The sequence below is a fragment of the Quercus lobata genome, chromosome 11 (genome assembly GCF_001633185.2).
Source record: "Quercus lobata isolate SW786 chromosome 11, ValleyOak3.0 Primary Assembly, whole genome shotgun sequence".
Taxonomy (NCBI): domain Eukaryota; kingdom Viridiplantae; phylum Streptophyta; class Magnoliopsida; order Fagales; family Fagaceae; genus Quercus; species Quercus lobata.
Genome location: NC_044914.1, coordinates 28,978,535 through 29,122,713, shown reverse-complemented (window position 1 = coordinate 29,122,713; position 144,179 = coordinate 28,978,535). Strand labels below are relative to the sequence as shown.

The 144,179-nt window shown below is 37.4% G+C and overlaps 7 protein-coding genes and 1 long non-coding RNA gene across 15 annotated transcripts in view; 4 read left to right on the top strand and 4 right to left on the bottom strand.

Moving 5' to 3' along the window:
• Positions 1 to 2,240, top strand: part of LOC115968657 (inositol-tetrakisphosphate 1-kinase 3-like) — a 9,478-nt gene extending 7,238 nt beyond the window's left edge. For 3 of the 5 annotated variants that reach the window (XM_031088106.1, XM_031088105.1, XM_031088110.1), the window contains 2 exons: positions 16 to 100; positions 1,702 to 2,240. In XM_031088106.1, coding sequence (XP_030943966.1) covers positions 16 to 100; positions 1,702 to 1,805 — 189 coding nt within the window. In that variant the 3' untranslated portion in view covers positions 1,806 to 2,240. Of the gene's footprint in view, positions 1 to 15; positions 125 to 1,701 lie in introns of all 5 variants that reach the window. The other 2 variants (XM_031088107.1, XM_031088109.1) reach the window with 2 other exon arrangements.
• A 21,845-nt stretch (positions 2,241 to 24,085) lies between these two features.
• LOC115969372 lies at positions 24,086 to 25,500 on the top strand. Of its 3 annotated transcripts, none has more exons than XR_004086956.1 (5): positions 24,086 to 24,123; positions 24,264 to 24,323; positions 24,991 to 25,056; positions 25,146 to 25,344; positions 25,435 to 25,500. It is a non-coding gene; the product is annotated as an uncharacterized LOC115969372 (long non-coding RNA). The 3 variants fall into 3 exon arrangements; XR_004086954.1 differs by having other exon boundaries at positions 24,264 to 24,414; positions 24,847 to 25,056; XR_004086955.1 differs by lacking the exon at positions 24,086 to 24,123 and having other exon boundaries at positions 24,219 to 24,323; positions 24,847 to 25,056.
• A 2,108-nt stretch (positions 25,501 to 27,608) lies between these two features.
• Positions 27,609 to 29,875, bottom strand: LOC115966682. Its single transcript, XM_031085863.1, has 3 exons — positions 29,324 to 29,875; positions 28,684 to 28,916; positions 27,609 to 28,491 (listed from the first exon to the last, which is right to left on the bottom strand). The coding sequence occupies exons 1-3, from the start codon at positions 29,873 to 29,875 to the stop codon at positions 27,609 to 27,611; spliced, it is 1,668 nt and encodes a 555-aa protein (XP_030941723.1).
• An 8,545-nt stretch (positions 29,876 to 38,420) lies between these two features.
• Positions 38,421 to 45,435, bottom strand: LOC115967765 (serine/threonine-protein phosphatase 7 long form homolog). Its single transcript, XM_031086900.1, has 6 exons — positions 45,220 to 45,435; positions 40,800 to 40,891; positions 39,907 to 40,688; positions 39,709 to 39,796; positions 39,124 to 39,519; positions 38,421 to 39,030 (listed from the first exon to the last, which is right to left on the bottom strand). Exons 3-6 carry the CDS (start codon positions 40,173 to 40,175, stop codon positions 38,758 to 38,760), a joined length of 1,026 nt encoding a protein of 341 aa, XP_030942760.1. The 5' UTR covers positions 40,176 to 40,688; positions 40,800 to 40,891; positions 45,220 to 45,435; the 3' UTR covers positions 38,421 to 38,757.
• A 5,258-nt stretch (positions 45,436 to 50,693) lies between these two features.
• Positions 50,694 to 51,308, top strand: LOC115966681. The gene has a single exon (XM_031085862.1). It carries the CDS (start codon positions 50,838 to 50,840, stop codon positions 51,306 to 51,308), a length of 471 nt encoding a protein of 156 aa, XP_030941722.1. The 5' UTR covers positions 50,694 to 50,837.
• Positions 51,309 to 51,466: 158 nt separating this feature from the next.
• On the bottom strand, positions 51,467 to 142,347 carry LOC115968055 (serine/threonine-protein kinase TOR). Of its 2 annotated transcripts, XM_031087254.1 has the most exons (57): positions 141,953 to 142,347; positions 140,964 to 141,302; positions 140,807 to 140,881; positions 139,068 to 139,240; positions 137,139 to 137,237; positions 130,319 to 130,478; positions 130,045 to 130,188; positions 129,731 to 129,900; positions 129,430 to 129,634; positions 129,158 to 129,352; positions 127,144 to 127,296; positions 121,765 to 121,886; positions 121,515 to 121,614; positions 121,328 to 121,423; positions 120,157 to 120,287; positions 117,123 to 117,225; positions 116,868 to 117,047; positions 116,708 to 116,800; positions 116,519 to 116,554; positions 108,820 to 108,918; positions 108,631 to 108,729; positions 108,357 to 108,519; positions 97,169 to 97,293; positions 97,015 to 97,067; positions 95,643 to 95,766; positions 95,335 to 95,523; positions 87,586 to 87,738; positions 87,354 to 87,506; positions 74,378 to 74,449; positions 74,064 to 74,198; positions 73,841 to 73,902; positions 73,593 to 73,690; positions 67,497 to 67,606; positions 67,246 to 67,419; positions 67,097 to 67,162; positions 64,846 to 64,914; positions 64,639 to 64,749; positions 62,023 to 62,163; positions 61,796 to 61,924; positions 61,509 to 61,683; positions 61,203 to 61,423; positions 60,657 to 60,863; positions 57,047 to 57,160; positions 56,746 to 56,949; positions 56,507 to 56,587; positions 55,101 to 55,175; positions 54,924 to 54,990; positions 54,675 to 54,835; positions 54,398 to 54,571; positions 53,994 to 54,122; positions 53,802 to 53,885; positions 53,364 to 53,425; positions 53,213 to 53,285; positions 52,996 to 53,130; positions 52,394 to 52,567; positions 52,044 to 52,315; positions 51,467 to 51,632 (listed from the first exon to the last, which is right to left on the bottom strand). In XM_031087254.1, the coding sequence occupies exons 1-57, from the start codon at positions 142,103 to 142,105 to the stop codon at positions 51,614 to 51,616; spliced, it is 7,479 nt and encodes a 2,492-aa protein (XP_030943114.1). In that variant the 5' UTR covers positions 142,106 to 142,347; the 3' UTR covers positions 51,467 to 51,613. The 2 variants fall into 2 exon arrangements, with proteins under 2 accessions (XP_030943114.1, XP_030943115.1); XM_031087255.1 differs by lacking the exons at positions 130,045 to 130,188; positions 130,319 to 130,478; positions 137,139 to 137,237; ... (2 more) ...; positions 140,964 to 141,302; positions 141,953 to 142,347 and having other exon boundaries at positions 129,430 to 129,552; positions 129,731 to 129,822.
• LOC115968057 lies at positions 58,096 to 60,644 on the bottom strand. The gene has a single exon (XM_031087257.1). The coding sequence runs from the start codon at positions 59,695 to 59,697 to the stop codon at positions 58,957 to 58,959; it is 741 nt and encodes a 246-aa protein (XP_030943117.1). The 5' UTR covers positions 59,698 to 60,644; the 3' UTR covers positions 58,096 to 58,956.
• On the top strand, positions 78,608 to 81,139 carry LOC115968056. The gene is made up of 2 exons (XM_031087256.1): positions 78,608 to 80,968; positions 81,058 to 81,139. Exon 1 carries the CDS (start codon positions 78,900 to 78,902, stop codon positions 80,907 to 80,909), a length of 2,010 nt encoding a protein of 669 aa, XP_030943116.1. The 5' UTR covers positions 78,608 to 78,899; the 3' UTR covers positions 80,910 to 80,968; positions 81,058 to 81,139.
• Positions 142,348 to 144,179: the final 1,832 nt, after the last annotated feature.

The window sequence follows — 144,179 nt, the reverse complement described above, 5'->3', positions numbered from 1 at the left end:
TACCATATTTTCTAGGGTCTCCGGCTCTTCAACATAGATATGATCCGAGAGCATGGCACCAGAGATGTCTTTTATGTCATTGATATAAACTACTTTCCTGGCAAGTATAACTGTTTTCACTGAGGTCAAATTACTCTATTCCAATTCATTTTAGGTTAATGACATGTTTGAAATCTGGATTGTTTAGTCACAAGTGCTAACTTCATTTTTGTTGTGGGAAATCTCTTAGTCTGTGGTTTTGACATCCAGAAACAACCCCACAACAAGGCCCCCCCCCCCCCCCCGGCCGCCGCCTGGCCGCCACCCACTTTTTTTTTTTTCCCCTTCCTTTTTTGTTTGTAAAATGGGAATTGACTAGAATGGGATGAGGATATTTGAAAAATAACTTGCTTTAAAATTATGGGAAAAATTACATATAATGACTACAGACTGGCTGGGTCATTGGTTTTATTCTCATGTATTTGAAAAGCGTCCCCCTATATTCCCACTTTCTCAAATATGTTTGGATAGGGCTCAAGATTCCTTTTTTGTTGACATCCTTTTGAGCTTTTGTGGACAGTAAAATACTTGAAAGCAAATTGCTATAGTTTCTTTAGGAAGTATAAGGAGGATAATTTTGATTTTTCTCAATTTTAAAGTTCTGCTGTTAGTGATGTAAAGGCATGATTCATCTTTTGGTGGAAAGATGGAGCTTTGGATGATTTAATAAATTTTATGCCAATCATTTCTTTTTAATCAAATATAATAGCATGTAACTATCTACATGTCCTCCTTATCTGGTCGTTGAGTGTGTTCATAGGTTGGACTAGCCCATAGTTAGGCCCATGGAATTTATGAGTTCATCTAAATCTTTTGTTTTGGACATGGAAACAGTTTATTTTTACATGTTCTTTTTCCTCATTATGGCAAAACTTAGATACAGTATATATTTGGGAAAACTTATATACTGCACCTATAGAATTATACTTAAGTTTTGCCATTTTCTCTAATGTATGTGGCAATCTGATGTAGAGTGTAACCATGAGCATCATGACCAATATGCATTATTTGCACCTTTTGGATTATGTGTGTTAAATATGAAGCTTATAAATACTTATAGCTTGTTTGGATGGAGAGAGAGTAGAGGAGAGTAGAGTAGAGGGAGGGAGAGTAAGTTAAATTACCTTGTTTGAATGTTTTTTAAGGGAGGAGGGGGAGGGATTTGGAGGGGTTTGAAGGGATTCTAATTACTTCTAACCCCTCATTTTTAATTCTCCCAAATTGGAGAGATTTGGAGGGAGAATAAAGCATAGAAATGCTTCACCAAATGAATTACCAAATTTATCCTTACCATATTAACAAAATTACAAACTATGAAAAGGTTAATTATTCTTCTCCCCCTTAATTTTAAAAACATCCAAATAAGGTGGAGAATAACCATTCCCCTCTACTCTCCTCTCCACTACTCTCCTCCCCTCTACTCCCTTCTACTTTCCTTTCCCTCCAAACTTCCAAAAATAGCATTAACCCCCTGGAGATTTGAAGCAAATGGGAATCTCTTTCTCGCATGGTCTCTTTAGTCTGTATATGATGTTTTCATATTCATTCTTCTGCCATGTCTGACCTAGTGATTTAAAATTTAGCTACGCCTTATGGTTTACTTTCCATTTATATGATTGCACACAGTCCAGTCGTTGAACAAGCTTTTTGAAACCACTGCAGGGTATGGGAAAATGCCAGATTACGAGCGCGTTTTCACAGAGTTCCTTCTGAGTCTAGTGCAGAGCAAGTATAAGGGGAGCACATTTTTAAAGGGTTCCTTCTAAGTACAGAGCAAGGTTAAGAAGAGACTTGCCACGTAACTATTTGAAGTAAAAATTTCCACTGTATATGATGTTTCTTGCGAGTATAGGCTTCCTTGGACATTGAGGAACGCACAAATCTAGTTTTTACTTCTGTAGTTACTAATTGGTATGAAAGGTTCGCTATGTCCACGTAAACTCCCATTTGAGACAAATCACGACTGGTTCCCTGGTTTCCTTCTCTGATGGAATTTTTGATCTAGAAAATTGAATAATTGGAAGACAAGTGAAGCTATACTTTGCAATTAACTCTCATCTATCTTTAATTTTATAGGAAATTTCTGTAATTCTTTTTGTCTTAGTTTTTTTCCCCCTTCAAAAACTAAAGTTTTTGGCTTCCCATTGAATTGGAATATTACTATCTTTGGGTTATTGGATTTGATTCTTGATGATTCAGATTTAAAATGTGGGTGCCTTAAATTCATATGGAATTTCTTTGGATTTTTATCCTGTTCTAGACGGTTTATTGGGAGAGATTTGACTTTGAAAAATGGAGCCAGCAATCATGCAATGAAGAAGTTGTTTGCCTGGCGCACCAGAATTTTGAATTCCATTGAAATATATTCTCCTTGAGCCATTGAGAAATGATTCATGATAGTTTTTAATATTCTGCAATTCCACCCCTTATATAATGAGGGGAGTGATTTGTGATAGGCTTTCACTGCTAGCAAGTTATGCCATGTAATGGCTGCACAGATCTGAGTAGCTCCCTCTATCCTTCGTTTCCCTGAAGGCTCTGTCCTATAATCTTTCTTGCCTATAACCGGTATAACTCTCAATTTCAAGCCCTTCTTCTACCTATACATATTAGATTGATCTCTAACCTTTGGATATTCCTTCAGCTAATGTCATTGCCAATGGACAAAGCAAGGGACATCTAACAGCTAACTGACAAAACGAGAGGTATAAAGTGTGAGGAACGTTGCGGTTAGACATCAAACCAGCCTGCGATGTTCCAAGCTTCTTTTGCAGCGGAAAACATCAGCAGAAACATTGTCAAAGAAAGAGTGAGCAAAGCTTGGATTGCTAGGTTTTGAGTTGAGGTAAACAATGTACATACAAATACTTTTTCCTTCCGAGTTCAAAAATGAAGTTGATTGTCGTGATGAGTTCGACAGAAGGTCTTGTTTGATCAATTCTTCACACACATGTACTAAAGGGGATGGAATCCAAATAGAGACAGAACAGGATTTCATCCAAGAGGAAGCCGAAGCATGAAGAAAATTACCATTTAAGAATTAGAATTATACATAGATTAAAGACTAAATTAGTGCATGGAAAATAAACTATCATCCATTCATTGTACACAAAATAAAAAGAAAAGAAAAGATACAATAATTTTTATTAATGCATTTCAACTTAATCATATATGTAGATGTAACTTGGAATTTTTTTAAATCTTGAAAATCATTTATGATTAATTTATACTAAATTTTTAGAAATTTCCCTCAATTTTTAAGAAAAATGATACCCTAAATTTTCTTATATTAGCAAAATTATGTTGTCATTTCCTATGTATCACCTAATTCCAAACACTTTGAAAACAATATATATAATTATATTACCCAACTATATATAAAACTTTTGCAACAAAAAAGAATTGATGCATTAATGACTACAATGATGATAGAAAAATATAAATTTGAAAAAAAATGCACCAAACAATTTGACACAAAATGACATATCTAATTTAACTCTATCAAAATTACTCAGCATTATGCTTTACTCACCATAAATACAAACATATTATTAGCCTCCACTTTCTTTATGTTTTTAGTTTCATAATTGAAATTAATAAATTAATTATTAAAAAAAGGAAAAGAGAGTATATATTTTCCAATCCTAAAGTTTAAGCATTTTCTAGTCAAGAAAATAGCATAATTGATAATATTGATACAAAATTTTTCTTTGTTTTTCAAAATTAATTCCTAATAGAGAGTGGAGGAATGGGAAGTGAGAGCCCTCCAATCGATAGTACAGGTAGTATTGAGGATATTAAGATAATGGTGGCGTGTGGATAAGCTAACATCACTTCTTAAGATTGATGCCTTCAATATGGTGGCACCACTTGAGTTTAGGTATTTATTAGCTAAAATGAATTTTCTTTTCGTGTTATAGTGGGGAGGCCATAGGTGTGGGATAATTGATTTTTTTTTTCTTGGGATCTATTTAGACCAGCTTAATTCTTTAAAGGAAGCTAAATGTGACATTTATAAATTTAAACTTTAAAATTTAAATCAATACTATATATACTATATATGCTGCTTATTTTCGCAATTCACCGGTCTTGCTGATACATCGATTGCCACTGATCAATTACTCTACAATTTTGAACTTGTTTCATTTCTCTTAATCAGACTTGGATCAGATTGAGTCTTTTGTCACTTTCATTGCCACCAGAGGATCTGTATGGCGATCTTTAGCTCATAAATTTCGCATTGAATGGAAGCAAAGCTCCAACTGATCTCTCTCTTGCAGGTGCTAACATTGCCACCAAAGGATTCTCTTTTCTTCTCCTCACAAAGTGGTTCTCTTCCTATTTGTCAAAGTGTTCAATAAAGTTGGGTATGTTGCACTTAACTGCTACCATAGCCTTCTTCCAATATTCATGCTTTTCTCACCAATGACCAATCCATAGGCTTCATCGGATCTTAATTCTTATCCAACTCAAGAGGCACTTGCCACCTTACATAAGATCTTGCCAATTTAAATGTTCATTTCGAGGAGTACATGGGGTTTAGATCAAATTCGAGTTGGTAATAGTATGAGGTTACTTGTCAAGCACATTGGGACTACAAAAATCTATATTCCTACTTCATCCTTTCTTTTAAATAATATCTTACATGTTCTTCACATATCAAAAAACACTAATGGACACAAATTTACTGAAGGCACTAATACTTTTCTTAAATTTCATCCCTTGTGAAGGATCTGGCCTTCAGGAAAATTCACTCCATGGACTGAGTAATTATGGTCTTTATTCACTCTTGCTTGCTCAAAAATAGACTTCTTCCTCTGCCTTTGTTTGTTAACGCACACCTCCAAATCCCAATGGTATTTGTGTCTCAAGTTATCTCCGAGTTTGGTATTTGCTAATTAATAAGGAACATATTTTCTTGTTAGATATGAAAAAACAAGGCTAAAATCCCCCCACCCCCCCCCCCTTTTTTTTGGAGTAAAAAGGGGTTGACTTGTGACCCGACCCCTTTTTTTACAGGTTGATCCGACTTGACCCATGATTTTGTTTTGGGCTTCAAACTCAATTGACAATTATGATGTCAGTGCTACACCATTATGTTATATATATATATATATATATATATATATTTTTTTTTTTTTTTTTTTTGGGGCCACACCATTGTTTTGGGCTATTAAACATTAATTTTTCAAAACGTTTTTGGACAAAGTCATTCAAATACAATAGTCTCAAGAAAGCAATTGAGGCCTTTATTTGGTTGCATGCAAATGAATTGGAAGATGGAAGCATGCTAAGATAATCTGGTTGCATTAGAGTAAAAAATAGGTATTTGAATTTCTAGAGATATATGAGAAGCATTCACAAGTGTGAAAAAAGTGAAGTTGAAGTACATCAATGAAATTGTCATAAATTATGGATATTTAGACTTATTTTTTAACAGTCCATAGCCAAAATAAATTGCTTGTCAAAATAAAAGACAATTTTTCATGTAGTATGTGTTGCTTAACAACACATGATATTCATAAAAAAAGACAATGTATAAATAAGTAAACAATTAAAAGTTTCATGTAGCTTGAGTGGTGATCATGATGGTATGAGAAGTGACAGGGCTGGGGCATCATGGGGCCAGACATGGTTCCATGTCTCTTCAACTGATCAAAGAATGTTCACAATTCTTTATGTTCAACCCGCACAATTTTTTGTTTAGTGGACATTTTTCTTTACAAATTATTGGGAGGGTAAGGTTTGTGCATTCAATATTCAAACATTCAAGTAGAGTGCACAATTATGTACATTTAACGAACACAATTTTTCAAAGAATATTCACAATTTTGTATATTCATACAATTTTTCAAAGAATGTACACAATTTTATATCTTCAATGTACATAATTTTTCAAAGAATATATACAATTCTATATATTCAACATTTACAATTTTTTGATGTGTAAACATTTTTCTTCACAAATTACAGAGAGTGTAAGGTCTATACATTCAATATCTAAACTTTCAAAGAATATACGTAATTTTGTATATTTATTATCCAAGCTTTCAAAAATTTTAATTTTATTTATTGAATATACACAATTCTGTACATTTAATGTACACAACTTTTCAAAGAACATCCACAATATTGTATATTTAATGTATACAATTTTTCAAAAAATGTGCACAATTCTATATAACCAATATATTGAATTTTTTAAAGACAATACATAATTATGTATGTTCAACATACACAATTTTTTGATATGTGGACATTTTCTTCACAAATTACTTAAAGTGTAAGGTCTATACATTCAATATCCAAACATTCAAAGAATATACACAATTTTGTTTATTCAATGCACAAACTTTCAAAAAATTTATAAAAAAAAAAATGTCTACATATAATGTATATCTAAAACAAGTCGGCTGCTTACATATACACACACCCATATATATATATATATATATATATATAAACTATTATCTATATATATACTATTATCGTTTATCAAATTATCAAAAACTTTTGGGTTTATTGTTAGTTCTTTGTAGAGCTATTCTAGCTCTCATGTTTGTAGGCAAAACAATTCTATAACACATGCTTTAACTAGGAAAATTAGGTTGTTTTTCCTTTATTAGTTTTGATGGAGTTTAATCCTTCAAAAATGCAAAATCTATTTTAGCTTATTTACAAGCAATTAAATAAAGAGTAGTTTTTAATCACGACTTCAAGTCAAAATTTTAGGGCATTTTAAGTGTGTGTAAGAGGGTGTGTGATATTATTTTCCCTTAAATAAAACCATACTCAACGGTTTCTTAAGACAAAAAGGGTTTGAATTCACAATGGCTTTCGTACTACCTCAAAAGCATTGATGAGCTTCCTCTACATTGGGGATCTAAATTTTCTATAAAGGACTTCGGTAGTTCTTATTTTTTTATTATTATTTTTTATATGAATTAGGTAGTCTTAATTTCTTTCTTGGTATTGAGGTTGTGCATAATTCCCTATAACTACCTCTACTGAGTTTTTTGCTTTTGAAGGCATCTTCCATGCAACCCATTGGAAGATGTCATTGCCTTGTACAAAAGTGCTGTTGGGGGCTTACCAATATATCTATTACTCGGCTGGCAATCAGTCAAAACTCAAAACATCTTCTGCGTTATCTAAAGTAGATTATTACTACTCATTTTCGTCTGGACCTCAGCCATTCCTCTTGCACTTCACTTCAAGCTTTTTGGATGCTAATTGGTTATTGGGAGCTTCTATATGGATGAGTTTGATTCAGGTTTTTGAAACTGTACTTTTTGAAAAAGTTGTGACTTTAAAAAGTGCAAAATGAAATTGTGTCATTTTTGACATATAAATTACCAAAAATGACAATATATATAAGAAATTCTTTACATTTGTGTTCTTTTATTTATTCTTAATTTTTTTAAGAATTCATACTTGTGGTTTACTTTACCTTCTTCTTCTTCTTAATAATAATAATAATAATAATTGTAGGGGTAAGGGCTCAAGATCGTATATTGGGTTTTGGGCCTCATCTGGGACATTGACAAGTCCGAGGAGGGGCAAATAATTGTTAAGGGATTCTTAGTTAAAGTCTCATAAGTAAGGAATGAATGGAAGATGATCCAAGGAGGAATACCTCCTCGGATACGACGAATGTAGCTCAAGTGTATACTCTAGCAATTAGAGTGACCCTCCAAAAGGCTCTAGTAATAGGAATGTGCCTCATGAACATACGAGAAAGAATGAAACTCAAAATATCTAAGGAAAAGCTGCTACCACCGCATTAAATGCATTACAACTACTTTTCTGGCCGCATTTATGTGGATAAGACCTCTAAACAGTGCTGCCTTGGCTACTACAACTTACAGAAAGCTGAAAGGGGTGTCTGATAGGATAGACACTCAAGTAGGGACTCAGATGATCAACAAGTGTAGGATCAAGATAACCCAAAATGAGCTATATAATGTGAGAGACCCTCCATGAGAACTGGATCGAAAAAGGGAGAGAAAAAATATTATAGCAATCTAAATTATTTTGATATCCAAGAGTGATCATTATATACAGGTTTAACCTCCTCGAACTGAAAGTCTATTGATATCAACATCCTTTATTTGTGTTTAATCGTCATGCAATTCAATACTAGCTGTTGTCCAACTCATTAGGACCTAATTCTTTGACCAATTCTCTACAAATTTATTATATTGGGCTCATAAGGCCAAGACCCCATACATCTTGGGCTTGGGCCACAAATTGTGACCCTACAATTGGCATCGTCTATGGGGAGAATTTGTGCATCAGTGAGTGCAACGGTTAAACATGGTGGGATCAGGTCCGCACCAAGTAGGTCTACACCAAGCGGAGCCTGTAGGTTCTCAACAGTAGGACAATTTCCTTAACCTTAAACGGGAAAGGGATTGAGAGAGATATCGAGAGGGTAGTGTGCATACTACCCATACAAGCAGAAGCCATTCTAGGGTGGGAAGTCACGTGTCCCAAAGGCAAGACAATAATAAAGCCTTGCAGCGAGAGATTGATGACTTAAAAAAGAAACTATGTTGTGCGCAACGGAAGCGGTCCCCTTCCAGTTTAGATACGTCGTCTAATGATGAAGGGGATGACAATTATAGGCAAATGTCAAGAACCCCATCGAGTGAGGCCTTTTCTTATGAGGAAGAGCACCACCATAAATGCAGACACAAAAGTCTGTCTCATAAAGGCCTAGTAAACAACTCCATAATCAAGGCATTGGATCGGATCTCTAAGTCACCCTTCACACGCAAGATAGAAAGGGCTAAGCTCTCTTCGCAATTCCATCAACCTACTTTCACCATGTACAATGGTCGAACGGACCCCATAGAGCATGTAAGCCAGTTTAACCAGAGGATGGTCGTCCATTCCAAAGATGAGGCTTTTAGGTGCAAAGTATTTCCGTCTAGCTTAGGACCGTGGTGATGAGATGGTTTGATGGCTTGAAGCCAAACTCCATAGTTTCCTTTAAGCAGCTCACCCAGGCCTTCGACTCTCGCTTCATCACGTGTAGCAGGGTTCCTCGGCCTTTGGATTCTTTACTGTCTTTATCCATGCGAGAAGGGGAGATCCTGAAAGCATACTTAGACAGATACTGGGAGATGTACAATGAGATAAAGGGTAACTTTGATGACGTCGCCATCAGCACCTTCAAGAGTGGCGATCCAACCGAGCATGGTTTAAGAAAGTCCCTAACAGGAAAGTCTGTCACCAGCTTGCGCCAGCTCATGGACCGAATCGACAAGTATAAAAGGGTTGAAGAAGATCAACAATTGGGTAAGGGTAAAGCAAAGATTATCCCTTAGGAGAGGAGGGACTTCAGGTTGGACCGATTTAACAACAACAACCGACCAAGAAAAGACTTTGCAGGGCAATCTGGATCTACCGACGCGCAGATAGTCAATGCTGTGTTCCGAGATCCAGTGCATCAGGTTCTGGAAAAGATTAAGAACGAGTCATTCTTCAAATGGCCAAATAAGATGGCAGGAGACCCCATGAAGTGCAACCAAAACCTATATTGCCAATACCACTAAGAACTGGGGCGCACCACCGAGGACTACAGGAACTTAAGGAACCACTTGGACGGGAAAATTAAGGCACCTCTTGCATCATTCCAGTGGTCAACAAGGATAGGTGAATCTGGAGTCTCGGAGAGACACCTCCTTAAGACCTCCTATAGGCACGATAAATGTCATTCTTACTACTCCTGGAAGGACCGGCTCTTGTCCTTCCAGAGTGATGTCTGTGGCTCGGTTATCCACCGAGAATGACGATCGGGAGTCCAAAAAAGCCAAGAAGGAAGCCTCACCGGTGCTGGGCTTCTCGAACGAAGATAAGATTGGAACCATCCAACCCCATGGCGATGCTCTGGTAGTCCACTCAGGATATGAGGATATGATATGAAGAGAGTGCTGGTTGATCAGGGCAATGCTGTAGAAGTAATGTACCACAACCTGTACAAGGGGCTGAACTTAAAACTCGAGGACCTAACCGCGTACGATTCCCCTTTGGTAAGTTTTGAAGGAAAGACTGTTACTCCAAGAGGCTAGATTAGACTTCCCATACAAACCGGTTCGGATGTGGTGGAGGTGGATTTCATTGTAGTTAACGCTTATTCACCATACATAGCTATTGTGGCTAGACCTTGGCTTCATGCCCTAGGAGCTATCTCTTCTACCCTACACCAGAAGGTGAAGTACCCGTCGGAGGGCTAGGTTAAAGAAATTGTGGAGAATCAAACCATGGCCAAATAGTGCATGGTGGCTGCCATCTCACGCCAACCCAATGTTGAGTTCTCGGCCTTCACTGAAAGGGGCTTATAGCAATCAGCCACCTCAGTATTGCTCGATAATGAATCAACCGAGGAGGCAAAATACGAGGATCTAGAAAAGGTAGCTGTTGGCATTGATCCAGAAAAATTCTTTCAAGTCGGCTCGGAACTACCTCCCGAAGAGAGAGAAGAGCTAATTGGATTTCTTAGAGAAAACGTGGATGTATTTGCGTGGGATGCCTATGAGGCCCCAGGGGTTGATCCAAGCTTCATCTGCCACCATCTAAATGTTAACCCATCCGTTACTCCTAAGAAGCAACCACCTCAACGCCCGTCGAAGGAGTATGCTGGCGCTGTTAGGAACGAGGTGATGAAGGTTAAAAAAGCAGGGGCTACCAAGGAAGTTTTCTAACCTGAGTGGTTGGCCAATACTCTAGTGGTAAAGAAGAAGAGTGAAAAATGGCGAGCCTGTGTAGACTTCACGGATCTGAATAAAGCCTGTCCAAAAGATCCATTCCCTATGCCTCAAATAGATCAGTTGGTAGATGCGATCGCAGGCCATCCTTGGATGAGCTTCTTAGATGCCTTTCAAGGATTTCATCAGATACCACTGGTCGCAGACGACTAAGAAAAGACAGCTTTTGTCACTCCCATTGGAAACTACCATTACAAGGTGATGCATTTTGGTTTGAAAAATGCAGGGTCCACCTACTAGAGAATGGTGATTAGAATGTTTGAGCCGCAACTGGGTAAGAGCATTGAAGTCTATATAGATGACATGGTGGTAAAGAGTAAGGTGGTGTCCGAGCACGTGAGAGACCTCAAGGACATCTTTGAAATTTTGAGGAGACACAAGCTGCGTCTCAACGCATCCAAATGTTCATTTGGGGTAGGATCGGGAAAATTTTTGGGCTATATGGTGACTCACAAAGGGATCGAGGTCAGTCCTGATCAAATTAGGGCTGTCAACAACTTACAATCGCCTCGGAATCCTAAGGAGGTCCAAAGGCTTACCGACATGATTGCTGCCTTAAACCGTTTTATTTCTCGGTCGGCAGACAGGTGCAGACCCTTCTTCCTCTTAATGAATAAATGGAAGGGATTTGAGTAGACTTAAGAATGCGCTTAGCCTTCCAACAACTTAAAAAATATCTATCCCGGCCACCAATCATGTCCAGTCCTGAGGCCGATGAATTCTTGTTTGCCTACATCGCTGTGGCCCCTCATGCAGTAAGTCTAGTGCTAATACGAATGGACAATGGCGTACAACAGCCAGTTTATTACGTGAGCAAATCGTAGCATGAAGCTGAGATCCATTACTTACCACTAGAAAAAGGCCATCCTAGCGGTGGTTCAAGCTACACGAAAGCTTCCCCATTACTTCCAGGCACACACAGTTATCGTTCTAACCCAGCTTCCACTCAGGTCCATACTTTAGAGTGCTGATTATACAGGGAGAGTTGCTAAGTGAGGCACGATTCGAGGGGTTTTTGACATCAAGTACATGCCTCGTACCTTTGTCAAGGGCCAAGTCCTCACAGATTTGGTGGCTAAATTCGCTGAACCCTCGTTAGAAGAAGAAGCAGAGATGCAAGACATGGATGAAAAATCAGTTGGCGTAATCTCTTTACAAGGGCCCACATGCTGGAAAGTATATGTTGATGATGCAGCAAACCAAAGGCTCTCTAGAGTAGGGCTAGTTTTGATTTCCCCTGAAAGAATTACCATCGAAAAATCACTAAGACTGGGTTTCTCGGTCACGAATAATGAAGCTGAATATGAGGCCCTACTGGAAGGGATGTCCATGTTCATAAACTGGGCGGAAAAGCAGTAAACATATTCTTGGATTCAAGACTGGTCGTTGGTCAAGTGAATGGGGAATTAGAAGCAAGAGATGAAAGAATGCAAGGATACTTAGATCAAATTAAATGCCTACAGTCACGTTTCGATTCTTTTAGCTTACTGCATATCCCTAGAAGCGGAAACACACACACTGACTCCTTGGCCACGCTTGCCACCTCCTCGGCCCAAAGTTTATCCCAGGTCATCCTTATGGAAGATCTATATAGACCTTCAGTGAGGAAGAGAGAAGTGATCCATGTCCACCAGGTCAGAGTGGGATCTAGCTGGATGGACCCTCTAGTACTGTTTCTGAAGAAAGACATCTTGCTCAAAGAGAAGATTGAGGCTGACAAGATACGGAGAAAAGCTCCTCGATTCTGGCTATCTGAGGACCAGAAGCTGTATAAACGTTCCTTTTCTAGACCATTCTTGCTTTGCGTACACCTTAAGGCCTCAGAACTAATCCTGGAGGAATTACACGAAGGAATTTGTGGAAGCCACACAGGAGGCAGGTCCTTATCTCATAGGGCCATCACCTAAGGCTACTGGTGGCCAAACATGTAGAAAGAAGCACATGAATACGTGAAGAAGTGTGACTAGTGTCAAAGATTTACGCCAAACATACATTAACCAAGAGGGATCCTCAATCCACTGTCCAGCCCTTGGCCATTTGCTCAGTGGGCCTTGGATATCGTTGGGCCCTTTTCCCAAAGCAGTAGGGAACAAAAGGTATCTACTCGTCGGCACTAACTACTTTACTAAATGGGTTGAAGTTGAACCTTTAACGAACATCAGAGATATGGACGCCAAAAAGTTCATCTGGAAAAACATTGTTACCCGGTTCGAGGTCCTTCACTCCCTCATCTCGGACAATGGTCTTTAGTTCGATAGTAAGGCCTTCAGGAGGTACTGTTGCGAATTAGGAATTATGAATAGATATTCTACCCCAGCCTACCCCTAGGGGAATGGGCAAGCCGAGGCTATTAACAAGGTCATAGTGAACGGACTTAAGAAGAGGTTAGATGACGCAAAGGGAAGATGGGTGGAAGAATTGCCATATGTCCTGCGGACGTATCGAACCACGCCTCATAGATCAACAAGAGAGACCCCCTTTTCGATGACTTACGGGGCCGAGGCTGTTATTCCTCTAAAAACAGGCTTTTCAATGCTAAAAACCAGCTTATTCTATTTGAGCAACAACAATGAGCTGCTCGAGAAAAGCTTAGATCTTATTGAAGAAAGAAGGGAAAGAGCAATGGTCCAATTGGCGTACTACCAAAACAAACTTAAGCAAGGTTATGATGCCAAAGTAAAGCTAAGGCCACTAGTGCCTAGCGACTTAGTGTTGAGAAAAGTTCTGGGCACTGTAAAAAACCCAGCATGGGGAAAGCTAGGACCAAATTGGGAAGAATCATATCGCATCACCTCAGTGGCTGGTATAGGAGCATATTTTCTAGAAGATTTAGATGAGCATGTAATACCATGCCCTTGGAATGTAAATAACCTAAAAAGGTACTATTATTAATGAAAATTTCCTTTCTCAATAAGTTCTTTTGTTGTATAAAGTCATCGTGCTTCTTGTCTCTCCATTTAGTCAAGTGTTAAACAGAACCTAAACCCTGCATGGCTCCTCGGACCACAGGCTTAGGGGAAATTAATAACTTTTGACATCTACTTAATTGTTAAATAGAACCTAAACCCTGCATGGCCCCTCAGACCATAGGCTTAAGGGAAATTAATAACTTTTGACATCTATCAAGTATTAAACAGAACCTAAGCCCTGCATGGCCCTTCGGACCACAAGCTTAGGGGAAATTAATAACTTTTGACATCTACTCAAGTGTTAAACAGAACCTAAGCCCTACATGGCCCCTCGGACCACAGGCTTAAGGGAAATTAATAACTTTTGACATTTACTCAAGTGTTAAACAGAACCTAAGCCCTGCATAACCCCTCGAACCACAGGCTTAGGGAAAATTAATAACTTTTGACATCTACTCAAGTGTTAAACAGAACCTAAGCCCTGCATAGATCCTCAGATCACAGGTTTAAGGGAAATTAACTACTTTTGACACTCAAGAACACCGTTATAAACGTTAAATAGAAATTAAGTTACGAGGTACGTTACTGATTACCTTCAGATTCAGCATTCACTATGTAAGAGTTAGTTCGAATTAGAAACGTGAAATAACTCTACCTTGCTGGTACTTAGTTAGATTTCTTGAAATGCCAACAATGAATTACTATTGGAAATAGAGCAACAACAGTTCAAGCTCATTAGCAATAACAATAAAAATGGAAGTAATGAAAGTAAAAACCCAAGGAATAGAGGAAAAAGTTCATTCATTAATTTAAAAGAAATTACATTACAAGCAGTGGTAGAAGCCACAGGAATGGAAAGCAAAAAGAGAGCTACAAAAGAAAATCCAACATCTAGAATTCTAGGCCTTGTCTTTGAGGGGATCTTTCTTGGGATCAACAGCCTCGGAATGAGCACCATCGGCTTTGGCCTTAGATTCCGCATCCTTGGCCTGCGAGACTACATCCCTGATTGTGAGGGAGTCCTCGGAGGGCTTATCCTTCATTGGTGGCTGAGCTTCCTTATCCACCCTTATCCCCTCAGGAACATCGGTGTCAGGAAGGGGGGCCTGGGTAGAAAGGAACTTCTTGGGAGGAGGGTCCAACTCAGAATTCTCTCGAATATCCTCTAGGAAGAAGATATTCTAGGCCCTTCTCAGCTCGGAGTTTGTAGGGACTTCCGCCCGGTCCATAGCCACTCCCTAGGACTCGGTGCAGTAATCCATGCACACTACAACTACCTCCTCTGTCAGCCTATTCTCCGTGTCCAGCACCCCATGCTCATAGGATGCCTTCACCGTAGCCTCAGCTGCTTCCCTGGCCACCCGAGCTGCCTCCTTGGCTTTCTGCAGCTGGGCCTTGAGATCTAAGACTAATTGCTTTTCGGTGGCTAGATTTATCTCTGTTACGTGCAACTTCTAGCTCACATCCTCGGCTTGCCTTTCCATGGTCTTCAATCCCGCCTCGGCACTATCGCGAGCTTGGATAGCCTCCTTAACCTTCTCGGACAAACTCTCCTTTTCCTGCCTAAGGACTCCGATAATTTTCTCAGCCTCAAGGCGGGACTGGACCTCAGCGTTCACCTTATCGCGGGTGTTCCTAACCCACTCCTCGGCCATATAAATTTGCTGGGTAACCTACATAAAGATAGCAGAAGGGTTATTAAAACATATGCAATATGTGAATGAACATAGATTCTAAAATTTATACGAAGAAGGGTGTCTGGCTTACCATCGCAAGGTCCCTCTTCAACGACATAAAGAGGTCCGACTGCCTGGTATTCCTAAGCCCATCCATATCTCGGGGGAGGAGAAGGGGCTACTATAAGGCCTCGGCGAGGTACGTAGCCTGTCCCCTCTGAGACTCCCAAATCGTTGCGTCCCAAGAAATGGGAGCACCATCTATCTCGAGTTGAGGGGACCAAGTACGCTGCCCCCGTCGCACTAGAGTCTCATCCCGGCTGTCCACAGACTTGGCCCTCTTATCCTTAGGCTCTTTGGCCTTCTTCTGCTGTTTGACCCCTTTTTGAGGTTCGACCTCGCCCTCCTCCAAATCATCAACTAGCCTTTTCCTCCTCAGATTCGGATTGGCTTGCAACCCGAGGTTAGTGGGAGGTAGGGGAGGAAGAGGGAGGTTGGGAGGAACTTGTACCTTGGGGACATCTCTGAAGGTTTGTCCCTCATTCCTATTGGCCATCAAGCCCTTTAATCCAAACTTTTGCTTCAAATCCATGCCTTCTTCTTCGACTTCTTGGCTGGTATCGATTCGAACAACTATCAACCTCAGAGAATATGCCGCGGAGAATCGGTCAAGATCAGCGTCAGAGTCTGAGAGCTCTACTGGCCTTGTCGGCACTTCACCTTCCTCATTAAAGTGAAATTGATCAATCTTAGTTTCGAGGGATGAGTGAGTAGAATCTATCTCCTCTCTTAAAGCGGCTACCCCTTAAAGAACACGCTGAACGGGTGGAAGGTCTCTCCGAGCTAAAAATCCCAGCTTGGAGATGTCAATCCGAGCCAATCTGGGACTCTCGACCTTTATTGCTTGGCCTACATCCTGGAAGATGCGAGACAGCGGTTCGTAGTCCAAAATCAGATGAGTGGCCCACAATTTCCTGTCTTCACTCACGAAAATCTTCGACCTTAGGAGGTAATTGAGAGCTTGAACGTTGACCAGACTGATCTTCGGGGCGACGTGATTTTTATCTGCAAAACATTCGAAAGGGAAATTGTGGTTAATTCAAGAAGACAAAAAACTAAAAGCAAGTAAAGGGAAAGCTCAGAAGACTAAGATCCCGACTGAGGGACCTGATCCTAGAGTACCCCACCTAGTGTTCCTGCCTTAACTAGGCAGTGAAGACCGTTAAGCCATTCCTCGGAAACGACTAGATAATCGTCCTTCAAGCCTTTGTTGGACTTAGGAATATCAACCTCACCTCGTCGGACCGAGATTTGAGGTAATATCCCCTAGAAAGGGAGTGGCACTCGTACAAATGAGCAACGTCATGCCATGTGAGGCCGAGGTTTATCTAGTCGTTCAGAGCATCTATGCACCCTAAAACTCGGAACACATTGGCGGTGCACTGGTAGGGGGTCAATCTGTGGTTAAGCAAATAATCCCTAGTTATCCTACCCATGGGAAGCGTCATTCCTCCCTCTATGAAAGCAATCATAGGAATGACAACTTAACCCGTCTCTTTGTCAGTGAGTATTTGGTCTGAAGGACAATATTCTTAACCCACTCCATGTGGGATATGGTATTTGGCCCTAAAACCCTCTATACCGGCTGGCGAATCTACTATATGCTTGAACCTACCCATCTAAGTGACTAGAAATGACGCAGAGAAAGGTTTCTAAAAAGAAAAAGGCCAAGGAAGAAGATCGAGAAGAAAAAAGAAGAATATAAAAAAATGAAATACTTACGGGAACACGTATGCTAAATCTCTGAAACTTTTAGAAAGATTCACGAAGACTACTTACAAGAAATAGCTATGGAGACTCGAGAATTTAGATTGTTTTGTGAGACGAGGCGCTGGAGTTCTCTAGAGCACTTGAAGGTTTTTTAAGAAAAGAGGAGAATGATTTCCCTCGAGGATTTATATAGAGGGAGAGAGTAAGTGGAAATATTCCCGCTCAAAATTCTAGGGAAAATGTCAACCGTTGGATTAGCGCCTCACTGTTGGATGCGGTGGACATAAATCCGTCTGGAGTAATTAATGACGCCTTGTGGGCTACGAAGGGTTAGTGACAATTATGAGGCGCGTAAAACTGCATTCCCACACATGTGAATCAAAGAATTAGTGGGTCTTATCCCTTAAAAATCAAAACCCTGCTTTTCCTTCTCAGATAAGAGGGAAAAACCGGAATTTTGAGGGGCTATTGTAGGGGTAAGGGCCCAAGATCATATATTGGGCTTTGGGCCTTATCCGGGACATTGACAAGTCCGAGAAGGGGCAAATAATTGTTAAGGGATTCCTAGTTAAAGTCTCATAAGCAGGGAATGAATGGAAGATGATCCGAGGAGGAATACCTCCTCGGATACAACGAATGTAGCTCAAGTATATACTCTAGCAATTAGAGTGACCCTCCAAAAGGCTCTAGCGATAGGAATGTGCCTCATGAACATACGAGAAAGAAGGAAACTCAAAATATCTAAGGAAAAGCTGTTACCACCGCATTAAATGCATTGCAACTACTTTTCTGGCAGCATTTATATGGAGAAGACCTCTGAACAGTGTTGCCTTGGCTACCATAACTCACAAAAGGCTGAAAGGAGTGTCTAATGGGACAAGCACTCAAGTAGAGACTCAGATGATCAACAAGTGTAGGATTAAGATGACCCAAAAGGAGCTATATAATGTGAGAGACCTTCCATGAGAAAGGGAGAGAAAAAGGGAGAGAAAAAATATTATAGCAATCTAAATCATTCTGATATCCAAGAGTGATCATTATATACAGGTTTAACCTCCTCGGACTGAAAGTCGATTAATATCAACATCCTTTATTTATGTTTGATTCTCATGCAATTCAATACTAGCCGTTGTCCAACTCATTAGGACCTAGTTGTTTGACCCATTCTCTACAAATTTATTGTATTGGGCTCATAGGGCCAAGACCCCATACATCTTGGGCTTGGGCCGCAAATTGTGACCCTACCCATATGCTTGAACCCTAAAACCCTCCATACCGGCTGGCGAATCTACTATATGCTTGAACCTACCCATCTAAGTGACTAGAAATGACGCAGAGAAAGGTTCCTAAAATGAAAAAGGCCAAGGAAGAAGATCGAGAAGAAAAAAGAAGAATATAAAAAAATGAAAGACTTACGGGAACACGTATGCTAAATCTCTGAAACTTTTAGAAAGATTCGCGAAGACTACTTACAAGAAATAGCTATGGAGACTCGAGAATTTAGATTGTTTTGTAAGACGAGGCGCTGGAGTTCTCTAGAGCACTTGAAGGTTTTTGAAGAAAAGAGGAGAATGATTTCCCTCGAGGATTTATATAGAGGGAGAGAGTAAGTGGGAATATTCCCGCTCAAAATTCTAGGGAAAATGTCAACCGTTGGATTAGCGCCTCACTGTTGGATGCGGGGGACATAAATCCGTCTGGAGTAATTAATGACGCCTTGTGGGCTACGAAGGGTTAGTGACAATTATGAGGCGCATAAAACTGCATTCCCACACATGTGAATCAAAGAATTAGTGGGTCTTATCCCTTAAAAATCAAAACCCTGCTTTTCCTTCTCAGATAAGAGGGAAAAACCGGAATTTTGAGGAGCTATTGTAGGGGTAAGGGCCCAAGATCATATATTGGGCTTTGGGCCTTATCCGGGACATTGACAAGTCCGAGAAGGGGCAAATAATTGTTAAGGGATTCCTAGTTAAAGTCTCATAAGCAGGGAATGAATGGAAGATGATCCGAGGAGGAATACCTCCTCGGATACAACGAATGTAGCTCAAGTATATACTCTATTCCTCCTCGGATACAACGAATGTAGCTCAAGTATATACTCTAGCAATTAGAGTGACCCTCCAAAAGGCTCTAGCGATAGGAATGTGCCTCATGAACATACGAGAAAGAAGGAAACTCAAAATATCTAAGGAAAAGCTGCTACCACCGCATTAAATGCATTGCAGCTACTTTTCTGGCAGCATTTATATGGAGAAGACCTCTGAACAGTGTTGCCTTGGCTAACATAACTCACAAAAGGCTGAAAGGAGTGTCTAATGGGACAAGCACTCAAGTAGAGACTCAGATGATCAACAAGTATAGGATTAAGATGACCCAAAAGGAGCTATATAATGTGAGAGACCTTCCATGAGAAAGGGAGAGAAAAAATATTATAGCAATCTAAATCATTCTGATATCCAAGAGTGATCATTATATACAGGTTTAACCTCCTTGGACTGAAAGTCGATTAATATCAACATCCTTTATTTATGTTTGATTGTCATGCAATTCAATACTAGCTGTTGTCCAACTCATTAGGACCTAGTTGTTTGACCCATTCTCTACAAATTTATTGTATTAGCCTCATAGGGCCAAGACCCCATACATCTTGGGCTTGGGCCGCAAATTGTGACCCTACAATAATAATAATAATAATAATAATAATAATAATAATAATTATTATTATTATTATTATTATTATTATTATTATTATTATTATTATTAATGATTTCATGTTAATCTCTCTTTATAAAAGATTTTGTAAAAAAGTATGTGGATATATCATTTTTCATAATACAATATTATTATCTTAAAAAGTTATAATCCAATAATTTGGGTAAAATAAATCTATTTAAAATAAAATTTTATTAACACTTATTTTTCTAAATGAGTGGCTATAGAGCCACAAACTATTGCAAAAGTTTTAAATTTTATTAATCTTCATCCAGATTTGCGTTTTTATTTTTATTTTATTTTATACAAGATAGAAATTTTACTCTAACTTAATCTAAGTATATATATGTGTGTGAAACTCTTTCTTGGAGACTTGAACTCCAACCCTTGCCCCCCCATACTTCACAAACACTTATATTTGTTGAGTGACTATCGCACTAAGGATGTGTGTTTGTTTGGACCAAGCTTAATGTTGTTCCACAAGAGTAAAGCTTGACAGGGAATTTTAGGGACAATGACAACTCTCATACCACAGCAAATGAATTGCAAGTTTCAATTCCATACAATTGTGATAAACCTTAGAACTTTATCTCAAAGAGATAGTACAGCTCATGATAAGATAAACAAAATCAATGCTTGATCGTTGCTGAATCGATGATAGATTATAATTTGTAAATCAATTTCCCTTATCTATGTACAATTGACCATCTTGGCCTTCAACACAGTTATATTGTATATGTACAAAATGGAAAGCAGGCCGAAAAAGAGATGGAATTATTTAACTTGGGCCTATAAGATGAGAAGCAAATAAAGAAGGGGAAAATGGCCCATTAGCATCAATTTTTGAAATATTTAGCAACAGAGCACTGTTTCGGAAATAATTGGGGAAATACCACTTTTTGTGGTACTCGAGCTTGGTGAACTCGAGTACCCCATTTTTCTGTTCCAATGTGTCAAATGACGTTGGCATCTGAATTTAAAAAATAAAGTTGATACCCGAGCTCATGAAGCTCGAGTACTGCTCAGCGATGTCTCCCTATTACCCCACACTTAAACCATCTGTTACCCACAATACCCAACCAAGAACAGAGCAAAACATACCCTTACCAGAACACAGTCTCTCTCTCACCTAAACGTTCAAACCCCAAACGTTGAAACCCTCACACCCTCACACCATCGGCGGCAGAAATTAAAAACGTCATTGTGATCGCTTTCGCGTATCGATGATGGCCGGGGGAGTGGAATCGTGGTCTCCGTCGCCGTCGCGCCTGAGGGAATAAGAGAAGGGAAAGTGGTGGTTGTTGGAGGAGCGATGGTAATGGCCTTTTCTGTTGGGTGATAGTGGTGCGACGTCGTCTTCGTCCTCATCTTCTTCTTTGCCCTTTCTTCTCCCTGTCTTCGACCAATTAGGGTTTTCAATTTCATTTCACAGAGTCGCCACGCGGACCATTTCCCCTTCAATGGCGCTTTGTAAGCTCTCTCTCTCCGAAAAATTTGAGTTCTTTTTCTCTTAATTTTCACTAATCCAACTGGTTTTGGCGCTGCAATTCCATGTCTTGGTTTTTGTTTTAAATTTTCAAGAAATTTCATACTTTTTTGAATTTTGGTGCATAATGTGTTGTGAAGAACTTAGCATGTTGATTTTTTTGAAAGAAGTTTTAATTTTTTTATCTGGGTTTTAGTTTTTGGTGAATAATGTGTTGTGAAGAACTTAGCTAGTTTGATTGTGTGGGTGCTGTGAGGTTGTGTTGGTGAATTTGGAACTTAGTGTGTTTGAATGAAAAATTGGAAGCACTGAAGGCTGAAGGTATAAATCTTGGACTTTTATAGTTTTTTTTTTTTTTTTTTTACAGAAGTGATAGAAGACTTTTATAGCTTTAAATTGCACTAATAATGTAAACTTACGTTATAGACAAACAAATCCACATTATTAAACCCCCAGCATTCATTGTAAATGAAAAGAGATACTACTACAAATCTATCATTTAACAAAATGGCGATTTCCACTAAAAAAAGAAAGAAAGAAGGGGGGCATTGTTAGTACGGACCAAATTAAGATAAGATGGACCACATAATTGTCTTTGGGGTGACACAAGAATTGTGTTTCCTGCATGTGCTTCATGATTCTCTTAATGTATAAATTCAGTTTAGGATTCTATTATTGAAAAGGAGATCATTACTAGAATAAGTCCACCTCACAGCAAAAAAAAGGTTAGTCCATAATTAAGGTTGTGGGGTGTGTATTCTCTGGGAAGAAGAAAAAGGTTTTGAGGGTGCGCATCCCCTGCCCATCTCACCCTAAAATCCATATTTTTCATGTTTCCTGTCTTGTTTGTCCTTATATGTCCAAGCTGACCACATGCCCCACAAACAAAACTCTCTCTTGCAGATTTCTTGTCCTTAAAAACCTTGACTTTATCTCCCGATATTTTGATTTTCTTACTGACTAGACCAACACTTGTAATATCATTCTTTTTCGTTAAAGCTTTCACCTAAAGCTTTCCATACTTGCCTTTTTTCGCAATAACATTTTCTACCTCCTTCATGTCTTTATTAAATATCTCTTTGGAAGAATAGGACCCATCAGGTTGGGCAGTACTGACAATTTGCTTGATCCGATTTGTGTTCTCAAAACCAAAACTTGGTTGCAAGCCCAAAGCCAGCCCTGTTTCCTCCCTCACAACTTTAGTCTTTTTCTTCTTCCTCCTCTCAGCCTCATCATCTTCCATGAGTAACCTGCATAATTTGGCAGCTTCAACGGCTTCATCTTCATTTTCCTCTTCTGCCTGAGCTATGGATGGGCGCCTTCTCATTTTGAGCCCCTTAACACCATCTGCTTTGTCATGCTTTGACTCATAGTTACCTACTTCTTCCTCACATTCCTCTGCATCAAGAAGATTCTCTAAATCCCCAGCAAATGAATCAAGATCACTATTTCCTTCAGAGTCACTCTCATTTTCACGATCTAAGGCAGAAAGACTCTGAACTTGTCGTTCCCAAATCTCCTGACACTTCTCCCTTGTCTGCTGTTGCAGTTGAAGAAATGACATCTGCTGGCCACGCGCATACTTGCTGATAGTTGTGGGATCAATCTGTATCCCCGATGCAGCTTGCTCACTTGAAAGTTTGCGTATCATAGCAATACGGTGCCACCTAGTCAGTTTCGCAATCTCCTCCTCACAAACATCCAACTTCAGAAGAACCTCTCGTGCTTTGCAGTATTTGATAATTCAACTATTCTTTTAGTCTTCCGGAACTCAAAACTAGGACTTCCATCTTGACTGACCTGGTCTAGGTCAATAATTTCTTTGGGCCGTTTGATTATGATTTTCTTCTGAGGCTGTTCTCTATCTGTTTCTGTAGGTGGATAAGACTGTTTTCTTTTCTTGCATGAGGGTCAGTGATAATGGGAATGGGTTAGAATTCATTGAATTTGTGGTTCCCACTAAGTTTTTTATTTGGGTTTTAGTTTTTGGTGAATAATGTGTTGTGAAGAACTTAACTAGTTTCATTGTGTGGGTGCTGTGACTTGTGAGGTTGTGTTGGTGATTTTGGAACTTAGTGTAGGTAAGTTTAATTGAAGTTTCTCCTTTCTAAGGTGAGAAGATATTGAAAGAGGGAGAGAGAAATAGATCATAGAGAAAGGGGATTTGGTTCCATTTTTGGTATTTTCAGCTAACACACTATAGGTAAATGCTCTCTCTCTCTAATATTTCCACTTTGAAGTTTCACAGATCATAATTTGGTTCCATTTTTGCCTAATCCCATGTCATTTTCTCTATTTTTTAACAACGGGAAAAAATGGACTGATGATATAGACCTATACAACTGAGAGAGAGTCTGAGTCTGTAAGGTAGAGATTGAAATCTGTGGGTTGCCTCCACTGTCAGCACGGACTGATGGTTCTTTTGTTTTTTATTTTTTATTTTTTGGTATTTGGGTTATATTGGGTTTTGCCTAAAGAAATTGGATTAGAATTGTTTTTGTTTTTGTCTATTTGGGTTGCATTCGTTTTGGGTATCTGTTTAAAATCAACATGCATGCCTTTTTATTTGATGAATTGTATGGCCAAACTTTTTCTTTGTGCTGAACTTTACTGTAATGAAATGACACATTTCTTTGTTTCAGTGGAATTCATTTTGTTGCCAATCAACTCTCTCATTTATCTTACATTTCTTCTGCCTTGTGCAGTATTCAGTTTTTAGTTCATCATTGACTATTGGAGGAGTGATTGGTGGATTAGTAAGTGGAAGGATTGCAGACCTTTTTGGTCAGAAAGGTGTAAGTTTCTTTTGTCACCTTTTTGTATCTTAAGGCTCACTATAAACTTGTAAATCTATAAACTTTGTTTGTGTGTGTTTCTTTTTACTATTGTAATGCAGGCAATGTGGTTCTCTGAAATCTTCAGCTTGGTAGGGTGGCTCGCCATTGCATTTGGAAAGGTGCTCTCTCTTGTCCTTCATTCCAGTTACGCTGCATTTGATTGTCAATATGTTCAAGTAATAAGGCAAACCGGAAGTGGTGGAAAGGGTTGTAAGTTCTAACCAACTTCTATAACTTGTAATAACCCTAGAATCTTTTAGGAGCCTCAGGATTTATAATAAAAAACCTTCAATCAACAAATTGAGAAAAAAATTAGGGAGTATTAAATAACTGAATATATTATTGATAGCTTTGCCTTGAAGGCTAGTAACTCCCTTTCGTTATGGTAACAATTCTACACTTAGTAAACGCTGGACATATAGAAGATTAATATTGATTTTCTAGGATGATAATTAAATATTCTTGACTTTTAATCCCAATTCACCTTGTCTTGCATTTTCTCAATGAAGTCACACGAAGCATCAGGATGTTATGGAAGGAACTATTCTTAGAATGAGTTCCAACTCCCAACTAGTTTTGAAAAGAAAACCTTCTGATTATACCTAATATCTTACTTTTTTTTATCTTTTTTTTTTTTTCAAGTTACTTCCATTTGTTATTTTCATGGAAGTTGTGGAAGGGCCAAGATATTATTCGAAATCAACATGAATCAGGTCAAGGGAATCACTCATTCTACATTTTCTCTGTTGGGTTTCAATCACTAATGGAGTTCACTGTTTGTTATAGAACATTTGGTGGCTCGATCTTGGGAGACTTTCATTGGGAATTGGCATTGGAATTTTTTCCTATGTGGTAATTTATTTGTGTTAACATTTGATGTATCTATTTAAAAGACACAAAATAATGCTCAAGTTCTTATACCAAACAGGTACACATTGCAGAAGTAACACCTACAAATCTTAGGGGACCATTTGCATCAGCTAACGAGGTATAATGAAATCATTGTGGCTTTAAACCAATCTCCAACTCATTGTTAACATACCAATGCTTTGTCAAGAGCGCAGTTGCTCCTAGCTTGTGGTGTTTCACTAATGTATTTCATCGGAAATATCATTACCTGGCGTACCCTAGCATTAATAGGTAACTTGTTTCTTGGTCCTTCACTAGTCACTAAATTATGGTCATCTGAAGGGAAATCTGTTAAAACAATAAAATTGGTTTCATTTTCAGGTACTACTCCATGTCTTGTACAACTAATGGGATTATTCTTCGTTCCAGAGTCTCCTAGATGGCTGGTGGGTCCAAATATCTTTATGGGAATGTAATTTATATGTTGTTTTAATTTTGTGACTAAAAAGAAGACGATTTAGAAGTATTAGTGAAGAAGAGAAAGATCAATTTTTATGACATGTAACAATATTTTTTCATTATTTCATGACTATATATATGTGTCTCAATTGGACTTTATTGTAGATGTGGGATTTATATTATGGGTGAAAGCTAGTAGAAGTATATCACTATGTTGGTATTGGCTAGCACGTGCAGCCCAAAGTAGTTCTGAAAAAAATAGGATTGGGTACCAACCTGCCAATTTGCAAAATCGTCAACATTGGGTACCCAGTCCTATTTTGAAAATTGGCAGGTTGGTACCCGAGCTTGGTGAACTCAGGTACCTTGTGAAGTACCCGAGTCCACCAAGCTCGGGTACCAACCTGCCAATTTTCAAAATTGTCAACATTGTACCCAGTCGTATTTTGTTCATTTGCAGGTTGGTACCCGAGCTTGCTAGACTCGGGTACTTCACAAGGTACCCGAGTTCACCAAGCTCGGGTACCAACCTGCCTATTTCCAGAACTTACTTGGGACAACTGAAAAAAAAACTAGGCAGATTAGTACCCGAGTTCACCAAGCTCGGGTACCAATCTGCCTACTCCGGAATTACCCAGTCCAAATTTCACAACAGAAAAAAAATGACTGTCAGATTAGTACCCGAGTCCACCAAGCTCAGTACATGGGTAATTCTCTTTTTTTTTTGAATTGGCAAGAATTAATTAGAATGGTTTTGTATCTTCTTTCAGTTTTTCTTTTTGCGTCTTTCAGTATCTCAGTATTTATCCGTCATGTGATGATTTACTTTAAAGTTGTAAATCATGAATCAGACCAATAGGAAAGCATTGAAAAGCTTTAGCTGCCCTGATTATCATCAAGAATGTGACCGAAATTATTATCATCATCAAAGCCTGATTCAAGAAGCGATAAAAATGGAGAAAAATATCAAATAGAAATCTACCATTGATTAGTCTTGAAGGGCAATCATATTATTTCTTGTATCAAACTTGAGATCCTGGCTTAGTTTGACATTACGCAACATGTACAGCAACATAAAATCATGTCTTTGGTAGTACTAAAAAGGATATAAATCTAAGCACCCATAAAAGCATTTCAAGCCTTTCAAGATGAGAGTAGTATGATAACAAAAAGGAGATCAAAGGCAAGGCCCACTAATAATGATAGCCATGCCATAAAAGGAAACTATAACAATATTAGTAGTTAGATGAGCAGTTGGCAGCACTTCCAACTCTTGGCATGCCGACATTTTCCCTCTTCGACTCTTCATCCACAGTGAAAGTTACACCACACACCTGACCAGAAATTTCCACCTTGGCACAGGCTTCACCTCATTAAGGGGGTGTTCATAACTCCTCAAGCCTCCAGACGATGTGAAGAAGCATCCTTTGGAAAACAACAGAAACAGATAAATCAGCAACCTAGTAGTCATGCTCATGATGTAATATCAAACAAATAGACTATAGTATTAGTATCTGGAAGTTCATTCTAATAATTACACAAAATCAAAACAAGTCCTACTTTTTTGAACTTTTTTTAACAATGTGGTAGATAAATGACAGCACTTGATAAATGGGAAAATGAGTTAATTAGAATACCATCAATTGTTGAAATATTTTGCAAAAATAGGGACTTCAGCATGCTGAATTTGAATACTTATCACTTCATTCACATCATATCCTATTTTTTGTTTCAATCCTCCAATGGATGATACGATTGAAAAACACTTGTAAGAAATGGGCATTAGCATTTTACACATAATGATCCAACACATACAAAATCAACACTATAAATAATGCAGTCATCAACACCAAGCATAAGAAGAGAAAGTCTTAGTCCCAAAACTTTGGAATTGGGTATGCATCCTCAAGAGACTAATTGGAATGAACCACATGTACACAAGCAACGATGATATTTTAACGATATATGTCATAGTTGGTCCTTCAAATTTTTTCCAATCTTTCTTAAGTTATAAAAATACATAATTGAATGGCATATAGCATGCATTTTGTTTCAAGTTGCATTTAGAAGAATGCCACGGTTTAAAATTAGCGTACCTAGTCTGCGACACCACCACTTGTCGGTACCTCATTCCGCTTAGGGCATGTTCTTCGGTTATGCCCCTTTTGGTCACACAACCCGCATTGCACCTTCCTCCCCCCCTCCTTCCACGGTGTGGTTCTCGGCCGTCTCCCACTCTCGTCCATCTCATTCCTGATTTGTGTTGAGACAGGGCGGCCTTTCTCTCGAATCAATCGGGGGTTAGGGAGGACCCTTCGAGTTTCTTCAGGATCCGGCCATGATAATCTATCTTTCAACGCAGGGAAAATGGGAGCATAGCTCCGAAACAGTGCATCCACGCTATAGCATGGGTCAATGTATTGCTCTGCATCATGTCGATACCTAATACAAACTGCAATGACATGTGAACATGGTATCTTGTACAACTTCCATTTTTGACATGTGCAACTTCTTTGCAACAAATTAACTCCATGTGTGTGATCCCCATGTCCAGCACTCTCTGGATTATGCGGTGTATCTACTTGATATGATTGTTGTTGCGCGCTCAATCTTGTCACCCTATGACGCTCCACCTTCGCCTTATTTCTCATGAAGATATGCAAGGCATATTTAGTCCATTTTTGTCCCGAATTTGACTGTGCTATGCTCTTATTGCGACGATCATCGAAGTAAGAATTCAATTTGAACCATGTGTATTTCACCATTGCCGTAATGGGCAAGCTACGAGCACCCTTTAGAAAACCATTGAAGCACTCAGAGACGTTTGTCGTCATTGCCCCATAACGATAACCCTTGTCAAAACTTAGAGCCCATTTCTCTTTGGGCACATCCTTTAGATATTGGTGCGCATCCCGGTTGACATTCTCAATTAACTCGAAGGTGGTATTGAACTTTCGCTCCTGGGTAGCACTTGCTGCCCTTCATACTAGATTCTTTAAAGTTTCATTGTTCCATCTAGTGTTGACGTTACTACATAGATGACGAAGGCAGTAACGATGTTCTGTCATGAGAGGCCGCAGGGAAAAGTCTCGATTATTGTCTCTAAAAATAGCTTGTATCCCAAGGTGTCTGTCAGATATGACACACAGGTGTCTCCGGTCAGTAACATACGTTCTTATACAAGCCAAGAACCAACCCCAAGTCTCTGTGCTCTCGCTCTCGACAACGGCGAAGGCTACTGGATAAATTTTATTATTAGCATCTGTCGCCATTGCAATCATCAATTTCCCTTTATATTTTCCATAGAGGTGGGTTGCATCAATGCTAATCACAGGCCTACACTTCTTGAACCCAACAATACATGGACGAAACGCCCAAAATACGAACTTGAATGTACAGGTTCCCTATTCATAATTATCGTCCACTATTAACTTATACTCTGTACCCGGACTTGCGTCCTTCAGTCCTGCCAAAAAACGCGGCAACTCCGCATAAGACTCCTTAAAATCCCCGTATATAGATGCAACGGCCTTTTGTTTGGCATCCCATACCTTGTATGTGAACCATAATGATTACGTTAGAAATGAATACAAGTTAAATTAAAAAACTTGAAGAAAACAAATCAAGACTTGTAAGACTATAATATTTCTTCGCTCCGCATTCCTTTTTTTCTTTTCTTTTTTCAATTTCAATTTTCATAATATAAAATATTCATGGGTTTTGGGAAAAAAAATATCATGATTATACTTCCGAAAAGACTGATGTCTCTATGTTGTATTGAAAATATAATGCAAGTTAAAGAATAGAATACCTTGTAATGAGATATTTCGTGTTTTAACTCTGCCAAAGCAACGTGGCGTAAGTTCTTTATCTTATACGCAGGGTCTTCTTGTATATAGCGCTCAAGTACATATGCTAAGAACACCGAATCAATCATCCGACCATCATGAGCATTCTGAATTTTGTCGCACGTGTGGGGGCCCTTGCATTTTGCGATCTTCCAGATATTGTCTCCCTTGCAACATATCGCACGGACTGACCATGGACAGGAATCATCCTCGCAACTCACCATAAGCCTCTCTGAGTCTGAATGCTCAGTTTTGAAGCTAAAATTCTCTCGCACTGCGTACCAAGTCAACGCACGTCGCACCGCCAATTTAGTTGCGAATACCATCCCTTTAATTGGCTGCTCCCCAGGCATCCATGGTAATACTTCCGCTTGCATAACCGGTGATGGATCAAACATATTATCCCAACTGTTTTGGGTGAACCATTCCGGCGTAGGATCGGGACCGGGGCATGTCTCTCTATTTTCTTCTACAACCACATCTTCGATATGATCAACATCCTCATGTTCACCCATGGTATCTAGGAGCTCCTCGAAGTCATCCCTAGTAACATCGATATGGGTTGCATCATCACCAAGTCCGTGATCATTATGGTTATTGTCGGATGTGCCCCTATGGAGCTCATCATCAGCTAAATGCCCTCCTTTATGCACTTGCTAGGGCCCTTCCTCCTCCTCAATCGAGTTCCCATGGGCAAATGTCTGCCACGGTTCACTGCCATACCCATCTCCTGTGTTCTCTACACACCCTTGATAAGATCTTTCTGGTATTGACTCGATGTGCTCATCTACTCTTCCATCCAAAACAGTATGTTCTGAACCCTCTCCAGCCTCTACTGTGGCGGGCTCAACAGTGACATAGAGATCCGAAGAAATGAATCCTCGAGCCACCATTTGTGCAACCATTTCCCACATCATCTTCACTTCGGTGCCATCCGATAATTGTAGTGAATTGTAGAAAACCTGCGTGTCTACAACCCGTTGAGGTGCTTGATACACGATGAAAATTTTATGCCTAGAGTGGTCTAACCCCATCGCCTTCAATATTCTTTGTTGCAAGTTCATAAGCCCTATCCCACGTTTCACCTTAACGTATTTTTGCTTTTGATTCGAGCCTTGGTATGACAACCCGTGCAACTCATGATAATACATCTCCCCGTCATAGTACACATAGAAAAAGTGAAAATCCATCACCGACCTGTTATTAACAATATAAAAGTTGTCATCATCTATAGCCACTTAAATAAAGATGAGGTATGATAAAAACAATTTATATTCAAACTCAACCTTGTAAACTTTCTGTATAGAGATATAAATAATTTTCAATCGTTTTAACCACATATCTATAATTTATAATATATTTAATTACAATACTTGGCTGCTAGCAAATTGTTAACAAAAACTGTGTTTTATTTAATATTTAGATAACTTGTAAATTATAGAATAAACAATATACAATGACATAGTATTCTTTTACATCTAAATAAATAAATACATAGAAACATAAAATATGAAATGAATTCTTCAAAGCATAGGCAAATATAATGACAATGACACAAATTTTTTTCTTCTTCTTGAGTTTTTTGTTATTTACACATATGGTTTATGTTAATTGTCAAATTCCCCCCAATGGGATTTTGATATTGTATACACGTTCACTTTTTTTCCACTATCACTATTCACATCACTTGCCTTTCTTGCTTATCTCATAAATAGCTTAACCCATAACTGAATGATGAAATCCTGTTATTTCATAATTTTTTTACAATTTTTAAATCTGAATTTTTGTTGTAAACTTAAATTTTAAATATCTAGAAGGATAGAGAAATAAATGCTGAATGGGGCATATTTTAAGAAGCAATCAGACAGTACGATATATACACAACTTTACAAGTATTTGCTATATTTTTAATATTTTTTCATGTCACAAAATAAAATAAAAAACTTATAGATGATTTTGTTTTCTGCATTTATTTTAACGAATCAAAGTACATGTCTAAACTTTATGTATTATTCTTCTAGAGCATATAATAATTTATGGATTTACTATCTCTCTTTCAACTGTGCTCCATTTGTTGTGAGAAAAAAGTTATATATATATATATATATATATAAATCAGCAGTTGTATATGTGAAAATGATATCTTGCCACAACCTCAACTCATGAATTGTGGTCATGCAAAAAAAAATCTCATACGAACCACACATGTAAACACAATGAGACAAACATTTAACTATATTACCTCTATGTACACAGCAGGCAGGACCCAACAGTTAAATGGTTTGTCTTCAATGGAAAAACACTGACACTAAGATCCATAGATGGTGACCCAACAATAGCTTCTGCTTAAGTATTCTTTCACATGGGCATTCTGACTCTTCACATGGACTTGGCAAGTGCAAGAGCCATCTCATAAATTGTAGAAGTAAGCTGGTGAGGGTGGTTGTCAACGTACTGAATTTTCTCTCTACCAATATGTCTGAAGTTGGCTTCAGTGTATACCATTAACTTCTTGTAGTTGGCTTCACTCTATACCATTAAGTTGGTAGTTGGCGTCAGACAAGTGGGCAGGAGCTTTGTAAAGCTGAAAAGAATGCAAGAAAAAATTTATTTCCTATAACAAATATTTCCAACAGTAACAAATAGAATAATTGTGTGTAGATTGTAAGTGTCACTCTGTCATAAATTTATATTAGAGTAATGTTACAACCACAAACTATTTTACAATTTTTACAAAATGTTAATATGGTCAACTTCTTATTGGTTTTTGTTTATTAATATCAATTTTTTTCATTTACTAATAATTACTCACCACATCAGCAGTTTGTAAAAATTTTTGAGAAATAATGGATATCTCTAGCATTATTCTTTATATTAGATGTGTATGACTGTATGTAATATTGAGTGTGTGCATTATTTTTTGTTATAATGTTATTTGTGTAAATAATAATGTGTGTGCATTATTCTTTATAAATATAAGAGAAATGTTTTGTCACTACTTTCATGGAAAATATAACAATTGCTTTAAGGGTATCCGTTAACATGACCCTAAATATAATATAACTTTATATGATTTAGTAATTACGAAATAAAGAAGGTTTGTTGCATGTGTGTTTATTGTTACCATATTATAATAATTTTTTGTTATAAAGTCAACAAAATTGAAGAAAAAAAAGTTGTAAAATCAGTGACTGTTCAAGTATTTTATTGGTGAAGTAGACACGTAATTTGTTATTTATGTATAAATGACTGTAGTTGTGTGCATCAATAATTAATACAAAACCAATGAGTTCAATTTATCCATTCAGTTTAAATATTTTTATACAAACGAAGACAAATAAATAATAACAACTGCCTAACAATAAAAATATTAGATAAACTTAACAAAATAAAATGGTCATAGCTACCCACAATGACAATTAATACTTATAATGAACTATCATATAACAATTCAAATTTTAAAACTTGTACAAGAAAATTATAATTTTTTTTTTTTTACATGTGTACATATTCAAGTAAATTTTTTATTAATTCTCAAAGTCTCGTCAAGCCAAAAAAAAAAAAAAAAAATTTAAAAAATTCACCCAATGTACGAGTTTGGTGGGGCCGAAGTTATTGAAATTAGGCAGAGGTACCCGAGCCCAGGAAACTCGGGTACCTCTGCCAATTTCAAAAACTACAGGCCCACCACACCCGTACATTGGGTGAATTTTTTTTTTAAAAATTTTGCTTCTTTGGGTTGATGAGACTTTGAGAATTATTTAGCCAATGAAAACATACCACGTACTTATTTAGCTTATTTCACAAATGTTATCTTCTTCTTTGGATTTTCTTTCTCTCTCCGCTCCCTCTGTAACTCTCTCTTTTCGCGTCTTTTTTTTTTTGAGCGGAAATTTTATTGAGCGGAAAAATGACAAACTTTTGTGGTTTTTGGTTTTGTTCTCTTTTTCTTTTTTGGTTGATTTTTCAATTCAAAGGCTCTCATGGGAAAAAACGCAGGAGATAATATCAACTTTTTACGGTTTTCTTGGTCCTTTTTCTCTTGCTCTTTCTTGTTGATTTCTTTTATCGATTCAGAGGCTTTTCGCTAATCTAGGGGGAAAAAAATTAAGATCCGTAAAGGTGTGGAAATTCCTTGTGTTTTGCGTGTTTGAACATAGACTATCAAATTTATACGGTTCTCTTCTATTCCTCTCTGTTCTCTTGCCCTATTTTCATTGATTTTTTTTTGAATAATATGGTAAAAAAATGCCCAGCTAGCGGGCCATCTTAGGTAGATTGGTACCCGAGTTTCCTGGGCTCGGGTACCAGTCTGCATAACTTCGAAATCAATAGGGGTGGCCCAGCGTAATTTTGATGTCATGTAGATTGGTACCCGAGTCCAAGAAACTCGGGTACCAATCTGCCTAAGTTCATGATCATGCAGGTACTAGGCCAACGTTAAGTTCAAATTAGGCAAATTGGTACCCGAGTTACATGGGCTCGGGTACCAATCTGTGTAATTTCAAAATTACGCTGGCTTAAATACCTGGGTGATTCTGAAATGAGGCAGATTGGTACCCGAGCTTCCTGGGCTCGGGTACCAATCTGCCTATATTAAAAAAAAGGCGTGAGGAGCTTGGATTTTTTTTGGTTTAATTTTTTCCCCAAGCAGATTGGTACTCGAGGTCACTAAACTCGGGTACTAATCTGCCATTTTTTTTAAAAAAAAGGGATTGAAAACATTCATTAAGAATCTATGCAACAACACAAAGGAAAGCAAGAACTGAAGTCACAACAAAATTTGCCACAACATGAGAACACAGGTGCTTTGCACCTTCTACTGAGAATTGTCTTCCATCAATATATAGAGTGCACAGACAAATCAAAAAGGAAAAAAACCACCACACCCTCAACAACAATGGAAAAAAGTTCATCTCATTTTTTTTTCATAATAGCCCAGTGCTAAGCAAGATTACATAATACTCACCAAATAATACATGGGCTAAGTTATTATTTTCCATGTACTCATAGACTAACAATAATTGCTCCCCTTCAATACAACATCCATAAAGCTTCACCAGATTTGGGTGTTGCAAACAAGAAATCATGCCTATTTCATTTAAATATTCACAATTTCCTTGCTTTGATTTAGATGAGAGTTGCTTAACTGCTATGACAGTACCATCAGGTAGTTCACCCTGCACCGAACCTTATCGGATAAGCAGGAAAATCAATACTCAATGGGATCAGCCATGTAAGAGTAATACCTTTTTTTTTTTTTGCTAAACATTTGCTAAACGAGTAATACCTCGTACACAGGACCAAAATGACCTTCTCAAATTTTGTTGGCAGAATAGCAATCATTAGTGGCTGCTTTTATTTTTTTTGAAGGTAAAAGTTCTTCTTTGCTAATTTAGTCCTGTAATATCTGTTCCAGGAGGCATATATGAAGCCGTATGATAAGGAATTGTCAGTTTTCTTTGTAATTACTTTCATGATTCACACTTAAGGAAAGATGATATGCTCATATGAAAATTATATGCTCAGGTGCATAAAAATTGTAAATTTTCATTGTAACTGCACTGAAATTAATCATTACTTGAATAAGAAATTGAGAATTCAATTCAGTAAAAAAGAAATCAACCCTAACAATTTAACACGACAAAATTTTGAAGAAAAAAAAAATTGTAAGAAGTTTCATATACTCTGATAAATTACATATTGTCCCAACTGCCATGTCTTTCAAGGCACTATCAACCTGGTCCCCAGAATTTATGGCAGACCATAACAAGGAAATTGCCTTTCTTGGATCCGATCTATCAACTGCAGTTGGAGAAACAAACATTTAATAATATATATAATCAATACAGAATGGAAAATAACAAAAATTCCAGACGGGAAATCTTCAAACATGAAAACTATCCAATTTTTATGGAAGAAAGGTCAGTCTCTAAAATCTGTATGATCAGCACAGTTCAGTTTCATTCTCTTTGGCTATTCTTCAAATTTTTTGATAAATGTTTCCTTCATTACTACTTCTCTTTTCTCACAATATTTTTAAGATAAGCTTCGTAACAAGAACCAAATCAATAACATTCAAGAACCAGGAAATTCCAAAAAGCAAAGATAACTTGCAATTCAATTCAATCAATCAGAATCCAGAAAAAAAACCCATTAGTCTAAACCATATGAAAGCACAAAAAAAATCTCAGGGACAGCATCATCGGCCTCAACTTCCGTGCCAGTGGTGGCATGGAAAAGCCCATCTTGTTGTTGTTCCACATAGCCTTTTCTTAAAATTCAAATCTGGCAGTCACTTTCCTGAGAAAATCTTCAAACCCTTTTCTTGAATTTCCAAGAAAAGTGTTTTTTTTTTTTTTTTTGTTTCTTTCAGTTGTTGGAGAACCACTTTCTATTTAAGGATAACTTAGAGCATTCAGGAAGAGAGAGTTTCAGATCAGGTTTTCTGGGGAAAAACATACCCCTGGCACAGAAAGGTACCAGGCCACAGACTGCATATATGGAAGAAAAGATTATGTATTCAATATATTACAAGACTACATACGCAATCCCAGAAAATTCTCAAGTACCTACCCCAGATAAGACCCTAATTGAACTACAAACAATCAGCCTTAGTTACCTACCCTAGAGAAGACCCTACTTGAACCACAAACAATCAGCCTCAGTTCCCTAACCTATCAATGTCTAAATTCAAACTCCACATTAGCAATATGCTCTATCAACTATTTGTGCATCTATATAGAGCAAACTAAGAACAGAGTTTTCATTTTTCAACAAATAGATTACACTGTCCATATTGGGAGAGAACATCCCAGCAATGCAGAATTATCAAAATAAGGGAGTCGAAAACTGAAATGTCCAAAGTCAACCATTAAAAAAATGTAGTAATAATAATAATCATAAATAGACAATTTAAACTTAATGAAATTACAAGCAGTTGCATACCAACAAACCTTGCTGATCTAGAAAGGCAGCAACACATCTTGTCTGGTACTTTAGAGGTGAAGTGATTCTCTTGAACTCAGTCTGTTGGCATTTGGACCATGATTAGACTTGAAAATTTAAAGCAAAATAAAGGGAAGATAAGACAATGAGCACTATCAATGACTCAAACACAATTTACGTTTGAAATTTCACGGTATCTCAACCATTTGCTCATTATTATGTACACATATACTTTCTAATAACAATACAAGTACAAAACAAGGATATTTGTAAATCCCATGAAGAAGGCCATTGCAAAATTCAACTCCTTTTATACTGAAGCTTGGAGTTGTACTTGTGCTTATTGAAACAACAAAGAAGTTACTCAACTCATATCACCATGATGCAAACCACAAAATACTCGTGTAGTTTAGTTTCTGGTATAAAGAGACATAGAGATATAATAGAGATGAGAAACAGCAAAGAAACCTATTCCATACCCAGTTCACAAAGCTTCCAACTAAATATTGATAAATACAAAGCTTCCATATATTTATCAAAGATGTAAACCAATATCAGGCATATATGTTTATGTCAACAAAATATACATATTTCCAGAATCACACTTGTGCAGTGATTAGATGATAAAGCCACCCTTATGTTGAACCGTACAAGCAAACAAAGAAACATGCCAACCAAAATAATGTATCATATTTTGTCTGTGGGACTCACAGGAGAATCCTTAGCAACAAGAAATGAGGAAGCACTTGTGAGTCGTGTTGCTAGCATCCAGCACTTGTAAGCATCTCTCTTAGTAGCTACAGACCACTTGGGTTTTTCCTGTGTTTTCAACCCAAAATTTGCTTTCACAGCAGACTAAGGAATGCAGTAAAAGCTAAAGAAAGTACTGAATAATGACCATCATCACTGCCTCAAATTTGTTTGGAAAAAATAAATAAACGAACTAGTCAATCACAAAAAAAGGTTTTGCTAACAATAGCAAAAAGTTAATGTCACATACAGTGAATCTATTCCAAACAACCTACCAAATACATACATACACACACATATAGAACCTGCCAATTTTTCTAATCCACACACACATATAGAACCCGTCAAATACAACCTGCCAAATACATACACACACATATAGAACATCCCAATTTTTCTGATCCACACACACATATAGAACCTGTCAAATTCAACCTGCCAAATACATACACACACATAGAAATTCAAATATTGCACAATAATGAATCTCAATCGAGAGTCAGCCACAAGTATCACAATGGAACACAAATCAATGACAAGTCCTGCCCCTCACAATATTGGCTCAAATCAATGACAAAATTTAAAAATTCAATATGGCAAATGAATCAATCCAAAAAGAATGTTATATGAAGGGGTTTTTTCCTTGAGCTCAAGTGTATCTAAGTTTTTATTGTAGACATGACTACCTTTTGGCGAAATACCACCTTCTCCTAAATTTACTAGCAAAAAAAACAGTTGTACAACTGAAACATAATTTACATAAGTTACTCTATAGATCTCAAATGGAAATTTCTGAAGTTCATTGGCAGAATTTTGCAAGTTACGAACAAAAAATATATCAGATTGTAAGCCCAAATGTTCATGTTCATTGCCAAAATATATGTGCTACTATATATATATATCACCAAAGAACAAGAAGATCCTATACATGACAAAAAGATCCTACACCATTACAAACCCAAAGTAGCACAAATTCTTGCCCATTCTTGAATCATTCTCGTTTTCTTCTCCTCACCGGTTCCTTGACTGGTCTCACCTTGCCTGAAAAGAACACAACAAGAACACAACACAAGCAAATATTAATATGCAAATGATTTAACTATAAAGCGATGTATATGTAATCGGTATAGAATCAAACTATAGTACCATGTCCAGTCCCACAGTCAGGAGGATGTGTCCGTGTGCGTTGCGGCCTTCGTGGCCGATCCTCGATGTGCAAAGGCTCTGGTGGGGGGGTGGGTATCTTTGTCTGGATAAACTCGGTATGCACAAACTCAGGGGGGACAGCAACAGGGGTGGGTCGCCCAGGAGTGGGCATGAACCTCATCTCATCTCTATCATCTAAAACTGCGGGGGCAAGACCGGCAGTCAGTGGGGGAGACGTACGGGTGGTGGGCAACAGAGATGTACTAGGGGGTGTGGGTGGGCAAGTACCATCGCTCCTCATGGATGGGGACCCAAATGTGTCTCTATGGGCAAACATATGGGATGGACCCGCATCATCGTGTGCCATGGAGCCTACGTCATAAGCAATGTCGTCCCACATCTCATCTGTTGTCTGACTTGCTTCCTCCATGGTGTGGTCATGCACGGGTGTGTGGCGCCGAGTAGATGTGGGCACGGGTGTGTGACGCCGACTAGATGTGGGCACGGGTGTGTGACGCGAACCAGATGTAGGACGCTGAGCAGATGTGGGACGTCAACTAGATGTGGGCACGGGTGTGTGACGCTGACCAGATGTGGGAGGCCGACTAGATGTATGACGCTGGCTAGATTGACATCCTCCACGCCCTTGACGTCCACTTGCTTGCCGACCACGTCGTACAGCTGGTTCACTTGTGTTGCCCACGTTACGTGCATGGTCCAAGGATAACCGACCGATCTCTTCAACAGCTTGCAAGGCATTAATACAGTCGGTGTAGATCTCAGACCCTGGTTCGCACTTCGTTATAATGTGCAACTGTGATTCAACCTGTCAGAAATATACAAGAGGGTAGTTTAGTAGGTTTAACTAAACTATGCGAACCAAAGTACATTTATAACGAAACAGTCTTTGTAAATTTACCAAAGTGTCCCAGTACGAAGTCTCTTTTGTAATATGGCGAATAGTGCGGGGACGAAACCAAACCAAATACTCGTCATTGTAGTTCATCTCCCCGTGAAAGGCCGGTGCATCGGCAATTCTGGCGTGCACAGCCCATTTAGCAATATGCGGGGCATGTATTCGGGCCCAATCTTTTTCGTGCTTGCCCTGGAGGGTGATCTTGTGCAGTTCAATTGAAGTATCAACATTTCCTGGTATGCCTTGCTTCATCCCAAACTGTCGGAGAACATGTTCGGGATGATGGCCTTCAACCACCCAAAAATGTATCAGCGGCACAATAGACCTCCATATACGTTGGCCTGCCGTACAATATGCGGGTTGAGAACGCAAATAATTTCTGTACGGCTCCCAAACAATCTGCAATGATTCAACAGATGCAAACAACCATATTAACAATATAATTAGAAAAAATATGTAACGAATGTGAACAATACATGTAACTCTGAAATTAAGAATGTTTTTTTTTTTTTTTTTGATAAGTAAGAAAGATATATAATTAAGAATGTTTATTCACTCCAAAGTGAATTGTAAGTACAAAAACGATACCTGATTTGGCCGCAGTGAAGTAAGTGACACACGATAGGCACGTAGGACGTGCATCGAATGTTCAGTTGTTATCTTAGCCCCTTTCCATCTAGCAAACAACACAGACATAACCTTCATATTAGTTACTTACATAATTCCCATGCGAACAAAGTTAATGAGGAAAAGGAAAATCAGTACATATGCTAAGATGCTACATACCTGACAGCAAGTGGACCTGGAGGCAGTGCCTGGTGTGGATGCCTCATCACAGGACATATGTGGGGAAACCTCGCCCACGCCCACAACTGCACCAATAGTAGTGCACCCCCAATCTGCTTGGCTGTCTTCTCTGATGCCTTACAGAGGTGTCTATAGAGCCAACTTAGTGCTGCACTACCCCAACTATACTTCTTTCCGTTGCTGATTGGATCGAAATATTGCAAATACCTAACTGAGATCCGTTCTCCAGACTTATCCATAAATAGCATACCACCTAACAACTCCAATATGTAAAAACGAGCATACTTCTGCACAAGCGCCTCAGGGGCGTCAACCGGGAGAGGGTCGTGAAACTAATCCTCAAGCCATTTGGCTTTTATGCTCGCCCCTTCCAGCACTCCAGTGTTCTTTCTGTTGTTTCTAAGTTCTCTATTTGGCGGTATACGCCCTAGCAATCTTCTGCAGACGTCACGCCAACTGCCTGTCGAGGGTATAGATTCCACCAACGGCAAGCCATCTACAGGTACCCCCATTATAACCTCCATATCTTGTAGTGTGATGGTCATCTCACCGTGGGGCAAGTGAAATGAGTGCGTCTCCGGCCGCCATCTCTCCACCAACGCTGTGATCAATGCGTGGTCAATGTCCATATGTGGGACCCGAAGCAGCCCATCTAACCCCGCATCAGTGATATAAGCGAGAATTCGTGGATCTAACCCATCTACCCCTCCTTCAAGCAGACCTTTGTCTCGGTGACGACAAGTCAATACACCTGGCACTTCCTGCAAATAGAGCAGCGTAGTATTAATAATAATTACAGTACCACATAATAAGTACGCTTCAAAGTTAAATTCTGCCCATCTTTCGACTACATATATTGAACAAGTGCATACCTCGCCTTCCAAATGAGCATCCAAAAGCAAACTTGAACGATGCTTATCCTGCCTCGTGCACAAAGTCTGTATAGCTCCATGTGGGTCCATATCTGGCATTTGGAAACAACATCAAGACAGTCTTATTTATTTATTTTTAATTATAAACAAATTTGTCTGAAAATGGCAACATTATTCATCTAATACAGTCTTTCACTGATTTAATAAATTATTTTAGAAAAGTTAGTTATCAAAGCATGTGTTTCGACAATTGATTCATTTAACAAATTAACATTTCTTTTGATAAATTAACATAGTATCAAAGCATGTGTTTCTACAATTGAAACTTATCTCTACACTACTAAAATAAATTATAAATAACATAAAAATGTGTTAAAATAATAATTAAATTCACTATTTTTTAACATGAGACAGAACTTTTTATCGTGCAATGTGTGCATGTGCGTGAGTGCGTGAAAAGATTTGTGCAGCTCATGGGTCCGGGATACAATTATAATTTTCCGAGTAACATTGGAAAGATATACATTTGGACCACAATACCAAGTTCCCGTTCACATTGGCAATCAGTATTCTCAAAACCATATCAGTTTCCTTAAAGAATAAGAGATTGCAGTCATTAATAAATTTTAATTGATTTAATTAGTACAAAATCTTGAAATAAATTTTGATGCTGTCACTTTTCGCCATTTGGGTTATTTACATACCAATCACACCCAAAAAATGCCAAAAATGTAAGCACATCATGGGTAGTTCAATTTTCTTCTCAAATATAGAGTTTCAATGGCTTATTGACTTGAATAAAATGAATTACAAAAAAATTTTGAGTACGCGATTGTGTGGTGCAATAACATTCTTCACAATACAAATTGCATAAATTCTCTTTTTAATAAATCTAAAATATTCAAATAAACTTGCATATTCACATTTGCATTAACCCAGTATGCTGAAAAAAATATTGGAGACAAAAGCCACTGCCATTCTTGAACAGAAAGAAGCAGCAGAAAGAATGAAAGAAAACAAAATCAAACAGAAAATGAAGAAACAATAAAATTCCAGCAATTATGAAATAATAGCACCACAAGTATGGACTGAGGTGTGAGCCTTGTCTTCCTTAACTATATTTAGCAGAAAGAATAACATCTTCCATGATATGCGTATTGAACAATGTTGGAAAGATCAATACATGGGGAGGGAAACTACAAAGTACAAATCATGGAGAACCATACAAGACCAAAACGATCACAAATGTTGCTTCTTATTTTTATAAGTGCAAATTCAACCAACAAGTTACAAGCTTTCCTCTTCACATGGTTAGCTTGCTGCTTTAGACTTGAAAAGAATGAGACTTGAGAGTATTAACTCTAAAGTTTTAAGGATTATTAGAAGTTCACCGTTGTATAAAGAAGAGAATAACAGATTTCCATATGTTAGTTTCAAAAAGAAAGAAAAACCTATGAAATTCTTCCAACTTGAAATTTGAGCTCTAGTTGCATATATTGTCTGGCTGTGAGTCTATGACATCAAATGGTGGACTAAGATCTCAACAGAAGGGGAACAAAAACAAAGACAAAAACGAACTAAGTACATGCATGTATGACTTCAATACTATGTTAATTGTTTGAGTATCTATTTCTAATTTAAGAACAAAACTATACCTTAAGGTAATCCTAAAAGGTAGAGTCACAAAAAGGTAAAATTAATTAATTTCACCTATAGCTAATATTAAGTGTGATGGTGCTAATAACTAATACTCCAATATGTCTCAGTTAGCAAACATATTACTGACTGAGAAACTAGAGCCTAAGATTTCAGACCCGTCTTATCAAACTACAAGTTAAAGACTGAAAGGATGGAAACTACTACAAATGATGTTTTCAATTTTGGGGTTGTGCTACTTCAACTTTTGACAGGAAGAAAGCCAGAATCTCTGTTTAAAGAGGTATGCTCTATTTAACATGTTGTCTCCCATATAGTTTAGCATGTTACTATTTTATAAGTAGTTTTTTCACCTAAGATGGTAAATTCCAGCGGATTAGCTAAATATATTTCTATTGTCAATTGTCACTGATACAGGCAAGGAATGCAATAATGAAAGGAGGAAGCATAAGTGCCATGGCAGATCCATGCTTAAGTGGGGCTTATATTGTAACTGAATTTCAAAATGTATTATCGATAGCTGTTCAATGTACTACTCCAAATGAACAAGAAAGACCAAACATGGAAGAAGTCTTACAGAAACTTGAAGAAACCCATATTTTAAGTCTAAACTTCAAATCCAATTGCAAGAATTGTTGAAAAAAAAAAAATGTTTGGAAGTTGGAACCAGCAATGCTACAAAATATGTTTTATGGATTTGTATTATATATTTCTCATTATAAAATTAAGTGCCAACAATGGTCAGTCTTGCACACATAGAATTGATAGGTCTGGTCCTGAACGGTTCAATGATGGGATCAGCCTAAGGGATTGGCTTAAACCTGGGCATAGTAAACTAAACAAAGCTAAAAGTGTGCTTATATTCAGGCAGATTGTGGAGTTAGTGGATTTTGCACACTCTCAAGGAGTTGTCTTAAATGACTTACGGCCATCTTGTTTCTTTTTACTGCAATCAAGTAGAGTTAAATACACTGGTTCTTCTACTTGATGTGAGAGAATTAGAGGGTGTGATGTGTCAAGAATCATTTCGGAAAAGGCCATTGGAACAAAATGAGCATGCCTACCTTAGCAGCGAAGAATATGTGAGGAAATGAATTCTATTAAACAACAGCCTTACTTCATGACTAATGGTGGCTTCAGTACTAAATCAATGAAAGAGACTGAAATTTCAATCACTGGTCCAGAAGATTCAGGACAAACTGAACTTCAGTCTCAAAACAATTCCAGCTGCCAAAATAAATCACTGGCTGCACAGCAGACTAGATTTTTATGATTCATGTTGTTACTTTCAAAAATTGAAAATAACCCAGCTGCTAAAGTACAGTTGAATAAAGTTTTTTATTTATTTTAATTTTATGTCTTGGCCTTTTCAAGTTCCAATGAATGACAATTCCTTGTTCATTTCTTTTCTCAGAACCCCAAGTTCTGGTAATGAAATTTTAGGACGATTTGAAATTCTGGGTTTTGTGAATTTTTCAAGAAAGCAGTGTGTGAGGCAGCTCCAACTAAGAAAGCAGACTCAGCTACAAAGAGGGCTCGTCAAGCTGAGAAAAGGCGCATCTACAACAAACCCCGCAAATCTGAAATCAAGACCCGCATGAAGAAGGTGCTTATTATACATTCTTGTAAAGAGGACTATGTTTAATTCTATTTTTGTTGTGGGCTCGCACTTTATCTGGTTTTAGGATAGTTTTTATGTTCGATTGTTCAGTAAAAGGCTTCTAGATATCAGTGATGATATAATGATATTAGAGCTAATGAGCTCTGGCTCGAATGGCTTCTTCCCTTGTAAGAGCAAGGTAGGGGGTGTGGTTGTGGGTTCAAGACCCATACAAGGTGTGTGTGTAAATTACCAATATATAGAAAAATTAATGGTATAATGATGTTTTATATATTATTTCAAACTGAAAATTTCCTTTTAGATTATGAAGCTATGTATCAAATCATCTTGATATGAAACTTCTCTTTTTGTTTAAGAATCATTAACAGGGTCACGATAAAGATCAAAGATCTGCTTTTCTTCAAATTAGTGTGATCTATCTACTATAACATGAAAGGCACTTCCTCCTATCAACATTGGCAGCCTGACGATTCTCAGCACAACTTTGGAGACCTAAATTCTTATGATTTTTATTTCTTGTTTTTGTTGTTGTTCTTCTTCTATATTTCATGTGTGGTTAAACTAAATCAAATAAAAGGGTAAAGTTTATGCACAATATCTTAGGTGCTTAGGTACAATATATGTTTCCCAATTATGTTCAAACACAGCTGCATTGAAGTTACTTGTCTTTGGAAATATAATATTGTTTGTGTTTCATTGGTCAATGCAACCATGTGTTTGTATTTATTTGGGGAACCTAATGTACAAAACTTATTTTTGCCTAAATTTTGTCCCAAATTAAAATATCCTTTTTAATTTTTAATTTTTAATTTTATGTTTGGTCCATATCTGAATGAAACATCCATGTCGATATCTACATTGGTATCATTCCTATATCTTTAAATTATTGAGGTAGAATTTGGGGTTTCAATCCGTAGGCCTCATTATTTGCTGACTTTCATGGACAGAACCTTTCATGAGTGAATCCAGAATTGAACCCAAAAGACAAGCACAACCAGACCAACATTCTAGTAATCACCGAAAAATATAAATTAACTAACTAACTAAATTGATCAAAACCCAGAATCAAACTATGCATAAAAATAACAAATTTACAAAAAAAAAATACCCACAAGCTGAACATGCAAGCTGAGCGAGACATACCTTGTGAGAGGGAGACCGAGAGCGAGACGGAGACGGAGACGGAGAATGAAGCAGATCGCGAGATTGAGAGGGAGAATGAGAGTATTTGCGAGATTGAGAGGGAGAATTAGAGTATTTGTGTGGAAATAGCTTTAGATTGAAAGGGAGATAGCGAGATTGAAATAGCTTTAGATTGAAAGGGAGATAGCGAGATTGAGAGGTTTGGTTTGTGGGTATGTTTTGGGATTTTTTTAGAAAATAACTATAAAATCTAAACAATATCATTAGTTAGCAAACGTTTCAAACTATTTTGGTTTATAATTCGAGTTTGGTGGAGTCGATTTGTGGGTTGTAAAATCGAGTTTAGTATACTCGATTTTCCTTTTTTGCAGCAGATGACGCGGGGAAACGGCGTACAGAAATCGAGTTAAATAAACTCGATTTCTATGCATACAACCCGAGTCTAATATACTTGGTTTTTACACATAGAAATCGAGTCCGTTGGACTCGATTTCTGTGTATAAAAAACGAGTCTATTAGACTCGGTTTATATGTACAAAAACCAAGTCTAATAGACTCGGTTTTTCTACACAGAAATCAAGTCCTGGACTTGGTTTCTATTTTCTTTTGCCACACGTAGAACTCAACAAAACTCTCTCATTCCCTCCCACACTCACAGTGCGTCCATTCCATCGGTCTCAGCTCCGCTTTCTGATCCGGCTCCGTCGCCGTTCTGTCGCACTCATTCCCTCTCTTCAGCTCCGTCCTTCTCCATCGCCGTCGGCCCTCCATCTCGCTCCGTCTTAGTCTCAGCTCCGGCCTCTCACTCTCCGTCGTCGTCATAGAAACCGAGTCCATTGGACTCGGTTAGGCTACTGCAGTACTGAACGTAGGCGAGTATATTTGATTTTTTCCCTGCACCTTCTGATTTCATTTTTTCTTCCCTGCACCTTCTGATTTCATTTTTTCTTGTTCTTGAGTCTTCTGATCAATTGCAATTCATTTTTTCTTGTTCTTATTGAGTGTTGGAACGACTGGTTTTGTCAATTTTTCCCTGCACCTTCCCTGCACCTTCTGATTCTTCAGTCAGGAACGAGTGGTTCTGCAGACAAAGAAACCGAGTTCAAAGGAGTCGGTTTCTAAGCCTGAAAAACAAGTTCATTGAACTCGGTTTTCAAGCCTGGAAATCGAGTTCAACGCTGTCGGTTTCCAAGCCTGGAAACCGAGTTCATTAAACTCGTTTTTCAGGCTTAGAAATCGACAGAGTTAAACTCGATTTCTGCCTACGTGGCCACTCCGCCAACCTCAGCTAAAAACCCAGAAATCGACCCTCCTTAACTCGAATTGCTAGAAACCAAAATAGTTTAAAACGTTTCCTAACTAATGATATTGTTTGGGTTTTGTTGTTATTTTCTAAAAAATCCCTATGTTTTGCTCTGGGTAACAGATGGTATAAGCTCTGGGAACATATGGTTTAGCTGTGGGGTAATAGGGAGACAATGGTGGGCGGAGTACTCGAGCCTCAGGAGCTCGGGTACCAAGTTTATTTTTAAAATTTTTCTGTTCCAACGTCAGGTGCCACGTTGGAACAGAAAAATGGGGTACTCGAGCTCACCAAGCTCGAGTACCACAAAAAGTGGTATTTTTCCAATTATTTTCGAAACAGTGCTCTGTTGCTAAATATTTCAAAAATTGATGCTAATGGGCCAAAATGGCCAATAAAGAAACTCACATACTATAAGAAGCCCAAAGCGAAGAAAACAAACACGCTGAAAACACTTCTAACATCAAGGGAATAGAGTAGTAATGCCCCTGGGTTTTCCTTCGGTGGGGATTTGGTGGGCGAAGAGAATGGTGGGGCACTTCACCAGAGCTCTAATGGAATGTGGAGGAGGCTTACACTAATTTCAACCAACACGATGGCTATGGAGGAACATGCAGATGAGTAAGGACCAAAGAGAAAGCTCCTGGCACCATTGGATCCGAATGTTCTGCAGGGAAAAAGGCTGAAGTCTGATACAGATGAGGTTTGCTTGGGTAAGATATTCATTCAAAAACAATATCTGGGATCGGCGGAGGTTGCTCTGCAACCCCGCCGGGTCCAATGAGTATTATGAGTTGGAATTGCCGAGGGCTTGGAAACCCTTGGGCAGTTCAGGCCCTGAAAAGGGTAATTCGGAGAGAAGATCCCAAGTTGGTTTTTCTCGTGGAAACCAAATTATAAAAGGAAGAAATGAAGAAAGTACAAGAGGAAATTGGTATGTTACAAGGAATAGCAGTGTCAAGTGTAGGCAGATGTGGTGGATTAGCATTACTATGGAAGCCTGATATGAATGTCTCAATTCGTTTCCTCAACCGGTGGTATATTGATGCTTTGGTTGATTCTAGGGGTGAGATTGGAGTGTGGAGATTCACAGGTTTTTATGGAAACCCAGAAACACATAGGAGAGTTAAGTCTTGGGAATTGATAAAACAACCCATGGGTGTGCATTGGAGATTTTAATGAAATCTTAATTATCAATGAGAAGGAAGGAGGAGTGGACAGATCTAGTAGACAAATTGCAAATTTTCTGCAATGCTTGGAATGTACTGTATTAAGGGATTTGGGCTTTACAGGATCATGGTACACATGGGCTGGGGATAGAAGGGATTATGTATGTATTAGAGCAAGGATTGATAGAGCAGTAGCAACAACAGAATGGCATGGGAAATTTCCACAGGCAAGATTGTTTCACCTAGCAAATTTGGCCTCTGATCATTCTATCCTTCTACTGAAGTTGGAACAAGTCCCACAACATACAGAGAGTAAGAAACTCTTTCGATTTGAATCTATGTGGCTTAAGCATGAACAGTGTGAGGAGGTGGTAAAGGAGGCATGGGAAACAAGGTGGCAAGTGGGAAGGGATAACTCCATTGAATGTTGTGTTGAAAACTGTAGGATAGCGTTAACTAGATGGAATTCAAAGGTCTTCAACCATGTGGGAAAGAATATAGAATGAATGCACGGGAGATCACACACACTAGAGGCACAAGCAGTTGGTCTCTTCAATCAAGACCAGATAGTGGAGACTAGAAAGGAGCTAAATAAACCATATGCTATTGAGGAAGACATGTGGCATAAGAGATCACAAAGTAATTGGGTAAAATCAGGAGATAAGACACTCGATTTTTTCATGAGAAAGCATCCAGCAGGAGACAGAAGAATAGTGTCCTTGGGTTGATGGATGAGTCTAATCAATGGCAAGAGGACCCAGAGGTGGTGAAGAACATTGCAATCAATTATTATCAAAATTTACTTAGCACCTCCCATAATGTTATCCAAGAAGAACTCCTCTGATTTATTGATGCTAGGGTGTCAGAACCTATGAATGCATTACTTATTAGAGAGTTCCAACTAGTAGAGGTGAGGAAAGCTTTGAAGCAAATGCACCCAATGAAAGCCCCAAGATTAGACAGTATGAATCCTCTCTTTTATCAACATTTTTGGCCTACTGTTGGAGAGTGCGTAACAAAGTGTGTGTTGGATTTTTTGAATTTGGGGGTTATACCACCAAAATTTAATGAAACTCACATCATACTTGTTCCTAAGGTTAAAAGTCCAAAAAAAATTATTGAATACCGCCCCACCAGTTTGAGTAATGTTGTCTCTAGGATCGCTTCAAAAGTCTTAGCAAATAGACTAAAGTTGTACTACCAACTATCATTAGCGAAAACCAAAGTGCTTTCATGACAAATAGACTCATCACAGATAACATTTTGGTAGCTTTTGAGGTTATGAATCACATTAGTCAAAAGAGAGGGGGTTTGATAGGGGAAATGGTTTTGAAGTTAGATATGAGTAAAGCATATAACAGAGTTGATTGGGGAGGTTTGGAACAAATTATGATAAGAATGGGGTTTCACTCAAGGTGGATTAAAATTATTATGCAATGTCTATCCTTTGTAACCTACTCTATCCGAATTAATTAGGTTCCCCAAGGGCATACAACTCCAACACGGAGTTTATGCCAAGGTGACCCACTCTCTCCCTATTTGTTTTTGTTGTGCGTAGAGAGTTTATCATCTTTGATCCGAAAAGCTACTATAGAGGACAAGATTCATGGCATCTCTATTTGTAGGCGAGGGTCACAACTATCCCATTTATTCTTTGTAGATAATAACTTGCTGTTTTGCCAAGCAACTTCAGCAAAATGCGAAGAACTCATAAGAGTTCTACAAGTGTATGAACTTTCCACAAGCCAACAACTTAATCAAGAAAGGACCTCTTTGTTTTTTAGCAGAAACACACCACCACACACTCAAGAGCATATTAAACAACTATTTGGCGCTGAGGTTATCAAGCAGCATGAGAAATACCTAGGCTTGCCTTCGCTAGTGGGAAGATCAAAGCGAAACACATTCTAACAGTTGAAAGAACTTTTGGCTAATAAGCTCTCCGGGTGGAAGGAGAAACTATTATCCAATGCAGATAAAGAAGTACTTATTTAGGCTATTGCACAAGCTATTCTTGCACACACTATGAGCTATTTCTTGTTGCCAAAAAAATTTGTGTGATGAGATGACAAGCATAGTTTGGAATTTCTGGTGGGGGCAGAAAGAAGACGAGAGAAAAATGGCATGGTTGAAATGGTATAAGCTATGTGAGCCAAAATTCAAAGGTGGTATGGGCTTTAGAGATTTACATGCTTTTAACCTTGTTCTCTTGGCTAAACAGGGTTGGTGACTGCAACAAGGAAAAAACTCTCAGTTTTACAGAGTTTTCAAAAATAAATACTTCCATGATGAAACGTTTATACATGCCAAGAAAGGTCATCACCTATCCTTTGCTAGGAGGAGTATTTGGGCAACCCAATCTTTAATTAGAGAAGAGATCAAATGGCAAGTGGAAAATGGCCGAAGTATTAGCATATGGAAGGACAAGTGGAATAATACACAATCCACCTTTTGTATAGTCTCACCATAGAGACTATTACCTATGGAGGTGACAGTTAGTGTACTCATAGATGCAGAAAATGGAGAATGGAAAGCTGATATGATTCGGGATATCTTCCTGGAGCATGAAGCAAACTCCATATTGGGCATCTCCTTAAGCACAACACTACCAGGTGATAAACTCAGCAACTGCTAATGGGAAATTCAGTGCAAAGAGTGCATATCACCTCGCCAAAAACAGGGACACGTGGCAGAGGGGAAAGCTCCGACTTATCAAGCATGAAACAATTTTGGCAAAGGTTGTGGAAAGCAAAAATCCCCAACAAGATCAAAGCTTTTAGTTGGAGAGCATACCAAAATATACTCCCAACCAAAATGAATTTGTTTCATCCGCGAGTCATTGAGGACCCAACCTGTGATGAATGTGGGTTAGGACCTGAAACTGTCTTACACGTGCTGTGTTAATGCTCGAAAGAAATTGAAGTGTGGAATCATTTTCATTTGCTCAATATGATAGAGGGTAGAGGGGATTTTCAGGACATACTTTGGCAGAGTGGAATGACTAACAATCAGGACTCAAACCTGATGGACATGATTGTAATGATTGCATGGGGTATTTGGAAGAATAGAAATGAAGTGAGGCACGGGGGAAAGAAACTTGCACTGCTGAAATATATGGGACAGCTAGCAGACTTCGTGAGGAATATATGGCAACACAGGAGGTTTCAAACCAACCTATGGATACTCCGATGGATCAGATCAGATGGCTCACTCCACCACACGGATGGTACAAGGTAAATGCAGATGGGGCTGTTTTTTCAAAGCACAAATGGGCTGGAATAGGCATAATAGCCAGGGATGATCGAAGGCGTGTGGTTGCTGCCATGAGTAAGAGATTGCAGGTTCCCTTGGCTGCCTTAGAGATCGAAGCAAAGGCAATAGAAGCTGCTGCTATGTTTGCTAGAGATATTGGCATTCAGAATGTAGTCTTTGAAAGTGACAGCTTGCAGGTATGTTCTGCTCTTCAGTGGGTAACAGAAGCTTCCACAGCTATTGCAAATATTATTATTGGTACTTTGTACCACATGCATCATATCCGCCATATTGAAGTTAGACACACAAGAAGAGAAGGAAACAAGGCAGCTCACGGACTTGAAGTATGCCCAATCAATAGATGACTTTGTAACATGGATGGAGGAAACTCCACCCATTATCAACTCTATAATTCTCTCTAATGTGAACCAGGCTTTTCAAGAGTGAAATAAAAAGTTCATGAATTTCCTATAAAAAAAAAAGAGTATCATTTTCTGGAGCAATCATACCTTGAGAGCAAAGATTTGATGAGAAATAATACATCTTTTATTGATTGGAATTGCATCTATACATAAAATACAACAACTGAGAAGTGGAAAAGGGCTTCTCAAAAGGTCCAGCTATATACAAAATATATACAGTATAAACAATACAATACTACTCTTCTGCTTTACCAAAAAGGACACCACCTGAAACAAGCAAAAAAAGCAGTGATAATTAGATAAATGGATTAAAAGCTGTATGCTTAAAACCAGCTGTAGGTTTTGAAATTCAGGGAATTTCACAGAGCATTACAATTCATACATGTGATTAAAAAAATGGCAGACAAAGAGATCTTTCAAGTTATTATCCTCATGAATATTAGACAAACTAATGGCTGACCTTAAGTCTGATCCCCAATTGCAAATGGGTGACTGTTCTCACCTTGACTTGGCAAACACCGAATTTATTTGGTTGTACTTACTAGAAATATGATAATAGGCTTAAAGTTCGTAAGCTGAGCTATACATTCATGTGCTTTATATATACATTATATCTAAAAGAAACACAACTCCATATGAGTATAAATAAGAAAGTGCGAAGAAAATAATACAACATACCCAACATAATTTTGGCACAAATTTTCATGTGATCTAGCTTGGGTAATCAACTTCTGAACTTGCAATTTAACAGTTAATCCGTGATCAACTTCACGGCTTTCTCCATAAATCAAGGTGCTGTGATCTACTGCATGCTGAATAGAACTGGTGGATACAGAGGAGGAAGTAGAAAAATCACGTCCAGTAAGTTTGTGACTCATCCGATTCATTACAACCACAGCACGTTCATTCAAGACCTCATTAGCATTAGCATCACCAAGTTGATGAACAGCCTACACAGCCAATAGATAATATGAGCACTATTCAGTTGAAGCATTTCAAATTATTTTACAATTGAGATTCAGAAATACCTGAAGAAGTTCCCTCTCACGAACACCCCGTGGAGGGTGAGTAAGCTCTTTATTTGGAGCAGTTTCTTCAGCATTCACAACAGGAGTGACATTAGCGCTTGCAAACACTGACACTTGTGGGACTTCATTGAAGTTGAAAAGACGCCAATTAATTAGAGGATCATGAACAAAGGCCTGAAACAGGTATGACTAAGAATCAGCTTCCTTATCCCATTGTTTTGATAAGCAATATTTGCTATTTCTATATAGTTTTGGGTCAAACAGACTGAAAACCAGATCCATCACGCCCATGTGGAAGCATTTACCATTAACTTCAGAATTTCTGAACAATGACCCTCCCATATTACTTTATTTTTCAATAAATTTATTCATTTTGGGCTAGTTAAGGCATAAACAAATCATGGCTACCCCACAACTATTGATACACTAAACTATATGATATCACCCATATGATTGTTCATCCTTTACACTAGTATGTGTTACCCTATGTGGCAGTGTTTCTCACCTTATCCATACCATTAAATTAATTTTAGAACATGAACTTGTTCAAATGATAAATCTTAGAGAAGCAAAAGTAAACACAAGACTGCTAGTGTCTATACCTCCATCATAGCCATAACACTATCCTTATGTGTTCGGAGAACTTGCATCACATTTTCACAAGTTGAACGGAAGTTGCCCTCAATACCACTAACCTCCATAGCTTTCACAAGCATTCTAGTCAGGCGGAAGGGTACCTACACCATGGATTCGAAAATATGAAAACTAGAACATACAGAAATCCAAAAAATGCAAAGCATATTACAACACATGTCATACCTTCTCAGGAAACTTCTCCCGGTTCATTGAAGCTTCAAAGCAGTCTCCAAAATCAATGTGCAAGATCTTGCCACTGCAATACAACTTTAAAATGTAAGACACTGAAATTTAGCTAAAAGTACACCTGTCTCCTTTCTTTACTACATGTTACCTAGAGCGGTGTAGCATGAGATTACTTGGGTGACGATCACCTAAGCCAAGAAGGTAACCCACCTGAAACACGCAACTTATCTTTAGCTCACTTCAAAATTAAAAATTAGATCGGAAAATTATCAAAGTAAAAAATAACTACAGAAATCCTGGCGATGCATGCTAAAAGTAAAAAATAGGAGTGTGTGGTGCTTTACGCATGCTAAATTAGAATAAAACTCACATATACGTGCAATAATAACATTAAATACATAAGAAAACTTGACCAGTTGTAATAATTAGCAGTCTGGAGATGTAAAATTCAGAAATAGACTGAGCTTCTTAAGTTCTTTTGAAGATGGACAAGAATTTAGTAAGAAGCACAGGGAGGCAAAATGGATCTAGATAGGAAGTCTACAAGGGCGGAAGGAAATGAAGATGCTAAAAGGTAAACACATACCATGCTCATGACTGCTAAACTTCTAGTATAATTTGTCCTCCTCTCTAGCCATATCTCAGAAGTTCGACTTTTCAACCAAAGAACCTGTCAAAGGCCAGATCTATTCACCTTGTGATAACATATTAACAAGCAAAGCAAAAACAATGAAGATAGAGAGGAAGAAGCAATGAGTATTTTGAGAATAATACATACCCTTGCCAGGTCATTGCCTTCAGTATTTTGCAGGGCGTACTCAAAGACTTCCACTTTAGCAATGAGTGGCAAATGGTCATAATCTGGGGCAAAACTCAGCATATGTTTGTGCTCTTGATTCAGGGCAATCTGAAACCACAAAACAGTCATAAAACCACCTATGCAGCTACGCATCCATCCATAAACACTCACAATTATAAAGTGGTTACTTAGATGAAGCTACGTCAAAAACCCCATCAACCATCCAACATCACACACAAACACAAAACACATAAAAGACACATGTGCATGTTCACACACGCACACATATCCACCCACCCCCACATGCATATGCATGCACACATGCACGCACACACACACTTTTCTCACATTAAAAGGACAGCATCCAATGAACTTCAACTGACCTTTCTGGCCTCCCTGTACTCCCGAATGAGATGGTGAAGGGTGTCACAATTTGGGACCCAACCAATCAATCCACTGTTTGGAGATAGTGGAATGACAGCATATCGTTGAATAGACAAATCCTTTTCCTGAGTGTCCCTAGAATTCTCCAGCAGAGTATTCACCAAACCGAAAAGCTGCAAGACCAAGAATGTGCAGAAAAGTAAAAAAACAAATACTAACATTTATATGGACTACAGAAACAAGATACGCTTTATAATCCTGGAAACCTGAACATACCTGCATTACACGTTCATCTTGGCGTAAATCTTCATGCCCCTTCAGTAAGAAGGCATGATCATCACCATCGCTCCCATGAATTGTCAATTTTCGAGGTCGCTGTTTAGATGTTATGATACCCAGCTGGGGTGCGAATGATGCAATCGTCACCACTGGTGAATCTAAATATAGAGAAGGGTGTATATATCAAAGGAACACTCACAGGTATAACACCCATATATTGTCACGAAACCATATGCCGAAACTTACCAGCTTTGTATGTCCCAGGAACAGCAAGCTCCAAATCACGACATTCTAACAATTCTGGAGAGACGGACTTTTTTTTTTTTTTTGGGCATTTGTAGAAAAATAAAATGTTAATGCCACAATAATGGAATTAAAAAAAAAAAAAAAAATTCCCATATATGAAGATCTGGATCTTTTTACCTGCAGGTCCAGGGTTGTAAGACTTTGAAGCTGCTTATCTATCCGTCTAAATACATGATAGTAGAGATCCCATGCCTGACAAAGGCAAGACTTAAAATATTAAAACCCATTTTTCTAGGGGGAAAAAAAATATGATAGTAGAGATCCCATGCCTGACAAAGGCACTACTTATATTATTCGCACCCATTTCTTCAAAGAATATAGCTGCATCATGTTATAGTTTAATGTCCAATTTATAATAATCATTATGTAATATAATATTTAACTAATCTAATTTAAAATATGAACCTGTTGTACTATTGTTTGCATAAATTGACAACTATTTAATTACTTTTCTAACTTAAGAACATAATTCTTCTTTTTATATTCTTGATTGTGTGAAATTGTATTTATTGGATTTTGTTTAATTTTTTTTTCTACAAATGCGTCACATGGAATAACCTTAGGTTACTAAGATTAACGGACTAAAATGAGAAAATTTAAGCTTAGTGGACTAAAATCATAATTCACCAAACTTATAGGGTGAAAATTGTATTTTTGAATATATATATATATATATATATAGAGAGAGAGAGAGAGAAAGAGACAGAGATTCTTTGAAACTTATTAATACTTTGACACAAATGCTAAACTTTGATGAGGTGGAAGCCTAAATGAAAAGAATTTCATAGAATGCACCACATGCCAGAACCTCATGCTCTCTTACAAGAAGTCTTTGCTTATATATATATTGAAAGAAAGAGAGAGAGAGAGAGAGAGAGAGAGAGATTGTATGGTTAGCCATATGATGAACTTCTTTTAGTGTTAGAAAAACTAGCTATTTCAAGACATTAATGTAATGGTAACATGAACATGGAGTGATAGGCAAGTAGCCAAACGGGGGTAGGTTCATATGCATTTACATTTTTAGCTATTAGAACAGAATTCACACCAAAAAGTCGAGAGGAAAATACTAAATGCAAAAAGGAATCAAATTATGTAGGAAATGTCTCCCATTAACCGTGCAGAAGGATTCAAGAAAAGCTTATGTGATAGTCATGATAATATTCAAAACTGTTCATGACAATTTTCTTCATAAAATAAATTAGGAAGCTCAAAAAAAAAAAAAAAAAAAAAAAAAAAACCCAATTTGCTCTTGAAAGATGATACACGATGAGTCCTAAAGGCTTAAACAATTAGGAAATTGCAAATTTAATCATTTAACCATTATTCTAACAATCCATCTCACATGGGAAGAGTCACCTTGGCGCTCAACACAAAATTTTAAATATAAATAGGAAGAAGAGTGGAGAAGTGGTTCAAACACAAGACAACCTGCTCTAATAATATGATAAATTGCCACTAATCCCAAAAAGCTTAAAACTAATAGGAAATGGTGAATTTAATCCTAACAAAAGATTCTATACCTGAGTAAGCTCAGCGTCTTTTCCAGTTCTCTTATATTTCATGCAACATTCATAGGCCTCTTGTAATTCATGACGATATGCCTGGAAATCACAAGGTAAAAGAACCAACCATCAAAAATTGAAAGCCAAAGCTACTTTAAATGCTTTAAGGGTCAAAATACTTTAAATATCTCCAAGCTATAGTTTGATCTATGGTTCCATAGAAAGTTTAAGAAAAGTTGATGATGTTATGCAAAAACCTCAATGAATGCTCTCTCTTTTATCGTGGTATCATTCTTCATAGCACCTTCCTCAAGCATTTCATGCAATGGCTCCAACACCTTTAGCATCCCCTCGATATTATGTTCACCAAAATACAAACGACTAGCTTCTTCCAATGCCTCATGCCACATCTCATGCCAAAGTATTGCAACACGGATTAATTCTTTTGATACAAGTTGTGCCTGAGGAGAAAAAGGACCTACTTATAAATTTTTTAATTGAAATAAAATTAAATAAAAGAAAAGAACTTAACAAAATCAAATTGATCAATCATTTCACCTGATCAACAAGTACACCACTATGCTGCCGAACTTTGTCAACCACTTCTTGGGCTGCAGCTCTACGTAAATTGCTTATCGATTTACAAGCTACTAGAAGAGGGTACATAAGAGCCTGTGAAAGGGATTGAATTACTATAATTAATGTGGAAGAAATTTTCTAATAAAATTTTTTCTTTACCTAAAAAAAAAAAAAAAAAAAAAAATTAACGTGGAAGAAACAACAATAAAATGAAAAGAATCTGTGGTTATGACATAACCGGCAAATTGAAAGAGCACCAAGTCAATCCCCAAACATAACTTGAGGAGGGATATCACCATTCATGCAAATATAAATGTAGACAATTGAAAAGCTGACAATGCAAAGCAAAATAACTCCTTTATTTAATTCAAATGCTTGAAGTGCATACTGACATTTCACCATTTATAATCTTTATATTTATTCAAGTACAATATTACATGAAGAATCCAGAAGTATACTATTTCATTAACCAAATTCTCTGAACTATGATGAAATGGATTTTAGATATAACTAGATAAATATGAATATTTTATTAGCTGGGTGGGGGACAGAGAGAGAGAGGATTGAGAAATAATGAGCTGAAACAAGTAAAGGAGATTTTGAGAAGATAAAATGCAAACAAGGGAGAACAGGTCATTGAAATTATTTTCTCCCTCTATCTAGTAATTTTGGTGATAAACTACCACTTGTCATACCCAACACGTAAGCTTTCTTTAACTTTCCAAAGAAAAGGTAAAGTGGAGATAGGGTTCAACATCAGGACTAATTGCTCTAATACCATGATGATGCAGGAAATGTGATGGCCTATTTGTGTATGGTTTAGAAACAATGAAAGACTGAGTTGCTTAGAACACATTAATAGGTGGATAAGTACCTCTGCAAGAACACACAGTTCCAAATAGCACACAAAGGCTGACAATTCATTCAATTACCAAAAATTGATTTACAAAGAGCTTACATTCTACTAATTATACTAGTTTGGCATTTGTAGCCTCTAGATGGTTGACAAGTGTCTAAATCCTATCGGCTAATGTTTAAGAAATCATCTAACTAACTAACTAATTAGTTATAAGAGGATTAGGATATAGCTACTTGAGATTGCCCTACATTTGAACTCTCCCTCTTAAGAAGCACTTGACCTCAAGTGCTCTTGGTTGCCACAAGATTTATATGAATTTCTAGCCTTCTAGGATGATGCAGTTGCCTTGTATAATGAGTTTGCTGTTGTTGGTAGCACACCAAATGTTGCTGCCTCTGCACAGCAAAGTCCCACACAACTGAAACTCCAATGTAGATGCATTTGATTAGGAGGACTCCCTTTCTTGAAAGAAAACTTGTCCTTAAGTTTGGTTGATCCTCCAATTGTAAAGCCTTCTTCGTCTTGACCATTGGTTTGGGGCTTGCTTTCTCCTTCTTTGGTTGCAATGAGTAGTGAAGCACTAACTTGTGCAAACCAAGTGTGCTGCACCTTCCTCCCAAGATGGCTTGCCTGTTGTAGTTACATGATTGTCTTTCTACTTCATCACAAAGAATGAAATACAACCTCTTGAAACTCTAATTTCATCTCCTTTATGTAAGCAAGACAGTTTATATTGATGCTTCAATTCTTGTTCAAAATCTCGTGACTCTAAATTCTCATAACTACCTTTCTCAATCAACAAGTCACAAATTCTTCCTTCAATGCAGAAATTAATTGGAAAAATTTTACTTCTATGTTGTTTGTCTTCCTCCATTTCTTACTTTGGAACTTGCAAGGCCATTATTACTAATGATAAATCCTTTTCTTCCTCAACAATAACATCTTCTTCTTTCATAGATTGATCATAAACAGGTTCAGCCACATATTTCATGCTATAACTCATTTCTTTCCCTTCTTCACCAATCTGTTCTTAAATGTAATTATAAAAAATAGGCTGCCCCACGTCATGATCTTCTAACTCTTCAACCAGAAAGTCTTGATCTTCTATCTCTTCAACCACCAAGGTTTTACCCTTTGACAAAACAGGCTGGTTCTTGGTTGGTACCTTGGAAACTTCATTAGATCCAGTAGTATTTGACCCAATCTCAACATTCTTGGTTGGCTGCCTCCAATGCTTAGTGAAGTTTGATGCAGCACCACCACTTGGGCTGGTTATTGAATTGAAAAGGGCTGATTGTGATCTCTTTGTTTCCTGAGTCTCAATCAACACTGCTCTATTTGCTGCATTTGAATTTGTCCAGCAGGTGTGCAAGTTGCTGTAGTGGGTTTGGATGTGGCTGTACGGAAAAAATTGCTTCTTGAGTTTCTGTTTCAGCTTCTCCCAACTTTGAATCTTGTTTTTTCCTTCCCTCAATCTTTGAATCTTCAACTGCTCAAACCAAGATCTTCCCTTGCCTCTCAAATCAGTTGCTGCCAATTTAACTTTCTTGGATTCTGGAATATCATAACAAGCAAAGATCTCTTCAACTTGGCTAAGCCAACCCACAAACTCCTCATGATCCAAGCCACCATCAAATTCAAGGAATTCAATCGCAAATCTTGATTCCCAATTCTGGTTTGGCATCTTCGGTTGAACCATCACAGGATTGTGGCCATACTTCTCTTGTCTCCCTAGGAATATGAACAAAAGGTTGCTCATAATCCTCCTCATATAAAGCTACACTTCCAGCAGTATCATGCTGGTAGTATTGCTGTTGTATCTTCCTATCTTTTCTCAACTGTTCAGTCAAGGCTTGTAGTTGCCTCCTCAATAATTCCATTTCAGCTTCTAAGCCATTTTGAACCCTTCTACACCTTGGTCCGATGGCTGCAATATCATCTTCATCTACTACAAGAACAGCTTGCTTCTTGCCCTTATCCTTCATTGTCTTCTCAAAAACCATGGCTTCTTGCTACTACAAACTAATTGCTAGCACATATGAAGGCTTTGGTTTTGGTAAGAGAGGTATTTTAGGCTAGGAAAAGTAATCAAAACTGAATCTTGATAGGTTCTTGGACAGAAAATGAAGAAACAAATTGCAAACGAACTTGAATCCTAAGGATCTCAAGCTCTGATACTAAACTGATGCAGGGAATGTGATGGGCTGCTTGTGTATGGTTTAGAAACAATGAAAGGCTGAGTTGCTTAGAACATATTGATAGGTGGATAAGTACCTCTGCAAGAACACATAGTTCCAAATAGCACACAATGGCTAACAATTCATTCAATTACCAAAAACTGATTTACAAAGAGCTTACATTCTACTACTTATACTAGTTGTTTGGCATTTGTAGCCTCTAGATGGTTGACAAGTGTCTAAATCCTAACGGCTAATGCTTAAGAAATTATCTAACAAACTAACTAATTAGTTATAAGAGGATTAGGATATAGCTGAAATTGCCCTGCATCACATGATAAACTATCACTTGTTCCAAAAACTGTTAGAAAATGGTGAATTTAATCATTTAAACATTATTCTAACAATTGGCATTACATAGATACAATAGTGTTTAAAAATCATTGACTAGCATAAACACTCAACTAGATCGTCACCTTCAATTATTTAATCCAAACAATACTGATGCTAGTAGTTTGAAAATCATATATGCATAGAAACCATAAAAACAAACCTGTGGATGACTTTGTCCAATTCGCACCAAAAGTGACTGTATCAGTTCTCTCACAGCACGGGTATTGGAATGTATCCGAGCAATTATTTGAGGTAAAACCACAAGCCATGTATTAATATTAACAAGTGAAAATCCTTTCTGTAGAGCCATTTGGACTTCTGTAGTAGATCCATGGTTGAACCACAATGTGAGAAGGCGAAGTATATCCTGAAGAAAATAACAGGATCAAAATAATTCTCCATTAGAATGATAAATTTAAAATCCAGTGACAAGTCATGATCCACAAATTGAATGAAGAATGAATATCATATTTGAAGGCATACACTAGGTGCAGGGTACTACAGACAGCTTCAATGTAGAAATGAGGATCATGATCCGTCTATACACATTGAATTAATGGCTTCATTTATGTATCAATGTACAGTGGGGCAATCGGCACAATTGGACAAGATATTTCTAGAATGACGTACAAAATAGAATCTCTTTAAACAGGCGGAACAAAAATTCATATTGCAAGAAGGCCTCAGATCCAGGGATTTCATTTACCTGTAAACTATCATCAACACCTTTAGCATTTGCTGCACATGCTATTGAATGAAAATATCCAGTAACTGCTGCAACAACAAACTGTGCAACAAACTGTGCTGTAACATTTGGAACTTTAAGATAAAAAGACATCACTGCCGTATTGAATAGTGCCCACCAATGCCATGCCTTTGCATATTTGTTTGCATACTGAGTGGCATTCTTGAATGCCTTAAGGATATCTAACAAAATTTGAATATGAATTATAGGAGATCAATTAAACCTTCAGGAAATCTAAAACTAAAAGAATAATTAAGCAATCATTACCTTTGATAGAATCATCATCCAATCCAGGAGAAGGAGAAATTAGTGCCCACTGCCAAATTCCAAGTTTAAGATATACACGGGCAAGGAGTGGAACGCTTGAACTTGTACAGCTTCCAAAGCCAATTGGGGTAACTAGTTGAGTGCTTGGGGCACTTGAAATCTCTATAGCCAAATTCTAAAGCAATAATTTTGTGCCAAGAAAAATACGTAGTAAGAAGACCCCCAAGTAGGTAGTGATAGCAGAAAGCAGTGATCATGAGGGGAAAAAAGAGGGAAATATGCTGTACCTGCAACCTAGCAAATGCTTCCTTTCGCTTGACATCATCTCCAAGAGAATGCTGGTACTCCAAGTAGGCCAGCATTACTTGAGGAGGCCCACAATACCTTATATTTTCAGGGGAAGTTTCGGGGTCATACTGAAAAGATTCCATACAAAGTTGAGTTAAACATACAAAAAAAAAAAATTACGATCTCAAACTCAGCATCCATGTTGGAACATATGTGCTAAATAGACCTGCAAGAGTTTAACTAATGTAGATCTAGACTGGCTGATCCGCCCACTTTTTCGGCAAAGAGCAGCAAACTTGAGCCAAGTTTTAATATCCTCTGTAGGAGGTAACACAAGAGCTCTAACTGCCAGAAGTGCCTGCCAGACCTGAACATTCAAGCATCAAAAGTTAGAAGGAATCAAATGAATTTTATCTGGGGAAGTCCCACGCTTAAAAAGGAAATGACTCACAAACCTCTCCCCACCCATTCTCCTTGCTTTTCTAGAATCCAACCCATGAGTACTCACAAGCCTCTGAAGAACACCAATTGTCCATCCAATACCGTACTTTAAACCCAAGATTCTACATCAAAAGCTAACCAATTCTTCCACAAACCTCCAAAGCCACTCAAGAATTATTATTATTCTGAAAATACCAGTTTTTGCAAGTCTATTAATTTTTTTTTTTCTTTTATAAGGAAGAGAATAATTTTATTAGAATGAAGGATACCCAATTGCGAGCGCCCTCAGAGAATTTTTAAACAGACACTCATGAGGTCCAAAAAATCAAAATAGAACTGAATGATAACCCCCAATCAACATACAATATTCAAACAAAAATCTCAAAAAGCTATTCTTAATATCTTGCATAGATTGCTCTTTGTTTGCAAAATTCCAACGATTCCTCTCTCTCCATATAGTACAAATAATGTAATGCGGAGTAGGTTGCCACACAACCCTTTTGGGTGACGTCCAAACACCCCTCTATAGACAATCAACAAATCAATTACCTGGCCAGGCATCATCCAAAGTACCCCCAAAAGTCATATGTGCAAAAGACCACAGCTCTCTAGCCATTGGAAGTACAATAGCAAGTGCTAAACTGTTTTACTACTGCCCTTACACATTAGACATCTATGCGTTTGACAAGGTTATCTATGATCACTATGGAATTCAAAGCAACTGTCCGTAAAATGCTACCTTATGTGGAACCTTACTACCTTAAACACCTTTCCAAGGGAACAAGGATGCAGATGCACATCTCAAACATGCATAATAGGATCAATCACAAAACTGCCCTTTCCCATCTAAATTCCAAGTGAATAATCCTTGTTCCTTTCTACAACCTATCTGAAGTAAATTAAGTCCATCAACTAATTCATCCCTCCTAATGAATCTAAGATTCCAACACTGGCTTCTATTATCCTCTCCAAACGTAATCAAGCGCACTAACTCACTAAGGTGTCCTTCTCCACTACAGGACCTAGGATTTCAAGCTAGACGGGGCCGAAAAAAAAAATCATATGATGAGAAAGACACAAAATATATAGTACTATCAAACTATCAACCAAGATCAATACACAAAATCATTGTTTCTTAATACATTAAGATGCAATCATTTACCAACAAAGACAAAAAAAATACAAAATAATATTGTTTCTTAAGAGCATCAACTGTTGCAAAAAAAAATTATTTTCACAAACCAAAACTTACTTTTGCTACTTTATTATAGCATTTGAAATGACAGTAGTGTTTTTGGTATTTGGTGTTCTAAATATTAAATATTTACCATTTAGAACACCTAATGTTAGTATTCTAATACTGGGCTGATTGAGATTTTTTTTTTTTTTTTTTTAATTTTGCTTTTGTTAAGTTTTTGAGTTAGGTAGTTGCTAGTTAGGTTAGGCTAATTAAAAGAGGAGTCTAAATTTCTGAAAGAGTGAGGCACAACTCTAGAAATAAAAAATATATATATAATCATTAAAAAAAAAAATTCTTTTTTTTTCTTTGGGCTAGGGGGGCCCAAATTTTCTTTCTTTTTTTTTTTTTCTTTGGGCCCTGCTCCACTGCAATGCAGTTAAGTCTGGAAACAAGACCAAAGACTGATCTCCAAACCTACATCACGTCAAAACCTGATTTTCTTGCAATTCCCCACCCTATAGGATACAAAATGAGAAAATCTATCCCAACCAGCCCAAATGTCTTTCATATGCTATATAAGCATGAGGTCTCCTTACTACTATTGTAGACCATTCATCCCCATATTTTGCTAGACTATTAACATGAAAAATATAGCACTTCAAAATCACAGTCAAATCAATTTGGATTTCTGTTTTTGCCACATTTTTATGCAATCTACAAAACAATAAAACTAAAGATGGTTAGCATTGACCTGAGTTAATGACCGTCAAAAGCTACTAAAGGACCATGCCGAGCCTAACTGCCATCATGAAGCATGCAAGAGGAGCCAAAATTTTCTTACCTCAAATTCTTGCTTTTGATTGTAAAGTAAAACTAAGTATACTAACCCATAAATTCCACTCTAAATCTCCATCATTTCCATAACATTATCATGCATCCACCCAAATCCAAAATCTACAACAAATCAGTTTACTTTCAGAGTAACCAGTGTTTCTACATGCAACTATGTTGAAAACTTAATGTCTAATCTCATTTCTTCATATTTTCCAGTTTGATTTGACATCTTTTCTACTGCTAAGTTACACAAACTGAGTGGTCTTGAACCCCTGACCTCACCCTCCATCCCATTATTATGAGAGGAGGAAGTGCCATTTTACTAATTGACAATAGTTGTATCTACTTCATTATAAAATTGTAATATCAACCAATACCCATATCTACCTCAACATTTCGTTTCACTCCTTGTATGCGTTCATTCCACATATTGCGAATAAGGGCCCGCCGTCCTTCAGCAACAGGATTTCCAACAGGAAGTGTACAGTAATCAATGACCTGTTGGAGGAACAGACATTGTCCTCATATTGTGATTTATATAATGATTTTTTAGCTAAAGAGGCAAAATAAATTCCAAATAAAATCAGGCCAAACCTCCTCTAGTTCTGAGAGCTGCTGAACACGGACCATATTGCTATAAGCACGTTCATAGCTCTCCAGAACCTATAAGACAAAAGATGTTTGATTATCAGTTCAACAAATAAGAAAGAACTTAGTAAAGGAAATGTTATTTTCTTATTATTATTATTGCAGAGAGAAAAAGTCATCATCAACATCACTGATAAGGAAACTGACCACTACAGTACTACTGACGTGCTAATATGAATTTTTTTTTTTTAAGATGCACTAAGGGATATTGTTAGATTTGCTTGAATCCAATTCTTAAAGTCGATTTTTTTTTTTTTTTTAGAAATAATTATATGCTACTAACCCCGCAGCTCGAACCCTTTCCCCCCTAGACCCCCAAGCACTTTGTGCATGAGGAGGTGTCAATTTAGCTACAAGGCCTTTGGCTTAAAGTAGGAAATAGAGTGCATGGCTTAATCTTAAGAGTTTGAAATAATATGCCTACATAAATTATTCTGTTTCAATTTTTTAATAACATCAGCTGTAGAATACACCATATCAAGCATGTCTGTGGATATCTTAAACAATATTTTAAAGTTTTTTATACCATTATACACCAAAATATCTAGTGTTATCATATGTGATTGCGGGGCTCAATATATTAGCTTCATCAGAAGTTGACAGCCATACAAAAATTCCAACAGACGGCCATTGGTGAACAAATTTAACATGCTTAGCGCTTAAGAAAAATCCTAAGAGGAGGATGCAGACCCAACTTCTATTAAGATCATAATTCAAAAAGATACTCTAAAACAAGTACTCGCAGAAAACACTTTGGCAATACAGGGCAGACTCACACAAGGGAGTTTTCAGCTTCATGAGATTGACACTCTTAAGGCCTCTAGAGTATATGCCTTCATAACGGTATGCTACAAGAAATGTTGGGGAAATGTGATGGTTGTTTGAACCCTTGCAATTTGTAATTTATAGGAAGAACTCCCCATTTATTTCCCTTCATAAAAAATAACTAGAAAAGAGAGAGAGAGTGAGTGAATTGCAGGATTATTGCCAGAGTGCTTCCAGAAAACTAATCCCTTGACTTGGTGATGTTCTGAAAGCTGCATAATAGCCTTGAATAATCTCCATAATTCGTTTTGCATGAAATTTGACAGATTCAAGTGAGAGATAGCTTATATTAGGAATAAGCTAGGTTTATTACATAAGTTGATTTTAAGAAGACAAATGATTGTTTCAGCTGAGAGGTTCCTGGCTGGGTCAAACAAAATCCAAAATTATGAGGCACCAATCCGATCATGAAAGATCTCCTTCTCCTTCACCAAATTGATGATTTTTATTTTCTAAGCAAAAATGCCAAACGATGATGACCTGCCTCATATTTAAGAATAAGCAAAATGTTGTCTTACCCTTGCAAGAGCAAAATAAATAAAAACATAGTAACATAAAAACAACAGCCAACCCTTAGTCCCAAAAAACACAGTAACATAGTAAAATACGATCTAGAAATGAATTTTACTTTGTTTAATATATAGTTCACCTTGTTTACTAATCTCTCCTTTATCATTTTCCAGGAGAAGACTTCTCAATAAGTAAGACAAGCCAAAAACAAAAATAAACACCCAACTCCTCAAAACTTGAACAGCTAAAATGAAACTAACATCATTCTTCAAGTTTTTGAAAATCCCAGACTTGGGCTGTTTCTCATTCCTCCATTTCCTCAAATACACTTTAAGGGGTAGTTTTTTCATTAAATGTGGCTGGTTCTTTGAAATCTCAAAATATAGTTCACCATCAAAACATGAAACTTTTTTATTGGTAAGACACACCTAGTGAGTCTTTATATATATATATATAATGAGATTTATTTAATGGGAATTTTACTTCATGTTCATGATGATCAAAACAAAGAATCTTAAAAAATTACAAAGAATCAAACAGAGAATCAAAGAGAGCCTTGAAAATCAAAAATAGAATTACAATGTGTAAATCCCCATGCGTGAGACCAATAAAACAAGGTTTGAATCAACAAGAATTTCAGCTAATCAAAAGATCTCTCAATATCCTCAAAAGTGAAATTGAGCCTAGTGAGTCTTGAACCCACAACGCCAGCCTCTATCCATTATTATGGCAGGTCAAAGTGCCATTTGAGCTAGAGCTCATTGGCCATCAAATGCAAAACTGAGATCATGTTCAATAGAGTAGAATAAGAAATTTATAGACAAAATGCTAAGGAGTCCATACATCCATAAAAGAAACTCACCAAAGCAGCAAGCTCTGTTGCCAGGCATTTCCTAGCTCTCTCAACATATTCACGTGCTTCATCATACTGGAGGGAAAATTATAAATGATTCTCAATAGTTGCTAAAAACATAATCAGGAGTAAAACATATTTGGCGGATATAAGCATACCTTTCCTCTACGAACTAACAAAACAGCCCTGTAAAATGTTCCATTACTACTTCCATCACCACCCCCAGCAGTGTTCCCCAAACCCCGAAGTTTGGTTTCATCACCATCATCTAATCGAGACACATATTCAGCCATTTGATCCCACTCTCCCATGTTCCAAGCAGCATTTGCAGCCTGAGATGACCACATAAGGAAAGTCAGCATGAGCACTAAGGGTATTAGTAACAACCATTTAAACACCACAAACCAACCATTGGGGCCATTTCTAGTCGAGCAGCTGGCTCAGCCGGGGTCCAATATTCTTTGCACAAGCTGTTAAGCTCCTCCCATCGAGCCAATGCAGCAAGGCATCGCATCCGTCCTACAGAAGACCACTCATATGAAGCATTTTCAGAAACTAATACAACAAAGAATTACCTCCAAAAGTTTGAGATTCTTAAACATAGGAAGGCAGAATCAGAAAAACCTTAAAATTTAACCAGAAAAGGAACAAAAAAAACAATAATAATAATAACAAAAATGCACACAAATATGGAAGAGGTAATTCCAGGAATGGAATCTAACCTCTAAATGAAAAGTTTTGAAGAGTTTAATGTGAACACCATTGAGAAAGAAACAAAAAAAGAAGAGTAGGTGTAATAGAAATTACATTTTATTCATCAAATTAAGCATCATGCAATGGTGTGACAATAATAATAAAAGAACTGTATCTCTGATGCATTTATATACTCAAAGCAAACAACCACAACTATAAGTGATTGATGTAGGATACTGTATGAGATATTACAAAACATTATCTTCTGATCTTTTAGCTTGATACGTTTTGGTAATGCCATCTAAAACTGGGATAGGAAACAAAGATCACCATTCCAACATCACTGTGGACCACAAGTACTTGTTTCTTATTCTCATCAATTCCTAGAAGCCAACCAACTACCTCTTTTCACACGATTCACTGTTAAATTTAGATTTTTCTGTTTAACTTTTATTTCCAATAGGACCAATACTAGATCAATCTACATTTGATAACAGCCAGTAGATCTTCTTTGGTCAAAACTACTAGTTAAATTTGTTACTTCATATGTGTAGCTAAAAAAATCAACAGTTCATTTGTGATAACTCGCACATTCTTCTTGGCTAGTAAACAGTATTTTAAATACACCTCTTGCATCATTGGCTCATTTCAAATATACCTCTTGCACCCTTGGCTGAACCTTGGCTATTATCTTGACACACGGTTACTTTCCAAGGCCCAAAACATGCCAGCAGCCAGATTTGAAAAATGACAAATGCTGTTTCCAAGCACCACTGTGCAAAGTGACAATAATTGAAAATCTTTCAAGGCACTGGGCAGTCGACATACCCCAATTTGGGCAATGCATAGGAAGAATAAGAGTAGGGTTTGCCATGCAAGGCTAGAAAAGAATCCTTCACCACAATATGACGTTCAAGACAAAAGGACTTAGACTCTTGGTTAACTTAAGCTTGCAATCAGAGTGCATTTGGTAGGGAGGAAAAGTGAGAGGATGGAAGATGGATTGAGTTTTTTTTCTTGTTTGATATGAAAAGTGGAAGGGGGGAAAAAAGTATTGATTATTTATACATGGGCCAGCCATTTTTTAATCTTCCAAAATGGGAGGAAAAGAGGAGGGAAAATGTATTATATAAGTGATTTGAAAATTTTATCCCCTCAAATCTATAAAAAATAATTTAATACAACTATGTAATAGTAATTTAATAGGAAAAGAGGTCAGGCCTTGGGATGGCACATGCCTCCTGACGCAGGACAACCAGAACAAAATTAAACAACAGAAAAATAAATGAATATGACCTAAGAGTCAGCACCTAGGCCTAGTTTGGAGTCAGCACCAAGCGGGGAAACCACTAGGAGTCAGCACCTAGGGTAGACCTGGAGTCAGCACCAGACCAAAAGAAACCAAACGGCCATATTTTTTCATTCATCAAAATATCAACTATCTCCTCAAGGAGTACAATAGGTTGCTTATAAAGGATTGCTAAACCCTAATTCTAATTGGCTAGGAAACCCTAATTGCCTTATTACGAAAATAACCTTACTTCCAAATTAAAATACTAATAGCCCAATAAACTACTAAGACCTAAAACATAAAAATATAATTGACTTGTAAACATAAATAAGACTAAGTAATAATCTTCTTGCGTCTCCCACATCCTTCTCTTCTGGTTGGAGAAAACTCGACCTCGAGTTCTAAAGCATTGAAGGATTAGGATACTGACAAGTAACACTTGCTTCAAGTCTGGAATCACCTTAGGGAGCACAGAGAAAAGAAAAACCTTGAATTCCACCATGTCAAACTCTTCTGGAATAACAAAATCAATGTGTGGAATCAACATAATCTTATCTTCAAACCATTGGAAGCACTATGTTATCCACTTTCTCCACTTTAGCAAACTGTTTGTCTTCATGCACCATGGAAGGCTAATCAAAAGCATATTCATTAGCTTCTAATATCGCATTATGTGCACCCCCTAACATAATACTCTCTTTAGAAACCACCTCTTCACCTTGCTACTCTTCAATAGGTTTGTTTCCTTGCGCGCATGTTAAAGCAACACTTCTCAGGGCGTGTATGTCTTTGTCAACATTAGGCCTTGGTGTTACTTGAGGTTTCTCCACTACCACTACCAAGATATCCCAACTGAATCAATTTGTGTCTTCATTTGCTTCATCTGAGCAATCATGTCTTGAATACCTTTGATGAACTTTTCAGATAATTCCTTTAATTCCTTGGTAGATTGTTCAAAAGTGCACTAAGGACATGAAATGGGATGAGGATTCATCCTATTTGCTTCAACTTGAAAAGTACTATACTGAGATTGTGGTAGATACTTAGCTCGAAAGTATGGTGACAAACACTCATCACAAAGCTTTTCTTTCATATCTTCCCACACACTAATGGTAGGTTCATACTTTAGATAGCGGAAATATTCAAGATCCTCCCAAAACATTTGTGCTCCACCTCTTAACTTCAACTTTGCATACCTAACCTTTTTGTTATCTGCAAAATTTGCTTGCTCAAAGAATTGCTCTATCCCATTCATCCAGTTGACAAAATCCCATGGATTAGTTTTACAACCATCAAAATAAGGTGCTTTTGATATTACCAGAGCCCACTGGGCAAAAAGATTTTGCCAACTTGACTTGCTAAGTATGGCCCACTAAATAAGGCACTGCCTTGGCCTTACCAAGTAAAACCTCACGGTTGGAACACTAGTGATGAGTGGGTTGGTGGGGCTGATGGTTTGTCAATTAAAGGCAAAAGGCTGTATTGATTGATTTCTTTATTTTAAACTGGAGCTACGGGTATTGTTAATGAAATGGGTCCGGTCACTGGCTTGTGTGACTGTACAATGAGTTTGTTGTTTTGCTGGGTCAAGTAGTTTAATGGGTTTCAATTTGATTATTTCAGATGGGCCGGGTCAAGTTGTTCTTAGTGGGAAAACATTGTGGGGTTGCAAATTAAAAATGAACGGGAAGAGTTTGAACAAAAAATAAGGTGCTGGGTTTTTTAAATTAAATAAAAGGCTAGTTATTGTTACCTTGGAGATGGAATTGCTAGTTTATGGAGGGATTGCGGAGGCATGATGCTGGGCAATTGAGGGTCATGGTGGCGCAATATCAAGAAGAGGATGGTGGTGGGGCTCACTGTGGTGCGATCTGGCAGGTGAGGGATGGCAGTGTTGGCTTTCCAATGGGTGATGAGGGATGGCAGCATTGGCTTTCTAATGGGTGGTGGTGTGTGAAGAAACTTCTTGAAAGAACCTGACAGGTCTAGCTGTGGGGTTTGTTGGGTAACCTTCTGGTGGCAGAAAAAAATACAATGAATGGAGATTTTTTTTTTTGGTGATATTTTTCTGGTTCTGGATTGACTATGACGATGTTTCAAACAAATCGGTGTTTGCTCTGATACTAAAACTGATGCAGGACAACCAAAACAAAATTAAACAACGGAAAAATAAATGGATATAACCTAGGAGTTAGCATCTAGACCTAGCTTGGAGTCAGCACCAAGCCAAACCACCAAGAGTCAGCATCTAGGGTAGACCTAGAGTTAGCACCAGACCAAAAAAAACCAAACAGCCATTTTTTTTCATTCATCAAAATATCAACTATCTCTTCAAGGAGTACAATAAATTGCTTATAAAGAATTGTTAAACCCTAGTTCTAATTGGCTAGGAAACTCTAATTGCCTTATTACGAAAATAACCTTACTTCCAAATTAAAATACTAATAGCCCAATAAACTACTAGGACCTAAAACGTAAAAATATAATTGACTTGTAAACATAAATATTACTAAGTAATAATCTTCTTGCATCTCCCACATCACCTCCACCAAAAAGTGATAGATTTTTGGGTATGAGTCTGGGAATCAGCCTCTTAAAAAATAAAATGGAGATATGGCAGCATACAAATCACCTCCCAGACCCCACAAAAATAAACTTTGTGGGATAATACTTTTTTATATAATTAGAATTTAATTCAATAAATAAAATTTCTAATCTATTTTTCATGCCTTCCAACAAAAGTTGTCAATTGAAAATATTAGTCTCTTCTTTCCTTCTATTTTTTTGTTCATTTTTTTTTAATATTTTCTTTCCTCTTACTTTATATCCTTACAACCAAGGCTAAATACTTATTCTTATTTATTTATTTATTTCTTTGTTTATCTAGCAAGATACTTTCCTTATGGGATAAGTTTGAGCTACACTGTTAATAGGCAGCTCTAGTTTCAATTCTTTAAAGAAAATTACATGAAAGTTCTAATTTTTAAAGACGATAGCATAAGTCTGTACCAGATGATTGAAAATCAGGGCTCTTCATGATCATTACATCAAAAAAAAAAAAAAAAAAGTATATGATTGTGAATTGGTAAATTATTTGACATCATTTGTTTTAAATGAAAAAAAAAAAAAAAAAGGTTCAGGGGGGCTTTATTAAAATTGTAGATGACAACAAAGTCCAGACAATGATTAATCAAATCAAGTTCATTATATGACAACAAAGTCCAGATAATGATTAATCAAATCAAGCCCATGATTGTCCTATTGATCTTAAACAAAGAATTTGTGCGTGTCTTGTTGAGGGGCAGGGGGACTTCTTTTCATCTATGTTGCACGGACACGGACACGGGGATACGGCAATTTTTGAAAAATAAGGACACGACACGGTGGAGACACGGCGGTTAAATAATTAATTATATTTTATATTTAGGCATATTTTTTAATATTTTTAGACATAAAATATGTTTATGTCTAGAATTTAAATTATGTAAGAACTACAAATAAATAAACTAACACCCAAAGTAGTACAATAATACACAGTATTTAACTTTAACAAATAAATAAAACTATAGCAGGACAAATTAAAACAAAAATCACTAAATTCATAATAAATATTATAATTTTTAAGACAAAACAAAAGGCTGAGTAAATAAATACATTATTTGTGAGAGTGGGATTAAAAAAAAAATGCGTTATAACTTATAACTAAGTGAGTAACAGTACTGTGTACCACCATTACCATTCAGTCACCAAAATTGATATCCGAAAGAAAGAAGAAAAAAAACAAAAAAAAAAAAAAAAAAAAAAAAAACAGAGAGAGGAGGTCGAAGTCGTTGGACCTGTTGTCCACGCCGAGAGAGAGAGATCGCTAGAAGGGACAGGGCACGGCGTCACTCGACGTCTATGGAACTCGCCGATCAGCCCGATCTAGCTCCGGCGAGGGACAGAGGGCAACGGCAAAAAAAAAAAAACAGAGAGAGGAGGTCGGAGTCGTCGGACCTGTTGTCCATGCCAAGAGAGAGAGATCGCTGGAAGGGGACTGGGCACGGCGTCACTCGACGTCTATGGAGCTCGCCGATCGGCCCAATCTAGCTCCGGCGAGGGACAGAGGGCAGCGGCAGAGGTCAGGGGAGGGTGGGTTAAGAACTTGAGAGGTGAGTATCTCAAAATGACTTCTCAGACTCAAAATCTGTGATTTTCTTTTTTTTTCTTCACTGCTGGCGTGTCGGATGCGTCAGACCCGCGTCGGAGCCGTGTCGGCGAGTGTCGGAGAAACGAAAAAAAAAAAAAGAGAGGACACTCGCCAGACACCGGAATCCGGCGAGTCGTACCCGTTCCGGTGTCCGACACCGACACGACGCCAAAAATGGCGTGTCCGTGCAACCTAGCTTTTTATAAAGTTATTCATTTTCAAGTCATCATACTAGCATTGAAACCATAAACTATATTAAGAACAAAAACAAAACAAAACAAAATGCAATACACCAGACAATAGTAAAACCTAACATGTTAATTAAAACATACCTACAACGGCATCCAAAACTAGATGTGGACTAGATGCTTGAGAGGCTTTGGTAGTGTAAGCCCTAAGTGCATCATCCCATCGCTGCAATTTCTCATACCTAAAAAATTGCAATTCAGTGTGAGTAATCACTATATCATTTAAGATTTTCGTTTGGAAATAGTTGAAACTGCAGAGACATTAAAGAGCTCCATTATCATTTGTTTCAAGGACACAAAGATGAACGGGTTATATGAAGGCTGAACATTACCAAGACTCCTTCAATTGAACGTCTAAATTTTGCTGGGCATAAGTCAATATTCCAACTGCAGCCTAAACAATTGAATATCCATGAATCATAAGGGAGCAGATATGTTTATAACAGGGGGACATCAAAATGAAACCTCGAAAAGTAGAACTTAAATGATAAATGTTCTAACAGGTAATTTTCTTTAACGATAAACATTATAAAAGGTAATCTTTTTAAAATATACCTCGTGCTGATGTAATTGATTGTTTATATGTATTAGTGCTTCAACAACGGCTACAGGGTTAGCATCCATCTTCTTGGAGAGAGCTCCTTCAAATTCCATTTCTTTGTAGTGCAGGGCTTTAGCAAATGCACGACACTGCCATGTCATATTAACAATGTAGAAATACAAGGAACATATTAGAGAATAAGATAATATGAAATAACATGACAGAACGATAAGAGGGTTTTTTTTTTTTTTTTTAAATGTAAAATTACAGAAATTAGGTTGTTTTTGAGATTTGGTGAATTGCACAAACTATATTAGGAGAAACACACCTTTTCTGCAAGAGCACCAAGGAGGCGGATGTCAATGGGAAGAGGTTTCTCATCATGTTCCATGAACTCTGCCTGCAGAATGAGTATAAAATTTCAATAAATTGAGACAAATGCAACTGATGTTGGAAGGCAGTCCTAACCTACAATCATTGTATTAAGGCTTAACTAGGAAGAAAAGAGCTTAAAATCTTAGGAGAGAGAATGAACATCATTCAGAATCACCATGACAACATCCACCCACTCCATACCTTTGTTAATCAATTGTAGTGCAATCTCAGGAACAAAACAGCTAGATGGATCTAAGGTTAAAAAGAAAACAAACTCCCCTTGGCACGTAATAACATATACTGGTTGGGATGTCAACATGGCCCTACCAAGAAGCTGGGAATAAATCCCATCTTTTCAATCTAAGCATTTTGATTAAATTAGATTGAATGTTAGTTATGAATACAAGATATTCTCCTACATTAAATGAGAGAGAGGCCAAAAACACCTTAATGCCAAAAAGAATACAAGTATAGAAAGTCCCAAAAATGATAAGGTAGAATCAAACCTCAACTTAACTATTAACCAAGAGTATAAAAATCTATGAAAAACATTAACAGCTCCAAAATGAAATCACACATGAAGGCATAAGAAGCAACCAAAAAAAAAATCATCATTCATCACCTTGACCTCGTCTGCCACCTATCAGTGGTAAAAGCATGATGGAAAGTGATGGGGGAAGGTGGTTCTAGAATTGATCAATTATTTTCCAAGCAATTCACCATTATTCAACACAATGAGAGTTTCTTGTTCTAATTATTAGAGTTTCAGTACGAGGGCAAGAGAAATGACTTGTTCTAGATTAGAGTTTCAGTATGAGAACACTATATCAATTAGAATCTGTTTAGGAATATTTTTACTAGTAATAAGTTTTGTAGAGACTTTAATAAGCTTGCAATACGTAAAAGGAAAATAAGTATCAACTAAAATTGCTATTGATTTATCCGCTTTTCATTTAGTGGATTCCAGAGTTCTTGTGCATTCAGGGAATCACTAAGGATTTAAGGATCATGTCTAGCTAGAATGAAATGTAGCCCTTCCATGCTTACTGTTTTGCATCAATTGTATTAAATCTCATCAGCATCCCAGTATGGAAAAAGGCAACAACAAAAGCATCCACCTTATTAACAATGATTGAGTGGTAAAAATTCTCAGGACAGCGTAACAAGCAAATGATGAAAAGATTACTTGCGAACTCCATGAGATGCAGGACATTCTCATTAAGCTAATGTAGGTTAGAATTGTGTTAACAATTGGGATAAACTCAAGTGTCACACCTACATCTCGTCATTTTTTTTTTTTTTTATAAGTAATAAACTTCATTGAAAAAAGTACAGGGAAAAAAAGGTAAAACAAGGCCCACAGGCAGTGTGCTAAGAGGGCAACAATAAAAAAAAATAAAAAAATAAAAAAAACACTAAACAACAATGAAAGTACAAATATCAAGCATCTAAGGAAGAGAAAGAACATAAATAAAAAAAACTCAAGTAAGTTTGAAAAAGAAAACTTTCTGGTAATTGTTTCTCCATAATGATTAATGGCAGCCCATGTGAATTCTTTAAAAGTTCAAGGGGTTTACGGCAAAGGGAACCTCTATCTCCTATCCTCTTTGTCATTGTCATCAAGGCTAGGACGAAGATAAAATAATATAGAGAAGCGGAAGCAAGAAAGAGAGAAGAACACAATGGATTGCGTGGTTCAGCCAATGGCATACACCCACAAAATAAAGCCCCAGCGGCTACATCTTTAATGTAGGCTCAAGTCAACAATTACAGTGAACCCTTAATAGGGTATATATAGAGACTAGAATCTAGGGTTAGCTCAATATGGGCTTTCAACATAATTGGGCCTCTTGGGCCATTACATCAACATAAACCCAATACTTTGACGACATCTCATCTCCTATTTTCCGACGATACTCTCATTTTTTGTGACGTTGATCTAGACCAAATTTTATTCCTCCATCTAGTGTTTATTTGGTTTGAAGTGGTGTCTGGTCTGAAGGTGAATCTTGGTAAGTCTGAATCAGTTCCTCTGGAGGGAAGTTTCTGATCTGGAGGAGCTGGTGGATGTCTCATCTTCTATTTTCCGATGATACTCTCATTTTTTGTGATGTTGATCCAGACCAAATTTTATTCCCCCGTCTAGTGTTTATTTGGTTTGAAGTGGAGTCAAGTCTAAAGTTGAATCTTGGTAAGTCTGAATCGATTCCTGTAGGGGAGGTTTCTAATCTAGAGGAGTTGGTGGAAATTTGGGTTGTAAGAGAGGGTCTCTTCCAATGAAGTATCTGGGACTGCAATTGTTGAGAACTAAATTCTAAGAGAAGACAATCTGGAAAGCAATTGTTGAGAGAATGGAAAAGTTTATATTTGACAAAGGGAGGTATATTTACATTAATTAAAAGTACCTTTTCTAATTTTCCAACTTATTATCTTTCCCTTTTTCCTATTCCTAGTGATGTAGCTAGGCACATTCATCAGATTTCATAGGAACTTTATATGGAGGGGAATGGGAGATAAGTCTAACTTTCATCTGGTTAGAAGGGGTTAGATGGGATAAGACTTCTGCTCCACTTCAATCAGAGGGTTTGGCAATTAGAAATTTGAGACGTTTTAATGAAGAATTACTTGGGAAATGGTGGTGGAGATTTGGGAATGAGATGTTCTTTGGAGGAGAGTGATAGAGAGGGGGGGGGGGGGGGATGGTTTACCAATATCGTTCTGGCCCATATGGAGTGGGTCAGTGGAAATCTATAAGACGAGGGTGAATTGTATTTTTTAGCAGTATATCCAGTAGGAAATTGGCGATGGGTCAAAAGTGAAGTTTTGGTAGGATTCATGGTGTGGAGGTAATACATTGAAGTTGATTTTTCAATAACTATTTGGGATCAACTATGATAAGGAGGTTACAGTGGCAGATCTTATGAAGTTTTCCAATGGTGTTCTTCATTGGGATTTGCATTTCATTAGATCTGTCCAGGATTGGGAATTGGATTCGTTGTCAAACTTTATGGGGATGATTTATGGATCATCTCTTTATTTCCCTGTTGCGATAGAATTAAGTTGTAGGGTGTTTGGCCTGCTTGGAGTTTGATGGTTGTTAATCTAATAGCTTCTTGACAAGGGCAGTTTTTCAGTAATCGAAATGCTGTTATTTGGAAGGCGGTGCCGCATTGCCTAATGTGGTGTATTTGGAGAAAGAGTAATGCTAGAAGCCTTGAAGATTTGCAAGATCTGTGCCTGAACTTAAATTATTTTATTGGATATCAGTTGTGGGTTGTTATTCTTTATGTTGGATCTGGTATTTGATAGATCAATTGTAATTTGCATGACCAAATGTATTGACCCCGTTTGTATACATCCTATAAACTTGGGTGACTCTTGGTTTTCAATAAAAATTTTAATAATGAAAACAAATTATTCTATTCCATTAAATGCAGTTGAGCATGATAAGATATGATGGAAACTTAATAAGAGTAATGGTTTTGCAGTAAGTGGGTATATTACCATGCTTTGACCCTTCCTAACGATATGTCTTCCCCATGGAAGAGTATTTGGAAGTCAAAAATCCTACCAAGAGTAACTTTCTTTTCTTACATGGTAACATTGGGGAAATTTTTAACTATTGACAAATTGCATAAAAGGAGTATTTGGGTTTTGGATTAGTGTCATATGTGCAAATGTAATGGGGACACGGTGGATCACTTATTACTTCATTGTTCTATTGCTACAGGATTCTGGTCTATGGTGTTTGGTTTGTTTGGAGTGTATAGGGTCATGCCAAAGACAGTTGTAGATATAGGTGGAGTTTGGATCCACGTTTCTGCGTCCATGTTTGCGCGTTTGCGCTTTTTTTTTTTAAAGATCAGCACCTGGTGCATTGTTTATGGGACATGAACAGTGCATTAAGGCATATGAACAGTAAAAAAAAAGAGTGAACAGTAATTTTTCACACATTTAAAAATTATTTTGCTACAATGTTTTCAGTTTTCAGCAAAAGTTGTATCCAAACGAACCCATACTCGCTTCTTGGCAACAGTGATTTAATCATCATAGAAATGGAATTGGATGGAAAGTTGTTCCTCACTATCACAGTATATTTGGAGGGAGCAGAATGCCCAAAGCCCGAACTTCGAGGATGTTCAACAAAATTTGCCAAACATTAAATTGTTCTTTTTAAAACTTTGTTGGATTGAGGGTTGTGCCGCAGTGCTTGATGTGGTGTATCTGGAGTGAAAGAAATGCTAGATGTTTTGAGGGTTGTGAGCGGCCCTTGCTAGAGAATAGGTCTTTTTCTTACATACTTTCCTTGTTTGGAGTGTGGCTTTGTAGCATTTTTCTTGTTTTTCCCTTCCTATTTTACTTGATCATTTTTCTATTACACTCTCTCTCTCTCTCTCTCTCTCTCTAGCTATCTTCACATGTAATGTTTTGTCTCCAATCCAAAACAGATTTCTGATCTGTTCTGCTGGTAAGTTATGGGTGGTTCTACTTTTGTTTTTATTGAATCTAAAACTTTTGAGTTTGCTGTCGAGGAAGGGGGTTCGTTTTTCTCTTTATGTATCTATGAAAGAGGTAGGCACACCACACGTTCTGTCTGTATGGGTAAGGAGAGTGCGAAGAGAATTTTGTTTCACGTTGAGGACTTGGCATCTAAGCAAAAGCCGGGTCAGTTTGCGAGAACAGTTCGGGAGGGAGATAGAATTCTCATCATTCAGTTGGGCTCCAATGCACATGGCTCTTTTTTATTGTTCTCTGAATTAGACAAAGGCCGCCGGAGGGGTTCCATTGTCATTCCGGAAGGGAGCTTGGGGAGTGGCTGGAGAAGATTTGGTTTCCACTTGAGGAAGACTATCTTTCCGGTTAGCCAGAATCTCAGTGTTCAGAATAGGAGGACCGCCATGAAGCAGGTGGGGGTGATGGAGAATTTCCGGCAGAACCCAGAAGGAGTTGTAAACAAAGGGAAGGTGTTGATGTCAGGTTTTCAAAATTTGAATCCAGATTTTTCTTGGGGAGGGAATTCCGGGTTTGATAAGGATGGTGATGGGGCGGTTGTCACGTCAGTCATTAAGGGCGCTGCGTGTAGCAGTGGTTATATTTCGCCGACCTTGGATATTTCCTTGCGCGTGGAACGTGGGAATGATGGGCAGTGGCAGGTGATTTCTTCTAAGGTCAATGAGGTGGGCCCGGTTGCTGTGAAGCCCAGTGGTAACATTAAGTTACATAGTTTTAAAAATGTGTTAACAAAAGGTAGTGGGCCTAGGCCCCACGCTGCTTGGAAACCCAAAGCCCAAGCTGGGCTTCATATAGCTGTGACTCATAAGCCTAAGTTACAACACGTTAGCTCTAAACCCACCTTCTATAAATCTGGAGAAACTTCCTCTCCTGCTTGTATCCCCGATGCCCAGTTGTGTGAGTCTTCACCTCAGCCTAGCATATCGGACTGCCATGTTTCAGGGATCGGGTCTTCGATTTCTGCTTGTGCGAACACCGCTACTGCATGTGATTCTCCTCTCTCGGTGCCTCTCCAGGTGGTTCCTAGCTTGGGGTCTTCGGTGGCCCCCACTTTTTCTGCATGTGACTCTGTTTTTGGGCTTCCGCCGACGCTCTCAAGCAGGTCGCCAGTTTTGTCACCATTTTACAAACATAAGGTGGGTAGTAGCTTTCCGACGACTAATGAGGTAGGAATGGGGTCGGAGGAGGGGAATTTTGAGACGGATTCAGCAAGTCCTACTCAGCTAGCAGAGGGATTGGAGAAATCTGATCAGATTTTCACCAAAGCACCACAGGATTTTGGTCTTACTCTTAGTGACTTTGTTGGTGATTTGAGCAGAACATGGGGTAATTCCAATGATTGGATGATTGAATTTCGGGATGGGAGGAAAATAGTTATCCCACTCTCAGCATATCGTTCTCCTAATTCCGTATCAGATCAACTTGTTTCGGAGGGTGTAGTTAATTCAGGTAAGGATTCTTCTGTTAACGAGGGGCAAATTACTAGTTGTGTTTCTGAGTATGATGGTGTTGTGGGTTCTGTTGCCTCTGAGTTTGGGTCAGAGGGTGAGGCTTGGGACTCTGAGGAGGGTTTGTTGAATTGGGAACATTTAGGTGAACCACTTGAGGTGGCACCCCTGGCAGTGGATAACTCAGTGGTTTTGGAGATCCCTACGGTTGAGGAGAGAGAGTGTACGGTGGATGTCGACAACTCCAAGTTGTCACTTTGGGTAACTAATAAAATTAAAGCTTTCCAGAAATCTGTTGGGACCTCGTTGGAGGGGTTCGAAGAACAAGTTACAGGTTTGCTCTTAGCTTTAGAAGCTAGAAGAAAAAAGAGGATGTTGGATGTTGCCTCTCAGAGGAAGATGGTTAAGGCTGGGCATAAAGGGCATCGTGAATTAAAGAATTTATTGAGTTCTTGGGGTGAGGAGAATGAGTCAGAAAGGAGCAGGAGTGTAGTTAGGGACCGGGATGTTGTAGTGCACCAATGAATTTTAGAATTGTTTCTTGGAATGTGAGAGGGTTGAATGAGCAGGAGAAGCGTCTTCAGGTTAGCAATTTGATCCGTAAGTGGAAAGCAAATATTGTTTGCCTTCAAGAAACTAAGATGGAATTAATTAATAGGGGTGTCATTTGCAGTTTGTGGGGAGGTCAACATGTGGATTGGCTCTATTTAGGCTCTGTGGGTGCTTCAGGTGGGGTGTTACTGATGTGGGACAACAGGGTTGTGGAGAAGTTGGAGGAAGCGGTGGGTCGCTTCTCAATCTCGTGTAAATTCAAAATTGTGGTGGATCAGTTTGTGTGGGCTTTCTCTGGTGTTTACAGACCCAATTGTGATAGAGACAGATGTCTCTTATGGGAGGAGTTGTCTGGCATTTGTAGTTGGTGGGAGGTGCCTTGGTGTGTGGGAGGTGATTTTAATGTTGTGCGTTTTCCTTCTGAACGTTCTGGTTCCGCAAATTTCACTTCAGCTATGCATAGGTTTTCAGCTTTTATTTCAGAGCTAAGCCTTATTGATCTGCCTCTGGTTGGGGGGATCTTCACTTGGTCTAATTCTAGAGAGGCTGTTTCAAGTTCTAGATTGGATAGATTCCTCCTGTCAGCTGACTAGGAGGAGAAATTTCCATATGTTTGTCAACGCCGTCTTTCTAGGTTGCTTTCAGATCATTTTCCTATTCTTCTGGAGGGTGAGAATCTTATTGGAGGTAAGAAACCTTTTAGGTTTGAGAACATGTGGTTAAAGGATGAGGGCTTTTTGGAAAGGGTGTGTTCTTGGTGGGAGTCCTATCTTTTCCAAGGTTCTCCTAGTTTTATCTTGGCAAACAAATTGAAGAGGTTAAAATTGGATTTGAAGAGATGGAATGTGGAGGAGTTTGGCAATATAGGTCTCAGGGTGCAGAATTTGTGGAAGGATCTCAATGTGTTGGAAGTTATTGAGGAAGATCGTGCTCTTTCAGCTGAGGAGTGTTCGGAAAAGGATCGAATTCGGGGAGAGTTAGAAAAATCAGCCTTGTTGGAAGAAATTTGCTGGAGGCAGAAATCTAGGGCTCTTTTTCTTAAAGAGGGAGACAGGAACACAAAATTTTTTCACCGTATTGCTAATTCGCATAGAAGAAGCAATACCATCAATAGGCTTATGGTGGATGGAGAGTTATCCACAGATCCCAGGATCATTGAGGGGTGCATTTTTCAATTTTATAGGCAGTTATACTTGGAAAGTGAGGTCCATAGACCTCTTTTGGATGAGGTTGTTTTTTCTAGCATTTCTGAGGAAGATGCTAGTTGGCTGGATAGGCCCTTTGATGAGGATGAAGTGTTTAGAGTGGTCCATGATTTCAATGGTGATAAAGCGCCAGGTCCAGATGGTTTTTCTATGGCATTTTTTCAGTCTTGCTGGAGTTTGTTGAAATCTGATATTATGAACGTGTTTCATAATTTTCATGCCCATGCGGTGTTTGAAAAGAGTCTTAATGCTACTTTCCTTGCTCTAATTCCTAAGAAAAACGATGCTGTGGATGTCAAAGATTATCGGCCTATTAGTTTGGTGGGAGGGTTGTACAAGATTATCGCTAAGGTGTTAGCCAATCGAATGCGAAGGGTGGTTCACGGTCTTATTTCAGAATCTCAAAACGCCTTTCTAAAAGGTCGTCAGATTTTGGATTCTGTCCTTATTGCTTCTGAGTGTTTAGACAGTAGACTGAAGGCAGGGGTGCCGGGGGTGTTGTGCAAATTGGATATTGAGAAAGCTTATGACCATGTGAATTGGGAGTTTCTCTTGTTTTTGTTACAGCAGTGTGGTTTTTCCGACAAGTGGAGAAGATGGATCAGGTGTTGTATTTCAACTGTTAAATTCTCCATTTTGATCAATGGTTGTCCTTCTGATTTTTTTGGAAGTTCTAGAGGACTGAGGCAAGGTGATCCATTATCCCCTTTTCTCTTTGATATTGTCATGGAGGCCTTGAGTCGTATGTTGGACGCAGCTACTGTGTCAGGTCAGTTTTCGGGCTTCTCAGTGGGGAATGCTTCTGGTTCCTTGTTGACGGTGTCCCATTTGTTGTTTGCGGATGATACTCTTGTTTTCTGTGATGCTGATTGCAATCATATAACAGCTCTGCGTGAGATTCTCTCTAGATTTGAGGAGGTGTCAGGGCTAAAAATTAATCTAGGTAAGTCTGAATTGGTTCCTGTTGGGGTTGTGCCTAATCTGCATGAGCTAGTGGAGATTTTGGGCTGTAGAGAGTCTGCTCTTCCATTGAAATATCTTGGTCTTCCGTTGGGTGCTTCCTTTAAAGATAAGACGGTTTGGAATCCTATCTTGGAAAAGATGGAGCAAAGGCTAGCTGGATGGAAGAGACTGTATTTATCTAAGGGGGGCAAGGTTACCCTTATTAAGAGTACTCTTTCTAGCCTGCCTACTTATTTTCTTTCTCTCTTCCCTATTCCAGTTAAGGTGGCCAAGCGGATGGAGGAATTACAAAGAAACTTTCTTTGGAATGGTATCGGTGACGAACGTAAACTTCATTTAGTTAATTGGTCGAAGGTATGTAGGCCAGTAAAGAATGGAGGGCTAGGCATTCGGTGCTTGAGAAGGTTTAATTCTGCCTTATTAGCAAAATGGTTGTGGCGGTATGGTGTGGAGAATGATGCCCTTTGGAGAAGGGTCATTGGGGCGAAGTATGGGAATGAGTGGGGTGGTTGGTGTACAAAATCCGTGTCTGGGGCATATGGTGTTTGTTTGTGGAAGTCCATTAGAAGAGGCTGGCTGAATTTTTCTAAGTTCCTTCGGTATGAGGTGGGTGATGGTACTCGTGTGAAGTTCTGGGAGGATGTGTGGTGTAGGGATCGTCCTCTTAAGGAGGCGTTTCCAGATCTATATAATTTTAGTAGGACAAGGGATGCTTCGGTCTCTGAGGTTTTGTGCTATGCTAACGGGAGTATTTTTTGGGACTTACAATTTCGTCGCTTAGTGAATGATCAAGAGTTACAATCTTTGGATTCGTGTATGGTTTTGATCTATTCCACTAAGGTACGAGGTGTTGGTTCTGATAAACTTTGTTGGAAGTTGTCCAGCAGTCGGGGTTTCACGGTGAGCAAGTATTATCACTCCCTTTCCCCCTCTTCCGCCATTTCTTTCCCGTGGAAAATGATGTGGCAATCGAAGGTTCCCCCTCGGGTAGCTTTTTTCTCTTGGACTGCAGCTTTAGGCAAGATTCTAACTATTGATAACCTTGGAAAAGACATTTTGTTGTCCTTGAGTGGTGCTTTATGTGCAAAAGGTGTGGGGAATCTGTAGATCATCTCCTCCTTCACTGTTCTTTGGCTTATGAGATGTGGAGTATGGTCTTTTGCTTGTTTGGTATTTGTTGGGTGATGCCGCAAAGGGTAGTGGATTTGTTGGATTGTTGGTCTTGTAACTTCAGGCGTCATCGTAATATTGTTATATGGAGGATGGTGCCGCACTGTTTGTTGTGGTGTATCTGGCGGGAACGGAATGCTAGAAGCTTTGAGGGTCGCGAACGGTCCATTCTTGAGTTTAAGTCTTTTTTCTTTTTTACTCTTCTCAGTTGGTGTTTAGTTATACCATCTTTTTATTGTTTTTCTCTTCCTGTTTTGTTTGATCATTGTAATTTGGTTTCTTGATGTGTTTGCCTTTCTAGTACATTTCCTATGTACGGGGCTGTGTTCTTCTTTAATATATATTTTCCTTTACTTATCAAAAAAAAATTTTTGGCTCTTGATTTTTGCCCCCACAGTCCAATGTACTCGGGTTGGCTATTTTTTTCTTAATAAATTTTTTTGTTACCTATAAAAAAATAAAAAAAATCATTGGATTGAATGTCTATTGTGGGTTGTTTTTCTTTATATTCAGTTTGTGATTTGATTGATCATTGTAACTGCGTGATTGATTGTACTGCACCCATTTGTATACATCCCGTATACCTGGGTAACTGTTTTTGGTATCAATAAAATTTTCATTCTTTATCCAAAAAAAAAAAAAAAACTGTGGTAACATCATCCACTCAGACAATGATCTTAAAAATAAATGCTCAACTTCCAAAAGGGTCATCCCACACCCTTCAAAGCTATAAGCGTTCCTTTCCTCCAAATTCGCAAAATAATAAACAGAAGAAATCACTACATCCTAATGCTGACCAAATTGGCCTTCCTAACAAGCTAATAGATCAACCACACATCTAGGAAAGATGCACTAAAACCCAAAGAGACAAAATACCATAACCCACAACTCTTAAGCAACATCACAATTAAGAAGCACATGATCTATAGTTTCCTTACTCCTCTTACACATTAGAACTTTTCCAAACAACCATACTAAAAAACCACTCATAGTGGAATCTTACCCTCGTTGTTTTTAGAATCCCTAAATGCTTCTTTTATAACTTCAGTGCCAAAGAAAGGAGTGCTAGAGGAATAAGAGATTCTCGTTCTATTAGTCTGGTTGGCAAATTTAAAAATTTTTGGCCAAAGTACTAGCCAATATGTTGAAAATAGTGTTGGGGTCAAAGTACCAAAATGCATTTGTGGATATAGAAAAGGCATATAATCATATTCTATTCCCTACTTGTTGGATTGGTTTGGTTTTTAAGAGAAACGGAGGAAGTGAATAGCTTTCTGCATCTCAACTGTGAGATTTTCCATACTAATCCATATGAATTTCTTTGATAGTTCTAGAGAGTTGAGACAAGGAAACCTATTATCCCCACTATTGCTTGTCCTAGTTATATAAGTATTGACTTGCATGTTGTTTGCAAGCTATGGAGGATGGTTTCCAAGATGGATTTAAAATAGATGAAGAACTAGAGAAGAATTAATAGTTTCACATCTTCTGCTCGTTGAAGACACCATTTTTGTTTTGTGATGCCTCTGCAGATAATATTTTGTATATTTGGTGTGTGCTATTTTGTTTCGAGACGATTACAGGGCTAAAAATCAACTTTAGTAAGAGTAATCTGGTTCCAATTAGGCCATCAAAGATGTAGAAGAACTGGTCACTTTACTGTGTTATAAGGTGGGCTCTTTACCTATGAACTATTAGCGTATGCCATTCAAATCTTTATACAAAAAACTGCTTCAGTTTGGAATAAGGTTTTGAGAAAGGATAGAGAAAAGGTTGTCTGGGTGGAAAGTTCTATATTTGTAGAAGGGGGGCCTGGCCTTACCTAAGGGTACATTATCAAGCCTTCCAGCCTATTTCCTTTTGTTGTTTATTATTCCTACATGCATAGATAAAATATCAGGGAAATTAACAAATGGAATTTTTTGGGGGTTGCGGAAGATGGAGAATTTAAATTCCATTTGGTTGAGTGTAACATGATGTGCTCCCCTATAAAATCCAGTAGAATGGAAATGAAGGAGTTGACCACTTTTAATCAAGCCCTTTGATAGGTAAATGGATATGGGATTCAGTACACGTCCATAACACCCACTCATAAATTTCAAATCTGCACAATTTGGGATATCACCATCTCTCCCGCTTAAATTTCCATCATCGTAGGGGCCCACGTTGTGTTGTGGCACCCTCAAGCAACATGGCATTATCAAGTTTGTTCTAATACCATTTGCAATAAACTGAGAAAAGCACTAGCCACCATTTGCGTATATATCCCAAAAGACTAGTCAAATTTCAACTGGGGCTCCTCATAATCACTTAAAAACCCAAGATCCACCTAGTAAATACCCGATGTGGGACTCGGCACACCCCCACTCAAAAAATCAAATCAAATCCGCACAATTGGAGGTATCACACTTATCAAAAGGAATATTACAGTGGTTAGCAGTTAACTGGTGTTGCATGTATAAGTGTAGTTGTCAGTCTGTGCATCACCTCTGGCTACATTGTGCAAATATTTATGAGATTTGGTTCCTTGTGTTCTCTATGTTTGGGGTTACATTAGATGATTGCAAGGAAGGTAATGGACGTATATGCTTGTTGGAGAGGGCTGTAAGGTTGATATATTAATAGCCTTATTTGGAATGCAACACCTAATTGAGTTACATGCACAATTTGAGAGAAAGGAACAGTTGTACTTTTGAAAGGGCAGGGAAATCTACTATTGAGATCAAGTCCTTTTTTCTTTCTCGTTATTTAAATATTTTACTTTGATTGGGAGGGTATCTTGTAATTCCTTAATAGACTTCATGAATATTTTAAAACTTAGAATCTAATTCATTAGCAGAATACTCTTTCATTCCTGTCATACCAAAAGCATCACCTAACATATAAATCGCCACTCCCCTGACAACACCATTCACCCTTCCCACCCATTACTCACCAACTTCCCAGCTGCTCTATCACAACCTAAGCAATGTTGTTCAGAAGGAATAGTGTACTAAGAAACAAAAATCATCATCCCATTCTATCTTAGATCAATAACAAAAAAAATCCATATGCTGAAATAAAAACAAAAAAGATATACCAAGTTCAGAAGTGTTCCCAAGATTTCAGGAGGAATGTTTGGAGATGAAAAGGCCATCTCTAAGCTGCGAACTAACTGCTTTTGAGTAGTCTCATTTAGCTGTGCCCAACTGCTAACAAAACCAGCTGCAAACAACTCACGCCCAATGAAAGGCTACAAAAGCCGAGGATCAAAATCTGTATCCAAGCTCCGAAGGAAAATGTAAGGTACAAATGAATACTGCTAGCAATACCTGCAACTGTGCAAGCCTAGCACAGGTTCGTAAGGCAGGAGAAGGAGATTCCTTCAGAAGTTCAATACTAAAGTGCCTCATCCATTCTGCCCAATCTTCCTTGGTACTACGCTGAGAAGCCTCCCCAGCAGCGAGCAATCGGCCAGCATTGACCTGGACAAAACTCATACAACTCAGATCCTTTTAACCCCCATAATGTAAAAGAAAAGAATATGCAAGCAAAGGCAAACAGAGATGACTAGATCTATGTAACTGCAATACATGCATCAGTGAAGAGACTCCAGGAATTGAATTGATAGAATTATAATGGTGGAACAAATACATAACAGCAATCATATTGTAACAGAACCACATCAAACAAATATGCTAGTCACAGTAGAAAGCAGAACTAGAGCACTGTAAAATACCAGAAAATTCTAATAATAAATGTGTTTCAAGCTTACTTCCCTTAAAAAAAAATAGAAAAGGAATTGTCAATGAGATCAAACTCAAATTGCACCTCCTCTTTTTGTAAAATTAAGATGGAAGGTGGGATCTTGGGTCGAAGGCCCACTGGCGTGTGTAACTTACCAATAAAAAGGGAAAAGGAGGGGGGGGGGGGGGTGTGGTGTTGTTTGTGATTATTTGCAATTGCATCAGGACCAGTAGTTTGCATTTGACGGAAAGAAAAATTGAAGTACGTCTATAAATTTTAACAATTCTAACAAATTAAGTACATCCACAAATTTTAACAATTCTAACAAACTAAGTTCCCGTAACTTCAAATAATTTGAGTACAAAGTCAGATTCATTGAGTATTAAAGTGCATATACATATTAAGCAAAAAAGAAGAAGATTAAAATTAAAAGTATTCAGATTGAGGAGGTTTGAATTATTCCAGTCTTCAACCTCTACATTTTACTTTTATGACGGAGTTGGTTACAAACAGATAAGAAATATTCTGAAAAAATGACAGCTGGTGGAAACACCACATCAAGGACACCTAACCACTACAATATTTCAGACTCTTCAAGAAGAGTACAATATATATAACACAATAATACCACTTATACAATATTAGCTCTCTAACACTCCCCCTCAAGTTAAGAGCACGTCATATCAGCCTAGTTTGGAACAAATAAATTGTAATCTACTCCTGCATAATGACTTCATAAAGCTATTAGCGAGTTAGTCTTTAGGCTTCTCAAGTGGTGTAGTGATTTCTCCGCTTAGTCTCTTGTCTAGCATAAAATGGAAATTTACTTCAATGTGCTTGATCCTTTCATGGAACACAGGATTGGAAGCAATGTGTAGAGCAGTTTGATTATCACACAATAGTGGGATAAGGCAGGAACTGAGAACCCTAACTTTTGAAGGAAGTGTTGTGTCTGAGTTAGCTCATGGAAATACATGCCATCACCTTGAATGCTGCTTCAACACTTACTAAGAAACTTCATTTTGCTTCTTATTTTTCAACATTACAAGATTTCCACCCAAAAAGGAGCACACCCTGTGGTGGACCTCCAATCTGAAGATGATCAAAACCACTCTACACAAAAGGCCTCTAACCAAAGATGACCATTCATAAAAAATAAGCCTCCATCCGAGGCTCTCTTCAAGTATCAGACGATCTGAATAGCAACATTCAAATGTGAGAGTCTCTAGATTTCTAAAAATTAATTGCCACTAACTGCAAATGCTATATCTAGACATGACAATCTAGCCATGTCTCCTTCATCTCTCAAGACATTATTTGGATGCATAGGAGTATCTATATGGCAAGAGCCCAACAACTCCTCAGGGATATCAAGTACAAATTTCCTCTGAGATAAATTGTTACCTTGCTTAGAATGTGCAACTTCAATTCCCATGAAGTATTAGATTTTGCCAAGATCTTCATTGTGGAAATGTTTGTTGCAAGAATTGTTTCAATCTAGTTATTGCTTCAAAATCATCTCCAGTAGTTACAATATCATCCATATAAACAACTAGTATATATCCAACATCAGTGAGTAGTGGAAAATTGAATAATTTGCCTGAGAACAATGGAGTACAAAACCCATGACAACCCCAAAAAAATGGAGAACAAAACCCATGACAACCCCCAAAAAATTCCCAATCCAAGCTCTCGATGACTGCTTAAGGCCATAGAACACTTTCTTTAGCTCCACGTATACTTCCAAAAGGAGGTCACAGGTCACCATGAAGAGATGCAATCTTGACATCCAACTAATATAGAGGCCATGCAAGACCCATATATAAGAGATCTTGGCAAAAAGGGATATCAAGACTCACAATTAAGAGATCTTGGTCACAGGAGAGAATACTTCATCATAGTCAATACCATAAATCTGGGTGTAGCCCTTCACAACTGATTGGGCCTCAAGGAGGTCTAGGACAACAATATAATCCTATTTATAATCAATGTGCCAGGAGGTTAAGAAACAAGATCCCAAGTCTCATTCTAATATAAGGTGGTCATTTCCAACTCATAAACATGTCTACAACCCAAGTAAGATAGTACTTCTTGTATAGTTTTAAAGAGGGATCTTATATAGTTTTAGAGTCTATTTGGAATTCGCTTATTGTGCTAAAATTGAAAACTTTTTGCTGAAAGTGCTGTAGATAAATGTAAAAGTTAGCTGAAATAGTATAGTAAAACCCATAAATAGTACCAAAATATGCAATAAAACCCATAAATAGTAGCAAATAAAACTAATTATGCCAAACGGACACTTAAAGAAGGAAATTGTTATAATCCTAGTATCCCACATGAATTAAGTGTAAAATTAACCATGAGTATATAAGCTCTTGGGCACTCTCCCCTTGCAAGGGGATCTACAACTCAAGTCAGATAATACTTCTTGTACCGTTTTAAGGAGGGAAATTGTGATGATTCTAGTGTCTCACATGGATTAAGTGTAAGCTTAAACATGTGTATATAAACTTTTGGACACCCTCCCCTTACTCTAATACCAAATGATACAAACTCATGAGGAGAACCAAGGTTTTAAAAACCGGTACAGAGAAGAACCGGAAAAGGAGCTAATTATTGGTTTTCTGGTCGGACCCGATCGAATCGTGACGTCATAAATAATTTAATTAAAATATTAAAATAATTTTTTTTAAAATTTTAAATTTTAATATTTTATATTAAGAAAATATAAACAAAATAAAAAGTGTTTTTTTCCATACCACCTTTCTATTCTTGTCAGTAATAGTTCACAAAGAATAAACTATTTAGCATTTAAGCTTCAGCTTTTAGATTGTACAAACAATAGTATAACTTTAACTATCTATTTATTCAAGAAAAAAAAAAAAAAAAAAAAAAAACCTCAAAGTCAGATGACTTGACTAGTCACTGACTTATTACTCCTTTATAAATCCACTTTCCCACTCCACCCCTCCTAGCCACACGTTTACTCTTTCTTTAATTTTTTTTTTTTTTTTTCTCTAATACACGGTATACACCTTATAAAGCTAGCACTCCACTGCATACACTCCCCACTTTACTTACCATCAAAACACTATTTTTCCAGTCTTCTGTCCTCCACAAAATCTATATCTCCCTCTCTCTCTCTCTCTCTCTCTCTCAGGAAGTTAGAACTTAGATCTATTGCTTATCTCTACAATATCATCAGCGGTTCCTCTCTTCCTCACTAAAGATCTAACTCCAAGATGCTAATTTCAATGCCAAGCATGAACATTCAGTCATTTTCTCTCTCTCAAGCATAGCCAATCTTAAGACAAAAGACTTTATTGCAAAAATCTGTCCTCACCATCAGCAGATCCAAGAAAAAATAAGATTTTTACTGCAAAAAAAGCTCCATTGCAGATCTGTTTCAGCAATATTGCAAAACCGGTTCGACCTTTCCGGTTTCCGGTTCTCAAGTTGAACCAGCCGGTTTGCACTGTTTATCGGTTTTAAAGCTATTTCCGGTTTTTTGCTATAACCTGACCAGATTGAAGGCCGGTCCCTGATTGAACCAGTCAGACTAGCCGGTCCAGTCCGGTTTTTAAAACCATGAGTAGAACTCACCCTTGAAAACCGGCTTGTAAGGGGAGGGTGTCTAAGAACTTATATACGCATAGTTAAGCTTACACTTAATCCATGTGGGACATTAGGATCATAACATACCACCACGTTTTGCAGCTGACATTCACAACGGCTCACTCTATCGACACTGACCCATGATAGCCCTTTCTCTTTTTGGCTGCTCCACTCATCTATCAGTTATTTTAATCTAGCCTCTAGGTTGCCCCTCCAAGATCTAACCACAAAGCCGCAACTCATTTGATCCCATACTCAGTGAGCTATGTCCAATTACTCGATATGGTGGCTGGCTTTAATACCAAAGATACATGAACCCATGGATAGAACTCACCCTTGAAAACTGGCTTGCAAGGGAATGGTGCCCAAGAGCTTACATACATGTGGTTAAGGATACATAAATTCCATATGGGACACTAAGATCATAACATAAATACTTGAAAGTGTGGAAATAAAACAAGAAAAAAATATATAGACGACTAATCAGAAACAAAGTTATTAATTGGATGCTTGGTAACACGGGAACATGTACCTTTCTAGAAAGCAATGGGAAGTGCTTGAGTCAAGAGTAAATGGCAAATCAGCAGACTATAAGGATGGAGGAGGCAATGGAGCTATTGGACATATACGTCTAGTATATACTTGAAACGGAGATGAACCTTTGGAAGCAATGGCTCAGGATAAGTACAAGAATATGTGAGTAAGGTAATGGCTTTGGAGTCAAAAAAGGGATACACAACTCAAATTAATATTCCTCAAGAGAATTAGGACCAGATGATGTAGCAAGCAGTAAAAAGTGCATCACTCTAGGAATATATATGCAAGCTTAAACAACATCAAGGAGGCGTCTATTTTTGTGATCAGCAACACCATTTTGCTGTGGGGTGTGAGGACAAGTGGTCTGGTGTACAATACCTTTGTCAGAAAGATATGAAAGAAGCAAAAGATGTCAGATACATTAATTTTTTATTATTGGTAAATAAAAACTTCATTGAAAATAAAAAAGGGTTACAACAAAGAAAGCAGTTACCCAGGTACACAGAGTGTACAATGGGAAACAAGGAGTTATACAAAACTACATAAATCTAAAGAATCTCAACAAAGAAGATTTGGAAAGACCACTCATTGCGAGATCAAAATACTCAGATTTTCTAGCCAAATTGGGTTTGATTTCTGTGGAAAATCTGGAAAATTGACATTAATTCATAATGGTTGTTCGTTAAAATCATCAACAAAAGCAACAAAGTACTATAACCAATTGACACAACATGAAAATGTTAACCTATACATTCAAATTCAAATGTACTAGCTCAGATGGGTTGGAAACCTGACCAACAACTCTAGATGAAAAAAGAACAAAATATACCTAAAGTCCACCTCCTCTGTAATCACAGCCACCACGCACACTACGGCCACCCCAACTATTATGACCCCCTTGTGATCCGCCAAAACGACTACAAGAGGCAATTAGTGCAAAGAATTCACCAGAGTGGGTGTTCATGTCAGAAATAGCAAAGCACAAGACTCGGGAATAAATTTCATGAAGAAAGGAAAGATCAAAACTACACAAGAACTACGCATGGAACACCTTACACTCTGACTTCAAACCACTGAGAAAACAAACCGCCTCCATATCCTGATGTTGTTTCCCCATATGCAAGGTATCAGTCATGATACTGCTTCTCAATTGATTGCATACACCATACAAGAAACACTCTCAGACCCAGAGATAATGTGTTGCAAATTCTCCTAGATAACCTTCGCAGATCGAAGGTGCATCAAAGTAACCCAAATGTTAGGTTCAATACCACATAGCGTTCAAGACATGATCACATTATCCTTCTGATCCCAAAGACTTACAGAGGCAGCAGAGGTAGTTAAGCTGCTGGAGCCATTTGAGCTAGATGAATCACTTGTAGATGTAGACGATGATGGTTTGTAATATAAGAGGTGATCAAATAAGCCATTGCCTCTTAAAAAAAATCTGTCCTAATTCACCCAATAAATGTAGTTCTTATCATTGAACTTTATGGATGGCATGGAGAGTAAAATGTTACAAAATCAGCTCGAGTCTAGTAGTCATTACTCATTATGCAGACTACTAAATAGAAAATTCAAAAATTCAAGCAACTAAGTCGATAAAAGTCAAAAAACAACCTCAAAATACCAGAGAATGGGCTAAACCATTTGACATAGACTGAGAATTACACAAAACTGGCTGAAAAGTTTTTTGTATGAGCTGAAACACCCCTAACCACCCAACACTTGGTCTGTATCAGCAAAAATTGTACTGAACTAACCAGAAAACGTCCTGTACTGACCAAAATACCTCTTAACTGGCCAACGTACAATCTATACCAGTAGAAAACTGGCTGAACCAGGAAAATCCTGATGTGAACCGACTAGAAACCCAATAAATCAGTCTGATCCAAGAGTTCAGGTTGACCAGATCAAAATCATGTTGAATCGGATCATATCTGTCGGGTCAGGTGTTGGGTTAAACATTTACAGGGCCAGAATTGGACCAACTTGAAACTGGGCTGGATCTGGGCCCAAAAAGCTCAGGTTTACCAAAACAAATCAGAGGCTGAAACTGTGATTATAACAGAGGTCAAATGTTAAACCAGCTGAGGCTATCCTTGTCCAGAAAAGGAATAGCAAATATCATGAACCAAACAGAGAACTCCAATGAGCCATAACACTGGCAATGTTAAGAAACTACTATCCACTACCATGCCAGCACGAGCACAGGTCAATGACAACCAAAATACACATTCCTTCAACAAATCTCATCATAAACCACCATACTAGTGCCAGACATATTGAGAGCTACCAAAAACCACCTGGAACTGCCATGAACCTCCACCAATCTACCAAAAACCACCTTTAGACAGTGTAAACCTTCCATAAACAACACCCTATGCAACAAACACAGAAGCCATGCTCACAGCTCTGTTATTCCACTACCTGACCTAAAAGATAATAATGGTGTTGAAGAAAACAGCCCTCTAATGTCTTCTTAAACCTCCCAACATTATTCAAGCCAAGCCAATCAACAAGGCAACCCAAAGCATGAAAAGAAAAAGGAAATTGGAAGAACAAAGGAAAAGAAAAACAAAATAAGGAGAAAGGCAAAGACAATTGAACCAGAGATAAGAAAAAGTTCAGTCCTACTCTAATACCATGTTAGGAGCATAGAATTATTCCATCCTTCAGCCTCTACATTCCACTTATATAGGAGAGTTAGTTACAGAGGATAAGGATTATTCTGAAAATGAAAGCTTTTGGTTACACCTCATCAAGGACACTAAAAGAGTACATATATAACACAATGTTACTGCTCATACAAGCTTTCCAACAATAAGAAATCCAAGTGATAGGTTTTCTTATTTTCAGAAATTGAAACTAAAAGAGAGAAATTACTTCCAAAAATTTTTTTTTCCCATAAGTAATGAAGTTTTATTAATGAACAAATAAACGAATTATTTCCACAAATAGTTCCAGATCTTTCAAATGATCTTGTATTAGTAATTTCTATATTTACATTTAATTAAGAACTTAGTTAGCACCTAGTCTTTTTCCATGGCCACTGCCTGGCTTGCAAGATATTTTGACAACAGTGATGTACACCACAGCAGTAACATACATTACAAAGTGTGTATTAAAAAAAAAAAAAAAAAAGATGTATCTTTTGATGAGTATGCAAAGAAGAGACATACCTGATGGCCTCTGAGATGTTTCTGAACATCAGACCCATCCTCATAAGGGTCAATCTCCTTATTTTCTAATGGGTCACTAATAATCTCTACTGGAAGTCGTCGGCTTAATCTTTGGGAGACTGCCATACTCCCCAAGATCAACGGTTCACGTCTTTGTAAGCGCCCTTCAATTTCCTCAAATTCCTTATGCTGATGGAAAAAAAATAAATGTAGTTGAACTCTCCAAACGCAAAAGATGTGGATCAGATATAAAATTAAGATATTTATATAAAAAAAAAATATTTGCAAATTAGGAAGAGAAACAACACCCGCAAGCGATGTTTCAACAAAAGTTTATGTATCGATGGAATGAAAATGGTGAAGTCCTCCCCAAGGGCATGAGCCAGACAACAAAGAGCATCCACAGCATTCTTCCGGAGCTCATCATTCTTCCTGTAAATAAACAGCTTACAAAATTGAAGCATCATACTTGAGGTAACAAAAGACAAATGTTAGTTTTACTTTTACCAAAAAAGAAACACATCATGGTAAAGATGCCTGATTATCTTGAAGTTAAGTCAGAGATGCAGTTAGTAGAGAATTATTTAGCAACCTATATTAACTTAAAACCACACGTCCAGAAAGTTCAAAGGCAAATGATGCCAAAGATTCAGTGATAATAGAATCACCAAAGAGAGGAAAACACTCAAAGCCTAGAGCATTATTAAAATACTATCTCCAATTCTAACCATGCAGAATGATGAAATTTCAGTATTGAAAGGTTGAAAAGAAAGAAAAATTGATCACAACATCAGACCAGATAGAAGCATGCTGAGACCTGGATTGGCTGCAAATGAAGTAGAGAAGCTTTCTACAAAATGCACTGCCTTTGAAAAAGAATCAATAATTGAAACATTATCAAAAGAGAAATAAAAGAAAAAAGGACTTAATAGTCACATGTATGAATGGTGGAAATCGTTAACAATTTTAACTCTATTTAAAATTTCATGTCTGTGACTTCAATTATATTAATTTCCAGTCGTGAGCTTTTCTTTTCTTTTTTTGATAAAAATATTTCCTATAATTGAAACAATATGAAAAAAAAAATATATATATATATATATATATATAATTTCCAGCCCTTAATGAATCAATAATTGAAACATTATAAAAATAAAATAACCTTAACTGATGGTGATTCATTCTTACACAAAAGACAAAAAAGTGGAAAGAAAAAACAAATCACACAGGCATGCACAAATAAGGTTGGAATTAACATATATGACATGCCTGTAGTGATTCAACAAAGTCCTCATATTGAGGAAAGGGCATCATAATTCTAGCGCTTATTAAAAATTAATGCAAATCAAGTAAAACCAATTGCCAGAAGAAAACAAAAAGGAACCATGTCACACTCTCTGTGATGTTGTTTTTGCTCCTTTTTCTAGAATGAATTGATTTTCCATATACATAGTTTGCACCTAGTTATTAAAAATAAGTATCTCTAAAAAATTCAACTTATAGGTTTGCAAGAATGCCTTTTTTGTTTGATTTGATTCTGAAGGCAGTTAAATAAACCACGTGATCTCAGGATCTGACCCCTTCACATATTTTGTAGAATCATTTAGCTCTCAAACTGGGAAAAAAAAAAAAAAGGATGCTTCCAGTCCTTTTTATAATTTGAAATTAAGAGGCACTGACCCATCTAAAATCAGCTTCAAGTGATGCACAAGAGAAGATATGTGACCGGTAACCTGATGATAGAAAATAAAACATTATTGATAAAATAATCAACAAAAAATTTGGAAATACAATAAACAAAATAGCTACAGGTATATAACCACATGTAACCAACCTGCACACGAGGTATCAATCTTGTCAATGTTTTTATAGCAGCAGCTCTTATATCAACAGAAGCATCTACTTTAAACAAGCGAATAAGTGCAGGAAGAAGAAGATGCATATGTTCATCCAACGTCCCTACATTGCAAACCAGAAACCGGAAGTTCTTTAAATATTTCAACATCCAAAAAGCAGTTCCATAATTCTCACTATAATGTAATGTAAAATGGAAGACAGAGACTGAACCAATGCTCCCAGGCACTGAGGTTAAAAGCCTGAGATCGCATTTTTTTTCTGCAAGGTATCTACAAACTTGAGTACCACATTCATCGTTGGTTTTAGACTGCATAGACAGTAATTCTATAATTTTCATGATAGTTAGAACTCTTACTTGACTTACTAAGTAAGAATTCAGTGAAATCCTGCAACTTACTAAGGTCATTGAACAGCAACAACCAAGCCTTAGTCGCAAATTCGTTGGGGTTGGTTATGAATCCTCAACGGATTAGTCAAGCTCGGCAACATATATTCTTTTCCATTATTCTATACTATCCAAAATCATACTCTATGTTACTTTCCTAATTGGTATGTCCTTTTTTACAACTTCTACTAATGTTATTTTTTGTCTTCCTCTATTGTTTTTCATTCCCCCAACTTGAACCAAGTCACTCTTTCTCACCAGCATATTAGTCAAAGCATATTACTTATCAACCAAAAAAGAAAAAAAAAAAAAAAAAAAAAACAATTCATTCATAGCGTATTAATTGCTCTACTCTAAACATAACCAAACCATATCAAGTGACTCTCTCTCATCTTTTCATCAATAAGTGACATCCTCAGCTTTTAGCAAATTGACTATGTTTTTGATAAGTGAGAAAATAATTTATTAGAAAGAAAATACGCTCAAACACAAGTGCCCTTAAAGAATTACAAACGGATACTCATTTCTAGACTTGGCAAAACGGGCAAGACGGGTCGAGGCGGGTCAATCAGGTTTGCGGGTCAACCAGGTCACAGGTCAAAACATGTCATTTTTAAACGGGTCAATCGGGTTGTGGGTCACGGGTCAAGTCAGGTTGTGAGTCAGGTTGAGTTTACCCAAATTTTTCAAACAAGTTTTTTTTTTTTTTTTTGAAATAGATGGAATCTGTTAATTGTTTATGAGTTCCTTAACTATGATTAGATTCTCTTTGGTGATATTGTTACCAATTACCACTAAACACTTGACTTGATACCCAAATTTGGTGCAACTCTTTTTCCAGATTTCTAAAAGCTAATCTTGGTATAATTTTTGATCTGTTTAAAGTAAGAAGAGAAAATGAAGGTGGCAAGTAAAGAATAACAAACTATAATGGAGTACATAACATATTAAGTAAAGAAGAATATGTAAATATTTTATAAGAATTACACCTCAATCTCAATCTACTCAACGTTGGTAAACGTGGCAAAACAGGCGGGTCGGGTCTAGTCAATCGGGTCGCAGGTCAAAACGGGTCATTTTTAAACGGGTCAATCAGGTTGCGGGTCAAACAGGTCGCGTCAAAAAATTATGACCTATTTTGCCATGTCTACTCATTTCCCCCCAATCATAGTACAATGTTCAAACAAAGATCTCAAAAAAAATTTCATTTGAATCCTATCTTCTATGTATGTCCACTTAACCATCTTAAAAATCTCTTTCAAGCTACACTCATTTTATGAATATTTTACTTCTTAACATCCCAACATTCCAGTACGATAGAGCATAGCTGGTCTTATAGAAATCTTGTAAATTTTTTTCCTTTAACTCAATAGGTATTTTATGATCACAAAACACTCTTAATGCACTTCTCCACTTCACCCATCCAACTCTCTTCAATCTCTTCATCTTTATGAATTATCCATCCATGATATTGACCATCAAATCTTACCATTTATTCATCTTTGTTTCAAATTCCATGTACTCTGATTTAGTCCTACTTAATTAAAAGCCTTCAAATTCTAGTGTCTAACCAAATTTTTAACTTAGCATTAACTCCACCTCTAGTTTCATCCACTAAAACTATAACATCTATAAAAAGCATAAACCAAGGGACTACCTCTTTAATCAATTAAGTGAGCTCATCCATCACTAATACAGAAGGATACGGACTTAAAGTTAATCCTTGATGCAAACCTATAATAATAAGAAACTCACTTGTGATGCCTCCTCTTGTTCTCACACTAGTGACAACTCTATCATACATATCCTCAATCAATATAATATACCTTAGAAGAACTCCTTCCTTTTGCAAACCCACCGCATAACCTCACCAAGTGTCACAGGGTCAATTTTTCACTCAAATTTTCTTCCTGTGATGGCCCTAAGTCCCTGACTTAAGCTCGGCCAACACCACAATGCAAGAACACACTTAGAACAAATTTGTTAGGGACAATCACTCACACAACACACACTATGTTTACAAGGAAACACCCCCAACCTTTATTACTTAACCTTTATTACTTAATCTCAAGTACAAAGGAAACCCTTACAAGCCTAGAGAAATACACAGAATTCTCTCTAAGGCAAAGTACACCCTGCTATTGACACCCCTAACAGCATAAGGGTCATATACACAAAAATAACTGCAATGGCAATTACTGCCAAGTAACTGTCTGGGTCTTGGACAAGCTACCACTTGAGTCTGACTTAAGACACCATCAACTGATACTGTCTTAGTTCATTCTCCACGTTTTCAGCCCCTACACAGCAGACCTAAAGATCTAGAAAACCAGAAACTGCTTGGTAACTGCCACTACACATCAGCACATGCATAGCCCTACCTTGCATAGAAGCCACCAAGCCCACACACAAGCAGCCAGCCACTAAGCCAACAATGCCATGCACCAGCACTCAAGGGTCGATACCACCTGCTATCACCCATCTTGAAACTAACTATACCCACCATGGCCCTATTTTGCCATGGCCTTAGGGCATCATATGGAGCAAGGCGCCTCCACGTGCTGCCCCTATACACTGTTCATTGATCCAACTCAGGTTGGGGGACCGAGAATGTCCCCCTTAAAGAGCACTTAGGAGAATTACGAATCTGGCATGAGAAACCATCAATGTGTTGAAGAGACATAAAGCCATGTGATTGGCCTAGTGCCGCCCAAGCACCATTCTTTTTCATGCCATTATCAACAACAAGGAAAGCTCCTAACACCAAGGGACCTATCCTATTATTTCTCTAGGCCATAGTAGAATGTATTTCTCATTTCTATAGGTAGCTTTATTCTGAAACTGTATTTCACAGACCTGTTTTAGATGATGTGGAATTCTCTAGAATCTCTGAGGAAGATGCTTGTTGGTTTTTTTTTTTTTATATAAGTAATAAAAATATATTAAAAGAAGAAGGGTGTCACCTGAGTATACAGGAAGTATCCATCAAGGAAAAAAAACAAATCAAGTGCATAAAGTACAAAAGTCCATGAAACTATGGACTGAAGAAAAAGAACAAAAGCCTAACACTGCAACCCAATCCGGAAGAGTTTTAAGGAAGAAGAGTTTAAGATCTGAAACTAATCTCTCTAAATCCTCAAAATGTCGGTTATTCCACTCCCGCCAAATGCACCACATCAAAAATGGGGGCACAGCCATCCAAATAGCAGCATTCCAATGCCTCCTAAACTTTCCTTGCACACAAGCCAACAGCTCCACAACTGTTTTCGAAATAACCCAGTGAATGCCAAAGAAAGTAAACACCATAGACTACAAATCAAAAGCAATAGGGTAATGGATAAGGAGGTAGTCTACTGATTCCCCATTTCTTTTACACATACAACACCAATCCAAAATCAAAATCTTCCGTTTCCTAAGACTATCAATAGTCAGAATATTCCCCAAAGCTACAAACCAAACAAAAAAAGTAACACTAGAAGGGACCTTAGACTTCCAAATAGTCTTCCAAGGGAAAGACTGATCGAAACTTTTGGTCAAAACTTGATAATAAGAACGAACAGCAAAACCTCTTCCCATAGCAAGTTTCCAACACATCTTATCGTCCCCAACTCCTCTCAAAGAAGCTCCATAAATTCTAGACATTAAACTATAAAAGGATTCCAATTCCCAATCTTCACTGTATCTTCTAAAATTTAGCTCACAAAAAAGAACACCATTTGGGAAGATGCTTGCGGTTAGATAGGCCTTTTGATGAGATGAGGTATTTCGGGTGATTAATGGCTTCAAAGGTGATAAGGCTCCTGGTCCAGATGGTTTTTCCATGGCTTTCTTCCAATCTTGTTGGAGTGTTGTGAAGAATGAGATTATGGAAGTTTTTCAGAATTTTCATACTCAAGCTATGTTCGAAAAGAGTCTTAATGCTTCATTTCTTGCCCTTATTCCTGAAAATGTTGATGCTGTGGAGATCAAGGATTTCTGGCCAATTAGTTTAGTTGATGAGATTTATAAGATTATTTCAAAGGTGTTGGCTAATCGGTTTCGAAAAGTGGCATATGGACTTATTTCAGATTCACAAACTGCATTTGTGAAAGGTTGACAAATTTTGGATTCCGTTTTAATTGCTTTTGAATGCATTGATAGTAGATTGAAGACAGGGATTCCAAGGGTGTTGTGTAAGTTGGATGTGGAGAAGGCATATGACCATGTGAGTTGGGGTTTTCATACGTATATGTCGCAGTGATGTGAGTTTTCAAATAAGTGAAGAAAATGGATTATGTGTTACATTTCTATGGTTAAATTTTCCATTTTTGATTAATGGGAGTTCTTTGGATTTTTTTGGAAACACTAGGGGGATTAGGCAAGGGATCCTCTCTCTCCGTTGCTCTTTGATGTTGTTATGGAGACCTTGAACTACATGTTGGATGTGGATGCATTTGTGGGGCAATTTTCGGGCTTCTCTGTAGGTTCTTCACCCAGTATTTCGTTGATGGTGTCTCATCTTTTATTTGTAGATGACACTCTTATTTTTTACAATGCTGGCCCTAATGAATTAGCTACTTTGAAGGTGATTCTGACTAGACTTAAGGAAGTATTAGGTTTAAGAATTAATTTGGAGAAATCAGAGTTGGTTCTAGTTGGAGAGGTACATAATTTGGATGTGTTGGTGGGGTTGTTGGGTTGTAGGCACTCTTCACTTCCTTTGAAATATTTGGGACCTCCTTTGGGCACTAAATTCAAGAAACTGTCAATCTAGAATCCTATTTTAGAAAAGATGGGGCGAAGATTAGCAAGTTGGAAGAGGCTATATTTATCTAAGGGGGACAAGGTTACTCTTATTAAAAGTACCCTCTCCTCCTTATTAAAAGTACCCTCTCCCCCTTAGCAACCTTCCCAGGTATAGGAAGAATGGAAAGGAACTGTCAATCTCTCTATACTTTTCTTTGGAGGTTGATGTGGCAATCAAAGGTTCCTCCAAGGGTGGCTTTCTTTTCACGGTTAGCTTCTTTAGGTAAGATTCTTACAATTGATAACCTTCACAAAAGGCATATTATCATTCTTGATTGGCGTTACATGTGTAAAAGGTGTGGGGAGTCGATGGATCATCTTCTTCTTCATTGCCCTATAGCTTTTGAGATGTGGTCCTTGTGTTTGTTTGGACTTCAATGGGTTATGCCTCTTTGAGGTAATCAAGTTGTTTTGAGTCTTAGCAAGGTAAATTCAAGCAACATCGCAATATAGATTTTTGGAGACTTATGCCACATTATTTGATGTGGTGTATTTGGAGCGAAAGGAATGCTAGATACTTTGAGGGATGCGAATGGTCATTGCTAGAGATTGAGTCTTTTTTCTTACATACTCTCCTTGATTGGAGTATAAATTTGTCGCATTGTTCTTGTTTTTCCCATTTTGCTTGATCATCGTAATTTTGGTTCTTGATTTCCCCCACAGTACATCCCCAATGTACTCGGGTTGGCTATTTTTTTATTAATAAAATTTTTTGTTATCTATCAAAAAACAAATAAAAAACCAAATAAAGCCCTTTACAGGCCTCTCTATATTTTTCCATTAGATGTCTAAGCAAGAAAATAGCTTCCATGGTAAATTGTCCCAGCATAAAACCAAATTTATTCATTGATATATTTTTTTTTTCATGTCTTAACCTATGTTCAATCACTCTCTTAAAGTTTCATGGTGTTACTCATAAGTTCAATTCCACGGTAATTTGTACGGTTTTGAATATCCCTCTTGTTCTTGTAAATGGGTATTATACTACTTCTCCTCCAATCACTAGGCATTTTGTAAACACTTGAGATCTTATTAAAAAGGTTTGTCAACCAACATGCTCCCACATCATCAAAGCACTTCCATATCTGGTCCACAGCATATCCATTTCTCATCCTCCTTAATGCGTCTTTTACCACGATCATTCTAATCCTTTGAATAGATCTATTGTTTCTATCCTCTATCGGGTTACTCCATTCTTTTGTATCATTTCAATTAAAAAGTTTATCACAATAACCTTTCCATCTCTCTTTAATTTACTCCTCTTTGACTAACATTCTTTGATCTTCATCTTTAAAGCAATGGGCATTTTTTTTTTTCTGATAAGTAATAAAAATATATTATTAAAAGAAGAAAAGTGCAACTGGAGTATACAAGAAGGTATACATCAGGACCAAGTACAAATCAAGAGCATAAAGTACAAAAGTCCAAAAATCCATGAACAGAAAATAAATCATGAGCTGAAGTGAAAGAATGACATCCTAACACTGCAACCCAATCCAGAAGTAGGGATAGCAATGGGGCAGGGTGGGGCCGATGGATAGGGTCTTCGTCCCCGTTCCGCATGGTTTTGTCTTGCCCTATCCCCGCCCCGCCCCGTATAACGGAGAAAACTTTCTCACCCCATCCCCGCCCCTTGGGGCCCCGCGAAGCCTCGCTCCACCCCGTAAAACTCTACTTTTTTGTTAATTTTCCCTATAACTAGTACAATTTTTTTAATGAAGACTATTTCATTAATAAAAATATACTTGAAATTACAATTAAATTTATCCCATAAAATCAAATCAATTTTTAGAAAAAATTGAATAATATATCCAAGTGTTTAACAATACAATCACAAAAAAAATATCATAGTATAACACATAACAAAATAAAGGCAAAGAACTACATTGGGTAGAATAAAATAAGCTAATATTGATATGTTTGTTAATAGTAGGGTTATTGAGTATGAAAAATTTACAATTATAACCCTTAACAATGTGAGGCGGGGATGGGGAGGGGTGGGGCAGTGTGGGTCTAAAAAGTCTAAACCCATTCCCGTCCTGCCCCATGGTGCAGGGCTAAAATCTTGCCCCATCCCCGCCCTACCAACTTTGCAGGGTGAGGAAAACTCATGCAGGGCAAAGCGGAAAGGGGTAGGTTAAGCGGAGCGGGATAAAATTGTCATCCTTATCCAGAAGAGTCCTGAAGAAGAAAAGTTTGAAATCTAAAACTGTTTTCTCCAAGTCCTCAAAATGCCGGTTATTCCTCTTCCCGCCAAAATGGGCATTATTCAAGTCTCCTGCTTTCTCCAAGTCCTCAAAATGGGCATTATTCAAGTCTCTTGTTTTAATTTCCCTTGTCTTAGCAAGTTTATAAATAATTTTTTCTCCCTCCTCCAACTTGCTATATAATTTATTATACGCCTTCCATTTACCCTCTTGTACAACCTTTTTTGCTTCCCTCTTTGCCACCTTATAATTGACTAATTGTCATAAACAGCATTGTCTATACGTCCCTTTTTTTGGGGGGTAAGTAATGAAAAGCTTTAATGAGTTTTTATTATGAATAAATAAAATTTTATTAATAAAAAAGAGCCCCTTAATACACAATAAATATACTAAGAAAGTAACAACATCAAGAAAAAGAACAACAATCAATTAATGCAAGCAAAGTAAAGGAGAAATTGGTAGGTAACACAGCCAAAGATAAAGAGACAGAAAATAAGGAACCACATCTCAGTAGCATAATTTTTTTTGATAGGTACATCTCAGTAGCATAATCACAATAAAGAAACAAATGACCAACAGTCTTCCCAGCCTTCTTACACATGTAACACCACTTAATCACACAAACTTTATTACAGCAAAGATTATCAATAGTGAGAATCCTACCCAACCGAAGCAGCAGTCCAATTAAAAAAGGCAACCCTGAGCGGAACTTTGACCATCCAAACGCTATTCCATAGAAAAGACTTGACACCTTCATTGGTAAGAACTCTGTAAAAAGACTTAACTTCCAATAAACAACCCTTAGTCTGCCACTGATACAAAATATTCCACGTCCCTCTTGATCTTTATTGAGTATAGAAGTTCCATAAAGTAACATCCCAAATCATGGAACCATCTTTCCAACTCAATTAGTCCACCATAGTAGCCCCCTTATCATAAGCAAAGCTAAATAGAGTTGGGAATGCATCCTTTAGAACCCCATCCCCACACAACCAATCTAGCCAAAAACAAACATTGGTTCCTTTCCCAACTGAAAATGACACAAACCTGGCAAAATAATTCCATCCCGAATGAATATACTTCCATAAACAGATTCCATATCCACCTCTGTCCTCTTTTGAACACCATCCACCCCAAACAATACTGTACTTACACTCCACTACTTTCCTCCAAGAAGCATCCCTCTCTAGGCAGGCTTCTATAGCTCTCTCTTCAATCTAATTGCTGCTTGAATCTCCTTATTCCACCAACAAGTCTCCTTAGTCGGTTGCCCACATTGTGTAGATTCTCCAAAAATGTCTTTAGCCACTTTTTTAATACAATTAGTCATTTAATTCCACATCTTATCAACATCTCCATCTAAATTCCAATTGCCTTCTATGATCATTTTATCTTTAAACACATCATTTCATTCCACATCTTATCAACATCTGTCCAAGTTCCAATTGCCTTCTTTGATCATTTTATCTTTAAACACATCTTGTTTCTTATCCTTCAAAACCCATCACCTGATCCTTGGGTTTCTTTGTGTAATACCTCTTCTTTTCCATCTTCTAATACATATATCTATTACCACCAATATTTTTTTATATGTATTATGTACATAATTTCATTGAAAATCTTAAAAGTGCTACCAAGGTACACAGTCTATATACACACATAGAAGCACAAAAAGAAAAACAAATAAGCAAAGAAAGAAACAGATATCTAGCACCACCCCATGTTGAAAGGTTACGCTCTCTCCTGATGATGTTTTAGATGTAGAGACAATGCTCAAGCATTAATTTGGGATGTTTCGGATCATGGAGAGCTCTCTGGGACCTTGCTTGGTCATAATAAAGTTATATCGAGTCTTATTCTGTTGTTCATTAGCTGCTGGATCACTTTTAATTAAGTTCTACTAGAATAAGGGCAATTCAGTAGTTTCCAGAAATTTGGAAGGGGCCTTGGCTGTACCAAAGACCCTTGAATCTTATTTTCTGTTTTGAGTCCTTTTTTGTTTGTTATAATCCTAGTCATTCTAGTAATATGTTATTTAGAGTCCTAGTCCTTCTATGGAAAGCATTTGACAATAGCCTATATAAAGGATTTATTGTAGTCAATAATATTCATGGTGAGATGATTCTAATAAAATTCCAGCAGCTTATTTCAAGCTTTGAGGGTGCGATTGCCTTCTCCTACTTAAGTGTGATTGCTTAGGAAAACCTGGCTGTGATTGCCTAGTTTTTTATTTATCATGTATTCTATTCTATCCCCAATTCCAACCCCAAACAAATTCAATCTTTTCTAAAACATCAATCCTTATTCAAGAACTCATCAAGAAATCTATATTGTAGTGCTGAATTCTTAAAGATCCTATGTCACAAAGTGTTTATGCTCCTCCAAATCATTGTATCTACTATTCCCATTAGTTTCCTAGTTAAAGACCCTATATTCTAGGTGCCTATACGAATCCTATTATCTTGGACTAAATTCGTTACCCACACCCTTTCATAAAAGTGTGGGAACTCTTGCCCATTTTTTACCATACCTTAGCACCTATGTAGCATGTTGCTAATAGGGAATTCCCTAACCTTTTTTTTTTCCTATAGGTAATATGAGTACCATTATTGATGAATTAAATATTAAAAAAAAAAAAACATACAAAATGTTCATGAGAATGAACAGCAGCAAATCACAAACAGAAGACAGATAGAACAGCAAACAGGAAACTTTTTTTTTTGATAAGTAAGAAAGATATATATTAATAGCTACCTCATGAAAACACAAAGCAGAACAGAGAATACAGAGAAGGAAAACAAACAAAAAGAGAGAAAAACTGTAGAAGAGAAGAACAATCTATAAAACCCCAGCACCGAGACCAATCAAAAAGGCTACGCTGACACAGGCCTTTTAACTCAACCAAAGACTTCTCAAAATTTTCAAAGGAAGGACAATTTCATTCCATCCAAATAGTCCACATCAAACAACCTGGAATTAAATTCCAGATATCTGAATTATACTTCCCAAGCCAATGACTCCAACAAAATAATACTTCCACCACAGAGCCAGGCAAGACCCACTAAATACCGAAAGCCTAAAGCATAAAAACCCATAAAGAATACGCTACGTGATAGTGAAGGAGATGATCCACAAATTCCCCACTGCACCGGCACATGCAACAATGATTTGCCAAAGAGTGACCCCTCCTTAGCATAAGATTGTCCAAAGTAAGGATTGCTCATGTCCATACAAAAAAAAAAAAAAAAAAAAAAAAAAAAAAAAAAAAAACCTAGGTTATATGACACAAAGTATAGACACGAGCTAAATTACTAAGGGTCTGTTTGGATAGAACTTATTTTGCTGAAACTGAAAACTGAAAACACTGTAGCAAAATAATTTTTAAACGTGTAAATAGTACCGTGGGACTCATTTTTAATGAAAAAGTTGATAAAAAATGGAGTTTGTGGGACCCGTGAACAGTGCATAAGTGCACTGTTCACAAAAGACCAGGTCAACAGTTGTGGCTGAAAAAAAAAAAAAAAATAGACGCAGCACGTTTAAGTGCTATCCAAACCAACACTAAGTTCATTGAACCAACACAAGTGACAAATTTGTTGTCCGTATTGGCCCTGTTTTCAGTTTGTTAACCATTTTAACTGTAATTCAATATATTTAGTACATATGCCATAAGTTTCTTGTTCATCTTACAAGCTCTCTTACTTTTGCCCGTGCATTACATAGCCATTTTTTGGTAATAATATTTCAAATAACAATGCACATGACATTCAAAAATGAATAGCACTAACCGCCAAATATTTCAAGTGTATGGAGGATATCAGGAACATAGGTGTAGTCATTAAACCGTTCTGCATCACTTAGAACTTGGATACAACCTGGAAGAATGAAATGGAGATGCATTCTAAATTCATCATTGAGGGCCAAGCAAAGCTGTTCCACTAGGTGCAGAACCTGATCAAAGACTTCTTTATATAATAGCCATAAATAAAATAAAAATAAGAAAGTTTAATCAAGGTAACAATTTCACATGCAGCTGATTCTACCCAGAAATAACAAACTTACTGGATAGCCAAGTGGAGGACGGCTAGTAGCTGGAAAACTGAAGGACAACCATAATTCTGTAATTAAAGACAGCAAATCTTGCAGATATTTTCGAATATGCTGCACAGGTTCATCAAATTCCAAACGTGACAACCAGAAAAACCTCAAAATCATAATATGTGAGCACTATCGCATGAAATCAAAATATACCTGACGCACAATAGACACCAAAGTTCCAAGCTTCCATGTTACAAAATCCTTTAGAGTATCTTCACATGTACGAACAGTATGAAAGAGATCAGGCAAAACCTACATGTAAGGGTACAAAGAACAATTAGATCAGGCGTAAAAAAACACATTAACTCTGTCAGCCAAAATTTACTACATGTAAAATTCAAGAATAATTTTAAAAAAATGTTTAACATGCACCAGCTGACCCTCCCAATATTACTATGAGGTTTAGGCACAATAAAACCCCATTCCAAAACCCCGTATCACCTACTCTGATGATTGCCTGATGCCTCCTCCTCCCCACCCCCCTCCTCCACCCATCCCTCACCCTATCCCTCAATCATCACCATCTTTTTTTCCTTTCTTGCCACCCTTACATATTCCTCCTCCCTCTACCCTATGCTTTCCTCCACAGTTCGGGTTTTTCCCATATCCTTATCCCCCTCCTCCTCCATCCCTGCCTTCTCCATCCCCACCACTTCAGGGGCCTAACCATGTTTTGACTAAACCGTCTAACCTTGTACCTGCACCTTTAGCCATACCAAATACTCCCACCATAGAAACCTCACAAAATATCCCTCCTACATCTCAATCCTCTGACCATGGGGGCAGTAAGAGGTCTTTTTGTATTGATGCAAAACTTTTTTCTTTCTCTTTTGATGGGGGGAGGGGGGGGTGGGGTGGTCTAATTCGTATGCCATACATGAGACACGCCGGGATGTTAAGAGTTCTATTTGGGTTGGACGTAGATACATGGAGTGGATCCTTACCTGTCTTGCCAACATACGAGACTGGGTGCCTGGTCAAAGATGTACACTGTAAGAGACTCAAGGAAAATGGGAAGTTGATAGAGTTTTGTGGTAGATCAAATAAAGCTGGTCTTTTTGAGGTTATTGCAGAATATTTTGGAGGGACTAGGAGAGGTTGTATTATGATACCAGCAAGCTCTAATCATGCTGGTTGATCTTTGTTCCAGAAAGAGCTAAGGAATTTTTTATCCAGTGCAAAACCAGTATCTATGGCCAGAGTATCCTCCAATAATAGTGGTGGAGGTGGTCAGTCTGCCAATGGTGGCCAAAATGGGAAAAATCTTTCTGTTCGTGGATCAGCAAAAAATCAGGAATTTTGAAAAAACTGGAACTAAATTGGGGCAGAACATGATTCATGAAGATTCTATAGTAAATGTTTCATTTATAAATGGTAGACCCACGCAGGCATTTAATTTTAAGTTGACACCTGCTATTTTGGCTTTGAGAGTATGTAAGCCTAAGGGTGGGCAATGTATGGTGACTTGTCTAGGTGCTAAGGAGTTTAGCTGGCCCAAGGAGTTAAGTGGTGGGCCAAATGTTACAAAAAAAACAAGTGGGCTTGATAAAGCCCGACCCGTGGCACCAGTGACTTCAAAAAGTAAGGGTATTTTGGTCAAGCCAAACCTGATACAAGTAAGTTCTGCTGCTCTGTGTACATGAGTAATGGGCGAGAGCTTGAAAGCAATCGAGTGGAGTTTCCGAGTCGCCAATGATAGCAGTGGTGCCAGAACCGGAACGATGTGACTCTGCCCTCATCGCAGACCCTCTTCCTGTCGCCCAAGTGGTCACACCTTCTGTCAAGATAGAAGGAGATCATACCGACGATGTGGCGAGTGCAACGCAAGCTTGCAAGTCTGGGTTCATCAACAAGGCAGTGACAAATCTGGGTATAAGGGTCGAGATCCTGATTCCAATGTCTGGTGACATGAGTTTAGGGGGTGACGGCGAGGCCGATAGGGCCTAAGACTGTTGATTTTTCTCACCATCAGACTCAGTGTGCTAATCAAAATCAGTTTTCTCCTCTGTCAAGTCTAGGTAACGAGATGGGCTTCTGTTTTGGGGAGAGAGATAATTCCACGTAAGTATCAGGTGAAAATAGAGAAAAATGGTGCAATCCTCTTGCTGAGTTAGTGTCGTCGAGCTACTTGGATGGGGATGAGCTATTAAAGGATGGGTATGAACCTTTTCTGCCATAGTGGAACATAGTGGAGTCAATCCTAGTGGTTTTTTTCAAGGGGAGGAAGAGAGTGGCTTATTGGAGCGTTCACCTCTATCCAAGTGGGATCCTAATGAACAAAAGGAGTTGGAGGTGACCCAGGAAGTTGATGAGGGAGAGGTTCTAGGGTCAAAGGTGAAAAATCAAAATGAGTGTGAGCTTGATGAAAAGTTTCTGTAAAATTTTGGGTTTTCCTATTGTTAAACATGAAGATCAATGTCTGGCTTTGTTTCGTCTTCTTGAACAAGACTGCATTGATGTTGTTAACGTTGGAACTTCTAAAGGAATTGCAAACTCAAGGCAGAAAGGGCTAAGGGAACTTAAAAGTTTGATTTCTTCAATTAATTATGATGGGGTATCTTCTAAGAGCATTAGCATTGGAAAATTCCAATGCTACTCTATTTTACAATTCTAAAAAGTCACTTTATCATTATACCATACTATTTTACAGTACTTCCACATTCCAAACTTCTATTTTCCTCTTTTACTCATTAAAATAATATTTCTATATAATAAAATAATATATCTCAAAATTATATCTTTTCTCTCCCATCTCTCTCCTCTCTCTCATTTTCAGCTCTCTTCCATCTGTAACTTCCGTCGGAGCCCTCATTTCCGGTGAGGTGGTGAAATAGTCCAACAATAACCATCAACTCAAACACCCAAAACTTCATAGATCAACCAAAAACGCATCAATCAACAAAACCCACAAACAAAAAACCCTAAATTTCACAACTTGGCTTCAATAAAACCCAAAACTTCATGGGTCGTGGATCGTGGGTCGTACTCGCACTGCTCGTACTCGCATTGCTCTGGTTGTGGATCATGGGTCATGGATCGCAAATTCGTGATATGGGTTGCGGGTGGCTGTGCTCTGTGGTGCTGGGTTGCGAGTGGTTGTACTCTGTGGTCATGGATCGTTGGCTGTGCTGGGTTGCGAATTCATGATATGGGTTGCGGGTTGCAGGTGGTCGTGGATCGTTGGCTGTGCTCTGTGGTGCTGGGTTGCGGGTGGCTGTTTCGGTTTTTGGGTTGGCGTGATATGGTGCTAGGTGGCTGTTTCGCTGTGGTGTTGGTTTTTGGGTTCAGCGATGGAGAGACAGAGATGAGAGATAGAGACGAGAGATGAGAGACAGAGGAGAGAGAGTCAAATAATTTTTTTTTTTTTTTTTTTTTACACAATACTTGCTACAGTGCAATTCTATGTTTAGAATTGCACTGTAGCAGTATTGCAAAAAAATTTGCAATACTGCTGTTTAGCATTCTCCAATACAGATGGTTTTGGGGCTTAAAATTCCAAATTTCTCTTAGATTTGGCATTAGCATTCTCCAATGCTAATGCTCTAAGGGGAGGAACAGAGGCTCTTCAAAAGGTACCAGGGTTATTACTAGTTTTAAATGAGTTTACAGCTTTTATGATGGAATGTTAGGGGATTAAACAATCCTCAAAAGTGAGAGGTAAGTAAAAATCTTCTCAAGGAGTGGAAGTGTAATATTGTTTACTTTCAAGAAACTAAGCTGTCTTTGTTACTCTTCTGTTGTTCAAAGCCTTTGGGGTAGTCCGTTCCTAAACTGGGTTGCTCTAGATGCAGTCAACACCACAGGGGGGTGTTACTAGTTTGGGATAAGAGAGTTTATGAAAAAGTTGACTATGCTATAGGTCAGTTTTCAGTTAAAATTTTACTGAAGGGAGTTGTGGATGATTTTGTATGGGCATGTTCAGGAGTGTATGGTCCTAATGATGATAGTCATTAGGGTGCTTTGTGGGAGGAGCTCACAAGGATGCACTCTAGGTGGAATACAGCATGGTGTGTTATTGGGGATTTTAATATCATTCGATATCCGAGTGAGAGATTTGGCTGTGAGGCTTTTAGCCCAGCTATGTTTGCTTTTTCGGATTTCATTGAGGCTAACTACCTTGTGGACTTACCTCTCGAAGGGGCTTCATCTACCTGGTTTAGAGATCCGAGGGCAGATTGTATGTCAAGAATTGATAGGACCTTGGCATCAGTGGATTGGGTAGATCATTTTGGGAACGTGTCTCAAATGGTACTCCCTCGAGTAGTTTCTAATCACTGCCCACTTTTGGTGGTAGCTGGTAGTGTAAATAAAGATCGAAGTGCCTTTAAGTTCAAGAATATGTGGTTGAAAGATGAGGGTTTTGTAGAGAGAGTTTGGCAATGGTGGAATGGGTATTGCTTTTTGGGTTCTCCAAGCTTTATTCTGGCTCATAGATTAAAAGCTCTAAAAGATGACTTGAAAAGGTGGAATAAGGAGGAATTTGGGGATTTGGCCTTTAGGAAGAAATGTCTTTTATCTGAATTGTTGGGCTTGGATGCTGGGGAGGACATGTTGGGTCTTTCGCAGGAGGAACAATCTTGTCGTATTCAAATTAAAGGTGATATTGCACATTTAGCCTCTTTGGAGGAGATTTCTTGGAGACAAAAGTCCCAAATATTGTTTGTGAAGGAGGGTGACAATAATACTCGCTTTTTTCATTAGGTAGCAAACTCCCATAGAACTAATCATATTCAAGGTATAGAGGTGGATTGTATCCGTTATGAGGATGAGGAAGAGGTGTGGTCTAAGGTGGTTCATTTTTATCAGGGTTTGTACACGAAGTCAGATACTTGGCGTCCTTCTACGGACGGTTTGGAGTTTGCTAGAATTGAGGAGGATGAGCGGCTTGCTCTTGAGAGGGATTTTTCTAAGGAGAAGGTGGTACAGGTTCTTCAAGAAATGGAGGGTGATAAAACCCCAGGTCCTAACGGCTTCACTATGGCCTTTTTTCAAAAATGTTGAAGTGTAGTGGAAAAGGATGTTATGGCCTTCTTTGATCATTTCCATAGGAGCTTAGAGTTTGAACGATCTTTGAATGCCTCTTTTCTATCTTTGATTCCCAAGAAAAATAATGCACTAAATATCAAAGATTTTCGGCCTATCAGTTTAGCGGGTAGTGCGTATAAGCTGTTCTCTAAGGTATTGGCTAACAAATTGAGGTTGCTGCTAAATAAACTCATTTCGGAGTTGCAAAATTCATTTGTTGGTGGTAGACAGATTTTGGATTCAGTGCTTATTGCTAATAAATGTCTAGGCAGTAGACTGAAGTGTCGTACTCCAGGGGTGGTGTAAATTAAACATTGAAAAAGCCTATGATCACGTGAATTAGGACACTTTGTTCTATTTGTTGGAGGAGATGGAGGAGATGTCTAAGGACTTATGTCACTACCGTTCGCTTCTCAATTTTGGTTAATGGATCTCCTACTGGTTTCTTTGGTAGCTTTAGAGGTCTAAGACAAGGTGATCCGTTGTCTCCCCTTCTCTTTCTTTTGATCATGGAGGTTTTAAGTCGAATTCTGAAGAAAATTAAGGAAAGTGGTCTCATTCAAGGTTTTCATGTTAGAACTATTAATTCTACTGGTATCCAAATTTCTCATATGTTATTTGCTGATGACACCATTCTTTTCTACAATGCTTTTAGAGAGAAGTTGCTTTCCATTAGGCTGGCTTTGACTTGTTTTCAAGCTTTTACTAGTTTGAAGGTGAATGTGGGGAAAAGTGAAATTGTCCCTATTAGGGAGGTGAGCAACATTCAAACTTTGGCTAATATTCTTCAATGCAGGGTCGGCACTTTGCCTATGATTTATTTGGGTATGCCATTGGGAACTTTGTATAAAACAACCTCTATTTGGAATCCAATTCTAGAGAGGATGGAAAAGAAGCTTTCAAGTTGGAAGCGGCTTTATTTGTCAAAGGGTGGTAGACTCACTTTGTTGAAAAGTACCCTTTCAAGCCTTCCGACATATTATCTTTACCTTTTTACTATTCCTAAAGCTGTGGTGACTAGATTAGAACATATTCAGAGGAATTTTTTGTGGGGTTCCTCAATTGAGTGCTTTAAATACCCCTTGGTGGCTTGGGAAAATGTTTGCTTACCGTGTGAGTTAGGTGGTTTGGGAATTCAAAATTTTGTGTCTTTTAATCAGGCCTTATTAGGAAAATGGCTTTGGAGATATGGGCACAAAATTACTCATCTATGGCGGAGGGTCATAGCCATGAAATATGGGGAGGGGAAAGGGGGTTCGAGCACTAGAGTTTGTAGAAGGGCTCATGGTTGTAGATTATGGCGGAGTATTAGTAAAGGGTGGGAAAGTTTGTCTAAGCATTTGTCTTTTGTGGTAAGGGATGGTTCTCGTATTCTTTTTTAGCATGATAAGTGGACTGGAGATAATTCTCCTAAAACTCTTTATCCTCAGTTATTAGTGTTCAGCCAATAAGGAAGCTTGCATTTCTGAAGTGTTAAGTCCTCTAGTTGGTGATAATGTCAAAGTGTGGAGTTTAAGATTTTATAAGGAAAATGATTGGGAGTTAGCAGCTTCCTACTCCCTACTTCATTTCTTCCAAACTCAGATTCCTAGGGGTGGAGGTTGTGACAGTCTTTGTTGGCATCCTAATGGAAGTGGGAAGTTTGACATTCGGCCTCTTTATCATAAGATTCGGAATGCAACGCCTTCTACTTTCCCTTGGAAGGGCATTTGGAAAGCTAAGGTTCCTAAAAGGGTGGCATTCTTTATGTCGACAGCAGCTCATAGTCAAATTCTAACTTTGGATAACCTTATGCTTCGTGGTCACCCTTTGGCAAATCGTTGTTGTATGTGCTGTTGTAATGAGGAATTTGTGGATCATCTGCTAATTTTTTGTCCGGTAGCTCATTCTTTGTGGATGTACATGCTTCAGCTGTTTGGGATCGATTGGGTTATACCAGGTTCAGTAGCGGACTTATTATTTTGTTGGTAACATTGGCTTGGGAAGCATAATTCTGATATTTGGAACTTGGTTCCAGGCTGTTTAATGTGGGTCATTTGGACTGAACGAAATCGGCGTTCTTTTGAGGATACTAGGAAATCTTTGGTTCAATTGTTAGTTTTATGCTTTCTTGAATATACATCTTTATTACTTATCAAAAAAAAAAAAAAAATTGTTAGTTTTATGCCAACGGACCCTCTTTGATTGGTCTTGGTGTTGGGGTCACTCGGATTGTTCTACACATATGGATTTTCTTCTGTCTCTTAGAATAGCTTAGTGGCTGCTTGTTAATTTTTGTTTCTTTTTTCTCTTTGTTCACTACCGTGAACTCTTATGTATTTTTCCTTCTATTCCTTTTTCAATAACATTTTCTTCTTACTTATCAAAAAAAAAAAGTTTAGATCGAGATAAACATAAAGACAGAAAATACTCATTAGAGTTTTCTCCCATGCATTACACATTTAAATTTTTCTTAGTAGAGTAGAAGCAGCATATAACAATCATAAACAACGGGAAAACAAATCCGCAGCAGTTCCCATGAGTTAACAGAATGAAATTCCAAAATATTATACTTTTTCGTTTTCATTAAAAGTTTTCTACCTTGCATTATACATGAAACTGGAGAAGCATATCGAAATTTCATTAAACAGATCAGATGCAATTCCCATTTGTAAGGACGAACTATGAAAGGAATAGACAAATTAACAAGTACATTAATATCAAGCAGGGAATATGAAATACTTATATATATGAAGCAAATTTTTTTCATTTTTCACTGTTTACAAACTAAGTTTCAACCAAACAGGGGAAAAATAGTCAATCACAACTCAAAAGTTAAAAGGCTAACCTTCGGTAAGTATGGAACACAACCAAGACCCATTGACTAATCTCGCAAAATAAGAGTATAATAAAAATAATTATATCAGACATCAGGGAGATTTATACAACAGTTAAAAAAAAGTATCTCAAATACACAAAAAATTAAAATAGAATACTACAAAATAAAAAGGAAAAAAAACACTCCCTTGTGACATACCTTAAATATGAACATAAGTGATCCAACCACCTTTTGATGGTAACTAGCAAGAGAAGGATCCCTAAGTATTCGCATGAGAGAATTGATCGCAACCTGGAGCCACAGAAATTAATATAACAAGCAAAAATAAATAAAGTCACATATCAGGTTGATGTACTACCGTGGGATAATAATCTTCAGATGTAGCAAAAGATGGCCACAGATCCATAGGCAGATCATCCATGGACTGAACATGACCTGCATCACTGGTAGCACGAGCTACATCTCCATGCAACCCTGGCAAACTCAGCTGATTTCGTTTATGCACATGAGGATCCAGGGCACCCATAATTCCAAGGACCTAAACAAGAACAACCTTAGTACAACAAAATGGTGTACAGGATAAAACTCAGAAATCTAATTCTTAAGTAGCTACCTTCAGTGCCTCCCGTCTGGTAGACCATGCTAACTCGCCATTCAGCAATTTCAAGAGTAAGACAAGTAGCTGTGGATACTCATTATATGGAGTTATAACATACCTGAAAATTTATAAAACCAAGTTATCTCAATCATACATGGTAAATTACAGTTTGAACAGAAGAATCACATACTTTAGTAATAAAATGAATCCAGATTAAATCATTAAAGTTACACACATCAATTTCAAATGCAAAAATCCAATAGTGTATGAAATTATCAAGTGAAAATTTCTCCAATATTGGAATAAATTCAGGTTGTAGTAATTATCAAGCACAGCATGGTGTGATTCCTGCACACAATGGTATAAATTCTCTGCTATGATGATCAAGGAAGCAGGTAATGATATAAGGAGAGATGAAATGGGGAGTGAACTCACCAAAGTGACATCAAGTTCTTGGAACTTGATTGTAGTTGTCAATTTTCATTTTCAAAAGCCCACTAAAAAAAGAAAACATCACCCCCCCTCCCCCAAAAAAAAAGGGTCTCTCACTGGGTTATTTAAAGCTCCTGTTATTTGGAAGTAAAAAACTTTCAAACGTACAAAATTTTACATGTAAAACATATTCAGTAAATTATTTCATGCAAACCACCAAAACCAGTGGCTGAGCTGCTGGTGCTAGAGGTCCGACGACTGGACCGCTGGAACCAGCAGTCAGAATGGTGGCTCCAGCAACCACAGATGGAGTGGCATTTCCAGTGAACAGACCGCCAGCAATGGTGGCCAAAGTGGTGTCTTTGATGACCGGACCGCCAGCACCGATGGCTCAAATGGCTTCAATTATCAGACCTCTGGCACCGATCGCAGAAACGGTGTATCCATGACCAAACTCAGCACCAGTTGCCAAAGCAGCAGTTCTAGCCACCAAACCACCCGCACCAGTCGCTGAAATGGCAGCTCCGGCCAACAGACTACCAGTAGAGCAGCAACTATCCAACCTACTGGGCCAATGACCTAGCCATCAAATGGGATGAAAGGAAGCTACTGTGTATTTTTGTAAAATGTTTTACCTTTAAGATCTCAAAAATTTGGTAAAATATTTTACAACATTTTATAAAAGATTTTACGGTCAACGGGAAATATTTTACAAACTTGATCACATTTTACATGCAAACAAACACCTGGAAATGGGAAAACATTTTTCCAGAAAATATTTCATTTCAAAACAAACGGAGCGTAAAATTTTTCAGTCTATGAGCTTGGCAAGCTGTCATGAAATGCAATGTAAAAATATCACTTACAATAAAATAGATAGATAGATCAAGATCAATTAGCCTTGTCCACTATGTAACTTGAGCTTAAGGAAAGGACAAAGAAAATCTTCTGCTTTCTGGTAGCTTTATCTTCTTTTTTCATTCCCTTTCTTTTTTTTTTAATTAAATTTCTTATTACAAAAATAAGTTAGAAAATCTACTAAAGAGCAAAACAAGGAGGAAACAAGAAGTATACAAGATATTATCAAAAAGGGGAAAAAAACACAAACATACACACATTTCTAAAGTCTAAAGTCCAAAACTGTATATAAAAACATGTTTCTGAAGTTTTGGTTCGCTAGAAAGGTTTGTTTGGAAAGAAAAAAAAATTCAGAGACTGGAGGGTCATCCCCTTGTTTCTACTGCCGAGCATTTGAAGAGAAAGGAAAGAAAAAAACCTTTGGAAGGATGGGAGCTTTTAGCACCATAGCTCAAGTTTCTGTTTTTATGGACCTTATATGCATGGAAATTAGCTATCAAAGTCAATAGGGATGAGAAAGACCAGCTTTCAGTAGCATATTGAAAAACTACCATCACCTATCAGAAATTATCCAAAAAGTATGAGAAAGACCAGCTTTGAATAGAGTAGTATTTCAATTATGGTAGCTCCTCACAGGGGTCCAACACAATAGGTCTTCCTCATCCCTATTAACTTTAATGGAGTAGAGAATACCAAGAAACTTTTTTTTTTTTTTTTTTTGATAAGCAAGAGAATACCAAGAAACAACTGCGTACTCCCCACCTCCCAATCATTAACAAGTCTAGTAAACGAAATATCCCAGTTAAAAAATACATCATGCAAAAGCCTCTTTAGCTGTCTAACAATACATCGGAAAGGCATCCTTCAAGATTGCATCCCTACACCATAAGCCAAGCCAAAACCAAGCTTATAGGCCATTGCATACCTAACCAAGCTACAAGCTACTATTACCTCCAAATCAACTTCTATTGAAAGGGAAATTAATTTTAGGAAGATATTCCCCTACATAGTTCACTGTGCCAAAAATAATTGTCCTTCCACCTGCAACCTTAAGAACAAGATAGCCAATCAGCTCTAACTCAAATGGCTTCACCTCCCCTTGAAAGTTCAGAATGGAGGGTGAGAGCATGGAAAGTGCGTGTTTTACTTACCCCCCAAAAAAAAAGCACTAAATGATTTTACATGGTGTGACCCATTTCAATTACACTTCCAAAGACTTGCCCCATGAGAGCCCCTCACTAGTTAAAATCAGAACTTGACTTATTTCTATATCACAAAGAAATATCAATATCAACGAATGCATGTCTTCAACAGAATGCATAGGATTTTGCTTTGAAGACATGTCTTTAACAGTGTATTGCATATTCACAGTTAGACATCAATGACACCAAGGCACACACCTGCACCCAAGTGCCCTCTGTGATACCTAGACACACCCATAGCCCTCATATGCTATTTGCATGAATCTGTGATACGTCAACACACCCAAAGCCCTCATATGCGATTTGCATAAATATTAATGATTGTAATTGAGCTGATCAATTGAATAGAGTAACAGAAATGATAAAGCAAAAATGCACAAATTTAACCTGAATCTAAATATCACATTACAATGAACTTCAACGAGACGCTTCTCATGGAACAAATCTTACATCCACAATTTCATACCATCCATATTAGACATTGCCTCACAACTAAATAAAAACTATCTTCAAATAAATTACATATCATAAAGAACCTTAAGAAAAATGTCACATACCCAGTGCTCTGCACAACTTGACCAAGAGTAGTAACAGCCACTTCACGTTTTGTGACAGCTGCTCCATCCAATAAAGCATCAACAATTAAAGGCATAAGTTCAGGAATGTATTGTCTCATCGAATAACCACCCTATACAAAAAGAAAACCCAACAAATATACATATATAAATAATAATGAAAGAAAGACAAAAAATTGCCATTAATTATAGCCAATCAGATGAGGACTCGTCATTAAACATGATGAATAATAACTATCAGTATACCATAATGAAATTCTGAAAAAATTAAGATCCATTGAACAAAAAATTTCTAAAAAAAAATGTATTGAGGTATACAGACAATTAGAATCATGTTTTAAAAACTATAGTCAACCAGCCTGTAAAATTGGTTGAACTGTGAATTATGGCAATTTCCAGTCTGGTTGACCATTTAAACTGTTCTGACAGATGAAAACCAGATTCAACAAGATTGAACCAGCGATTCTTAGTTGATCCGGTCAAATGGTTACAAATTTATCAAACCAATTTATTTTTTGAAAATATTTATTAAAAAAAAAATTCACATTTTTATGTTTTATTCCTCAAAAGCTCACAAAATCATGTATTTTATGAATTTTAATATAAAACTTAAGTAGAAACTAAATTTGTTGCCACATACATGATTTATTTAATTTAATTATATTACTAAAACTTAAATATATATTTATTGATGGGGAAAAAAAATTTAGACTTCAAAGAAAGAGAAGTTTGAGTTTTAGAAGAGTGGCAGGTCCAGAAGAGAGAAATCGCTCTCAATTCTAAATTTAGAAGAATCTTATTGTGATTTTAAAAGTGCATGCAAAATAGTGGCCTTGGCTATTTATACACTCAAGAACTTGATTATGCTGACCTCATACCCTAATGCCTAACCAAAATCAGTGAGCAAACATCTCACAAACAACTAACAGCTCATTATAAATACCCTACATCATTTATAGCTCCATACCAAAGTACATTATCCATATTAATTGCAAAAAGTACAAGAATAATTATCTTCTGTGTCAAACTTCTACAGCATGTTTTGCGTTGAAACAAAGTGTAGAAAAGATGTGCCAGTAGAAATCTATATACAATAAGATATCCAAACTAAACGTGTAATCAGACAATCTAGGAAAAATAGAACATAGCTCACCACTCTTGTAAGATCCCCAACAGTTACAAGAACTCCACTTATAATGCCATTATTTGCATTGACACCAGTGCCCTCAAGAAGCCTAGCCACAAGTGCCTGAACAACAAAATCCATTCATTAAGAGATTGGATACAAAAAGAATAAAAGATCTTGATAAATGTCAAAATAGATAAATGACATATTAAACCTTGTGTATTGGAGCAATGTATGGAAGTATTAGCCTCTCACAATTCCGTATTAGACAGCCTAGTAACTTTGCACTTTCTTCTCTGCATTTGCTATCTGCACTGCTATGCATAGCAAGAGAATTCAACATCCGATACTTTGATAGCTTAGATAAATCAATATAGAAATTCTTCATTCTGAAATTTTTTATTTTCAAGTACAATCTAGAATACTTATGGCAGGCATTAATATCAAAAGTTTATTCACTTCACCTCTGCTCCAGATACGTCAACAGTTGTATGAGATGGCGACGAAGTGCTGGAAGAACATATGCAGGATTTTTTTCTGATAACCTCCCAGCAACAGAAATTGTATATTCTCGGACATCAAAATCCTGCAAAGACAGTAACATCTTAATATTTACAAGATGCAACAAAATGGAGTTCCAAGATTGGATGGAAGAATATATATTTCACATTATTCTCCTCCAGCAATATGAATGTTCCCTTTACTTTACAATAGGAGAAAGGAGGTTTTACCAACAACACAACAACAACAACAAAAAAAAAAAAGGGATATATGAGGTAAAGCCACCAAGAAAAGCAACTCAATTAGTGACTCATTTGTTGGTTATTACAAACTCCACATACCAATTTACATAAAATGCAAGAAATTAGCACAACTCTACAGCGTGTCAAAATATCTAAAACGAGGAAAAAGTTTTTTTTTTTTTTTCCCTTCTTTAAATTAAACATTTTTAGAAAGTGACAATGGGGACGCAACAAAAATTAAACGGCAAAAATACAGAGGGGAAAAAACAAGAGGGCAGAAAAGGTGCTAAAACTTGCAATTCAAGACAGCTATAAAATCATGAAAAGAATTAGAAAAGGAGAAACTAGCTCCAGTTAAAGAAACATAAACACTCTTTAGAAAAGAAAATTCAAAAAATGAATAACAATTTTTTTTTTTTTTGATAGGTAAGAAAAATTTGTATCAAAAAGAAACTACTCCATCAAAGAGATGAAGTAAACAAAGGAAATATGTACAAGCAACAAAGGAAAACAAAACAACTTATGTACAAGAAGAAAGTGAATCTAAAAACAGCGGAATGGATTTCATAGAAGTAAATCCCCACGCACAAGACCAATCAAACAAAGTAGTTGCAAACAAAGCTAAGAGCTTATCCCTAGAAAGCACCGAATCTTCAAATATGCAATTATTTCTCTCCCTCCAAATAATCCATGAGGTACCAAATTCCAAACATTTGAAGAATATTTCCCCAACCAATTCCTCCAACCGGCCAGTAAGTCGATAACCCTCTTAGGTAGAACCCACAAAACACCAAAATATCTAATCCATAATAGTGAAGCCTCTTTTCCCCATGTGGCTGCCCAAACAAAAAATGACACGACATAGAGCCTTCACAAACCAAATACTCTTCCAAGGAAAAGTAATAGAGCTAGATCCCCTCAATGCACCATAAAAGGATTTTATATCAAAATCCCCTTGGACCCCAAACACCACCTCATCTTATCTACACCCTCAATAGGACTCAGCGACTCCAATGTATGAGCAAAGGCCCCTACCAACTCCATCTCCCATTCATTAAAACCATGCCAGAATCATATATCCCAATTCCAACCTTCCTCCAAAATGTGGCTCACCACCATATCTGCCATAGATGCCTCCCTATAAGTAGCAATCTCAAATAGATCTAGGAAAGTTCCTTTCAACAATTGATCTCCACACCAATGGTCATGCCAAAACCGGATTCCACTCCCCAAACCAATCTCAAAGTAAAGAAACTTGCTAAAATTCTCCCAACCTTTCCGTATGCCCCACCATAAACCACAACCATGTGAACCCCTACACAACTTCGAAGACCACCCCTCCCCCCCATTCCTCCCCGAATTTCAGTGCGATCACACGCCTCCATAATCTTGTCTCCTCAATCCCTTAACGCCACAACCACTTACTCAAAAGAGCTTTATTAAAGGCAGTAATTTTCCTAATCCCCAACCCACCATCAACAAAAGGATAACACACCTCAAAAGAGTTTTATTAAAGGTAGTAATTTTCCTTATCCCCAACCCACCATCAACAAAAGGATAACACACTTTATCACACCCTACCAAATGAAGTTTATGCTCATCTGCCAAACCACCACAGAGAAAATCCCAGTAACTTCTCAATCCTACTAGCCACCCTAGTAGGAATAGTAATCAGAGATAAGAAATAAGTGGGGATACTCAAAAGCATACTCTTAAGCAAAGTCAAGCGATCCCCCATATAAAGATACATTTTTTTCCACATAGCCAAGTGTTTTTCCAACTTCTCCAAAACCAAATTCCATATAAAGGACAACTTGTAGGAGGCTCCCAAAGGCATATCAAGATATGTCAGAGGCAAAACCCCAATCTTGTAGCCCAAAACATTTGCTAACTCGTCCAAATTATTCACCTCACCAACCGGAACCATCTCACTTTTACTAACATTAATCTTTAGCCCTATAACCGCTGTGAAACAAGTTAGCAACATCCTAATATGAAGAAACTGTTCAATACTAGTATCACAGAACAAAATGGTATCATCAGCAAATAACAAATGAGATATGCATAATTCATCACCTCCCACACCACGCACCTTAAAACCCCTAATAATACCAACCTCATCCATACGCCTAAGTACCCTAGAAAATGCTTCCATCATCAGAAGGAAGAGCATAGTAGATAAAAGATCCCCTTGCCTTAAACCTCTCAAATTAGGAAAGAAATCAGTTGGAGAGCCACTGACTAAAACTGAAAACTGGACAGTAGAGATACATGCATGTATACATTGTCGCCATCTAACTCCAAAACCCATCCTTTCTAACATGTAAAGCAAGGCTTCCCAGTTTACATGATCATAGGCTTTTTCAATATCCAATTTACAAATTAACCCAGGTATCTTACTAAGAATATGACTATCAGCACACTCATTCAATATCTTCAATGCTCAACTATCCCTTTCTAGCCATTGGGTCCACATCAAACACCAAGGCATAGCTGTCCAAGCCAAGCCCCTTTTCCCTGATCTCTTATGCCAACTCTTCAAAACCTCTAACACAGATTTGATATTTTTCCGCAGGACCTCCCCTACAGTATCGTCACCGCAGTAGAGTTTAACCACCAAGTTCAGAATAGATTGGTATGGTTCCTCTACGCCTAGGAAACCAGAATATCAAACCATGAACGAATAAAGGCATAAGAGAAAAGCATATTGGATAGTGATTGTGCGGTCCCAATTCTTGACTGGAGGGGACACCAAAGGCAAAAGGCTGAAAAACCAAACAACAAAATGCTCCTACACTTGATCAATGCAAAGAAAGATTATTTACCAATTAATTTTCCCCACTTAATCAAATTACAGCCCGTGAGATATTCTGCAGGCCACTAATAAAAACAAAGAAAGTAATCTGGGTAGAAGCACATGATTGCCAAATTTCATTACAAATAAAATTCGTCTTATCCTCTGGAAGCATGATATTATAAGATTTCACAAGTTGCTCTACCAGTGTGTCACCAACTCAATGAATAAGAAAATACTTTTGAAAAAGAGATCACAAACCAAAGCAAAGGTGGTAAAACACCACTGCCGAACATCGGAAGTCCCATTTCTCCAGCTGCATTTGGATATGCAAAGACTCACAATAGAAAGCTTCAAAATTTCCAATTTTATCAACCTTTTATGTTTTATCAGAAAAGGAATGGAAACAGTAGACTGACATTTGCCCCAGAAGCAACAAGTTCCCCCAAATAACCAAATATTATTACAAAACCCCACATCAAAGAAAAATCAAAAACTGAGATTTCATCAACCAAAAATAAAAAGTTTAAAATGTGAGATAAACACAGTACTTGATTGAAATCAACAGCAAGAACAGGCATTCTATACTAAAATCAATTGAAATTGGAGAACCCAACTCAACTAACCCAACTCCCAACTAATTGGGATCAGCTACATCAATCCATAAACACCACTAGGCTCTATCTAGGGCCACATCCCTAATTACTTCTCTTACAATCATATCTTTCCTTATAACTTATGCCCATGTAAAGATGCTAACCTAAGGCTCAGAACAATATATTCTGTTTGTGGGAATGACTGCTCAAACAATTCACTCTTTTTTCTGATAAGTATGATCATGCTCAAACAATCAACGCAAACCTGCTAAATTCCAGCTACAGGCCAAGACACAAGTGAAAGAGACAGTTGTAGGCTCAAGGGTAAGAAATAAAGAGAGGACTGACAAAAAATAGAGTACAGAGAGTGATAAAGGACAATGGATTTTCAAAGGGGAAGTGTGTTTGGAAAACAAAAAAGGACAAAAAGATATAAAACCTAGGTTTCAACACTTAGGGTTGCATGGAAGTGGAATCAGCACCAAGCAATGGAAAGAAAGATAAAACCCTGGCTTCAACATCTAGGATTACCTGGGGTAAGCACCAAACAGTCGAAAGAAAGATAAAAACCCTGGGTTCAACACCTAAGGCTTCCTGGAGTCAATACCTACGGTTGCCTGGAGTTAGCACCAAGAATTGGGAAAATGACAAAAACAAGGTAGTCAGCACCAAGCATTGGAAGAAAATTCCAATAAAAATTATTAATACATGGTCAAGCATCTACAATAGTAAAGTCCGGGGCCTTTAAGAAGGTTCACAAAATCTCACCAAGCATGGAAAGAAAATAAACTCACAATAAAATTACATCAGATATGGAAGTATAAATCAAATAGCCATCAAATCCCCCTAATACCACGATAAATCAGGTCCAGCAGATTCAATCAGAATCAATTAAGTCCAACAGCTACCACACCCGATGTCTGCACTAGAGAGGAAAACCAAATGGAACAGTAGCAAGTTTGGGAGCCAAAAAGTGTTAACAAGTTTAGAGTAGAGAGAATGGGGAAAGAGTCATGAAAATAGAGCCCCTTATTTTCAAAGCCTAGCAATTACTTTAAGAAGTGAAGATCATTACTAGAAAAACAACGGTAATAGTCAAAGCCCAGTGAAGTAATATAATATCGCCATACAACATAGTAAGAGTACTTTAGTAATTTATTGAATTTGAACCAGGTATGAGAACATAAGCTCCATATGCAACAAATAACATAGATAGTCTGATGTCTAAAATTCAAGATGCTGGAATCTGACAAAAAATATATTCAGATTTGAATGAAGCATAAGCTACAGAAGGAAAGAATGAAATAATGCTCTAAAATATTTACATTCATGCCAAGGAAAAATAAGCAATAATTAAGCTATACGACGATTAATTAATGACGAGTCATATGGAGATGAAAAAAGCAAAGGAATTGACAGTTTTATTTTTTAATAATTTGATAGTTGGGGGAGGGGGAATTTGATTTGAACCCTGGATGTCAAAGACGTGCCAACCAGTTGAGATATAAGGCTCTTGGCCACATGAATTGAAAGTTATAAATAAAATTTGATTGAAAAAAGGGAAAGATGGAACACAAGTTAATACATTAGTATACATGACTTTATTGAGAAAATTAAAGAAATAAAGTATTGATATAATTTGAGCCAACTGAAATTTACATTTTAGTATGTCCAACTAAGATATAAAAGTAACAATAGTAGAAACCAAACCTCATCATTTAAAGCAGCAAAAACCGCACTCAAACTATCAGCCTGTGCCAAAAAATCATCAAAACCTCTATTTCCATGCAGAGATGAAAAGATAGAGTGACGAACAGAAACATCAGCATCTGCAACAGCCGCAATAAGAAGCTTTTCCACAAGCTGTAGAAAGCCCAATATAAGTTAGATAAAAAAGAAAATTTGACAAACAAACAATAACTCCTCAAGAGCAAGACACAAAGGGGAATTAATAATTTAATCAAATTAAATAAGATCCAATATCCCAGGATCATCGCATTAAATTAGCAATTGATGATATGTGATTAAATAGAGTAACCAACCTTTCCCTAACACCCCCCCCCCCCTTTCGAAGAAAAGAACAAGTATATTTTTTTTTACTCTCATAATAAATAAATGAATTGCAAGAATGGAATCATGAAATTAAGTCTTTTCTCTTTTTAATTTGTTTTAAAAATTAGTAAGAAACGTTAAGGAGCCGCAACCACTTAATAAAAAATAATAATAAAAACATACAATCAAACCTGAAAATATTTTAAGGAGGTGCCAAGAAGCCAAAAGAACAACTCATAGAAACCAACTCAAACAATGACAAGCGGAAACCTAATTTTAAGTTCTCCCATGGACTTGTCTTTGCCTCTAACAGGACTTTTATCTCTCAAACCATATATGTAGAACAGGATGGAACTGCTTACTGCTCTCCAAGCTACTAAACGTTTTTTTACAAGTACATGATTCATTAATAGAGCGCAAAAGGGGCACAGAACGGAATTATTCGCAAATATAACCATTAAATATTTAAATATTCCTTATATAATAAGTTGACACCAGATAACTTACAAATTACATTGAACTTGTAAACATAAAATTTAGTCCAAATCCATACCTGTTATAATTATTTACAACTGTGGCAGTGTGTGAGTGGATTATTCAAAATAGTGTATGCTATCCATGCATTTTGCACCCTACACATGAGGTGCAATTTATTTATTTTCTAAACTTGCTCCATTTTTGCAACACATTTCCATGTGATTGACCTTTCTCCTCCATCTAGATTTTCAACGTTTCCAGTACATTGATACCAACATGGACATCAATATTTTGTTCCGTATAAAATTGGACAGATCAAAATCAATACTATCAACCCAATACACCATGGAAACATGCAACATTTTGACATCATAAACTCCATGGAGCAATCAATTTGAACTACCAGATTACATTCACAAGATGATTAGGTCATACACTGTACACAAAGCTCCCACTTTTGCAAAGTCTGGTAGAAGTCATGGTAGGTAGCCTTACCTCAATTTTATTTGGAGACGCTGATTCCTAGACTCGAACCTGCTACCTATCACTTTTGGTGGGAGGCACTTGTTATCACACCAAGACCTGGCCTCTGTTCACAAGATCATTATTGGTGCCTATTACAGTACCTCAATTCCTACATGAATTAATTAAAAACTCCAAAAGTACCTATACATGCCATCTATTACTCTGATTTTCAAGTGCCTAGCTCTCCAATCTCCCCTATTGTTTTGTAAACATGATTACACTAAGATAACTTCATTAATATACACAGAAATTAATAGCCAGTCAATTTCAAAACTGTTACTAGCCAACGACATAGACAAATAGACCCCCCTTTTATCCCCACTTATCATCCACAACAAACACACATTGGCACATTAAGAAATAATTGGAAAACAAAATAAAGGATATTATGCTACAAGTTTTTATGAAACTTGTATAATTGAATTTACAAGGAGAAGTCTACAAAGTAGCTTATTTCAATCAAAGAAGAGGAAAATATCAAACAAAGTACATTTGAAACTATTTGACACCTAATGTAAACTTGCCGGATTATGAGAAACAAAAATTTAGAAAACAGGCTATTGTGAAATATCTAAAAACATAAGACACCAATAATAACAAACTTCTCCAGAAAATACTATCTGTTACAGATATTAATTACATTAACAGAAAAATATAATAAAAGCCAAACCTCCTCAACAAGACGCCGTTTTTTTCCTCCGGTTCGATTCGACCTACTAGGGGCAAACTGTGTGCATGCTATACCAGAAAAAGAATTTGCCACTAATCTGCAACAACATAGGGCAGCATCTTTTCGTGTGGCTCCATCCTCATCATCCAGATATAAAACAACTGACTCTCTTGCAAATTCAAGAAGGTCATGGCCCTACACCATACATTAGCATCTTAGTAAAATTGAAGAAGCAACCAGAATATATGTTGGATGGTAATTTGCAGACAAACCTTGAAATTAAAACGAGCAAGAGTCTGCAAAGCAAGCTGCACTAGGGCTGAACCACTAAGGTCTGAAGTCTGCTGAGGGATGTTCATAATATTTCCTCTTCCCATGCCAACAGCTGGCCTTCCCTGAAGATAATGGGATTTGGAAAGAACCATTGAAATGCAATCAAGCAACCGATCTTGAATAGTTGGCAGCAAAGATGGAATACTGGAATGACAACCAATGATAAGGAATATTAAAACCCCCTAGAAGGATTTATTCCTAAAATGATGCGAATGAAGGTTCAGGAATAACATGTTGTACCTGATAGTTATTTGCTCAAGGGCTTCTACAAGTGTAGGGGAAAGACCAGCAGAAAACATAACATCAAAAAGACCACGAACATGAGGTTCCATAACAGTGCCCATTGCTTTTGCTATGCTCCCAACACAAGCCAAAGCCTCAAGTGAGGGTTTACCTCTACGTGGAGCAATCTATGGAGAAAATGTTTGATAACAGTCAGATATCATGTTCATGATCAGATTGATATTGCTGAAACCAACCAAAACTCAAACTGCATAGAAAAATGACCAAAAGAAAACCAAAATTATGATGAAACGCAAGGTCAGAAGACATACTGCTTCACGCAAGTGAGATGTAATTGTCGGCAAATAGAGCAATAGTTCCCCATCCAAAGCACCAGCCATCTCCCCAAGGGCAGTGAATCCACTGGCACGTTCAGCAGGTATTTTCAGAACCGCTAGAATATGATTCATGCATATCTGCAAGAAATTGCATCCCCCTATACATGTCATTTGGGCAACAACGGTAACATAAAGTTTGACAAAACATTTTTGCTGCCAGCTACTGCAGTTAAATTTAAAATAAAAAAATGATGCTAAGTTAACAAACCGTCAAGTAGTTTGTAACAAATCGATCACGCAGAAAATGAGCAATGCGAGGCAGAAGAGAAGTTATGCTCAGGCGAACAAGCCGATCTCGGTGCTCTAGATATCTTAGGACAATTTCAGCAACTTCTCTGTACCTTGACATCATGAACTCACCTGTATTCCTGCCATTAAGAAATTCAATCATATCTAAGTCACAAACTATTACATTTAAAGGATGGCATGAGGCAATGATTAGCATATCAAGATGAGACACAATACCATAACATATTTATCTATCTTACCAGTGTCTAGTTTGTGCAAAAAATTTTGTGATAAGTAATTAACTTCATTAAAGAAAGGCCTCCAATGATTTTTAATCCCCACACCAAACAGCATGCCATAAACGAATACAGGTACCATCCCCCACCTTAATTCTAGCAAATCTACCAAACCTCCCTGACCCCCCACATGATTTTCCATAGTCCAAACCCATTGTGACCTTTTTATTTTCTTGATAAGTATGTAAACCATAGGGACTATTGATCACATAGAGCACCACACACCATAAGATGCCATATTTTTTTCTCCACCACCAAATTCCCAATATACAAGCCACCAAATTAAATCGATGCACAAATCTTAGGCCAGCTTATTAGGTCAGGTGGAACTTAGATTATGTTTGGTTGAGATGATTTTGGGGAGGATGGAAAAAGGGGAGGGGAAAATAGGTGAGATTGGTGTTTGGTTAGGAGGGGAGGAGAAGAGAAAAATGGAGGGGCCCAGCTATTTTCTCTCTGGGCCCGCCAAAACTTAATCTCCCAAATTGGGGAGAAAATGCAAGAGAAAAGGGGGAAAAGGTGTATTGTGGACGAAATTGTCCTTCCCCCAGCCAACCGGGAACTTCTTTTCTTTTTCTTCTTTTTGTTTTTGTCCGTTTCTTCATTTTTTTTTTTTTTTGGGGTGCTCATCTCACTTTTTGTCCTTTTCTTCTCTTTGTATTTATACATTTCTTCCATTTTCATTGTTCTTTTTTTTTTTTTTCATCATATTTGGATTCTTTGGCTTGTGCTCTTTTTAAAAACAAAATGAAAAAAAAAAATTTTGAAGTGTCCATACACAATTTTTTAATAAAAAAAAGTTACTTTTTGTTTTTGTTTTATTTAATAGGGACATAATACCAACTTCATTTTCCATACTCTCATTTTTCTTCTCAACCAAACAAATGAGTTTCTCATCTCTCCACTTTTTCATCCTCCCAACCAAACACATATGAGATAAAACTAAATCTTTTCTATCCTCCCACTTTTCAATCATTTCCCCATTTTCTATCCTCCCAATTCTCCACCCTTCCAACCAAACAGACCCTTAAACTCTCTTTTTTTCTTGATAGGTAAGAAAAAATATTGTTGAAAAATGAATACCAGGAAAAATATACAGGGTTCACGATAGTGAACAAAGAGTAAAAAGAAGCAAAAATTAACAAACAGTCACTAAGGGGCTGTTTGGTTTTTTGAAAACAATCACTCATCAATCATCACTTAAAATACCCCAATTTCCTATACCCACCCGTTTGACACATTTTTTCAGTTCACATCACTTAAATATTCCAACCTTTTTGTGGGACCCATACTTGACTCCTCACACAGATATTTCCAATACCCAGACACAGCTCTCTCTTCCTCTTCGCCCATCCATTCTCTTCCTCTCTTATTAGCTCCAAAAAAATCAAAGCTCAAAAAATTAAAGCAGAGAGCAAAGCTCCGGCATGTGGATGTGCGAGGTCTGCGAGCAAGCTCCAGCATCCGTCACGTGCAACTTCGATATCCACTCAGCCAACCCACTCGCCCACCGCCACAAGCACGTTCCGGTGGAGCCTTTCTTTGACACTGCCGAGTCAGTCATCAAATCGGGTGCTCCGCTTACCAATTTCCTCGTGGTCCCGACCGATCACAACGAATCGCCAGAGGCTAGTTGGATGAAGCTAGGTTATGGGGAAGAGAGGAAGTGGGTTTTGGTGGGGTTTTGGAGAAGCAACGGCGGCGAGGGAGAGGGTGGCAGCCACGGAGGATGAGGGACTCGGCTATGGAGTCAGACCCATGGTGAAACCCATTTCTCCTTTTCCTCACATTTACACTGTTGTTTCGTATCTGTACTTAGATTTTGGTTTTGGTTTTAAGCTTCACTGTTTGTTGACTTAATTTAGCAAAAAGTGAGTTTTTGTTTTGTGGCCATTGGATTGGAATGATTGGTGGCAATGGAATTTTTGAGGCTGTGTGGATGAACATGTTTGTGGGTTTGTGTTTGTGTGTTTGTGTATGATCTAACTCATGTGTTTACGGGTTTGATTTTTTGGGTTTGAGAAATCAGTACCATGTGTTTCTTTTTTTTTTTTTATAAAGTATATTTGGTGTTTCTATGAAGAAGAAAAGAAAGAAAAAGAATGACGAAGAAAAAGGTGCATCTGGTGTGACTTTGCACTGACAATGGATCCCATGTATGTGGGTTTAATTACGAAAATGCCATGAAAACTGAGTTTTGGAAACTGAAAATACCTAAAATATGTTTTTAATTTCCATAACTCATCACTCAAAAATCCGAGAATTGAGTGATAGAAACAAAAACTGAAAACAATGCCAAACACACTTCTCAACCATGGGTCCCATCATTTTTTAATTATGAGTGATAGAAACAGAATTATGAGTGATGGAAACACAAAAACCAAACAGCTGCTATTCTAAGAGACGAAAGAAAATCCATAAGTGCAAAATAGTCCAAGAGACTCCAACACCAAGACCAATCAAAGAGGGCCCGTTGGCATAAATATAACAACTGAGCCAGAGATTTCCCAAAATCCTCAAAAGAACGCCGATTTCGTTCAGTTCAAATAATCCACATTAAACAGCGTAGAACCAAATTACAAATATCAAAATTATGTTTCCCAAGCCAATGATACCAACAAAATAATAAGTCTACAACTGAACCTGACATGACCCAATCAATCCCAAACAACAGAAGCATATACATCTACAAAGAATAAGCTACCAGACAAAAAATCAACAGGTGATCCACAGATTCCTCATTACAACAGCACATACAACAACAATTCGCCAAAGGGTGACCATGAAGTATAAGGTTATCCAAAGTTAGAATCTGGCCATGAGCTGCTATCCACATAAAGAATGTCACCCTTTTAGGAACCTTTACTTTCCAAATGCCCTTCCAAGGGAAAGTAGAAAGAGTTACATTTCGAATCTTATGATAAAAAGACTAAATGTCAAACTTCCCACTTCCATCATGACATTCACAAAAACGGACCCTTAAACTCATCAACCCATCATGACATTCACAAAAACTAACTAGGTTTGTTTCTTTTTAAGAGTATGACATCATTATGACAAGGAAGCATTGATACCAACAACGGACATGGACACAATATGAAACAAGTATGACATGGAAATCCTTGAAAAAATAGGATATGATTTAATAGAATACATTAATCAATCAATGAATATACACATATAATATCTGTGTATATATCATGTTAAATTTTGTTTAAATATTAAATAATAAGCATTGCAAATTTAAACCCACATCTCATACTATCTATAAGCAACTTACCCCAAGAATTTATCCAAGAATTGCTTATAGACAGTTGTGGGCTATGATATTGCACATTCTTCCTCTTCTCCCCCAAAATCACTCTAAATTTTTGATAAACAATAGTCCACATCTTGGTGCTCAACCTTCTATAGTTGTTTGAGCAAGCTCATCGACTTGTCTGTATACATTATCTGTTACCTATAAAACCCCCTCATTCCCTCATATTCAATATATCTACTTCCACAATGCTTATTTGCCTCCAAATCATTGAAAAGCCCACAGATCAATTAAGCTACAAGGTGCATCTTAGTACTTCTTTGGGGTTTTGACCTTGACCTAAGTCATTGTCATTGCCACTTGTATAGCCAAAGATCATTTTCTTTTATTTTGGTTGGTGAGAGTAAGGCTGAGGTGGCAGATGTCATTAGAGACAACCTTATTCATCACTTTTCACATGCCTTCCTTGTAGAAATCAACCAGCAAGGCTTCTCGGGCACATAGATGGTGGTTTTGATTATCATAGGAAACAGTTGTTTGGGCTTATGTTTTTGTCTAAGTGAGGGGCTTCAGATTAAGACAGTAAAACAGGGAGAAATTTTTTTTTTTTTTTTTTTTTTGATAAGTAATAAGATATATTGATATCAAAAAGGAAACACCCTAGTACACAGGGAGTGAACAAGGGGACAAGAAATCAAAAACAAAAATTGCAAGAATCTAGGAAAACAAAAAAAGAAGGGAAAGATTTGTTTTGCAAAGCAAACAACCAATCCAACAAAGTTCTAAAAAAGAAAAGCTTGAGGTCTGGAATAGATCTCTCAATATCTACAAAACAACGACTATTTCTCTCCCTCCAAAGACACCACATTAAGCCATGAGAAACGATGGACCATATATAACCATTTCAATGACGACCAAAGCTGCCTTGCCAACACCCTAAAAGCCCCAAAACAGTAGGTGGCATAACCCAAGATACTCCAAATAAACCCAAAACCATAGACCATAGATCCATAGCAACAGGACAATGAAATTTTGACAAGCAGAAGTAGGAGTAAGTTCACTTTAAGTATTGGAGAGCCTCTTCCAGATTTGGTTTCTCACTTTTCACCCCATGTCCCTCTTCCTGTGTCCTGTTCATGTCCTTCTGTATCCCAAATGCATCCTTTTTTTTTTTTTTTTTTTTTTTTTTTTTTTTTTTTTTTTTTTTTTTGATAAGTTAAGGGGGGAAATCCATTTGAAAACATGTATCATACATGAATCAAGCTATGTTCAAGCGGTATCAGCATCCAATAAAACTAATACGTAGAGACTCTTTTCAAGTGTCCGTGCTTCCTAGCACACAAAGGTCTCAAAGGACAACCCAAGCACACATAAAAGCAAAAACCTCGTGTGAGAGCAAGAGGTTTTGCCATGTGGTGCATTATTTGAGAATTCTTTCACTAGCTTTCCATTTCATCTTTTAGTCAGTGCCATGTATCACTCGGTTTTGAAAGGGAAATAGGAACTATTCATTTAACCTTCCACCTAAGCAAAGGTTTTAATGGATTGATCCATTTAAACTTCCACCTAAGAAATGATTTTGATGAATTTTTTTTTTTTTATGAGTAAATGATTTCATTAAAAGCCGAGGAAAATGAGTCACTCAAATACACTAGCTGTCTACAGAGGGACACAGTAAAACAAGAAAGAAAGAAAGGAAAAAGAACATAGACAACAAAATGAAAAAAAAAAAAAAAAAAAAAAAAAACCAACAACTGGGAAAAGCTCAAGGAGGCCAGATTATCTAGGAACCCCTCATATACTAATTGAATTTTAATGGTGTAGAACATTCAACGATGCAGGTCATCTAAACCTAGGAACTTTGTATGAGAGGATACTTGCTTTTGGCTGCATTCAATCTTCTTCTATGATAGATTTCATGGACTAATTAAATTTCTCTTGTAATCCTTTGGTGAATCTTTCTTTTGTATAGGTAAATTGATTTTGTTCCAAAAATACTACCTCATGATTAATACAAAGCAAAAGATAAAAGAATTAATCAAAGAATTAGAAGTAAAAAATATCCAATTAGCAAACTTATTGATAGTACCACTATCATTGAGACCCATGACAGTTGACCATTCATAAAGTAATCTAAGAAATGAAAGTCTCAACTGCACTTCCAAAACTTCCCCATCTTCAGAAGTACAGGAATTACACTCCCACCACAAAAGCAACATCAAACACAAAGGAAAGTTTACTAAACCAATCCCACCAACCAATTGGTAAATTAAAAAATCTACACGGCATCACCCAATTAACTCCAAATAGACCAAAGACATGGCCCCACAAAAGGCCAAATCACAACGAATAAGCAAATGATCCACCAACTCCCCACTATACCTACACAAATAGCACCAGTCTACTAATGGGATAACTAGGAAGCATGAAAACTTCATTTTGGGTGTCATACCCGTGTTATACCAGTGTCATACCAATGCTGTGTCAAGTCATAATTTTTCAAAATTGCTCGTGTTGCTGTGTTGCCATGTTGCTGTGTTGTACCCATATCCATGTATGTGCTTCCTAGGGGATAAGTTCAACGATGGTATAGGTGCTCTTTTTTCTTTTTTCAAAGGAGGGGGACAGGGGGCAAACAGTTCATCAATACGAACTGTCAATCAAGCTTTAGTGCTGTTAAATTTCAATCAATCTCCCTCACTCTGGAATGCCGGATCTTTCTCGTCACTCTCAATCCTCTCTTTCTCACTATATCTCTCATTCTAGTCAATTTGTGCCTTAGCGGCTCTGGTCTCAGCTTGTCGACACTTGTCTAAGCTCAAAAATGCTGATTTAATGTTCTGAAGTAAAATTCTTCACACTAAACAATTTCCCTGATAATAATTGCCTGACCAGAAATGAAATTAAACTTATCTTGTAAGATAATAGGAGAGAACACAATTAGCACTATTCTAAACAGTCAACCATAAGTTATCTGAAATGAAAGACGTGCACCAATTGATATAATTCCTACTAAAATTTGACCCATTTGATGTTTTCCTTTTAGCTACCATATATGAGAATAATTAGTAACTGTTGAATTCTGTGCCAATACAGCATATAAATCGCATCAGCACAATATCAGAGATTACAAAAAGCGTTAAAAATAATTGAAGAAGCGGAAGAAAATTGATCCCTCCATTCTATTAAAGCTAAAAAAATCATATTAGCCATCAAGAAGTAAAAATTCAATTATCTTCACCAACCTCAACAGCTCCCCAACTGCAAGTAAAGAACCATGTATGCTGTGAACAGGAGCATTTCTACCCAATCCATCTTGTGTAGCCTCAAACATACGATAATACCTGTCAACAATGAGAGAATAGAACTCAATGTCTACATGCATTAGAAGAGGAGCAAAGGAGGGGAGAAGAAAGAAAGGTACCCACGCAATGAGTTTTACAAGGATCTCTTTTAATAAGGCAAAATTTTATTAAACAAAATAGAAAAGCTCCCCATGTACGCAAGAGGTATACAAGAGGAACACAATAAAGAATGAAAAGTGCAGATATCAAGTAAGACAAGCAAAGTAGCAAAAGAAGAAACACCCGAAGCAATTACCCACTGAAACAAAGCGTTAAAGAATAAAAGCTTCAGATCATGAACCAATCTTTTGCACCCGTCAAAAGTCAAAGCATTCTTCTCCCACCAAACACCCCACATTAAGGCAATGGGGGATCAAGCTCCATATTGCAGCATTACTTTTTTATATACATACATTGATAATTGGGGGTGGGGCGATTTGAACTCTAGATGTCTCTATTAGGAACACCAAAGATGCCAACCAATTGAGCTACAAGGCTTTTGGCAAACAACATGAAGATCTAAAATCCATATATACCTCCCAAGAAGCTAAGAGCTTCACAATGCGCCTCAACATAACCCAAGCATTCCAAATAGAGAAAACAAATGTCAACACCCATGACCTTAAGGAAGATAAAAATGAAGCAGCATGTGCAATGGCAACTTAAAGTCAAGTAAACAGCCAGAAATATTCCACTCTTGCAATGGAAAAATAACGCAGAGTCCCCACTAAAAACATGTATTCCACTCTAAAAATCACATGACTTGATGCCAGATTTTTTGTGAAGAGTTGTTTGTTTTATGCAAGGAACAAAATACTGTTTCAGTATATTCTTTGGGTCTGTCCAAAAACAGATACATTTTGGAAATATTTCAGAAATACCACAGAAATGTAATCTAATTTAAAAACAAGTGGAAACTATTATATACATATTATAAATCCATTTTATACAATAAAAAAATGTGCACACATGAGCAAGTGCACGCGTGTGCATAAGAGAAAGAGAGGGAAACAATAATAATAATAATAAAATAATGCAAAGGGCCTTCAGCATTAATGGCATTTAGCCCCTTTATGACAAAATAATAATACTAATAATAATAAGGTTAAACCCACAACAATTAAGTGTGTCAATTTAGTCCCTTAACTTGATCTGATTTTAAAAAAAATTTAAACTTTTCATAATAACTTATTCTTCTTTTTTTATTTGACATGTGCTTCATTTGCCACATCAACTAATTTTGTTTAATTTAAATAGAGGGAGACCCAAAGATGAAATTGACTTGATAAGGCCCAAATTAAACTGTAATAGTAGTACATATATATATATAGTAAACTGTACCTAGCATTTGGAGGACCAAATTAGTAACTTAAATGAAAAATAATAATAATAATAATAAACTCTTTACAAGTAATGAGATTTTATTGATGACGATGAACTACCTCGTGTACACAATGTGAATAACTAAGATAGCCGCCAGAATTACAAAAATATGAATTACAATTGACGCAAGAGAAAAAAAAAATTGTTTAAGGTACCACCTAGGTAATTGGAGTGCAACAAACTAAGGGGCACAAACTTATCAACATAGGGTGTGTGTGTGTGTGTGTGTGTGTGTGTGTTAATAATCAAATGAAAAGTTGACTTTTGAGTGGACCATAAGAACCCCCATGTGTAAGGACAACAGGCCATAACCTAAGAGAAAGGACTCCAATCAAACCCTCTCCTTACCCCACCCCAAAAAAAAAAAAAAAAAAAAAAAAAAAAAAAAGCAAAGAAAAAAAAAGAAAACACAATTGAAGAATATATTATCAAAAACTATGGACTAACCACTGCACACGCCAACGCGTCTCACGCTTTTCAATAACTTTAAGGCAAGCACGCAATGCATCTACAGCTCTCTCTCGAACAGCCAATGTTGGATCCCTTAGAGCAACCCAGATAGCATCAACAAACTCAGGTACATGAACATTGAACACAGTCGAAGCATTTTCAGCCATTTCCTACAATGCAAAGAAAAAAAATCTCAAGCATATCCTCAGGAAGAGGAAACTAATTAAAATATAAAGGAGTATTTCTACATAGCAAGAAGAACAGGATGGTCAAAACTTGTAACTTTCATTCAAACCCCAACTTTCTGGAGCAATGCAATACAGTGAACTAAAATCCTTGGTTTGCTTTCTTGAAACACTATATTCTACCAAGGTTCAACAGTAGACTGATTACAAAATTATTTCAACTCTTGCTAGAAGCCATGGCTTTGAGTTTTAAGCTACAATAAGGCTTTAAGGTTGTGGGTTGCAAGTCTTGAAATTGGTTTGGAAAGCATCTATCAACCATTTGGAACATGGTACCGGCACGTTTAATGTGGTTAGTTTGGCAGGAATGTAATACCCACATATTTGAAGACAATGAGAGACCCTTAGACCTCTTAAAATCTCTTCTCCTCAGTACTTTGTTTTAGTGGGCTCGTATTTGGGGTTGTACGAATTGTATTTCAATTTCTAAATTCTTACATTCTGTTCACTTTAGTTCCTGATTTTGTTGTATTTGTTTCTTATTCAGAGTATTCACCATCGTGAACATGATATTCAGTTTTTTCAATAAAAGTCTTGTTACCTATCAAAAAAAAAAAAAAATCAAAGTAAAAGCCCACAAAGTGTAGACTTATTCACTTGGACAACAGCTCTAAAGAAGCTTCTAACAACTGACAACTTGAGAATGTGGGGAATAATCATTGCAAATTGGTATTGTATGAGTAAATCAAATATGGTGGATCGTCTATTTCTTCACTATGACATCAAAAGGGAAACGTGGACTCTTGTGCTCTGTTTGTTCAGAGTTAGATGGGTCAACCAAGAACACCAATTGAATTATTGGCATCTTAAAAGGAGGACATTCGGAAGACAATGTAGTGGTTAAATTTGGAAGGTAGTTTCTTCATGTATAATGTGGAGTCTTTGAAGAGAGAGGAATTTGGGTACTTATAAAGGGTGTAAATTACTGGAGATGGACGTGAGGCTAAAGCTTTTGTTCTTGAGTTCCCCCTATAATTGGAAGGTGGCTCCTTTCTATATTTTGAACGCACAGGAGTTCTTGATCTTTTGAACTTTTTATGTTAGTATTTGTTTTGGGAGTTTCTTTTTCTCTTTTTTTCTTTTTTTTGTAAGTTCTACACGCACCCAATGAATCTTGAACTCACAACCTCACCCAACATCCCATTATTACGAAAGGAGGAAGTGCAAATTGAGCTATGTACTAGGGTTAGTCAATTTTGGCATTCCTCTAATGTAATTAATTACTTATGTTGTCTAACAACAATATAAAATATCCCAAGATGATATGCAATGGTCTTATAATGAGTAAACTAAGAACAGATGTCACCTAGTTGCCATTATCAAAAAAAAAAAACAAACAAACAAACAAAAAGATGTCACCTAGTTGTAAGCAACAATATCATGAATCAAAATTCCATTTATTTTTTCAAAGAGAGTGAGAGAGAACTTCCCTAGTTTAATAATTTTATGCTAGTCAATAGCTAAGCACAAAAATGAAAAGGGTGCACTTACTTTCAAGATTAAGACAGCAGCAAAACGGCGATACTCTACTCTATCCCCACGAAGCCAATCCAGAGCAGTATTTACCTAAGAAAATAAAAGACTTCAGACAGTTAGTGCTCCTAAAGAACCACACTACAGAATACCAAATGTGAAGAACACAACAAACCTGGCGTTCCACTTCATCAGCGGTCATTGCTCCACCAGCCCTAGCTAGATGGCCCAAAACTCTACTAGCAAGGATCAAAATGTCAGGATCCCGCTTTACGTCAAACACATACCGCATGTAATTAGAAAACTTAGAAACTTTGGAGGCATTTTCGCCAAGTGCCACATCTATCAACTCATCAATAGCTCTTAAAGCTCCCAAATTTTCAGCAACATCACTGCTTTCTATAAGACTGGAAATTCGCTCATACAACTGATCCATGAAACGAGAAAAAGCTTCTCCACTAAGATCGCGAGCTTCTTCCTCCAGATGTTTCCTTAAAGCCAATGAAGCCCCTTCCTGCAAATAAAATTTCAAAGCTTTTAATTTTCAGTAAAAATCAACAAACAACCATACTCAGTAGTGGTACTAAAGTAGCAAATAAGTTAAAACACACATACCCATATCATAAGCAATTATAAAGTTATGAGATAATGCCAGAACAGAAATTAAATTTAACAAACAATCAATGCACATAAATTGAATTCTATTAAAGATAATGCATCCCAAACAAAAAAGCCTAAAAGCCTTCCATTAACTAGGAAAAAAAACAGACCTCTGATTCTCTCACTCTCACTAGTTATTCGTAACTTAGTAATTAGAATGTTCAAAAATTGAATTCTCTTAAAATAAAGCACCCAAAGAGCTTAAAAGCCTTCCATAAACCATGAAAAAAGCCAAACCGCAGATTCTCTCACTGTTTCTTAGTAACTTTTAACTATAGAGGAAATTAAAACAAAAACAAAAAAACAAAAAAAAACAAAATTTAAATCCCTTCTTTTCCCTCACTTTCTGGGGAACCAATCAGAAAGCAAGAAAACAAATTTTTAAAACTATCAAAGCAACCTAATCAGACAAAATCTCAAAACGCAAAGAATTTTAATTCATTTTCTCGAATCCAAACGGAAAGTAGGGAGAGAAAAGGAAGAAAACTTGGGGGTTGTTGTTACCTTGGGGTTGCCACGTGTGCAGAGGTCGGCGAGGATTCGGCTGAGGGCGTCGAAGCTGCCGGCACCGGCACCGGCTGCTGCAGCTGCAGCGGCGGCGGCGGCGGCAGCGGCAGCGCCGGCGGAGAAGCGGAGGGACTGTGCAGTGGAGGCCATGTGGCTTCCACAAATTGGAAACCCTAATTAAACCCTATCTATCTAAACTCTCTCTCTCTCTCTCTTTTTGTGTTTGTGTGTGTGATCACTCAGATCTTTGAGGCATCGAAGTATAAGAAAGCTGTTGTGTACGGTTTGCCGTTAATCTCCTACTCCAACGCAACGCAACGCAACGAATATAAGAGTTTATTAAGTACGCGTGGCTGACAGCCTCTTGTGTGTGTGGACCTCGCTCTCTCTTTTTCTTTCTCTTTCTCTCTGTCTATGTAATAAGAAGCAACCCCAAACACATTCTCATTTTGGGTCTTTCTTTTTTGGGGTGAAAGTTGATTTTTTAAATTTTTTTTTTTTTTTTTTCGAGAAACTTATTTTTTATTTGTTGATACTTTACGATACAGATATATTGTACTATTATAATCTTAGTATCTATCTACCAAATAAAGAAATTTTGTATGCAAATTAAAAAATGTTGACTTAATTTCATGACATATGCAAGGGTCAAACCATAAATTTACAAGCTTAGTAAGAAAATATTGTACATTTAAATAAGGGATGTGGCTAAACTAGAGCCATTTAACTAAAGGAAAAAAAATTTAAAAAAAAAAAAAAAAACTAAAGGAAAATTAAAGGAGTCCACACTAAATAAATTTGTAAGTCTGCCAAAATGAGGAAAAATAAGTCTTTCTTTTTTCCCACCATTATGTTAGGTGCTAATTATGCATTACCCCCAATCAAACCCAAGGCAACAATAAGGTTTGATTAATAATTTTGAGAAAATTTCCTAACCCCTAAGCATTTAACAAAATGGCGACAAAGAACACTATTCAAAGAGCATGGGGGTTAGATACAAGGCTACAGATACTGGATGTAGGTCCAAACCTATTCCAGTTCAAGTTTAATATTGGGTTTGATATGATGTGCATTTTGCGAGGGGGACCATGGACCTTTAACAACCATTTTTGTGAATTTCGTTCCGTTCCGACTAGAACGGGTGGAATATTCCATTCCAATCATGAAACTGGCTCATTAAACCCCCCCTTATTCTACCTCGACTTCAATTCCAATAAATTTCAGTGCATTTCGACCATTCCGAACTGTTTTGGCCAATTTCGGCCAAAACTTGAATTTCGGGCAGAACAATGTTATACTGCATTTGCTTTTTTAACTTTTCTCTTTTACTTGTTTCTCCCGTCCACGTCATATTGTTAGGTACTACAACTTTACTTTTTACTCTTCTTCCTCTCATTTATAATTTATTGCCTTTTCTTTGCTTCTTTCTCATTTGTCTTTTCTTTACTCTCTATCTTATGTAGCAATGTTGTATTTTTTTATATTTTTATTCTCTTTCTCTAAAAAATTAAAAGCCTAAGAACTTATCAAATTACCATTCACTTTCCTCTCCAAGCACTATAATTTTTTTTTTTTTTTTGAAAGCAAAACCAATTTCATTCAATTAGAAATAGCTAGAGAATCCAAATACAATGCCTCAAAGGCCGGAGGCGGTGAATCTTCTAACCAAACAATATCCTCATTAAGATGCATAGCATAACGAGCTAGAGAGTGTGCTACACCATTTGCACAACGTTCGATGCTATGAAAGTCCACATGTCGCAAGCAACCAGCCAAACATCGAATATTGTCATAGAGATTTCCCAGGCGAGACAAATCTACCCGATCTGATTTATTATACTATTTTATTTTATTTTAAATATATTTTGATTGTAAAATATATAAGATATTCTATTAATTGATATTAAACTGATATATATATGTAATAAATAATATGGTATATGTATCTTTTTAAAAGAAATGGAATACATTTGATTTTGAATTTTGATTTATGGTATCTGTGATTTGTGTAATGATTTTGATTTTGGGTAATTTTTTAAAAATGTTGGTTGACACTTTGTGATTTGTGTTTAATTTATAGTTTTATACAATTAAATGGCGTCTTTTCTTTGAATTGATAACTTTATGTTGTATAAGAATATTTATATATATATATATATATATATATTAAGAACCCCGAAACACCTTGAAACGGTACACCAAAATAAGTCAGTACTGAAATATT

Excerpts from the sequence above, each read along its gene's own strand:
- LOC115966682 (XM_031085863.1), bottom strand. The coding sequence starts at position 29,875 with ATGGGTGAACATGAGGATGTTGATCATATCGAAGATGTGGTTGTAGAA. Across the intron at positions 28,917-29,323 it reads ACGAAATATCTCATTACAAG|GGAACCTGTACATTCAAGTT; the intron begins GTATTCTATTCT and ends AATTATGAATAG. Across the intron at positions 28,492-28,683 it reads TTCTTGGCTTGTATAAGAAC|GGCAGCAAGTGCTACCCAGG; the intron begins GTATGTTACTGA and ends TCTAGTATGAAG.
- LOC115967765 (XM_031086900.1), bottom strand. The coding sequence starts at position 40,175 with ATGCTATTTATGGATAAGTCTGGAGAACGGATCTCAGTTAGGTATTTG. Across the intron at positions 39,520-39,708 it reads CTTCACTGCGGCCAAATCAG|ATTGTTTGGGAGCCGTACAG; the intron begins GTATCGTTTTTG and ends GAATCATTGCAG. Across the intron at positions 39,031-39,123 it reads CTTCGTACTGGGACACTTTG|GTTGAATCACAGTTGCACAT; the intron begins GTAAATTTACAA and ends TATTTCTGACAG.
- LOC115966681 (XM_031085862.1), top strand. The coding sequence starts at position 50,838 with ATGGCAACACAGGAGGTTTCAAACCAACCTATGGATACTCCGATGGAT.
- LOC115968057 (XM_031087257.1), bottom strand. The coding sequence starts at position 59,697 with ATGAGGAGGATTATGAGCAACCTTTTGTTCATATTCCTAGGGAGACAA.
- LOC115968056 (XM_031087256.1), top strand. The coding sequence starts at position 78,900 with ATGGGTGGTTCTACTTTTGTTTTTATTGAATCTAAAACTTTTGAGTTT.
- LOC115968055 (XM_031087254.1), bottom strand. The coding sequence starts at position 142,105 with ATGGCCTCCACTGCACAGTCCCTCCGCTTCTCCGCCGGCGCTGCCGCT. Across the intron at positions 108,919-116,518 it reads GTGTTCCATACTTACCGAAG|GTTTTGCCTGATCTCTTTCA; the intron begins GTTAGCCTTTTA and ends CCTTACATGTAG. Across the intron at positions 97,294-108,356 it reads TACACTTGAAATATTTGGCG|GGACGTTGGATGAACATATG; the intron begins GTTAGTGCTATT and ends TTTGCAATGTAG.